This window comes from Chlorocebus sabaeus, chromosome 13 (genome assembly GCF_047675955.1).
Source record: "Chlorocebus sabaeus isolate Y175 chromosome 13, mChlSab1.0.hap1, whole genome shotgun sequence".
In the NCBI taxonomy this organism is placed as follows: Eukaryota; Metazoa; Chordata; class Mammalia; order Primates; family Cercopithecidae; genus Chlorocebus; species Chlorocebus sabaeus.
Genome location: NC_132916.1, coordinates 27,812,509 through 27,956,687, shown reverse-complemented (window position 1 = coordinate 27,956,687; position 144,179 = coordinate 27,812,509). Strand labels below are relative to the sequence as shown.

The window sequence follows — 144,179 nt, the reverse complement described above, 5'->3', positions numbered from 1 at the left end:
TTGTCCCATGGGGTGTTCCCTTGATGTAGTACTCTTCCCTCTTTTCCTAGGGATGTCTTTCTAAGAACCAAGCTGTAGTGACTTTATCTCTCTTCTGGATCTAGTCACCCAGCAGGTCTACCAGACTCGGGGCTGATACAGGGGATTGCCTACACAGAGTTTTGTGATGTGAACTGTCTGCAGATCTCTTAGCTGTGTATTAGCACCTACTCTTTTGAAGGTGGCAGGGGAGTAAAATGGACTCTGAGAGGGTCCTTAGTTTTGGTTGTTTAATGCACTAGTTTTTTTGCAGGTTGGCCTTCTGTCAGGAGGTGGTGCTTTCAAGAGAGTATCTGCTGTGGTAATATAGGGAGGATCAGGTGGTGGGTGGGGGCCTAGAACTCCCAGGAATATATGCTCTTTGTCTTTAGCTACCAGGTTGGGTAGGGAAGGACCATCAGATGAGGGCAGGGCTAGGTATGTTTGAGCTCAGACTCTCCTTGGGCAGGTCTTGTTGTGGCTGCTGTGGGTGTGGTTCCCAGGTTAATGGAGTTATGATCCCAGAAGGATTATGGCTGCCTTTGCTGTATCATGCTGGTCGTCAGGGAAGTGGGGGAAAGCCAGCAGTCACAGGCCTTACCCAGCTCCCAGGAAACCTAAAAAGCTGGCCTCATTCCCACTGTACCCCCCTCCAACAGCACTGAGTCTGTTTCCAGGCAGTGGGAGAGCAGGGCTGAGAACTTGCCCCAGGCTACCAGCCTCCTAGCTGCAAAAGCAAGCAAGGCTTTTGTGCCTCCTCACTGGTGGAGACGGCACACCAGATTCACACTTTTGCCCAAGTTCTGGCCAGGAGACTTCATGTTTGGTTGGAATTGTTACAATGTTCAGCTGGAGGTTTCCTTTTCCCTGTGGTCTTTTCTAAGTTCCTCTGGCAGCCCTCTTCAAGGACCCCTGTGAGATAAGCAGAAATGGCTACCCAGGGGACCCAGAGAGTCCACAGGCCTTTTCCTGCTGCTTCCTCTATTCCTGTATTTTGCTCAGCTCCCTAAATTGACTCATCTCCAGGTAAGGCCAGAATTTTCTCCCGTGATCAAGACCTTCAGGTACCTCAGTGAGGGTGTGTGTTCAGGGCCAGACAATCCTCCTTTCCCACTTACACAGCTTGGGCACTCACAGTGTTTGTGGTATCTCCCCAGTCCTGCGGGAGCAATCTGCTTCCTTTGGAAGGTGTATGGGTTCTCTCAGCTTTCCTAATGTATTATCACGGTTGTTCTGGAGCAAAAGTTCACCATGTGAGTCTCCACACACTGCTCTGTTTCTCCATGTGGGAGCTGCAATCTAGTCCTGCCTCCCATCTGTCATGATTCCAGGCCTCCCTATACATTATCTTTTGATACAATAATTTTTATCATATCATCTGTTTTAAATTTATTTTGGAATAATTTTAAAGCTGTGAATTTTGTTTATTCAGTATATGGAAAATGACCTAAATGTCCAGTCCTTGACAAATCTATCAGCCAATCATTCTGTTAGAAAAAAAAAAGTCTGACTGTGTTTCTCAAATCAAATAAAGATGTTAATGTACTTTCCAGTCACAACCTCTCTGACTTCTGAACCCAAATTCTAACATAAAGAGATGAGGTACGGAGACACCTCTACCTTTACTGCTTCTTAGGATGTTCTCTTGGTTTTGTTTCAAGTTACTCACTTTTAGATGTCATTTATTCTTTGACAAGAGGAGCATAAAAAAAGTTGAATTTTCAAGATATTTCTCTGATAAACACTCAGATGTTTTTATACTCTAAGGTAATTTATTCTGTGTTCTTTTATGTAATGGTTAGTCAAGTGAAGCCATAAAAGAAGACACAGAAGAGGTTCAGGAGAACAGTTCATTATACTCACAGGTTCTTGAAACAGGTGTCCTGCCACTTCATACAGAGCCACCTGAGAAAGGGAAGAGCTCAAGCAAAGGGCATAATATGAATTTCTACAGGAAAGGTAACGCAGGGCAAAGTAGCGAGTTTAGGAATGGCTGGTTTGAGTAATTCCAGCAGGCTTTGGATTACAGGGGTGCCCTCTAGTTGCCTAGAACCTGCACCTGGGAAGATAAAGGCAGAGGAATATTGCCTCCTGGAGTGTAGGGACAAATAGAGGAGATATAGTTCTGGATTAGTTACCGTGCATATCAAAGGAATATTCCTGGATGAGCTCTCTGCTATCTGTAAGAATTGGTTAGCCTTGGAGGGGCAGTCTTTCCCCAGCCAGAAAGGTTTTATAATATACAGAAAATTAAAAAGATATATACAAACAATACACAATGTCTCAATCTAAGATTCAGGAGTGGTAGAGTAACATCATTATTTAGTGAGAGTGGGAGAAGAGGGCTTGTGAAAAGTGAGATGGAAAAAAGAACTAGCCTTATACTTCCATAAATTGTTGCCACATTCTCAGGCAGATCAGTTTGAAAAAGGGACACATTGATAAATTGAGAATCTGTAAGGTGATTTGTTTTAAACTCTTCTTACACACCTACTCCTTTGAAAATCCAGATGTAAATCTAGGTTTATAAATCTCTTATTTTACAGGACACTGATTTAGAAAACCACAAATATTCCAGGTTTTAGATTGATTTAATATGGTAACTAATGGCATGTAGATAGTTGCGTTATTACTCTGAAGTCCACTGAGTCTATTGTTATGTATCACTCATTAGTTACATCAGTGAAAGAATGAATCTTGAATATGTAAAAGTGCCCATTATATATATATAGACTGTAGATTAGTTGTCATCATTTGGCTTGTAAAGATACAAATTGTTGATAACATCTTTTATGCTTTAATTACATTGTTGAATTTGTTGCAACATGAAGATTATGTAATTCTATTAAAAATAGCTCTATTTTTGAGAGTGTATAATGTCAATTACTTCACTGTGCTTTTACAGTTTTTAAGGTCATGTAATCAGTCTCAACTTCACTATGCAGTGAGAGATCAGTCAGGTACTCATCACATTTCCACTCTTATTTTCTGTAATTGCACAGTTCGGGACTCTTCATTACCATTTTAGTTCAACATTCAGTCATGTGCTCTAAGACCTTGTCTGTCTTTTTCATTACGATATTTCCAGTAATTAAGATAGTACCTAATTTTTAGATGGTTTTCAAAATTATTTGCTGAATGAACCAATAAATTAACAAATGCTTGGCAGAAATTTGTCTTTGATGACTATTATTAAACTTGTCATTTATTTTTCAGATTTGAATTTGGTTATTATTTACAAGAATATTAGTTAGCAGCTCCAGAAAACATAATCATATTATCTTGATCCAGAAAGAAAAGTACATAATGGCATTATCGGCCTAGTTAAACAATTTGCATCAATATCAAAATCTGAGAACATTTGAAAAGAGTGGTGATAGCCATAATCTTAATCATAATTACAAAATAAACTCTTTAATTCACACAACAGCTTTGGTGCTTAGCTTTTTGAAGATCCAAATGTTTACGAATTTAACAAATTAATTGTTCTTTATGACAATTAAAATTATGATTTTTTTCACAGTTTATACATTACTTTGCTAGGTGTTTTATGTTTAAAGAGACAATATTCTTTGGTATCTTTTATTTTTAAATTATTTTCATAATTTTCTTACTAAGTAGATTCATGTCTACTTAGAAAAATAACACAAACATGTTAGGCAATGAAGTATGAATTGATAAAATTCAAATATAATCTTACTGAAGACTCAATTCTCATAGGATTTTACTACTACTGTCATTGACCATGTTTTATTTGTAAATTCTATTATTCTTTTTGAGAATATATTTTTAAACTATTTCTTAATTTCGGATGTATGGATTTTTTCTCTCACATGTTTGTAAAGAATTTCATACGCAATTCTTTTTATACAGCTTTTCTTTTTTGAACGATTTTATTTCCATTGAATAATTGAATAATATTTATGAACTTTTATCTGTTTTTATAACCTGCCCTTTTAGAATAATCGCCGAGCAACCTTTTACTTGGCTAATCATAATTTAATTAATTATTACTCTAAATTTGCTGAACTATATTTAACGCACTTGAAAAGATAATTCTTTACTCATTTGATATCTCCTCTATAATAAATTCTAAATAGCAATTATCATAATAAACATGTTGATTACTATGCAAATGTCCTTGGTGAAAAGAGCAGTAAACCAATCATTTTCTGTGGTGCTCTGCATATACTCTTCTTTGTCCAGTATCCTAAACGCCACTCCATCTCTTTTGACATGGGTTGATCCAGAGTGCCTTTGCTAATAATGGCCTGATAATTTATGACTAGCTGTCGCCAGGCTAGAGGACTATAATTCCATTAATATTTCACTAGCACGTCTATATAGTTCAAGGAGACAACAATGCCAGAAGGTAAAATGAAAAGAAAAACAGCTCTGATCATATAATCAAGAAATTGTCACTTTCACTGTTGTCTGAGCTTTTTATCCGGAAACCGATACAAAATTTTAAAAATAAAACATCCAATCTATTACTGGGTTACTGAACTGATAGGTTTTTGGTCAAACTTCCCTATCAGAAAACCTTAGAAACTGTGTTATGCACAGATATTCAAGTGTACTTTAGTTTATTCAATTATTCTTTATGATAAATTGAAGGCACGTGAAGAAGCTGCCTAGACACGAGCACTGTTTCTGAACTAGAAGGCATGTGAAATTTAGACAGCAGTCTGTATTTGGCAGTGGAATTCTTTTTGCACAAATCAGACCCAGAAGAGGAATATGAAAAGATGTCTCATTATGTCAATAAAAATGAAAAAATAATTGCTTAATTCTCAATATTAGATTTTATTGTTTGCTTTCTCTATTATTACACTTTTTAATTTTGGATAAATACTCTAAAGAGCAACTAAAAAAACTATATATTTAACATTTCCTGATTGCCTTTTTTGGTGTGTGTGTTTTCTTGATAACACTAGGAAAAATATTATAAGATTCTACAAATTTTGTCTTCAAGATTTACACAGTCATGTTTTGATGTTTTTGTCATAGGTCTAAGATTAAACTTATATTGAATGATTGGATCTATTGCCTCTCTTTTTCCTCCTAAATAGCCATTATTTTTGTCACTTTGCCCTTCGCTTTCTTGAGTACAATTCAGTCTTTACCATTCTGAGCAGAGGTAGAAACTGTTGATGATCTTTTCAACATTAATCTCATTTATATTGACAACATTGCACCCTTTACATTTGTTTTTGACTCTCCTGCTTTTCTCTCTGGAATCATACAGGGGACCTCAGAGTGTGAATCTGCAATCTGAACTTAAAGTGGCAGTGAGAATTTCTGGACTTCAGGTTTATTATTCTTTCAGGAAACGCTGTCTGCCTCTTTTTCTGAATGACATTTCAGCAGTCTTTCCATTACTTGGAGTTAATTACTACTGGAAAAAAATCTCATTTTTTTTTGCTTAAGGCTATTAATAGTACTCAGCCTTCATTTATTAGTAAACATGGTATGATCTATTTCAAGAGACACTGATATACTGCATTAAAGTGTATTTAGATTATTTATATAAATTATTTGTAAATCTTTAAGAGGCTATTTTGCTGGTAAACAGTTTATTAGAATTACTTTCCTATTCTGCTAATTATTATTCAATGCCAAATTATTATACAATACTTTTATGTTCTCTTAACAGTTAATGTTCCACAAAAGATTTGTGTGGGTAAGTTTCACATAGCATTGCAAATTTAACTGGTTTATTCAGTGAAATGGCTAGTCTAAGTCAATTATAAAAACATATATGTTAGGATTAGTTTTCTTCAAATTGATAGCCAGCTTTTAATCCTTTATGAATCACAGAAATATTGCTTGTTAAATATATTAAAGAGGTGTTAATTAGCAGCAGTTGATTTGTTTTCTGAAATGCAATATTATTTTTAAAAATATTATATTTATTTTTTGTCCTTAAAATGTCTATGTCTTTAGACTATTTATTGTTATCTTAATTAAAAGTGAATTAGTACTTTCCTTTATATTGTTCACTTATTTACAAATATGCATTTATCATCTACTATATGCCATTCATTAATGGTAAGTAATAAATAGTAGTTAATATTGCATTCTCTGAAAACACAACTGAAGTGTAAATCACTCCCAGCTTATTAATTAGTAAAGTAACTATCATACCTTACATAACTTACTTAAAAGGGATGCTTTAGTTTTCTCATCAGTATATGGGAATGATAATATTACCTTTCTCATTGCATTGTTATATGGACTAAATGGCCTAGAATAAATCCTGGTACATAAATTATATTATTTTTGTTATTGCATTTGCCAGAAATAAGTGCTAAAGAAGGTAGATGAGGTTTTTGATGTTCCCAAGTTCACAGTTTATTAAGAATACAGACAAAAAATTCACTATTAAAAACACTAAATTACTAAATGTGAGTATAGAATAAAATAATAGGGAATTGTGATATTATGATGAGGTACCGGGATAGGATACAGACTTTCCCTGAATGGAATCACTTTTGTAGAAGGAAAAATACAATATCACACACGTGACCTGAATCTAATAGTAAGCCATAAAAGAAAACTGGGGAAAGAGCTTTGTAGTAGAGAGAGAAAATTTCCAGCTATGAGAATCCGGAACAGTTTCCTGGAGATGTTAGCAACTGAACTGGATTTCATGGGATTGTCAGATTTTAGATTTGTTGTGTGAATTGAAGAAAAAAAAAAACAAAATCAAAAAACTCCAGGCAGAGACCAAGGTAGTCAAAGACATCTATCAATCTTGTATAATAGATCTGTTTAAATTTTTTTTATTTCCAAAAATAAGAACCAATGTCCATACAGAATGGTCTCTTTCTTAGTCTATTCAGGCTGCTATAACAAAATGCCATAGAATGGGGTGGTTTATAAATGAAATAAATGTATTTCTCACAATTCTAGAGGCTGGGAAAACCAAGATCAAGACACTGGCAGATCTAGGGTCTTTTGAGGGCCTGCTTCCTCACAAAGAGTGGTCTCCTCATTTTAACCTGATGCAGAGAAAGGAGGTGGGAGTATCTCTCTTAGCCTTTTATTAGAGCACTAAATCTGTTCCCATGATCTAATTACCTCCCAAAGATTCCACCTCCTAACCATCACCCTGGATGTGAGGATTTCTTTATTATTATTATTATTATTATTATTATTATTATTATTATACTTTAAGTTCTAGGGTACATGTGCACAACGTGCAGGTTTGTTACATAGGTACACATGTGCCATGTTGGTGTGCTGCACCCATTAACTTGTCGTTTACATTAGATATCTCTCCTAATGCCATCCCTCCCCCCTCCCCCCTCCGCACAATAGGCCCCAGTGTGATGTTCCCCTTCCTGTGTCCAAGTGTTCTCATTGTTCAATTCCCACCTATGAGTGAGAACATGCGGTGTTTGGTTTTCTGTTCTTGTGATAGTTTGCTGAGAATGATGGTTTCCAGCTGTATCCATGTCCCTACAAAGGACACAAACTCATCCTTTTTTTATGGCTGCATAGTATTCCATGGTATATATGTGCCAAGTTTTCTTAATCCAGTCTGTCACTGATGGACATTTGGGTTGATTCCAAGTCTTTGCTATTGTGAATAGTGCTACAATAAACATACATGGAGGATTTCACTATATAATTTTGGAGGGACATAACCATTCAGATTATAGCAATGTGTCTTATCATATAAAATGAGTCCCAAAGTACCCAAGAAAATGAGATAAAATTACCTAGCAAAACAAAATATGACATAGTAATGGATTTTTTTAAAAACTGCAGGAAATATAGAGCATTATAGTTCTTCAACTGTTATGCTTAGTTGAAGTTGTGCCTTCATAAATTTACTTCTAAGAATCTTTCATTAGAGGATAATTTATAGTGTGGTGTAAGGGCCAATGTTTAGCAGAAAAAGAACCTTACCACTCATCATTAGAACCCCGGAGCTGCAATTTTATTCTAATTTGTTTTAATTTATAGCCACTTCTCTGAATTAATTTTGTTATGCATTACTTAAATTTTCAATAACCTTAAAATGATAGTACTCTTGATAGTGTAGACTATTTCTGTTGGGTATAAATATTTGTCTATATAAAGCAAGCAGAGAAGCACATTCACAGGAGGCAATAATATGTTGATTTTAATGAGAATAATAATTTTATATGAAATAAATACATGGTAAAAAAAATTACTACTTCTGTCTGAAGTCAAAATTCTTTGGCTGCAAACAACATCTTGAACCTGAGTAAACATAAGCAAATAGGTAAATTTATTGGAGAAAAATCAGAGTATTTTGTCTTCCAGAGAAGTAGAAGTGAAAGAGAGTAGTTATCATGCAAAGTCCATCTAAATTTCCGCCAGTTTCAATCTCTGCTTAAAGTTTTTTTTTTTTAATTTGTTACCTAAATTATAAACTTCTCTACAAGAATGAAATTAGTTCCCCTCGAAGTCAGTTGCTTTGAAGTATTAAATGAAGGTCTAAGGGTTCATGATCACAATTCTGTAAATGGTCACCGTCATGCTTTGTGCTCTTGCTCTAGCTTCTTGGACACCTTGCAGAAAGAGGAGATGTGTCACTGCTTCCATCTCATGCAGTTCAGAGGGTTAGACCCACGCTTTGCTTGCAATCAGCATTTTACAAAGCCTTTTGGGAAGCATTCCTCAGCATCCATTTTTGCCCCAGAATTTCACACTTCTTAAGAAACCTTTACCTTCAGTGCTTGCCTTTCATCGTGAAATCAAATAACCTCAAAGTAAATTCAAGTAAATCAGACACTATCCCATGTTTTTCATCCTCTTCCACATTCTTAGGCCCTAAACTTTCCTCTTATCAAACTCTTGCACCATCTTCCATTTGCAAAACAAGATCCCATGATGAACTCTTGTTGCAAGCATGTACTAGATGGGGAACTACGGTAAAAAGTCACAAGATTGGATCTTTGCTTAATCAGTTAAAATGCCCTGTTACAAGTTAAAGACAATGTTGCTCATCTTCCTTCAATGTCACTTTCATGTGATAATTACATGGACTTCTTTGTTTTCCAGCTTATTTGATATGATGCTTTAGCTGTGTGTGTGTGTGCATGTGTAACACTTTGACTCTAGCAAATTTTCCCTTCTAGATAAGAAAACTTTTCAAAGCTCAGATCTCTTTTCCCAGATAGAGATGCCCTTGTACTTTCCCAGAGTTGCTGGCTCCTTACAATCAAACTGGCATTCTGATTGGCAGTACTAAGCCCTCACTTCATTTGATTCTCAGGATGAGACTTATGGTTGCCTCTGTCAGAGTAGAGTCCCTTGTCTGCATGTTTCTATCAGTGCTTTGATGTGCTCTGAAGATTAATGCTGATCAATGACATGAATAACAGCGTATACTTGATCATTGATTTTACTTTTTCTCTGGCTGAAAGGTTCTTAAATTGTTTGATTTTGATGATATAGATTTCGTCGTAACTCCTTCTGACCCCTAGAAATTTGGAACATAATCCACAGACACATGACCTTGGGCTTCTTATGCATGCTTTATCAAGGCCTATGACTCACTACCTTAAATCACTTTATGGCACACATTAGTTGGTAAAGGGAAATAAATTTTAAAAAATAACCATTGTATTGTCTGAGCTGTACTCGATAGGATTCAAACAAAGCATTATCATTATTTTTTTCACTCTCTCTTCAAAATTGCTCAGTGAATATTCTTTCTCTCCCCTTGAATTAAATGTTAGACAGGTACTATAGCTTTTCTTATCACTCTTGAATAACAAAACATCCTCTAGACATCATCTATTCCAATAATACCCTTAGTGTCTATGGTAATTGTTAAAATGAAAAATATGTTACCAGTCATATCTTCTTTAGCCTCTTTCTAATTTAGTCTAGAAGGCCCACAGTGAGGTCAGTGACGATGAGGAACTTCTCTTCTATTTCCCCACAATGCTTTTGTGTTTTTTTTATTTCTCTGTCTTACCATGACCTCAGACTTATCTAGGGTTTGACTAGAAATAGAGAAGAATAAGGGAAAGAACACATGGCCACTTATCTGTCCACTACTGTCTTGTGTATTAGTGCTTGGTGGATGTTTAAAATTCTGTTGCAGAACATTTACGTTTTCTTAGAGACTTCCCCAGGGAATTTTCTAGAGCAATGCAAGTGGTATGGGCTGCTTATGACTCCAGCTCTCAGTTTCTGAGAGCTGCAACTTGCCAAATAGAAAACCACAATCTCATGTTTGTTTGTACTTTACTAGGTGAGGTCCATCTCACATAGACCCTCTCCGTTGGAGCCCCATTGTTCTCGAGGTGGCCATCTTGGGCTGTGTCCTTTATGGAATGACTTTCAGTAGACTTACTTGCTTTTGTCACTGGAGAAAGAGTGATGTGCCCTCCAAGTGGTCCTTTTGAAGCATTTCATGTGTACCTTTTGAAGCCCCATTTACCAGACCTGAGGGAGAAAAAAGTTATCATATCTACCCTATGGGGAGTACGGGAGATGTATTAGTAATTCTACACATTCTTTACATTCTTTAACTATCAGCCAAAAATGTTTAGAATCCTTAGATGAATCCAGGGTGCTGAAATCAGTTTTAGGCATCTATCTTTGCAAGTTCTGTATCAGGAGTATAGCAGGTCTAGCACCTCAATAAGGGAATGTGAGGTCAACTAAACATCCCTTGTATTCTGCTCAACCTTTGAGTTATCAGCCAAAATGATCAACAATCTTGTTTTAATAATCAGTCATACATTATTATTACACATCATGAGTAAATTATTGAATGGAATTTAGTATCAGTTGGAGGAAATAAAAAATGAGATTTTTGATACCACAATAAAAGAAAGCCAAAAAAAGGAAAGATAGCATAAAGGAATGGTCTAAATAGCAGAAAACATGTAGAATAATGGCAAACATATGATTGCTAGGTCAAACCCGTATTTATTAAATTATAAGTTAATAAAGAAGCTAGGAATAAATTTATGCAATTTTAATACTTTAATGTTTATAGTTCCAGTATTTTGAAATCCTAAAATAGAGGGAAAGCTGAAATATAATTAAAATGTTCTTAGAAAATTTAAGATGTTACGCAAAAAATTTTCAAAACTCAAAGAAAATTTAACATGTTTTAAAGAGAAATTGACAGTGTTTTTGGATACCTTATAATGTGTAAACGTGGTTATTTATTACTTCAATCTGGATATCATGTGAAATATGAACAAGTATGACATTGTGGTTTCCCATTTTGCAAGTTACAGTATGCTTGAAAAATAGTTTTGGTAAAAGACCAATTATTTACACTGACTCTGAAAAGTAAATATTATGAACATTATTATCTGTACATTTATTAGAACCTTTACCCGACTGACTAGGGTTTGAAGACAATTTTACAAAAAAGAATGAAAAATTTTCTAGAGCAACAGTCTGTAGTTCTCCTTGAGGAGGTCCTTCACTTCCCTTGTTAACTATCTTCCCAGGTATTTGATTCTCTTTGTAGCAATTGTGAATGGGAATTCATTCATGATTTGGCTCTCTGCTTGTCCATGGTTGGTGTATAGAAGTGCTTGTGACTTTTGCACATTGATTTTGAATCCAGAGACTGATGAAGTGGCTTATCAGCTGAAAAGGCTTTTGGGCTAAGACAATGGGGTTTTCTAGATATAGGATCATGTCATCTGTAAACAAAGACAATTTGACTTCCTCTCTTCCTATTTGAATATGTTTACTTCTTTCTCTTGCTCCATTGCCCTGGCCAGAACTTCCAATACTATGTTGAATAGGAGTGGTGACAGAGGGCATCCTTGTCGCATGCCGTTTTTCAAGGGGAATGCTTCCAGCTTTTGCCATTCAGTAGGATATTGGCTGTGGGTTTGTCAAAAATGGCTCTTATTATTTTCAGGTATGTTCCATCAATATATAGTTTATTGAGAGTTTTTAACATGAAGGGATGCTTAATTTTATTGAAGGCCTTTTCTGCATCTTTGGGGTTCTTCATGTGGTTTTTGTCTTTAGTTCTGTTTTTGTGATGAATTATGTTTATTGATTTCCATGTGTTGAACCAGCCTTGCGTCCTGGGGGTGAAGCCAACTTGATTGTGTTGGATAAGCTTTTTGATGAGCTGCTGGATTCAGTTTGCCAGTATTTTATTGATAATTTTTGCCTAATACCTCCTAATACCATTACATTGGGGGTTAGGATTTCAACACATCAATTGTAGGGGATATAAACATTCAGTCTATTTAAATTTAGAATTGAATTGCTTTTATTTTTGTATGACTGAAGTAGATGGATGCTGCAACACTGTAAGCATATTATGAATTCTGAGAAATCCAAAGGATGCACTATACACAAAAGGATTAAAAGCACCTAGAAATGTAATCTTGGGGCAAGACTTGATGGTGGAAACAAATATGGACACTCAAGAACAAGTCCAGTCAGTTTAAACTCATTTGCTTTTCTGATAAGGTTACCGCTCTTAGAGATAAAAAGAATAATGCAGGCAATTTGCATCTACATTTTTTAAGCCATTTATTAAAGGCCTACACAATATTTTTGGGAAAAAAGATAAAAAATATTAATTCAGAGTTTCTTATGCTCTATCTAGAGAGAGGTGACTAAATAATGGTGTTATTTGGGAATTGTGATACATCTATCTGTCATTTTAATCTTAAAACCACAATTTATGCAAACATATGGGTTTGTGAATAAACAAAACTTCAAAGAATTGAGTTTGATAAAAGTGTGAGAAATCAACGTTTTTGACATTTTAGAACAAAGGGACAAAATGAACTAGAAGAAATTCAATGAATGCTCTTGTATTAAAAAATAGAAAAATGAAGAATGAAGCTACACATTGGGATTGTAACACAATAGTTAATTTTCCTTTAATTTTGACCAAGGATTCTAAAGATAATAAATTAGATATTGCACTACATAAAATAAAAAATAAGAGCTACACATATATTCTATTTTTTTTTTTTTTTTTTTTTTTTTTTTTTTTTTTTTTTGAGACAAAGTCTTGCTCTGTCACCCAGGCTGGAGTAGTGAGTGCAGTGCCATGATCATGGTTCATTGCAGCCTTGACTTCCTGGACTCAAGCGATCCTCCAACCTCAGCCTCCAAGTATCTGAACCTGCAGACATGTGCCACCAGGCCTGGCTAATTTTTGTATTTTTTGGAAAACATGTTTTTATCATGTTGTCATTGCTGGTCTTGAACTTCTAGGCTCAAGTGATCCACCCACCTCAGTCTCCCAAAGTGCTGGGATTACACTTGTGGGCCACTGTGCCCTGCCTAGATTGTTTTAGAGTCCAATAAAAAATATTTTTATAAAATGTTTTGAGTATACATATTTTTAATGTTTTGCATTTTATTTAATAATAATACATATATTTTAAAGAAATGTAAAGATTATTTAAAAATAAGTTCTTAAATTCAGTTTAAATTATCTTAAAAATATGTAAATAATAAATATCTTTAATGTTTGTAGACTTTTCTTATAACATCCTGAATATTGCAAAGAGAATTATAATAAATAAAAGTAAGACTATGTGAATCTTGCAGATATTTTTAAAAAATCTCTGAAAAGGAAAACATAATTATTGTTGTGAGTTGAAAAGATGATCAGAAGTGCTAAGATGCTGATATTGCAATATTCATTTAACCAATATATGTTCTCTATTTCTTTTATCACAATGAAGCTATCTAACTACCTGCAGGGAATGTTACAAAGATTAATTACTTCATTTTTGTAAGAGTTCATAAAGTTTAATAATATTAAATAAAAAGACAAATGAAAGATTGAAGTAAGTGCTATTCAACATTGTCATAAACCCATCTATTATTATTACTTACATGGACGAAGGTCAGCATTTCCCTTGCAACTTCCATTAATGCACAGTCAGAAAACATGGCAGATTTTTATTAAAAATTGTAAGAAAATACTGTGTATATTCTGTGCATAAAAATTTTATGAAGGTTTTAATTAAACCTTGATGAACCCCATTCTTGAACACTTCCCTTCCTTCGTATCTGTGACACTGTACTTTTTACCTTTTCCTAGCTCTCTGATCCTTTTCATATTCGTCTCCCTAAAAAAGGTATTTCTCAGTGTGATAACACTTTAAATTTATCTAAGACTGTATTCTTTTGGGTATATAGCTGGTCATCCTCCTCTGGCAAACTTCAAGATCTATGTTGTTAGCTTATCCACACAAACTGACATGTAACGTAAATAAGTGCTTTGCACTGATATTAGAACTTTTGTCACAGCCTCTCTCTGCAGAAATTGTTAACTTGGAGTAAACCAATACATAACAAATTGTAGACTTCAGAAAAACAAAAGTGCTTCATGCTTACAGCTGAAATATTAGTTGAGCTTACTTAAACTCATGTAAAAGAATATAAGCGACTTTTTATCTGAGTTTTATAGAAAAAATGATACTTTGGGCAGCATTTTGTTTCTAAAAATAAGCATTCAAAATTATGACATCCCTGCTGGGCATAGTGGCTTATTCCTCTAATCCCAGCACTTTGGGAGGCTGAGGTGGGTGGATCACCTGAGATCAGGAGTTTGAGACCAGCCTGACCAACATGGTGATACCCCATCTCTACTAAAACTACAAAAATTAGCTGGGCATGGTAGCAGGCACCTGTGATACCAGCTACTTGGGAGACTGAGACAGGAGAATCACTTGAACCTGGCAGAGGTTGCAGTAAGCCGAGATGGCACTGCTGCACTCCAGCCTGGGCGACAAGAGTGAAACTCCAACAAAAATAATAACAACAATAACTATGACATCTCTATGTTTTGTGTGTGTGTGTGTGTGTGTGTGTGTGTGTGCGCGTGCACAAACAGGAACATAGGAAGGCCTACCATTTTGAATCAGCTTACTGTATGATAACTGATGTGCTCAATATGAGGACATATTTTTGATATGCATATACTTTCTTTATATCCAAAGAGAACCTTGGTATAATCTTTGTGAAATCCAATTTTGTATATACAAGTATATATATATATTTTCTTCAGTGTGCTCAACTTTAAAGGAAGACAGTGATACTTTCCTAACAGGACTGGTTTAGTTGTTAAATTGAATCATGCAGGAATATAAATGGCAAACCTACATTAAAACTTTGATCCTCTATGGTAAACAGTTATGGAGATTCCTTAAGAACTAAAAGTAGATCTACCATTCAATCCAGCAATCCCACTACTGGGTTTCTACCCAAAGGAAAATAAGACACTATATGAAAAAGACCCAAGCATATGAATGTCAATAAAGAAAATGTGACACACACACACACACACAAACACACACACACACCATGGAATACTACTCAGCCATAAAAAGTAATGAAATAATGTCTTTTGCAACATCTTGGATGGAGCTGGAGGCCATTATTTTAAGTGAAGTAACTTAGGACTAGAAAACCAAATACCACATGTCCCCACTTATAATGAGAATGCAAAGACATCCTCATTATAAAGGTGGTGATATAATGGACTTTGGGGACTCAGGGTGAGGGAGCAGGGTGGAAGGGGAATGAAGAATAAAAGACTATGTATTGGATATAGTGTACACAGCTCGGGTGATGGATGCATGAAAATCTCAGAATTAACCATGATAATATTATCCATGTAACCAAAACCACTTGTATCCCCAAAGCTACTGAAGTAAAAAACAAGACAAAACACCAAAAAACCTTGATCCTGAAGAGACAATAAAGTTTATCTTCCTTTCTTTCTTCCACACAATAGACTCATATATTTAATTCAAGTTTGTGCTTCAGTGATATCGCAAATTATTCAAATTTTTAGCAAATATGAAAGTATATTTTGTGCCAGGTTGAGATATTTCTGAAAAAATAACAGTAAAGAGACAAGATAAAGTTCCTATTCCTGTGGGTGCAGATATCAGCTGAGGGAAATAGGCCTTGAACACATAAACACAAATACGTATATAATTATACTGTGATAAATGTTATAAAGATATCTACAGGGTGTTTTGAGATTTTATAACAAAGGGCTTTGATATCTAATGAGAAGTAATTGATATTTAGGCAAATTGATATTTAGGCGAAGACCTGAAAAATTATTTGGAGTTCACTATGTGAAATGGGTATATATTACAAGCAGGAAAATCAACATATTTATGAACTTTTTGGAGTGCCTTATAAAACAAAGTAGCTATAGAATTAAGTGTAGTTGATTTCTATTTTTTTAATGTATACAGTGTGATCAATTACCTATTATTTATTGAATTAGCAAACATACAAAATTAATAACATCCCAGTAAATAATTGTCCTGGGATTTATTTTCAATGTCATTAGATTTAATAGGGTTCAGATGGAAGAACCTATGAATCTTATTTGAATAGCTGGAATATGGTAGAATATTTCCAGTAAGGACTTGCTAATTGAATAGAATACTTAGCTCACCATTATTTAAAATCTAGTGAATAACAAGATATCTATATTAACAATAATTAGCCTATGCAAGATATTATGAACTGGTGATCAAAATCTCAAAATCTCAGATAGATTTCCTCCTGAAAAGTTTCATATACCCATGGAAGCAATGATATCAGTTGTGAAGCTGAAGATTGCAATCAGATTGGCATAGTTCTGAGATTATTTTTCTACTCCAACGCATGTCAAAATGTAACTCTAATTAAAACAAGAAGTACATATTGCAGGGTGGGATGTGGGGAAGATATACAGAGAATAACTTATGTTTTACTTTTTATTTTTTTGAGACAGGTTCTTGCTCTGTCGCCCAGGCTGGAGTTCAGTGGTACAATTAAGGCTCACTGGAGTTTTGAACTCCCAGGCTCAAAAAATCCTCCCAACTCAGCCTCCTGAGTAGCTGGGACTATAGGTGCATGCCACCACACCCAACTAAATTTTTAATTTTCTTGTAGATATGTGGTGTCATTATGTTGCCCAGACTGGTCTTGAACTCTTGGGCTCAAGTGATACTCCTGTCTTGACCTCGCAAAGTGTTGGGATTACAGGCATGAGCCACCTTGTCCAGTCAGAAATTTCTTCTGAATTAGACATTTCTGGTTGAAATCACATGTTCATTTCTATGTATAAGTAAGGCCCATGACAAGATATTTGATCTCTGTGTTCTTCGTTTCCCTCTTATTTAAAATGGAAGTGATACCTCAATGGCATCCATAATTAATACTCTAGTAGTCTTTGACTAGTTCGTGTTTTTGTCTATTGGCACCCATTCTTTCAGTGATGATAGGGTCTGGTGTCCTGCAGTAATAAAGAGAACATTATGAAGAAAGAATTTTATATTGTATTAGTTACAATATGTTCTTAACGGCCTAGGAATCCACTCAGGTCCAGTAATACCACAGTAGGAAATAGAGTTTTGATAAATTACTTATAAGCTGAGTTTCCCATTTTTTCCTTCTTCATTTTTCCACCTCCAACACAAAACCATAGTCACCATTATTATATGATTGGGTGAGAAGGAACAGAAATAGGCACTATGTTTACTGAAATATTTTCCCTTTGTCTTCGGAGGTGTCTCTTACAGTGTACTTCTAAATATAACCTTAATGCTTTATAACAGCTGTCATTTACTTCTTAAAAATGGAAGAATCAGGAGTTACTTAGATAGATTGATATTATATTTTATTCCCCATGTCCATCATTAATAACTAAGTCAAGATACCACATTATTTAAATGTTGTGTATCAACCAATAAAAAATGAAAACCGTGTTGTTACTGTTACTGGATATGTTCAATAAAGAAATGCAAGGAGAAGTATAAAATTACTTATTATACAAGGAGGCGTAACTGAACCATTGTCTAAGTCCTGGAAAACAAATGGCTGTCAATCCACGAATTTAAATGGGAAGTGCAGATTGCTTTTTAAGTTCAGGTAGCAATCCTAATAAGAGTAATCATAGCACTTGAGTAGTTTCCTCATCTACATTGTGTGAAACATTATGTACATCTGTCTATATATCATCTGATGCATGTGTGTGTGTCTGTGTGTGTGTAGAACTGGTAACATGGATATAAACTTATTTTCTGAAAATCATACTTTTCTCTTTGTAGGTTCCAGCTTTTCTTTATTTTCAGAAGTTTCCTGAAATACGGATATATTTTTTTGAAATTTGTTCAATTATAATCTTGCAGTTCAACTATTTCTATATTTTAGGTCTTTTTAAGTTAAGCTAATATATATATATATATATATATATATATATATATATATAATATCACATCTGATTCACATAGATCAAAGATCTGCATTATGTGAAACACTATGTGTATATAATGGGGGTGTGTGTGTGTGTGTCTGTGTATCTAGAACTCATAATACGGATATAAACATATTTTCTGGAAAATCATGATACTTTCCTCTTTGTAGATTCCAGCTTTTCTTTATTTTCAGAAGTTTCCTGAAATATAAATATATTTTTGGGAATTGGTTCAATTATCATCTTGCAGTTCAACTCTTTCTATATTTTAGGTCATTTGAAGTTGAGCTAACACATATATAATATTATCACATCCAACACATAGATCAAAGATGTCACCCAATGTCAGCCTTCAATAATTAATGTCAAGATACGGGAAATCTAAAGATTCAGACAAATATGAGAGTTTGAATATGCACCTCTGTTACAGAATAATAGACATACTCCACAGGCAAAGTTCACACTATCACCTCCCTTAGTTGGAGCAATTCTATTATGAATCATCTCTACTTTTAACCCCAGAGTTGTACAGCTCCTCAGGGAAGTATCCGTCAAGATTCAGGGTTCCATTTACTACAGGGGAATTCTAGACTGGGAAATCTTGTTAAGGGCAATTCAGAGATAAATTCTCTCCCTCCTAGAAAATAACACTGGTCTCTTTTTCTAGAGATCTGGTGAATGCAAAGATTAGACCAGGTTATCTGCTTATGCTTTTCCTTTGGGGGCGTCACTCTCATGGAGTGACTGGTTCCCAGAGTAGATGCAACTTCTTCCTCCCAGGAGCTAAATGTCACTTTTCATTCTCATTCTTTTCATTTCTTATTTCCTCTGAATTTTCTGTGAGTTTGCCATGAGTGCTATGCAGCTCAATGTCTCTATTTTTTACAATTCTACATCTACTTCTAATATGAATTAAATACTGATATTTTAGTTTTCTCTTCAATTGTTTCAGGTATCTTTTCCTCCATTTCTATAAATAAATCATTTTAAAAAATTATCTTAGAGACAATCTTTTATATTCAACATTGAACTTCCTAGAATTTATTAGACAGGTATCACCTTCTCCCCTCTTCGCCATCTCTTTCTTCAGTATGTCTTTTCCCCAGCAGGTTCTAAGTTCTCATTTTCCATATTACATCAGGGTCCTTACTTAATTTTTAGAATTTTCATACAGACTTTGTAATATTTTATTTCGTTGTATGTATATTTTAAATTGATTTTATTACTTTCCACAGTAATTTATATAAAAGTTTTCAAAGTTTAATAGTGCTAAATATAACATAACTCACTAGCATCACTTTCTGTCCTTATTCCCTTCCAAAAAGGTAAAAACTTGTCATTGATTTTAGTGGTTATCTTCCAATTTTTGAAAGAGGCAGAGGAGCCTCTTTCTTGGGCATCAACTCTAGGAGAATATTCACTGAGTTGACATCTGCTTATTTCAACTTCTGATTGTCAAGTGAAGCTCTAATGTGCAGGTTACTTGCACCTGCTAGTCTTGCTAGTTTCTCATTCTGGGAATAAGACATGAATCACTGACTTCCTACAACATGTGGATGCTAATTCTATAAGGAAGCCCTTCCACTACACCCATGTTTCTTTTGACTATAGTTAAACCTTCTAGGACATCAAAAGGACAAATTGCTTTACCTGCATTATTTTACTTATTCCACATAACATACCCCAAAGGAAAATTCTTTTCTAGTGATTTCAATTTATATTCAGGAAAATAAAGATTAAACAGTTCATTTCAGGATCTGGAAGAATTTGAAAACATGAATAAATAAAAAGTTCAACCAAAGTGCTTAAGTCACTCTATAAGCAATAGAGTTTGAACTTGAATTTCAAATTGCCTCATTGCAGTGCTCTGAAACACTAGGTATTCTAGTAGTTTAATTGTTAGGGCCAACTTCATGGGCGAGGAGTACTTTCTGTGACTTAGCTGTTGGTTCATTAGACATCCATCTCACAGGATGCCTTGCCCTGAAGGGTTTCTGTTTATTGTAGTCACCTTCTCAGTGAGAAGTCTTCACAGTACTTGCTGGTTGCTGCTTCTTATCCTGTATGCCCCAGAGCTTCACTCACATTTCAAAATAAGGGTTCAGAATATAATCTTATTAAGGTGTCCTTCCCTGATTTCTCAGCTGTTCTTTTACTGGAGTGAAAAATGAACGTTTGTCGTATGCCTCTTCTGATTTGGCACTCTATGCATTCTAACAAGCCAAATATTTAATGTTTCTGCCATGTAAATGAGAACATTGCTAGTTTTTGATGTTAATGAAAATATACACCTATTTGTATGTATAATGGAACATTTCATATGTATTTTCCAGTGGTGGGGCTGGATACCAGTTTTCATATCACTACTTTTATCCCATGACTACCTGATACTTGTTTTATTAGGAATGATAGAGGTGAGATAAGATGGCAGATAGATTCCTCTGATTTTGCGACTAACTTATTTACTGCTATTTTTTCGTAATTTTCAAACATACATGCTCTAGTCAAACATATCAGCTTTTCTATAATAAATATTTTTTTCTATTTTTTCATAACTTTCAAACACACGTATTCTAGTCAAATATGTCAGCTTTTCTCTCTTAATGGCAAGTATGATTCACTGCCTCTGTGTCTGCTAGTCCTTTAATTTTTAATATCTCTTTCACCTTTCTCTGAACTTACCCAAATCTGTTCACAGCAACGAGTTTAAGTTATACATACTCCATAAAGCCTTCACTGGTTAGTCTAGTTTACAAAGATCTTTACTTTGTAATAGCGTTATTTTAATTTTTTTAGTCTCTAGGTTTTTATATGAAGTTCAAAACAGTTTACATTTAATTGTGCTCTAATTGTTTTGTGTCTCTTAGTTGAGTCTCTATATTATATGGTCACTAAAAAGAGACCATACCTTTCTCATTTTTTCGATCCCTGACATGATCTAGCACAGTGTTGTTGTAGTAGTTTTTTCTATGTCTGTACATTCGAATCATCTAGGGTAGGGGAAAGTGTTAAAATTACATATACATGGGTGCCACTCCAGACTAGTTGAATTAAAATCTCTTGGGGAGGAGTACAGGCACAGATATTGTGTTCAATTCCCCACTAATTCTACTATGTAGTCATATTTGAGAACCCCTTCTGTAGCATCATGCTGAGAATCAGACAGTATTTAGTATGCATATGGTTCAGAATGCATCAGCGAATGTCAAAAGGACATCCAGGGATAAGACAAATTTTGAAATAAGGTTTTAAACTTAAATATGGTTAAACAACCATAAACTGTTAATTGTAAATAGTAGCTAATTGGAACAGAATAAATGATTTAGAGATAATTATTAGAAAAGGTGTCATAATGAAGATCTTCAAGTTTTTCAAGTAGAAGAACTAAAATTAAATTTGATTTTATAAGTATGTGAAAGCAGGTTCAAAGCCATAGATGTGAATTGACTTTGTCAATTTAGACTCATCTGAAAAAGGAAAAAACACACCAAGTTAAAACAGTAAAAGATTTAACTGTCATTGTATGGAAACAGATCTTCGATCATAAATATTTGAAAATAATAAAATAGAGTTGTGAAATGAAGAATCTATTTAATATAGCTGAAGGCACCTTCCTACCCTTGGAAGACTGATGGTTTAGGACGTTGGAGGGTGTTAAATAGAACTTAAATAATTGTAGCTAAAGGAAGGATTCTATCCAGATCTTACTCTCTTTAAGGAGTTGACAGATCTAGCTACTGGTAGTCAATAAGATAAAGAATTTAAAAAGCAAACATGCCCTAGAGGATGTGGTAGCCAAAAAGTAGACTTCCTTTGGCTTTAGGCACTTAGTATACCAGGAGAACAGTGAAAGAGTAATTTGAGACCCTCCTAGAAAGAAGCAACAAGATTTTTTCTCTCCTTGCTTTGCTCAGTTATTTTCAGGTCCTGCTGGAGCTATGCCTTGCCTGACTGCTCAGAGATAGAAAACTAGAAGTATGTTTATTTAAAGTTAATGTGCTTCCTGGCATGAAAGCCAAAGCACATTGTATGTTAAGAGACTGTGATACAACTAACAGGAAGCTTGTAGAAGAGAAATCCTTGAGAAACGACATGGAAACTGAGCAATAAGTTATTATTGCCCTCATTGCAACTGCTTTTGTTTTATAATTTACATTTCTCATTTGTAGACTTGTAAATGATCAAGTATGTTTCCATCTGTTTGGTGATCCTCTGAGTCTACAGATACCAATGGTTAAACTATGAGAGCTTGATATATGTGTGATAATATATGTCATTGTAAAAGTAAATTTTAATAAATATTTACATATGTTAACTTGCTACCTATATGAGCCTTATGCAATTTTAAATAAAGTTTTAAAATCTGAGTACAGCCAGTCTTGGTGGCTCATATCTATCATTACAACACTTTGGGAGGCCAAGGTGAGAGAATCACTTGAGGCCAGGAGTTTGAGACCAGCCTGGACAATATAGTGACACCCTGTCTCTACAAAAATAATAAAAAAAAAATTAGCTGAGAGTGGTGATGCACACCTGTAGTCCCAGCTCCTCGGGAGACTTAGGCAGGAGGATCTTTTGAGCCCAGGAGTTGAAGTCTGTGGTGCCCATGGTTGTGCCATGGCAGTCCATTCTAGGCAACAGAGCAATACTACGTCTAGAAAAAAAAAAAGAAATTTTAAAAATATAATGTAATCTGATTACAGATTATAGCTAGGAAAAATACCATCCTCATTTTATATATGAAAACCAATAGGTACACTGACTTACAAGGAAACAGGTGATCTAAGGTTACTTAGAGAAATCTTACAAAAATCTCTGGTTTGGGGAATATTCCTTGGTTTGGTATACCATAATATAAGGCTATAAATTTGTAAATTTCCATAGTTTTCCTACAACATGCCCTTGATTTAAACATCTTAATAAAAATTAAAATATGAGTCAACCACTCTTCTGGTAACTTACCCATTATATTTTATGTTAGAAATTGACAAGTAGCAGCCAGAGAGAAAGGGCAGATCACCTACAGAAGGAAGCCCATCAGACTAACAGCAGAACTCTCAGCAGAAACTCTATAAAAGATTGGGGCCAACACGAATATGGCACAAGTATACATATGTAACAAACCTGCACGTTATGCACATGTACCCTAGAACTTAAAGTATAATAATAATAATAAATAAATAAATAAATAAAATAATAATTTCCAACTGAGAATTTCTTTTTTTTTTTTTATTTTTATTTTTTGAGACGGAGTCTTGCTCTGTAGCCCGGGCTGGAGTGCAGTGGCCGGATCTCAGCTCACTGCAAGCTCCGCCTCCCGGGTTCACGCCATTCTCCTGCCTCAGCCTCCAGAGTAGCTGGGACTACAGGCGCCCGCCACCTCGCCCGGCTAGTTTTTTGTATTTTTAGTAGAGACGGGGTTTCACCGTGTTAGCCAGGATGGTCTTGATCTCCTGACCTCGTGATCCACCCGTCTCGGCCTCCCTAAGTGCTGGGATTACAGGCTTGAGCCACCAACTGAGAATTTCATATCCGGCGACAGTAAGCTTCATAAGTGAAGGAGAAATAAAATCCTTTTCAGACAAGCAAATGCTGAGGAATTTGTCACACCAGGCCTGTCTTGCAAGAGCTCCTGAAAGAAACACTAGTTATGGAAAGGAAAAACCAGTTCCAGCCACTGCAAAAACACACTGAAGTACAAAGACCAATGACATTATAAAGCAAATATAGCAATAAGTCTGCAAAATAACCAGCTAGCATCATGATGACAGAACCAAATTCACACATAAAAATATTAACCTTAAATGTGAGTGAGTTAAATACCCCAATTAAAAGACAAAATGACAAGCTGGATAAAGAGTCAAGACTTATTGGTGTGCTACGTTCAAGAGACCAATCTCATGTGCAAAAACACACATAGGCTCAAATAAAGGGTTGAAGGAAATTTTACTAAGCAAATGGAAAGCAGACAAAAGCAAGGGTTGCATTCTTAGTTTCTGACAAAACAGAATTTAAACCAACAAAGTTCAAATAAGACAAACATAATGGTAAAGGTATCAAGTCAACAAGAACAGCTAACTATTCTAATTATATATGCACCCAATACAGGAGCTACCAGATTCATAAAACAAGTTCTCAGTTACCTACAAAGAGACTTAGAATCCCACACAATAATAGTGGGAGACTTTAACACCCCACTGTTAATATTAGACAGATCATCAGGACAGAGAATTAAAAAGAATATTCAATACTTGAATTCAGCACTGACCCAGTGGACCTGATAGATATCCATACAATTCTCCACCCCAAAACAGAATATACATTCTTCTCAGTGCCACATGGCACTTACTCAACACACTGATAACATAATTAGAAATAAAACACTCCTCAGCAAATGCAAAAGGACTCAAATCATAACAAACAGTCTCTCAGACCACAGCACAATCAAATTAGAATTCAAGATTAAGAAAATCACTCAAAACCACACAACTGCATGAAAATTGAACAACCTGCTCCTGAGTGACTCCTAGGTAAATAATGAAATTAAGGCAGACATCAAGAAGTTCTTTAAAAACAGTGAGAACAAAAACACAACCTACCAGAATCTCTGGGATGCAGCTGAAGCAGTGTTAAGAGGGAAATTTACAGCACTAAATGCCCACATCTAAAAGCTAGAAAAATAGGCACCCTAACACCACAACTATTAGATCTAAAGAACCAAGGGGAAACAAAACTTAAAACGAGCAGAAGACAACAAACAACCAAGTTCAAAGCATTAACTGACCGAGATGCAGACACAAAAAAACCCTCAAAAAATCAATGAGTCCAGGAGCTTATTTTTTGAAAAAATTAATAAAATAGATAGACTGCTAACTAGACAAAAGAAAAAGAAAGAAAAAGGGACAACTCAAATTGATGCAATAAAAATTATAAAGGAGATATCACCACTGACCCCACAGAAATACAAACAACCATCAAAGAATGTTATCAACACTTTTATGCAAACAAACTAGAAAATCTAGAAGAAATAGAGGAATTTTTGGACACATACACCCTCCCAAGACTGAACCAAGAAGAAGTTGAATCCCTGAATAGGTCAATAATAAGTTCTGAAACTGGGGCAGTAATAAATAACCTACCAACCAAAAAAGCCCAAGAGCAGATGGATTTACAGCTGAATTCTATCAGAGGTACAAAGAGGAGCTGATATCCTTTTTACTGAAGCTATTCCAAACAACTGAAAAGGAGGGCCTCCTCCCTAACTCATTTTATGAGGCCAGCATCATCCTGATACCAAAACCTGGCAGAGATACAAAAACAAATCTTCAAGCCAATTTCCCTGAAAAACCTCAGTGCAAATATTCTCAATAAAACACTGGCAAACTGAATCCAACAGCACATCAAAAAGCTTATTCATGCCGATCAAATTGGCTTCATCACTGGGATGCCAGGCTGGTTCAACATTCAGAAATCAATAAATGTAATTTATCACACAAACAGAACTAAAGACAAAAACCTCATGATTATCTCAATAGATGTGGAAAAGGCCTTCAATAAAATTCAACATTCCCTCATGTTAAAAACTCATAATAAACTAGATATTGAAGAACCATACCTCAAAATAATAAGAGCCATTTATGGCAAACCGACAGCTAACATCATACTAAATGGGCAAAAGCTGGAAGCCTTCCCCTTGAAAACAGGCACAAGACAAGGATGTCCTCTCTCACCACTCCCATTCAACACAGTATTGGAAGTTCTGGCCAGTGCAATCAGCCAAGAGAAGGAAATAAAGGGTATTCAAATAGGAAGAGAGGAAGTCAAACTGTCTCTGTTTTGCAGATGACATGATCTTTATCTAGAAAACTGTATCATCTCAGCCCAAGAGTTTTTTAAGCTAATGAGCAACTTCAGCAAAATCTCTGGATACAAGATCAATGTGCAAAACTCACAAACATTCCTATATACCAACAATAGATAAGCAGAGAGACAAATCATAAATAAACTACTATTCACAATTGCTACAAATAGAATAAAATACCAACGGAAGTGAAAGACCTCTTTAAAGAGAACTACAAACCACTGTTCAGGGAAATAGCAGTGGATGCAAACAAATGGAAAAACATTCCGTGCTCATGTATAGGAAGAACCAATATCATGAAAATGGCCATACTGTGCAAAGTAACTTACAGATTCAATGCTACATCCATCACACTACCATTGACATTCTTCACAGAATTAGAAAAAAAATTACTTTAAAATTCATATGGAACTATAAAACAGCTAGTATAGCCAAGATAATACCAAGCAAAAAGAACACAACTGGAGGCATCATACTACCTAAATTCAAAGTATACAGCAAGGCTACAGTAAACAAAACAGCATGGCCCTGGTACTAAAACAGACATATCGACCACTGGAGCAGAACAGAGACTTCAGAAATAACACCACACATCTACAACCATCTGATATCTGATATTCAACAAGCCTGGCCAAAAAAAAAAAAAAAAAAAAAAAAAAAAAAAAGAAGGAGGAAAGGATTCTTCACTTAGTAAATGGTACTGGGAATACTGACTAGCCATATGCAGAAAACTGAAACTGGACCCCTTCCTTACACCTTATACAAAAAGTAACTCAAGACGGATTAAAGACTTAAATGTAAAACCAAAACTACAAAAACCCTAGGAGAAAATCTGGGCAATACCATTCAGGACATAGGCACGGGCAAATGTTTCATGGCAAAATCCCAAAAGCAATGGCAACAAAAGTAAAAATTGAGACATGGATCTAATTAAACTAAAGAGCTTGTGCACAGCAAAAGAAACTATCACCAGAGGGAACAGGCAACCTATAGAGTTGGAAAAAAATTTGCAATGTATCCATCTCACGAAGGTCTTATATGTAGAATCTACAAGGAACTTAAACAAATTTATAAAAAAACATTAAAAAGTCTACCAAGGACATGAACAGACACTTCTTTTTTTTTTTTTTTTTTTTTTTTTTTTTTTTTTTTTTTTGTTTTTTTTTTTTTGTTTTGTTTTTTTTTTAAATTTATTTATTATTATTAAACTTCAAGTTGTAGGGTACATGTGCACAACGTGCAGGTTTGCTACATATGTATACTTGTGCCATGTTGGTGTGCTGCACCCATCAACTCGTCATTTACATCAGGTATAACTCCCAATGCAATCCCTCCCCCCTCCCCCCCTCCCCATGATAGGCCCCGGTGTGTGATGTTCCCCTTCCCGAGTCCAAGTGATCTCATTGTTCAGTTCCCACCTACGAGTGAGAACATGCGGTGTTTGGTTTTCTGTTCTTGTGATAGTTTGCTAAGAATGATGGTTTCCAGCTGCATCCATGTCCCTACAAAGGACACAAACTCATCCTTTTTTATGGCTGCATAGTATTCCATGGTGTATATGTGCCACATTTTCTTAATCCAATCTGTCACTGATGGACATTTGGGTTGATTCCAAGTCTTTGCTATTGTGAATAGTGCTGCAATAAACATACGTGTGCATGTGTCCTTATAGCAGCATAATTTATAATCCTTTGGGTATATACCCAGTAATGGGATGGCTGGGTCATATGGTACATCTAGTTCTAGATCCTTGAGGAATCGCCATACTGTTTTCCATAATGGTTGAACTAGTTTACAATCCCACCAACAGTGTAAAAGTGTTCCTATTTCTCCACATCCTCTCCAGCACCTGTTGTTTCCTGACTTTTGAATGATCGCCATTCTAACTGGTGTGAGATGGTATCTCATTGTGGTTTTGATTTGCATTTCTCTGATGGCCAGTGATGATGAGCATTTTTTCATGTGTCTGTTGGCTGTATGAATGTCTTCTTTTGAGAAATGTCGGTTCATATCCTTTGCCCACTTTTGGATGGGGTTGTTTGTTTTTTTCTTGTAAATTTGTTTGAGTTCTTTGTAGGTTCTGGATATTAGCCCTTTGTCAGATGAGTAGATTGCAAAAATTTTCTCCCATTCTGTAGGTTGCCTGTTCACTCTGATGGTAGTTTCTTTTGCTGTGCAGAAGCTCTTTAGTTTGATGAGATCCCATTTGTCAATTTTGGCTTTTGTTGCCGTTGCTTTTGGTGTTTTAGACATGAAGTCTTTGCCCATGCCTATGTCCTGAATGGTACTACCTAGGTTTTCCTCTAGGATTTTTATGGTATTAGGTCTAACATTTAAGTCTCTAATCCAAACAGAACCAAAGACAAGAACCACATCATTATCTCAATAGATGCAGAAAAGGCTTTTGACAAAATTCAACAGCCCTTCATGCTAAAAACGCTCAATAAATTCGGTATTGATGGAACGTACCTCAAAATCATAAGAGCTATTTATGACAAACCCACAGCCAATATCATACTGAATGGGCAAAAACTGGAAAAATTCCCTTTGAAAACTGGCACAAGACAGGGATGCCCTCTCTCACCACTCCTATTCAACATAGTGTTGGAAGTTCTGGCTAGGGCAATCAGGCAAGAGAAAGAAATCAAGGGGATTCAGTTAGGAAAAGAAGAAGTCAAATTGTCCCTGTTTGCAGACGACATGATTGTATATTTAGAAAACCCCATTGTCTCAGCCCAAAATCTCCTTAAGCTGATCAGCAACTTCAGCAAAGTCTCAGGATACAAAATTAATGTGCAAAAATCACAAGCATTCTTATACACCAGTGACAGTCAAACAGAGAGCCAAATCAGGAATGAACTTCCATTCACAATTGCTTCAAAGAGAATAAAATACCTAGGAATCCAACTTACAAGGGATGTAAAGGACCTCTTCAAGGAGAACTACAAACCACTGCTCAGTGAAATCAAAGAGGACACAAACAAATGGAAGAACATACCATGCTCATGGATAGGAAGAATCAATATCGTGAAAATGGCCATACTGCCCAAGGTAATTTATAGATTCAATGCCATCCCCATCAAGCTACCAATGAGCTTCTTCACAGAATTGGAAAAAACTGCTTTAAAGTTCATATGGAACCAAAAAAGAGCCCGCATCTCCAAGACAATCCTAAGTCAAAAGAACAAAGCTGGAGGCATCACGCTACCTGACTTCAAACTATACTACAAGGCTACAGTAACCAAAACAGCATGGTACTGGTACCAAAACAGAGATATAGACCAATGGAACAGAACAGAGTCCTCAGAAATAATACCACACATCTACAGCCATCTGATCTTTGACAAACCTGAGAGAAACAAGAAATGGGGAAAGGATTCCCTATTTAATAAATGGTGCTGGGAAAACTGGCTAGCCATAAGTAGAAAGCTGAAACTGGATCCTTTCCTTACTCCTTATACGAACAGACACTTCTTAAAAGAAGGTATTTATATGGCCAAGAAACATATGAAAGAAAACTCAACATCACTGATCATTAGAGAAATGCAAATCAAAACCACAATGAGATACCATCTCACACCAGTCAGAATGGCAATTATTAAAAAGTTAAGAATCAACAAATGCTGGTGAGGTTGAGAAGAAAGAGGAACACTTTTACACCATTGATGGGAATGTAAATTAGTTCAACTATTGTGAAAGACAGTCTAGCGATTCCTTAAAGACCTAGGACCAGAAACACCAGTTGGCCCAGCAATCCCATTACTGGATACATGCCCAGAGGAATATAAATTATTCTATTATAAAGATACATGCATGTGTATGTTCATTACGGCACTATTCATAATAGTAAAGACATGGAATCAACCCAAATGCCCATCAGTGACAGACTGGATAAAGAAAATGTGGTACACATACATTATGGAATACTATGCAGTCATGAAAAGGAACAAGATCATGTCTTTGCAGGGACATGAATGGAGCTGAAAGCCATTATTCCCTGCAAACTAACACAGGAGCAGAAAACTAAACACCATGCACCTTCACTTATAAGTGGGAGCTGAACAATGAGAATGCATGGGCAAAGGGAGGGAAACAACACACATTAGGGCCTGTTGTGAGGACAGGGAGATGGAATGCAATAGGATAAATAGCTGATACACACTGGGCTTAATACCTAGGTGACCGGTTGATAGGTGCAGCGAATCACCATGGCACACGTTTATCTATGTAACAAACCTGCACATGTATCCTAGAACTTAAAATAAAATAAAAAGGTTTCCAAGTGTTGAAACCCTGACAGAGATTTTTTTTTTTTTTCCAAATGAGGGAGTTTTCTCCCACCAATGTAATCTGCTCTTGATATTCATTTTATTACATTCTGCAACATACTGATTGTCTCCGCAGTATTGCCTTAACTAAATAACAAACCTTGGGGGAGGAAAAAAACATTAAAAATATCTGCTTTCAGCCTCTCCGTTATTACCAAGAATGTTCTAAATCACCTTGTGTCTGATGGCATTAAATGAGAGAGAGCAGGCAAAGGAGGCCACATCAGCACGCTGATAATGCATCCACTATATTGTTGGGTCGGTTTATATTCTGTCACTTTGCATTTAAAGGGCACTAAATAGAGCAATTTTGATCTAGAACAAGTTTGTAAAAATAATTCCCCTTTTGTTTTCTTGTCTGCAACAACAATTAATTTATAATAACAAATGCAATATCATAAGTGTCTGACATTTTTGTTGAACACATTTCATTGTGTTTGCTCCTTTCTAATTTTATTTTGAACCTTTTAAAACATACATGATAAAAATAAGAATGATTTTAAAAAATCTCCCAAGCTAAGCCTTATCAAATTTAGATCCTAATTTGTTTTAAATATACTGAGTCTGTTTATTTTCTAAACTTAGCAGAATTTATTAATGCTTTCTAAAATTTAGTGTAAATTTTTGGATTTCAAAGGTAATGCAGGATTGTGGAGAATTTAGACAATACAAAAAATATACAGAAGGAAATAAAGAGTACTTCAAATATAAGCATCCAGAAATAATAATCACTATTCATTGTTCCAAACATCACTTTCCAATTATCTATGTGTGTGTTTGTATGTGTGTGCTAAAGTGTGTATCAGTCATGATCCAGTCAGGAAAGAGAGATCACACAGTAATCTGAACAGGAAAAACACACTATGAAGATTAATTATTTACAGGCAATTAGCTACTAAGAGGGAATAAAAGACAACTGTGAAAAAAGGCATAGAACTGAGGGAAAGTGAACGAATAAGGAATCAACTTGATGGTATCCCTCCACCCGCCAAGGATAGGATCTAGATGCCAATGAATGAGGCATGGCTCCAGCATAAGAGGTGGCAATAAAGTTTATTGTGTTACTCTGCAACAGAGCTGGTCCACAGCTGGTGGACCAAGACTACTGTGCAAATACCCCTTGGCTGCAACTACTGGAAGGTGAGCACAATTTTGTGTCTGAGGACAACTGCCTAGTCAGTCCCTCAGAGGCAAACTGAGTAAAGTGCACTAGAATCAGCAAAAGAAACATTTCCCTTCCTCAGCATTCCTCCAGCACCTCAACTGGCAATGAAGTGATGTTTACAACATCCAGCTCCATTGTGACAAGCAGGGCAATGACACATTGGCTGGAAAGTGGAGAGGCAATAAATTGTGATAACTAGAACAGTGTATCCCCTTCTCTTTAAAAAAATATTGTATTGCATATTATTTCCTGAAATGTGATTTTTCTTACTTACTGATTTATATTAAAATATTTTGTCTTTATTTTACAAAATAATTTTAACCTCTACATAGTATTTCATTACAAGCATATTCCATGGAAATTTTGTGCCTCTCTACTTGTGTAGTTTATACAGGACACACCTTAATAGTCCAGTAAAATGATCTCTGTGAGAAAACACTGACTGGTTCCTTTTTTCTTTGTTTCTTTGGCAATTTCAGTTAGTCTTTTTATCTGATGGGCTTTCTGCCATTGTTAATCAAGATTGTCCACATATTTGCCTTTGCATTTCTAGGAAAGAGGTCCATTCTCTTAAAAGTTTGTATTCTGAGAAAGTAAATCTTAATGCTGCCCCTTTGGGGTATGTTAGATCACAAAGCCACAACCATCATGATAGCACTCTATGTACATATTTAACAGTAATTACAAACTTTCTAATGATAATAGGCTTCTATGCCATGCACATATTTCCAGATGGGAGCCATGGAATACTTGGGTTGGAAATAACACTAATATTTTCTTTTTTTACATTGAACTCCCTTTATTATTTTCAAAATTATTCTTTCTCTTAAGGTCTTTGCTTATTTAATTTGTTATTATCAAAATGAAGAAAACAGTCCTCATATATACATCTCAAAAAGGAAATAAATGTACTGAATGGGTTTTGTTGCCTTTTAAAAATGTAGTAACAACACATGAGATATATCTTCAAGATATCAACAAATTAAATGTGTATTTCCTTTACATGATGTGCAGAGCAGAATTTATACTTAATCAATTTAAGCATTGTGAAAGGGGTTAAACAATAGTCATGCTATTTTTTTAATTTCAATGACAGTGATATATGTATGTCAATTTAAAAGGAATTACAAACAAATATATCTGGTTTAATTAGCAGTTTGCATGGTTATTATATCTAATATTATGAAATAATATGAATTAATATAAAAATCACATTTACATATAAAACACGTTTATGAATCTCAGTGTATTATCTATGTTATGATAAAATAAAAAGAAAAATTCAATACTACAGAGTGATTCCTAAAGAGTATGAGGAAAAGAGGAAAGATGTGGCCTGTTACAATGATTGTCACTCAAAGATGAAAGCCAAATCCATTGGGGAGTTTGTAAAAAATAGAATCTATTCTTAAACAATAATATTTTTGATATATTAGCTATTATTTAGTATGTATGTTGTGTTTGTGTGAATAGATGGATAGACATAAAACATACACAAAGACATATAATACTCTCTAGATTTTTATTCCTTACTCTAGGAGGGACCTACATTTTTAAGATTTAAGACAATTTTACTCAATTCCTCCAAATCAATGGTTGGTTGAAAGTACACAGATTTCCTTCCCTCCATTGCTATCAGTTTACAGGGCATAAGATTCTTTCTACTTACATTGTCTCCTGACCTCTCCACTCAGATAGACGATTTTCTGTGTGTGAAGTACTAAATCAGATATCCATGTATGCATATATGTATATAGATACATGTGCCATCTTTGTCCACTTTTTTTCCAAAAGTACCACACTGATCCAAATTACTATAGTTTCTCCTTAGAGTTCATCAGGAGCCTCCTTATTGATTTTCTTGCAATTACTCTACCTCCCCTCCCGAGACATCACCGACACATCAGTTACGGTGCTTTACATTTTACTTCAGATTAAATATTTTCATGTTTCCCTTTCCATCTGAAACTATTCAGTTGCTTTCTAATACTCTTTGATGAATAGAAACTCCCCAAATGGACCTACAATTCCACATCACTTTGCTAGAGAAGATAAGAGATCTTTTTTATGTATTTCCTCTGATCCAACTCCTGCAATCACCAACCTGTCAGAGAGAAGGGTCAGTGCCAAGCCTGCTGCTCCACGTGACACAGCACCTTGTCCACAGACTGGCACCTTACCATGCCACAAAGAGACAAGACCCTCAAGATCCTGGTCTTTCTGGGCACCTAAGAGTGTAGTGTCCTGGACAGTTCAGCCAGCTAGAATTGAACCTGTTATTTCTCTCATATATTTCCCGTTTTCTAGTATTATTTCAAAGTTGCTCTCCTTCCTCCTCCTCTAAATGTTCAGTCTCCTTTGAAATCCATGTGATTAGACTTTATCACTTCTCCCATTCTGAAGTCTCAAAGATAATAATTTCTTATTCTAGTACTTGATTTTCTCTAGTAAATTCCAGTCTGCAAGTTATACCACTTAATGAAGACATCTAATTGATTTATTTTTCTGTATTTTACTAATCATTGTGCCTCTCATATTATTTTTATACACATTAGACATATTGTTACATCATCATACCAATTTCTTAAAAATGTAATCTTGATTTGCTTATTCCCCTCTGCCTTGATCCCAATGGGTTAGCCATATCCTTACATGGTTAAATCACATTTTGTGACAAAACCATGGCTACTTCTCTGTGCAATTGTGGAGAGAAATGTACATGCTGAATTTTAATACTTGAAATCTATAAGCGTAAATTCCAGATGGAAATTCAATATTACTAGGCATTTTTTAAAAAATAAGTTGTAATTCCAGTTGATACAGAATTTGGCGGTAGAACAAAGACAAAAGAACATTCTGGCAGCACTCTGGGCTGGGTTGACTTTGACTTCACAGTATAGTAGGAATGGCTGAGTGAGATTAAATGAAGAGACAATGAGGCACTGGATGATTTTTTTAAAAACAAAAGTTTATTCTTAAATATACCACAGGCTCCAAGACAACACTTAATTTCAGCTATAGGTGGCAATAGATGCTATGGCAGAGAATTCAGATGTTTAAACAGGAATGAAATCAGAAAGTGCCTTTGCCTCAGGTACAAGGAACAGATTGCTTTTTGCCAGATTTCTTAATCCCACCTGTGGCCAGGTGAATCTTTCCTGCAGCCTTTGTTTTTAGCTTTTTGAGTCTCTTCTGCTCCTCTTTTTGTTTCTGTCCATGTCCTTGGCCAGCTTCTTAGGCTGTTATATGGGCTTTTTCTTGCCACTTTTGTTACCAGACTCATCTGCTGCCCCTTTCTACTTGGTAATCTTACTGCATTTCTCCCATATGTTCACTTCCTCATTCTTCAAAACAAGTAGTTATCATTGTTAATTTCCTCTCTCCTCAGTCTCCTCTATACCTCTGTACCACTATCGTCTTCATTATCACTATAAATTGGTATCATTTCCATAAAATAATTAGTAAATATTGACAGGAAATCCACCAATATCCCAGCAACAAGTCTTTCACCCTACCTATATCTGTCTATACCCAATCTTTTACAGTTTCTCTTTCCTCATCTTATACTAGATGAAGTGTGCTTACACTTAAAGCAAAACTTTTTCGTTTTTGCTTTGCATTTTTACCTTCTTATATACGTGCTCCTATAATGTATTCAGTTCCTACATAACCAATTTCTATTCCACTAGATATTCCTATCAGCTTAGAAGCATGAATAGTATATGCTATGTTTAATCAATATCCTACCTCGAGCCATTGTGATTCCCAATTACTGTGCTGTTTCTCCTAGAAACAAATTTTTTGAATGAAGCATTTTAGTTGTGGCTCAGACTCTTCACTTTCTGCTTTTCTTCCGTAAACAAGACTTTTTTTTTTTTTTGAGACGGAGTCTCGCTCTGCCGCCCAGGTTGGAGTGCAGTGGCACACAGTCTCTGCTTACTGCAAGCTCCGCCTCCTGGGTTCACACCATTCTCCTGCCTCAGCTTCAAGTAGCTGGGACTACAGGCGCCCGCCACCACGCCCAGCTAAATTTTTGTGTTTTTTTAGTAGAGACAGGTTTTCACCATGTTAGCCAGGATGGTCTCGATCTCCTGACCTCATGATCCACCCACCTCAGCTTTTATTCCTAGTTCTCTACTGAGAAACTTTATGTTATTATCACTGCTGACATATGTGCTTTAAAATCAAATGGACACATCTTTGGTTTTGTGTTATCGACCTTGTCTAAGAGTAAAGCAATTGTTGATTTTTTCTCTGCTCATCCACAACACCACAGATGTTTCTTGTTTTTCTTCTATGTCACTGGCTGCTATTCTCCATTAGTATACTTTATTTATCCCTCTCTTTCTTAGATGGAATTTCAATTTATTCATTTGGTAAGTGTTTATTTGAAACTTATGGGAAATTATGTACTTAAGATATTTCAGTGAAAAAAAAAAAAAAAAGGAATCAGGCTTATCTTGGGATTTCCATTATACTACATAAGACATATGAGAGAAAAACAAATGTATATATTTAGTGATACATTAAAAGTCATAAATGTTATATGAAAATAAAACTAATGATGAAGCATATGAAAAGCTATAAAATGTCATTTGTCATTAGGGAATTGCAAATTAAAACAAGGGATCACCATATGACATTTTGAATGCATAAAATAAAATAAAATAAGAAAATCTAATAATACCATACCAATTGCTTGTGAGGTCATGTAACAAAAGGAACACCATTCATTGTCACTAGTAATTGAAACTGGTATGATCACTTTGAAAGACAGTTCAACAGCTTTTTACAAAGTTAAATATTATCTAACCACATGATGCAGCAATCATACTTCTAGATATTGAATGAATTGACTTGAAAACTTGTGTCCACACGAACATACGTACCCAAATATTTATAGCACTGTTATTTATTATTGCCAAAAACTGACAGCAAGCAGGGTGGATAGATAAACAAATTCTGATATAGTCACACAATGGAATATTATCCTGTTACAGAAAAACATGACTATTAAGCCCACAGAGACATAAATGAATCTTAAGTGCATGTTGCTAAATAGAAGCAACCAGTCTGAAAAGACTGCAGATTATATAATCCTAATTATGTGAATCTAGGGAAGGCAAAATTATAGAGATAGTGAAAAGATCAGTGCTTTTCAAAGTCTTTGGAGGAAAGGGGCCATTAAACAGATGAAACATATGAATATTCTACAATGGTGCTGTATGATGCTGTAATTGTGGGTAAATGCCACTATTCACTTATGAAAAGCTATACAACTTCACAGAAGTAAGACTGAACTATGATGTATACAAATTCAAAAAATCCATTAGGAGATCAAGGGATCTCAGAATAGAATGCAAAATGTGATTAAAAAAAATCTAACTGTATCACAATCATATAAAACCATATCACTGAGTACGTAGAGAAAATGATACTGTCCCAGTAACTGGAAATGAGTGGGATATATAAGAATATGTGCAAAAGAAACTGAACCTAGTACTGTACTCCAATTGATAAAGCTGTTTCCCTTGGGTGTATGGGTTAATATCTGTAATGCTGCTATGAATGTGTACTGAAATTGAAAAATTAAGTAAAAGTTTGGCAAATGGTGCAAGCTTTGTTTCTCACTGTTGGAGCAGAAGTTTACAAACAAGCAAGAGAAGAAACCCAGAATTATCTATGTGGTAATGAATTGGAACTGGAGACATCAGTATGAACTCAGGATTAACTTAGTATAAATTCATATGGCTACATATAGAAATATATATAGTAATATGTAGATACATGGGTTAGCATACGTAAGTATATTTTCTCATTTTTTAAGCTCAGAGAGCTTAGAAACAGCAATATCCCAGTAACAATGAGTGCATCTATCACCTAGATCTTGGTTTCTAAAACCATTATGCATTAATAGAAACCAAGGCTCCTTGGAGAGATGAATGAGTCTAAGACTAGGCGGGGAAATACACAGGATGAATCACATGTGTTTTTAGTGCTAAAAAGTAAGAAAATGATAAAAACAAACAAACTGACAAACTACACACACACATACACACACACACACATACACATACTATGATGAGGGTATATCAAAGGGATATGAAAGCCAACTAGGAGTTCCCAATGCCCAAAGTTGTATCAACTTGACAACAAAATAAATTCAGTAGAATTAGAATATAAACCAAAGCATAACATAAGTGTTCATATACCACACTATATACTGATGAAAATATTTTGTATATAAAGACAAAAATTGAGGAGGGCAAATAGATCTCCTTTGGTGAAGAATTACAAATATTTTATGTAGATACTCCACCCTAAAGAAGGTAGAACATAAATCCTCACACCTTAACTGTGAGTTGCAGATAGTGATTTCCTCTGGAAGAGTACAAAGTGAAAAGGAGGCAATTTTGAAGTAGAGAAATCTGACAAGCATTGTCTCATTCAGGTGAGCAAGGTTAACATCAACAACAATGTCACGTTGATGGTATGTACCCTTGATACAATGTAATTACAATGTCACTTTATTTCTGTGGTCTTTCCCTAAAAACCCATAAGCCTAATAACCTAATCATGAACAAAAATCAGATATATCCCAACTGAGAGACATTCTACCAAATATATGGCCACAGTTATTCTGGTCATGTAAAGCTGTCAAAGTCATCAAAAACAAAGTCTGAGCAACTGTCACAGCCAAGAGGAATTTAAAGGGACATGACAATTAAATGCAATGTGGAATATAGAATTGGTCCTGAACAAAAAAAAAAGACATTAGTTAAAACTAAGGAAGTCTGAGTTATAGACTTTAGACTTACTTCACAATAATGTATGAATATTTGTTCATTAATTTTACCAAATATACCATACTAATGTAACATGGTAATAATAGGGGAAAGTGGGTATGCAGTGTATAGGAAATCTCTGTACTATGCTCCCAATTTTTTTGAAAATCAATAACTATTCTAGCATAAAATTTTTATTTAGGAAAAAAGCAAGAAGACCATAAGGGGTAGGTATGCATGAAGAGTTTGCGATTTTACATAGGATGGTCATGGTAGGGTTAATTGGTAAGGTGACATTAGAGCATTTGGGGAAGACAGGGGAGTTATCTAAATATAAATTGGAAAGAGGAGAATTCTAGGCAAACGGATCAGTCAGGGGAAAGGCACTTGTGATGAAGAAGCATGTGTGTTAGAGAAACTCATGTGGCTGGTGTGAAGTTAGTAAGGAAAAAATAGTACAAAAGACTTCATGGCCAGATTGTTTGGATTTTTATAAAAGCACAGAACATTCAGGGCCTTGTAGGCCATTGTAAAAGTACTATCTTTTACATAGTACTTTTACAATGTAAAAGTACTGACTGGTACTGACATGAACTGACTGGTATAAGGTATCTCTTTTTCTGTTTTGTTGAAATTAAAGTGTATGTGTTTGCAAGGTTAGGTGGAGTGTTGGGGATAAGAATGTGTGTATAGAAACCAGTTAGGTGATAATTGCTATAATCTAGCTAAAATACAATTACAGATAGGACCAGACTTATAACAGTGGATATGAATAAGAAATGGTCAGATTCTGGACATTTGAAGATAGAGGCAAACATTTACTAATGGATTATAGGTAGAATATGGAAAAAACACAGTCAAAGATTTATATTAGGTTTTGGTCTAAATAATTTAAAGTCCATATTAAAGTTGCCAATATCTATTCGATTTCTCAGTGGCTATGTGAAGTAGATGGTTGGAGATCCATCTGAAATTCAAAGGGGAGAAACAAGATAGAAATATAAACTAGCAAGTCAGAAACATATTGATAGAGTTTAAAACCATGAAAGTGGTTAGCATATTCAAAGGAGTAAAGATAATGAAAATAAGAGGAACAAGGACTAAACTTTGGGAATCTATACAATGAAAAAGCCAGAGAGGAGAGGAAGAAACATTAAAAAGAATGAGATAGAATGGAAATGAAGATAGAAGAAAACCAAGAATTTGGTATGTGAAGCAAGTGGAGGGAGTGAATCAACAAGAAGCAAGTGATCAACTATGTTAAATCTGCTGAGAGAAAGTGGCTGATATGCCAAGTGAGCTTGAAACTAAAAATTTATCCTCATCTTTAGTTATGTACAGAACCACTGGTGACATTGGTAAAAGCAGTACTGGTGAAATATTGTGAATGGCAGCCTCACTGATGTGGCTCTGTTTAAAATGGGAAAAAAGAACTCATCCATTTTTATGGCTGCATAGTATTCCGTGGTGTATATGTGCCACGTTTTCTTAATCCAGTCTATTATTGATGGACATTTGGGTTGCTTCCAAGTCTTTGCTATTGTGACTAGTGCTGCAATAAACATACATGTACATGTGTCTTTATAGCAGCATAATTTAGAATCCTTTGGGTATACACCCAGTAATGGGATGGCTGGGTCAAATGGTATTTCTGGTTTTAGATCCTTGAGGAATCGCCACACTATCTTCCACAATGGTTGAACTAGTTTACAGTCCCACCAACAGTGTAAAAGTGTTTTGCTTCTCCACATCCTCTCTAGCACCTGTTGTTTCCTGACTTTTTAATGATTGCCATTCTAACTGGTGTGATATGGTATCTCATTGTGGTTTTGAGTTGGGACATGGATGAAGCTGGAAACCATCATTCTGAGCAAACTGTCACAGGAACAGAAAACTAAACACCACATGTCCTCACTCATAGGTGGGAATTGAACAATGAGATCACTTGGACACAGGGTGGGGAACATCACATACTGGAGCCTGTCATGGGGTGGGTAGATTGGGAAGGGATAGCATTAGGAGATATACTTAATGTAAATGACAAGTTAATGGGTACAGCACACCAACATGACACATGTATACGTATGTAACAAACCTGCACATTTTGCACAGGTATCCTAGAACTTAAAGTTTAATAAAAAAATAAATAAAATAAAATAAGAGGAAAGAAATTGTGGAGAGAGAAGTTGTATTACAAAGGAGAACAATAAGGTGACATGTTATTTGGTGGTAAAAGTAAGGTCAGCAGCTCTTTAAAAAATGAATAGCATATTTATATTTAATGACAATGATTTGATAGAAAGGTAAAAAAGATGATGTAAGAAAAAGAATAACTGCTGAAGTGGTACCAGAACAGTTAAAAGTATAAGTATTGTTACTAAACAAGTCAAAGAATTGGCTCTAGATATGAGCATGGCAGGCAGGTTATCTGTGTAATGATAGATGAATAGGTACAAGGTTGGAAATCTGTGGAAGTTCTCTTTGAATTATAGGCATTTCTCAATTTATTGTACTTGGCCAATATTGCATTTTTTATAAATTCAAGTTTTGTGGCAACCCTGTATACAGGATGTCTATCAGCACCATTTTTTTCAATAGCATGTACTCACTTTGTGTCTCTGTTTCATATTTGAATAATCATCAAAATATGTCAAACTTTTATGTTTATATGTTGGTTATGGTGATCTGTGATAAGCGATTTTGATTTTACTATTGTAATTGTTTATGGGCACCACAAACTGCTACCATATAAGATGGCAAACTTAATTGATCAATGTTGTATGTGTTCCAACTGCTCCAATGACCAGCTGTCACATCATCTCTCTCCTTCTCCTTGGACCTCCCTCTTCCCGGAGATACAACAATATTAAAACTAGGCCGGTTAATACGTCTACCCACAATGGCCTCTAAGTGTGAAAAAGAAGAGTCACACATCTCTCACTTTAAATCAAAAGCTAAAAATGATTAAGCTTGGTGTGGAAGGCATGTGAAAAGCTGAGATAGCCTGAAAAGCTAGGCCTCAAAGCTCGGTCTCCTGCACCAAACAGCTAAACTGTGAATACAAAGGAAGGAAGAATAATAATAATTCTTAATAATAATTCTTCTTCTTCTTCTTCTTCTTCTTCTTCTTCTTCTTCTTCTTCTTCTTCTTCTTCTTCTTCTTCTTCTTCTTCCTCTTCTTCTTCCTCTTCTTCTTCCTCTTCTTCTTCCTCTTCTTCTTCTTCCTCCTATTATTATTATTATTATTTTGAGATGGAGTCTTGCTCTGTCACCAGGATAGAGTACAGTGGTACAATCTTGATTCACTGCAACCTCCGCCTCCTGGGTTCAAGCAATTTCCCTGTCTCAGCCTCCCAAGTAGCTGGGACTACATGCACACGCCAACACACCCAGCTAATTTTTTGTATTTTAGGGGTTTCACTATGTTAGTCAGTATGATCTCAATCTCCTGACCTCATGATACACCTGCCTCAGCCTCCCAAAGTGCTGCGATTACAAGCATGAGCCACCACACCCAGCCAAAGGAAGAGTTCTGGAAGGAAATTAAAAGTACTACTTCAGTGAACACAAGAATGACAGGAAAGTGAAACATCTTATTGCTGATATGAAGAAAATTTGAGTGATCTGGATAGATCAAACCAGCCACAACATTCTCTTAAGTGAAAGCTTAATTCAGAGCAAGGCACTAACTCTTTTCAATTCTATAAAGGCTAAGAGGGGTGAAGAAGCTTCAGAAGAAACATTTGAAGCTAAGAAAGGTTGGTTCATGGGGTTTAAGGAAAAAAACCACCTCTATAACATAAAAGTATAAAATGAAGCAGCAAGTGCTGATCTTAAAGGTGGACAAAGTTACCCAGAAGACCTAGCCAAGTAAATTAACGAAGGTGGCTACACTAAATAGCAGATATTTAATGTAGACAAAACAGCCTGTTATTGGAAGAAGATTTCATTTAGGACTTTGATATGTTTTGGCTGTGTCCCTACCCAAATCTAATCTTCAGTTTAGTTCCCACTATTCCCATGTGTCGGGGAAGGGGCTTGGTGGGAGGTAACTGAATCATGAGGGTGGTTCCCCCATGCTCTTCTTGTGATAGTCAGTGAGTTCTCAAGAGATCTGATAGTTTTATAAAGGGCTGTTTCCCCTTTGCTCAGCACTTCTCCGTCCTGATGCCATTTGAAGAAAGATGTGTTTGTTTCCCCTACTGCCGATATTATAAGTTTCCTGTGGTCTCCCCAGCTCTGCAGAACTGTGAATCAGTTAAACATCTTTTCTTTATAAATTACCCAGTCTCGGGCAATTATTTATAGCAATGTGAGAATGGAATAATACAGAATTTTGTTTGTTTGTTTGTTTTTTAAGAGACAAGGCCTTGCTGTGTTGCCTAGACTGGCCACCAACTCCTGGGTTCAAGCAGTAATCTTACTACCTCAACCTCCCAGGTAGCTGGGAATACAGGCATGTACCACATTGACCAGGTATCTAGTGCTTTTATAGCTAGAGAGAAGTCAACATCGTGTGTCAAAACTTCAAAGATCAGGCTGACTCACTTGTTAGGACTTAATGCAGCTGGTAAATTTAAGTTGAACTCAATGCTCACTTATCAGTTTTAAAATCTTAGTGCACTTAAGCATTATGCGAAATCTACTCTGCCTGTGCTCTAGGAATGGAACAACAAAATCTGCATCACAGCATATGTATTTACATTATGGTTTACTGAGTATTTTAACTCCACTGTTCAGACCTACTTCCTAGACAAAAACATTCCATTCAAAATATTACTATTCATTGACAGCACCTCTGGTTACCCAAGAGCTCTGATGGAGATGTACAAGGAGATGAATGTTGTTATTATACCTGCTAACACATCTATTCTGCAGATCATGAATATACGAGTAATTTTGATTTTCCAGTCTTGTTTAAAAAATAAAAAACAAATTTTGTAAGGATATAGCTGCCATAGATAGTGATTCTTCTGATGGGTTTAGGCAAAGTCTATTGAAAACTTCCTAGAAAGAATTCACCATTCTAAATGCCATTATGAACTTTCATGATTCATGGGAGGCTTTCAAAATTGCAACATTAACGAGAGATTAAAAGAAGTTGATTCCACCCTATTGGAAATTTTAAGGGGTTAAAACACTGGTAGAGAAAGTAACTGCAAAATATAGAAAGTTGGCTGAATAGAAGCCTCCACTGATCATCCTTCCAGGAAGAACACCAATTTTAACAACTATCCTCACAAAAAGCCAGCTTATTAAGAACCAAAAATTAGGTGCATGATCACAACACCTAGTTTTAACTGAAAGAGGTAGAAATGTCTTGAATTGCTAATACCACCCCTTCCCAATCCCTAGCAGCAGTTGCATGGCCCACAAAATCTGTGTTCTTGGGGGAGGGAAAGCGCAGCAATTGTGGGACCTTGCACTGGAACTCGGTGCCACCCTGTCACAGCAGAAAGAAACACTGGGCAGAACTCAGCTGGCATCCAGCGAGGGAATATTTAGATAAGCCCCAGTCAGAGAGTAATTGCGTACAGAAAATACACTGTACCTACAAAGACATACATAAACTGAAAATAAAGGAGAAGAAAAAGATATTTCAGGCAAGTGGAAACAATAGCAACAACAAAAAACAAGAGTAACTTTACTTATATCAGACAAAATAGACTTCAAGACAAAAGCTATAAGAAGAGACAAAGAAAGTCACTATATAATGATAAAGGGGTCAATTCAGCAGGGTGATATAGCAATTACAAATACATATGTACCAAACACTAGAGTACGCAGATATATAAAGCAAATATTGTTAGAGCTAAAGAGGGATAGACTCTAATGCAATAATAGCTCGAGGACTTCAGCACCCCACTTTTGGTGCTGGGCAAATCTTCTCTGCAGAAAATTAACAAAGAAACCTCAAATTTAATCTGTACTATTGACAAAATGTATCTAAAATTATATTTACAGAACATTTCATCCAATGGCTGCAAAACACAAATTTTTGTCCTCAGCACATGGATCATTCTCAAGGATAGACCACATCTTAGGCCGTAAAACGAGTAAAAATTCAAAAAAACTGAAATCTTATTCAGTATCTTCTCCGACCACAGTGGAATAAAATTACAAATCAGTAACAAGTGGAATTTTGGCAACTATACAAACACACAGAAAGTAAACGATATGCTCCTGAATGACCACTGTGTCAAAGAAGAAATTAAAAAAGAAACAGAAGAATAATTAAATTAAAAAAGGAATGATAATAAAAACACAGCATATCAAAACCTATGGGATACAGCAAAAGCAGCACCGAGAGGAAAGTTTATAGATATAAGTGCCTATACCAAAAAGGAGAAAAACTTTAAATAAACAACCTAGCAATTAGTAGAATAAAATTAGTAAGAAAAGAGAAATAATAAAGCTCTTAGAAAAAAATAAATGTAACTGAAATAAAGAAAACAACATAAAAATAAACAAAATGAAAAGCTGATTTTCAATAAGATAAACAAAATTGACAAACTTTTAGCCAGACTAAGACAAAAAAAGAGAAGACCCAAATAAAAAAATAAAACAGACGAAAAAGGAAGAAGTACAACTCACACTGCAAAAATTCAAAGGATTACTAGAGGCTGCTATGAGCAACAATATGCCAATAAATTTGAAAATCTAGAAGAAATGGATGAATTCCTGGAAACATACAACCTACCAAGAAGAAATCCAAAACCTGAACAGTCCAATAATAAGTATTTAACAAGGTCAAAGCTGTAGTAAAAAATCCTTCAGCAAATAAAAGCCTGGGACTCACTGACTTCACTGTTGAATTTTACCAACATTTAAAGAAGAGCTAACACCAATTCCACTAAAATTATTCTGAAAAATAGAGGAGGAGAGAATACTCTCAAACTCGTTCTATGAGGTCAGTATTACCCTGATACCAAAATCAGTCAAGGACACATCAGAAAAAGAAACTACAGGCCAATATCCCTGATGAACATTGATACAAAAATCCTTAACAAAATACTAGCAAACCACATTCAACAACACATTAAAAAGATTATTCTTCTTAACCAACTGGGAGTTATCCAAGGGATGAAAGGAAGATTAAATGTATACAAATCAACGTGACACATCATATCAACAGAATGGACAAAAATCATATGATTATTTCAATTGATGCTGAGAAATCATTTAATAAAATTCAACATCCCTTCATGATAAAAACCCTCCAGTTACCAGGTCTAGAAGGAATATACTTCAACACAAGAAAAACTGATATGATAGACACATGGCTAGTGTTATACTGAATGAGGAGAAACCACAAGCCTTTCCTCTAAGATCCGGAACAAGACAAGGATGCCCACTTTCACCACAACAACATAGTACTGGAAGTCCTAGCTAGAGCAACAAGATAAACATATAAAGGGCATCCCAATTGGAAAGGAAGATATCAAAGTATCCTTGTTTTCAGATGATATAATTTTATATTTGGAAAAACCTAAAGACTGAACCCAAAAACATCTATTAGATCTGATAAACAAATTCAGTAAAGTTATAGGATAAAAAATCAACTTACAAAAATTAGTAGCATTTCTATAAGCTAACAGTGAACAATCTGAAAACTAAATTAAGAATGTAACCCCATTTATAATAGCTATAAATAAAATAAAATACATATGAATAAACTAAACCAAATAAGTAAAATATCTCTACAATGAAAACCATAAAACATTGATAAAAGTAATTAAAGAGGACACACATAAAAATGGAAATACATTCCATGTTTGTGGATTGGAAGAACCAATATTATTAAAATGCCCATACTACCCAAAGCAGTCTACAGATTCAATGCAATCTCTATAAAACTACCACGGACATTCTTCACAGAAAGATAGAGAATAATCCTAAAACTTATATGGAACCACAAAACACCCCAAATAGCCAAAGCCATCCTGAGGAAAACAAGAACAGCAACAAAGAGGGAAGGATCACATTACTTGACTTCAAATCATACTACAGAGCTATACCTGTATAGTAATCAAAACTACTGTCATAGATAGACACATAAACCAATGGAACAGAATAGAGAACCCAGAAATCAATCTAGAAATTGACAGTGAACTCATTTTATATAAAGGTGCCAAGAACATACATCGGGGAAAGAACAGTCTCTTCAATAAATGGTGCTTGGAAAACTAGGTATCTGTATGCAGAAGAATAAAACTAGACCATTATTTCTAACCATATACAAAAATAAAATCAGAGTGGATTAAAGACTTAAGTCTAAGACCTCAAACTATGAAACTTCTAAGAGAAAACATTAGGAAAAAATTCCAGGACATTGTTCTGGGCAAAGATTTCTTGAGTGATACCCCAAAAGCACAGGCAACCAAAGAAAACACATGAACAAATGGAATTACATCAAGTTAAAAAGCTTCTGCACAGGAAAGAATACAACAAAATGAAAAGATGACCCACAGACTTGGAGAAAATATTTTCAAACTATATATCTGACAAAGGATTAGTAACCAGAATATATAAGAACCTCAATCAACTCTATTGGAAAATAATCTAATAATCTGATTAAAAAATGGGCAAAGGTCTGAATAGACATTTCTCAAAAGAAGACATATAAATGGCAACCAGGTATATGAAAAGGTGCTCAACAGCATTGTTCATCAGAAATTGCAAATCAAAGCTATAATGAGATATCATATCACCCAAGTTAAAATGGCTTTCATCCGGAAGACAGATAATAACAAATGCTAGCAAGGATATCGAGAAAAGGGAACACTTGTACACTGTTGGTGGGAATGTACATTAATACAGCTACTATGGAGAACAATATGGAGGTTTCTCAAAAATATAAAAATGAAAGTACCATATGATCTAGCAATTTCACTGCTTGGTATGTACCCAAAGAAAATAAATCAGTATAGAGGATACATCTGCACTCCCATGTTTATTTGAACACTATTCACAATAGCCAAGATTTGTAATCAACCTAAGTTATCTTCAACAGATAAATGGAAAAAGAAAATGTAGTACATATGCACAATTGTTTCTAATGGAGGAACAAAGAAAATGGTTTATTGAGATGGAACCTACCCCTGGTAAAGATGGTATAAACACTATTGAAATGACAACAAAGGATTTAGAATTAGGTTACCAGAGACTGGGAAGGGTAGTTGGGTGTGGGAAGTAGGGATGGCTAATGGGTACGAAAATATAGTTAGATAGAATGAATTAGATCTAGTATTTGATAGCACAACAGGGTGACTATAGTCAAGAATATACTATTATACATTTTAAAACAACTAAAAGGATATAATTGGATTGCTTGTAACAGAAAGGAAGGACATATGCTCGAAGTGATGGATACCTCATTTATCCTGATGTGATTATTACATATTGAATGCCTGTATGAAAATATTTCAGGTACCCTGTAAATATGTACACCTCCCATGTACCCATAAAAACTAACAATTAAAATAAAGAAAGTAATGGTAGATGTGTTGGAAATAGCAAGAGAACTAGAATTAGAAGCGGAACCTGGGACTGAATTGCTGCAACTTCATGATAAAAGTGAATGAGTAAGAAATTGTTTCTTATGGATGAACAAAGAAAACAGTTTCTCAAAATGGGATCTACCACTGGTGAAGACGGTGTGATCATTGTTGAAACAACAGCAAAGTACTTAGAATATTATATAATCTTAGTTGATAAAGCCGTGGCAGGGTTGAGAGGTTAGACTCCAATTTTGAAAGAAGTTCTACTGTGAATAAAGCGCTATCAAATAATATAACACACTACAGAGAAATATTTTGTGAAAGGAAGAGTCAACAAATAGATGCAGCAAACCTCATTGTTGTTTTATTTTAAGAAAATTTCCCAGCCACACCAACCTTCAACAACCACCACATTGATCAGTCAGCAGCCGTCAACATTCAGGCAAGACCTTCCACCAGCAAAAAGATAACAACTTACTCAAGGATCAGATGATCGTTAGCATTTTTAGCTATAAATTATTTTACATTAAAGAATGTCAGTTGTTTTAATACATAATGCTCTACACACTTAATAGACTGCAATATACTGTAAACATGACTTTCATATGCACTGGGAAACCAGAAAGGTCATGTGATTTGCGTTATTAGAATATGGCCTAGAACCGAACCTGCAATGTCTCTGAGGTATACTTGTACTTTAATAATTTTTCATGAAGCAGAATTTATCTGGGAATGAAAATGAAAAGAGTAATGTTGAAGGTTTGAGGAGAGCTAAGAAGCTGTGAAACTGTCGTCTTAGATACCTTAAGAGTAAATGCATGTAGGGAATTGTGACAAAACTGGCAGGAAACACTAAGGCCTAATTTAGGTCTATAATTATTAATTTATAATGAAGTGATCAATTAGTTGGGCATTTTTCTCCTTTCATTTTATGTTGTACAAATTTCAAGTGCAGAGAAGTTATAAAGTTGGATTAAACAGGATTTGATTTTATTAGGTCACTACAACAAAGCTAGAGACAAGCCAGGGAGTACATGTGCTTAAAAAAAAAAAAAAAAAAAAAGGTTATAATAATTGAGCATAATATTTAGACTTGTTTAGGAGCAGGAAGAAGATATCAAATATCTCAGTGACAGGGAAAAAAATTAGTAGAATTCATAGTTTGGAGGAGTGGAGTAATAGAGAAAGTGAGTTGAAAGGATAGACAGTAACGATGATCAAAAAGTGAAATGCATGCAATATAATTGTGCAGTGTTACATTTATTGTTAATAGCAAGTCCTGGGGCAAGATCCTGTGAGTGTGTAGGTAAGGCAGAATGCAGGGGAAGATCATTGGAAGGTAAATTAAAGAGATGAGGGCCTGAGAGTTATGCATGATTATGTACACGTATACTGAAATCACCAGAATCAAGACTAAAGTAGTGTGGAGAGAGGGATATGGAGCCGGGAACAGATGCCTTGGAAAACATGTGGTTGAATACCTGGGATCTGAAGATGACAATAGCAAATGAAGAGTAGTAGGTGATAAAATCCATGGAACTGAGATTCAAAGTTATATTTTAAGGAGACAAATTGTAGAATTGTATTAAAATAGTAAAGAGGAACAAAAGCATTTCTACTATACCTCCCAGCCTAACAATCACCACAATATGTTATACTACCCTAGAGGGCTGCAGGGAAAACACTGCCCTCAGGGAGAAGCCAGGCTTCTAATTTTTATTATAATTATGTTTTTAATTTGTTATAGCCATTTTCAGAGACCTTAACAACTTTACTTAAGGCTCATAAATGGCTGTGCTATTACCAGCTTTTTAAAATAAAAATTTCTGCAGAAACATGTTTAAGTAAGCAGATTCATTGGCTAGCTTGTTTTGTTCTATAGTACAATGAATTAAGGAAAGCTTTGAGAGAAGAGGTTGAAAAAAATAGGATATTTTGCTGCTCATGGTCGTTAAATTACACATGACATTGTAGAAGATTTTCTGGAATTGAGAAGAGATGTGAGAAGTATATAGACTGGAATATATTCAGAGCTTGATTAGATTAGTGGGTATGTGGAAGAATTGAGTTATCTGAATGTCTGGTGTTTCTAGGGGTGAATGTATAACAGTATTTTTAAGATTTTTTTCCTTGTAGATTCAGGACTTGAGAAGCAGGGAGGAGTTAGATCACAGGGAGATTTATAGAGTAGGGCCAGGAACTTAGTTATATTTTCAGAGTGATGTTAAGCCACTGAAGAGTGTGTGCCGATGTTAGGAGTGAAGGTGGAAACAGAGAATAGAGTAGTAGATCATCAAATGTTACTTTTAAAACATCAGCCTATCTTTTGAGTATAAAATAATCTTATAGGGCAAGCCGCCCCCCAACAAAAAAAGATTAATTATAAGGATGTTAAATCAGTTCAGGTAGAAAATGATTAGTATTTAGATTATAGTTGAGATGAACACAAGAAGAACTGATCTCAGGTTGATAGATATTTAATAAGCCATGCTAATACATCAGGAGGAACCAAGGATGATCCCAAATATGTGTCTTCGACTGTGTCATGTGCACTTCACTAAGGTGCAAACGATGGGAGATAAATGTTTGAAGAGACTAATGATCAAATTTCTGTTTTGGACAATTAAACTTTGAAATGCCAAACAATAGCAAAAAGGGGGACTCCTCCCTAACTCATTTTATGAGGCCAGCATCATCCTGATACCAAAACCTGGCAGACACACACACAAAAAAGTTCAGGTTGACATCCGTGATGAACACTGATGCAAAAATCCTCAATAAAATACTGGCAAACTGAATCCAGCAGCACATCAAAAACCTTATCCACCATAGTCAAGTCAGCTCCACCCCCAGGATGTAAGACTGGTTCAATATATTCAAACCAATAAATGGAATCCATCACATAAACAGAACAAATGACAAAAACTACATGATTATCTCAATAGATGCAGAAAAGGCCTTTGAAAAAATTCAACACTGAATTCTTGCTAAAAATTCTCAATAAATTAGGTATTGATGGAACATATCTCAAAATAATAAGAGCTTTTTATGATAAACCCACAGTCAAAATCATTCTGAATTGGCCAAAGCTGGAATCTTTCCTTTTGAAAACTGACACAGAACAAGGTTGCCCTCTCTCACCACTCCTATTGAACATACTATTGGAAGCCCTGGCCAGAGCAATCAGGCAAGAGAAAGAAATAAAGGGTATTCAGATAGGAAGAGAGGAAGTCAAATTGTCTCTGTTTGAAGATTACATGATCATATATTTTAAAACCCCATCATCTCAGCCCCATATCTCCTTAAACTGATAAGCAACTTCAGCAAAGTCTCAGGATACAAAATCAATGTGTAAAACTCACAAGCATTCCTGTACACCAATAAGAGACAAACACAGAGTCACATCACAAGTGAACTCCCATTCACAATTGCTACAAAGAGAATAAAATATCTAGGAATACAACTTACAAGGGATGTGAAGAACCTCTTCAAGGATAACTACAGTCCACTCCTCAAGGAAATAAGAGAGGACACAAACAAATTGGAAAACATTCCACGCCCATAAATAGGAAGAATCAATATCATGAAAATTGCCATACTTCCCAAAGTAATTTATAGATTAATTGCTATCCCCATCAAGCTACCATTGACGTTCTTCACAGAATTAGAAAAAAACCTACTTTAAATTTCATATGGCACCAAAAAAGAGCCCATATAGCCAACACAATCCTAAGCAAAAAGAACAAAGCTGGAGGGATCATGCTACCTGACTTCAAACTACACCACAAGGCTACAGTAACCAAAACAGCATGGCACTAGTAGAAAAACAGATATATAGAAAAATGGAATGGAACAGAACAGATCACAGGCCTCAGAAATAACACCACACATCTACAACCATATGATCTTTGACAAACCTGACAAAAACAAGCAATGGGGAAAGGATTCCCTTATTAATAAATGGTGTTGGGAAAACTAGCTAGCCATATGCAGAAAACTGAAAGTGTACCACTGACTTACACAAAAAGTAACTCAGGATGGATTAAACACTTAAATGTAAGATGTAAAACCATAAAAACCCTAGAAGAAAACCTAAGCGATACTGATCAGGACATAGGCATGGGCAAATACTCTGTGACTAAAACACCAAAAGCAATGGCAACTAAAGCCAAAATAGACAAATGGGATCTGATTTAACTAAAGAGTTTCTGCACAGCAAAAGAAACTATCATCAGAGTGAACAGGCAACCTACAGAATGGGAGAAAATTTTTGCCATCTATCCATCTGGCAAAGGGCTAATACCCAGAATATACAAAGAACATAAACAAATTTACAAGACTAAAACAAACAACCACATCAAAAAGTGGGTGAAGGATATGATCAGACAATTCTCAAAAGAAGACATTTATGCAGCCAACAAACATACGAAAAGAAGTTCATCATCATTGGTCATTGTAGAAATGCAAATCAAAGCCACAGTGAGATACCATTTCACGCCAGTTAGAATGGCGATCATTAAAAAGTCAGGAAACAACAGATGCTGAGAAGATGTGGAGAAATAGGGATGCTTTTACACTGTTTTTGGGAGTGTAAATTAGTTCAACCATTGTGGAAGACAGTGTGTGATTCCTCAAGGATCTAGAACCAGAAATACCATTTTATCCAGCAATCCCCTTACAGGGTATACACCCAAAGGATTATAAATCATTCTACTATAAAGACACACACACACGTATGTTTATCACAGAACTATTCACAGTAGCAAAGACTTAGAACCAATCCAAATGCCCATCAATGATAGACTGGGTAAACAAAATGTGGCACATGTACACCATGGAATACTATGCAGCCATAAAAAAGGATGCATTCATGTCCTTTGCAAGGACATGGATGAAACTGGAAACCATCATTCTCAGCAAACTAGCACAGGAACAGAAAACCAAACACCACATGTTCTCACTCATAAGTGGGAGTTGAACAATGAGAACACATGGACACAGGGAGGGGAACGTCACACACCAGGGCCTGTTGGTGGGTGGGGGGCTCAGAGAGAAATATAATCAAGAAAAATACCTAATATAGATGACAGGTTGATGGGTGCAGCAAACCACCATGACATGTGTATACCTAAGTAACAAACCTGCACGTTCTGCACATGTATCCTCAGGACTTAAAGTATCTGGAAAAAAAAAAAAAAAAAAAGAATTGAACAGAAAAGAAAATAAAATGTGTTTCTAGAGTAACTTTTACTTTTTAAAAGTTGGCTATAATAAAGCCATATCCTGGTGTTCTAAAGCAAGGGTGGTGGTGGTGGTGGTGGTAGTAGTAGTAGTAGTAGTGGTGGTGGTGGTGGTAGTAGTAGTAGTAGTAGTAGTAGTAGTAGTAGTAGTAGTAGTAGTAAAGCAAATTTGCAAGCCTTAAGGACATTGAAGTCTTTAAGGTCTCTGAAACTGGCTATAACAGTTAACAAATAATTGGAATGAAAAATGAAAGGCACACTTTTCTTGCTCATTAAGATTCAGCCACGTTGGTCTTTTTTTCTGTTCTTTGCAATGCAAGCTTGTTACTTTCCTAAGTTTATGCACAAACTGTTTCTCTACATGTAATGCTCTTCCCCTTTTGCTCACCATGAATATCTCTTTTTCCCCATTTATATATCATTTCAGAAAAACTTTTTTTTCCTTAGAAGGCAATTTCAGCCAGAAAAACTGCTGTATCCATCATTTCAGTCTATTTGAACTCTCTGCATAGTACTTAACACTACCTGACATTGCTTTGCTCAGAAAAAAAAGCCTTAAGTTATATTCACTGGTCCAATCCCAATATTACAAAGTAACTAACACCAATTAGTGCTCAATATATATTCATTGATCTTGAAGAATGCAGAGAGTGGATGTTAAGCATTCTTACCACAAAAAGGATAACTATGTCTAGTAATGCAGTTGTTAATTAGCTAGATTTAACCATTCCACAATTTGCATGTACTTCAAATCATCATGTTGTACAGAACAAATGAACATAACTTTATCTGTCAATTTAAAAAAGAGATAATTTTTAAAGGAAAATTTATAAATGTACACACACACACACACACACACACACACATTCACTGAATGAATGAGAAAATGGATGAATGACTGATGAGCAAAAGTTTGACCCAAATCCTCTCTCTTCACATGATAACCATAACCCACTCCCAACTCCAGGCACAGTGGGATGCCTTTTAGTACATTTTAAAGTGTTAGGCCCCATTCTGTATCAAAGGCCTTTTACAAAATGTTCTCTCTCTGCATGTAGCACATTTCCCTATCTTTTCCACCTAACCCAATAAACTTGTGTTTATCCTTCAAATTCCAGCTCAAGAATCTCCTCCTCAAGGGAATCTTCTCTGTATTCCATGACAAGGGAAATCTTTCATTGTAAAGTTTCATGACATGATATGCTGCTATTTTGAGGGGCTTATCAGGGCTTTAGTTTTCTTTTTCACTTACTTTATTTTCATGTTTCTTGACAACAGAACTGTAAGCTCCGCAAGGTTAAGACCATGCCTGTTTTTACACTCAATTGTATTTCCATCAACTAGACAGGTATTTGGTCTTGGCTCAGAATTATATATTATTGATTCAACCTCTGGAACTCATTTAATTGTCAAGATGAAAACAAAAATTTAAATTACCTAAAAGCAATCAATAAACCCTCAGCCCCAGTCTATGTATTTCCTTTCGTAGTATGTGCCTGAGCTAAGTAAATAGAGCATTTCGAGCTCTAATGGACCATGGACAGCAACTACTTAGACTAGTCATCAGCTCTCAGAAAAGCACATAGAAGGCAGACCTTAATTGAAGAGCAGAGCTGTACCAACAGTCCAGTAATCCTTCTCCATACTTGGGTGCTTCCAATAGTAGTTGATAGGAAAAAACTGGAGGTAGCAAGACTAAACTGCCTCGCAGGTTGAGGGCCCATGTTTACTCTGGTGGCAGGCAGATAATTTCCAAGACATCTGACCCTCAAACCTTACGATGTGTCTTTTATTATCAATAAGATAAGTCAAATATTTATCTCTGCCCCTTATTCTATCCTTTGCTTCTGTTAAAGTTGTATCTTTTAAAAAATCCAGATTAGACTGGAAATGGGGGCTCTTCCTATTCTCCAGAAAACACTGGTCCTGGTTCTACTCCATTATAATGGATTTTGTTATTTTTTAATGAAGTGATCATCAATAATGAATCAGATTTTTAAAAATATCAATAGAACTTAATAAAGAATATTTGTCATAGTAATTTTTCTCATTTTGATTTTCTTTAAATTATTGTAGACCAGCAGAGTAAAAGTAAAAAAAAAAAAAAAAAAAAAAAAAAAAAAAGGCAACAACAACAACAAAACATTCTGCTGAAGAGTCATGGAGACCTATTTAGAAATTCTGAGTTACTTGAGCCCTATTTGGCAGCAGAAAATGGGTTTGGAAGGGGCCAATAATGTTTCGCTTTGAAAATAAATAAATTTTGCTTTCTCTTACCTAAAAAGAAAATAATATCCATAAAATAAGAATTCAACCAGATGTCAACATTTTGGGGCACCCAGCAAGTATATACCAACCCGTATTCTAAGCATTTACCATATGTTGTTTCATTTAATCTTAAGAGTAACCATATATATTTGTATTTTTCTTATACTTGTGACTCACAGAAAATAAATTTCTTGCTAAAGCAAGTGCCAAAACTTAAATTTGAACTCCATATTGATTTTTACTGCATGAACAGTAACAGAAAGAATCAAAAACACTAAGATTAAACAATAACCTTTGCTAACATAGTTAACATCTGCTGAACAACAGGAACAAACAAACACTATAATAAGCAAATGGGAGAATTATGAAGTTTATTTTTGACACTCTCTGATGGTGCTTCTAAACATGATGATTCCCATTTAGCAGTTATAATAGCCAATTGTTTTCACTTTGCAATTCAAGAATATTCAGGAAATAGAATATCAGATGTTTTAATTGTGAAGTTTATAAACATCCTGCTGTTGTCAATCAAGAACACCTTCACAGTTGATTGTTACAGCTCAGGTTCATCCATCTGTACCTGAATAATGTTTGACACAGGATTTTCAGTTAGGTATTGAGCTGTAAATTGCTTTTATTTAGCTTTTATAATTTCTGCCAAAGATTAAATCTCAGAGTAAATGATGAGATTATCATTCAGCATGCATTTTGTTTAGTGTTTAATATGCCTCAGATGAAATCCACTGAGACAATTCTCTGTTTTTGTGTTCCACCTTCTCTTTATGCTGTTTTTACATGAAACCTAAATGTGATCTTGAGCCTAGATGGACTCTAGAAATAATACTGACCTGAGGTAAAATAATTTTATGTAATACTATGTTATGTTTGAAATTTCTAAGATTGTGATATGGGGTTTTACAGCTTTATAATGCATTCAACATGCAAGTGAACTATTTTGGAATCATTGTGCTGAAATGTAACTGATGGATTTGGTGGAATAATTTAGCCTTAAGTGAAGCATGCAAAAAAAGAAGGCTTTAATTTGCTGATGTTTGGGCTTCAGAAGCTCTTAAGAGTGTAGTATAATTTTGTGAATGACTTTTGGCTATCATTTGCTTCAACTTTGAACAAAATACTTTCAATGCAAATGTTAAAATATGCTGTACAATTTTAAGAATTAGGGTAGATACTTATCGGCATAGAAATTCCAAATAGATGAAACAGAATTAAAATGTCTGAAACAGATTAAGAACAAATAACAATCCAGAGGGTTATAAGGGTTTTATATATATGAAGAACTCTAACAAATCAATAAGAAAAAAAAAAAACACATAGAAAAAATGCCAAAGGACATGAATAGGAATTCATGAAAAAATAAATATGTAACACAAATAAAATATGGAAAATACTCAATCTCAGTAATAATTGAATGTATGCAAGTAAAATCTATCACATAATATTTTAACTTGAATAAGTCAGTACAGATTTTAAAACGGATAACATTTATTGATAAAGCTATTCAGAAATGGACATTTCATGCCAGAGGAGTGAGGGTATAGTTTGGTACAAACTTTAATTTGGAATAACTGTCAAAATCCTTAAAACATGTTTGACTTCCATCATAACATTTCAGTCAATTTCATACCAACTCTGTTACCTGGATGGGTCCAAAATTCTAGATGAGTAAGACAGAGAGAGCTATCAAAGTAGCAGGTTATTAAGTTACTCAACATTTTTCATGATCCATGGTTTCTTCCAAGCAGCAAGGTCTTTGGAAGCCATTGGCAAGGAAAACAGATATTGAATTCTATAATATATTACTTAGACTTGTTGGATCACAGCAGCTTAAGCAACATCAGATATTCTAGGGCTTTCTTGAGCATGCAGACTATGTTGAAACTTTTATGTGTGTTTATATCCTCTTGTCTTCATTTTGTATCTGCATATTTTGCAGAGAAGCTAACTAGACTAAATGTGTGCCTACATTTATTGTATTATATTTTACACTGTCCTATGATTCTAAATGCTATCACTAGAAGGCTGGAGTCATATTGTCTGGGTAATGCAGAGTGGAGTTTGATTTGCCTTAATTAAACAGAGAAGTTTGTTTCTACCAGGTGAGATTTTTACAGTTTTCTTGACATCTCCTCATTTTAAATAATAAATTTGTTTTAGAAAAGCTTTAGATTTGCAGGAAAAAATGGAAGATAATACAGTAATTTTCCATGTACTTTACACTCAGTATCCTTGATTATTAAAAACTTTATATGGTATAATACATTTATTAAAAATAACAAACCAATGTTGATACTCAAGTCCAAACTTAATTCAGATTTATTTAGTTTTTACTTTATGTCCTTGTTCTGTTTCAAGATTCCATCCAGGACATAACATTTTCTTTAGTTGCCATGTCTCCTGAGGCCCTGCTTATCCAGGAGGGGTTCTCAGACTTTTATTGTTTTGATGACCTTGACAGTTTTGGGGAGTACTGGTTAGGTGTTTTGTGCAATGTCCATCAATAGACATTTGTCTGATGTTTTCCTCATTATTATACTCCCATTCCCCAGTTGGAAGTCTGGCTCCCACCCTTCACAATCCATTTACTTGATTGCCCAATTACAAAATACTAGTTTCAGAATTGTTAATCCTTATTCCCATCGGAGACCACTTTATTAACTAAAGTACATATGTACAACTTGTTTTGTCTTAATTCTTCTAAACTCAATTGATTTCCAAAATTGCCTAAGACCTACCTAAGAACTTCAGCTCTTTTCACCATTACTTCCTTCAATGAAATTCTCTCACATACTTATAATATAGTTAGATTCTTTTGTCATAGTCTGAGTTCCACGCTATGATCTCCCAACTTCATATTATTTTAAGTACAAATATTAAGAATAACTATTTGTGTAATCAAGTTATATGGGTTTCATAAATACATTTCATAAATGCACAGTGTCATTTATGTGCCATTTTAGAATCATACTTTATAGGTTTCTTTCTATAAAAATTTCCTGGTCTTTACCTATTCAATCCCCATCCCCCAAATTTTGACAGCTCGTGGTCTGTTTTCCATTTTTGCAATTTTGCCTTTTCCAGAATATCATATAAATGGTCATATATTGTAGCCTTCTCAGAGCAATTTCCTTCACCTCATAATATATGTTTATCAATCATTCATGTCTTTGCATGGTGTGATTGCTAATTCTTTTCTTTTGCTGAGTAAGCATTCCATTGGATGGATGGACCTCATTTTGTTTATTGAACAATATCATATATGTTTCTGGTAATTATAAATAACTATGATTTCTCCCTTCAGAAAAGATATTCTTAGATGAAGAAAAACTAAAATAATTTGCCACTAGCAAAAAAATCTTTAAATATTTACTAAAAGGAGTTCTTCAGACATAAAGAAAACCACAGCAGAAAAAATATTTGGGAAGTAAGAAAGAAGAAAGAGCAATGCAAAGTGAAAATACAGGATCATACAACTGATTATTCACCTCACGGGTTTTAGAAATTATATTTGGTAATTGATTCACAAATTACTATGCCATTTGATATCAAGACAATGATATTTTATATTAATAGTAGGGAGGGTAAGAGGATATTAATAGAACTGCTTCCACAATGCACTCAAAGAGGCAAAATGTTGATATCTGGAGGGCATAATAGGATTATACACATATATTCTTATATCCCAGAGCAAACACTGTGAAAAACATACAAAATAATACACTTGAAAGTACTATCTATAAGGTAAAACTCTAAAAAAGTTCAAGTAACCCACAGGAAGATTAAAAAAAAAAAAAGAGAGAGAGAAACAGATAAATGAGTACCAGAGAAAATAAGCAGAAAACAAACAATAAAATGGCATAATATGCTCTAGCATATCAATACTCTTCTTAAATGTAAGTGATTTAAATACATGAATCTAGAGAGACTGGCAAAGCAGATTTTTTTAAAAAATTAATGACCTAACTATTCAACCACATGCTTTTAACAAGAAGCTCTATTTTCACTTTAAAATTAACAAGATAAGTAGGTTGACAGTAAAAGGATGGGAAAATATATTATTCAACATTAATGAAAAAATAGGAGTAGCTATATTAACATCTGATAAAGTAGACTTCAGAGAAAAGAAAATTGTGAGACAAAAAAAGACTATATAATGATTAAAAGATCAAAGATCAGTCTACCAGGAAGATATAATGACCTTAAATGTGTACACCTCACATATTAGGGCCTCAAAATGTATGCAGCAAAATTTTTATCGCTGAAATAAATGATAACAAATCATTCATGATAGCTGGAAACGTTAAATATCCTCTTTTCAGCAACCAGTACAACCACTGGGCAAAAAAATCAGCAAAGACATACAATAACTGAATCAGCCAATAGAATCTATGTGACATTTATAGAACATTCCAAATAGTGACAACCAAATGCATATTCTTATGACACACCTGTGGAATATTCTCTAAGACAGACAATATCTTCAGCCATGAAACTTTAATACATTTAAAATTTGAAACATTACAGATTGTATTCTTTGACAACATAGAATCAAATTAAAAATCAAATAATACGACAAAACCTAAATATGTAAGACATTAAACTACATGGTTCTAAATAATCGATGGGTCTTAAAAAGAAAATTAACTGTGTGTAGAACTACGAGAAAAGCAAGTTGCTCTATATCAAAATATATGAGATGAAGCTAAAGTAGTGCTGGGGGCATATTTTTAACACTAAATGTTTACAGTATAAAACATTGAAAAAACCATAAATCAGTACTCTAAATCTGTCCTACAGAAACTAAAATAAAAAGAGAGAAGAAAAACTCAAAGCTAGCTAAAGAAAGAAATAAGAATAGTACAAAAATTCATGAGATTTGAAACAGCAAAATATAAGTGAAAAAAGATGATTCTTCAAGAAAATAAATACAATTGATAAGAATCTAGCAAGACTGACATAAGTAAAAAGAAGATACAAATCACCAATATCAATAATAAAATAAGATATATCACTTAAGACACTATAGCTATTAAAAATAATAAATACTATGAACAACTTTATATTGTGAATTCAAAAAATTATAAGAAACAGATCAATTCTGTGAGAAGTTAAAACTATCAAAACTCAACAAAGATGAAATAAACAATCTGAAGTATCCTGTAATCATGGAAGAAATTGAATTTATAAATTAAAAACTCCCTGTATAGAAATATTCAGCCCCAACTGGTTTCAGTAGAGATGTCTATCAAACACCAAGAAAGATGTAACACCAATTTTATACTATCTCTTCAGAAAATAGAGTTCAATATTACCTTGATACCAAAACCAAAGATAATGCAAAATAAGAAAACTATAGATCAGTATCTCATATGAACGAATGAAGTAAAATCCTCAACAGAATATTGGTAAATAGAACCCTACAACATACAAAGATAATTATGTACCAGGATGCACTGGAATTATTCCATTTGTACAAGCCCAGTGCAACATTAGAAAATCAATCAATGTAATTTCATCACATCAATAAAGAATAATTGTATGATCATATACGGTAATGTAGAGAAAAGCATTTGACACTATCTGACACTCATGCATAATAAAAACATTTAGGAAACTTAGAAAAGAGGGAAACATCCTCAATTTTTATAAAGAGCATCTGCGAAAAAACATACAGCTAACACCATACTTAACAGTGAGTTATTAGACACTTTTCCCCTAATATAGGGAACAAGATAAACGACAGATACATTCACTACTCTTAATTAACATAGTGCAGGAAGTTCTAGTCATTACAATAGGGAGGACAAAAAAAAATTAAACGGTACTTTGGAAAGGAAGCAATAAAACGGCCCCCATTTCAGGTGATATGATTGCCTAATTAAGAAATTCCAAGGAATCTGCAAAAGTACTTCTAGAACTAACAAGTGCATTCAGAAATGTTGTAGAATAAAAATTTAAAAATAAACATTATTTACATTTCTATATACTGATGAAAAACATGAAGAAACCAAACTTAAAAACACAATACTGCTTAAATTTTAATTTCTCCAAGAAAATACTTTTTTTTTTTTTTTTTTTTGAGACAGAATTTCACTCTTGTTGCCCAAGCTAGAGTGCAATGCCGCGATCTTGGCTCACAGCAATCTCCACCTCCTGGATTCAAGCTATTTTCCTGCTTCAGCCTCCCGAGTAACTGGGATTACAGGCATGTGCCGCCATGCCCAGCTAATTTTGTATTTTTAGTAGGGATGGGATTTCTCCATATTGGTCAGGCTGGTCTCGAACTCCCGACCGCAGGTCGTTCACCTGCCAAAGTGGTGGGATTACTGGCGTGAGCCACTATGCCCGGCCAGAAAATACATTTTTTAAGGTATTCATTGATAAAAACATATCTACAGAATTTCTATGTTGAGAATTAACAATTGCTTATGAAAAATCAAAGGCCTAAATAAGTGGAAAGATATATGTTCATGAATTGGGAGAATCAACATAGTGAAAATGTAAATTCCCTCAAAATTGATTCATAGACTGTATGCACTTTCTATCAAAATCTGAGCAAGAAACTGCATTTTTGAAAACAGACACACACATTCTAAAATTTATGTTGAATAGCATGGGACCTAGAATACCTGACAAATTCTGTACAAAAGAGAATAAAATAGGAGGAATTACTCTATGCAATATTATAGATTACTATGTAAGTACAGTAATCAAGACACTGTAATGGGATATTGGTGGAGAGACTTTTTGATGAATTGAACAAAATAGAGTGTCCAGAAATGGACCCACACAAATATCCTCATTTGCTTTTTTTCTACAAAGATGCAAAAGTAATTCAATAGAGAATATATAATCTTTTCAACAAATGGTACTGGAATAAATAATCCCCCCCCTCAAAAAAAATGAAAATTGTCATAAACCTCATACTTAAATAAAATTTAACTCAAATTGGATTATTGATATTAAAAATATAAAGTTTTTAGAATAATAATATGGAAAAATATTTGGGGTCTAGGGCTAGGCAAAGAGTCTGACTTGAAACCAAACACATTGTCTATAAAAATAAACACTGACCAATCAAAACCCATCAAAAGTGAAAAATTAGCTTTGTGAAGGCCAATGCGAAAAATATGAAAAGACAATCCTTAGACTTGGACAAAATATTTATAAACCACATATTTGACCAAAAACTAGTGCCAAGGATATACAAAGAAATTTCAAAACTCAACAGTAGCAAAGCAACCTATACAAATGAACAAAAGACATGAACAGACATTTAAACGAAAGTCATAAATGGACATTTAAACCAAGAGGATATACAGATGGCACATATGCATGTGAAGAGATGTTCAACATCATTAGCCATCAGGGACATGCAAACAAAACCAAAGTGAGACATCACTACACACTTTTTAGAATGGTTAAAACAAAAAATAGTAATGACACCAAATTGTGGCAAGGATGCAGAGAACGTGAATCACCCTCGGATTGCTAATGGGAATGTAAAATGGTACAGCATTTTACATTCTATCTGGAAAACCGTTTGGCACTTTCTTATAAAACTAGACATGCAATTACCATTCAATCTAGCATTTGCAATCCTGGGTATTCATCTCAGAGAAATGAAACTGATGTGCACTTAAAAACCTGTATAGGCATGTTCACAGCAGTTGGAAGGAGTCCAGATGTTCTTTTAAAAAGCCAAACGAACAAATAGATGAATGGTTTAAAACCTGATACATATATATCATATATATCGTATATGTATCATATATATCATATATATGTCATATATATGATATATATGATTATGATATATGATACAGTAATATATATCACATATATGATAAAACTGAGATACATATATCATATATATGACATATATATGTGTTACTCAGCAACATAAAGGAATGCAGTAATGATATAGGCAACAATTTGAATAAAGTCCCAAGGAAGTATGCTTAATTGAAAACCAATCCCACAATTTTACATAGTGTATGAGTCCATTTATATAACAGTTTTTGTTTCATTTGTTTTGTTTTGAGACAGAGTCTCATTCTGTCACCAGGCTGGAGTGCAGTGGTGCGATCTTGGCTCACTACAACCTCTGCCTCCCGGGTTCAAGCAATTCTCCTGCCTCAGCCTCCCAAGTAGCTGGGACAACAGGTGTGCACCACCAAGCCTGGCTAATATTTGTATTTTCAGTACAGATGGGTTTCATCATGTTGGCCAGGATGATCTTGATCTCTTGACCTCTTGATCCGCCTGCCTTCTCCCCGCAAAGTGCTGGGATTATAGGCATGAGCCACTGCGTCCAGCCTAACAGTTTTGAAATGAAGAAAAAAAGAAAGAAAGAAATGGAGAACAGATTATTTAGTGGTGACTAGAGGCTAGGGACCAAGTAGGAAGGAAGAAGTGGCAGTAATTAAAAAAGAACTCCAAAGTCCTTGTGGTGTTGGGATTTTCAGTATCTTTATTGTGGCATTGGGTACACTAGTATATACAGGTGACATAATTGTGTAGATGTAAATATATGAACAAACAGGTACAAATAAAACTGGGAAAATATGTATAAAATTGGTGGGTTATATCAATGTAAATATCTTGATTGTGATAGTATACCATAGCTTTGCAAGTTGTTACCATTACGTAAAACTGAATAAAGGACACATGTAATGTTTTGTATTATTTCTTAAAAGTTCATGTGAGTCTAGAATTATTTCAATTAAAATGTCAATTAAAAGATCATGGCGCCATGTCAAATAGACACAGGAACTATCTTGAAGGGACTTCTACTTGTCAAATCCAGGACAATAATAGCATCAAAAATAATTATAATAATAATTAAAATCCATTGAAAACTGTAACTACCCATGAGCCATATAGATTCAAATAAATAAGTAGGGAGATGGAAAAACTGATTTAGAGTAAAGATATCAACTAATAATAACAGAAAGTATAGATGTAAAACACATGGATGAGATTTTTTATGAAGAATATGATATTTATATAATCTATTTCTAAATTACTTATTAATTACAGAAGAAAAGTAATAACTTCATAGTGAAAAACCTGAGGAATAACACAAAATCATTAAATATAAAAATCACCAGTTTTGGAACAAAATAACATATGCCTCCTTATAAGATGTATGTAGAAATTCATACCACTTCTATTTTATTCCTGACCACAACGTACAATCTAAATTCATTGACAAGGAAACAGGCAAATTCAGATAAAGGGGAATTCTGCAAACTATCTTTTCCTAACTCTCAAAAATGTCAATGACAAGAAACAAGGAAATGTTGAGAACGTATTCCAGAATAAAGAATACTAAAGGGCCATGACAACGAAATCATGAGTTGGTCCAGGTTTTCATCCTGGTTCAAGAAAAGATCATAATAACAGAAATTATTGGAATAATCAACGAAATTAAATACTGATTATGATTCAGACAATAATTTTGCACCACTGATAATTTTTTAATTTTTAAAACTTCACTTTGTTTATAAAAGTGAATATCTTTATTCTTAGGAAATAGACACTGAAGTATTTAGGAATAAAGAGATATTGTTTCTCTAACTTATTCTCAGATAGTTCAGCAAAGTAAAATAATTTTTGTGTGTGTGCACCTGTGCACGCACATGCAGGAACTTGTATATAAGACAAGAAAGTGAGAAAAAGGAAAGAGAGAGAAAGAAAAAGAGGAAGAGATTAAAATTTGAACAATAGGCCGGGTGTGGTGGCTCACGCCTGTAATCCCAGCACTTTGGGAGGCCGAGGCGGATGGATCACGAGGTCAGGAGATCGAGACCATCCTGGCTAACACGGTGAAACCCCGTCTCTACTAAAAATACAAAAACTTAGCTGGGTGTGGTGGCGGGCGCCTGTAGTCCCAGCTCCTCGGGAGGCTGAGGCAGGTGAATAGCGTGAACCCCGGAGGCAGAGCTTGCAGTGAGCTGAGCAGAGATCGCCCCACTGCACTTCAGTCTGGGAGACACAGCGAGACTCCGTTCCAAAAAAAAAAAAAAAAAAAATTTTGAACAATAGTGAAGACAAGTAAAGGGCATGTGGGAATTCCTGTACTAGTCTTGCAACTTTTCTGTACATGAAAAATATAACCAAACAAGTACTTATGAAAAAATATGTAGTGTATTAGACAATTAAATATCAGAAAGTTCTGTGGCACAAATATTTCTGTAAGCATGGACATGTTCTCAAGTATATTTTAAAAATGGAAGTTATGTGATATGGCATAATTCACACACAAAATGTGAATGCACACACGGTTTTAACAATGATTGTAGGTAACAATTCAAATTTTATTCGTAATTCCTTTTTCTTTTGCTTGTTTCTGTAATTTCTCTGAAACACATTTTGTTTTTGTCATAAAAATATATTTAAAATTATGTAAAACAAAATACTCTTTCACTATACACATTCCAGGAATAAGTTGTTTTTATTTAATGTGTTCTTTTAAGGTTTAAATTTTAGTATTGGGCTATCAAACTTCAGAGTGGCGACTATATTCCGTTACTTATCAATGGTAACCAAGAGTGAATTTATTCTACCCCTGTTATCTAATTTTCTCCCCTAAGAGTATTTAATCTTGATTCACTAGAGATACTGGTGTGACACTAATATAAGAATTAAAAAAGGAAAAATTTTGTTAACTCTAACATAAATGTTCATAGTAACTAAACAGTACAGAACAAGTGTTACAAAACACACACACAAACACAACACATGCAAAAACAAATATTAAATTTAAGCTATTTATTCTTGATATATAAAATGGAGTAACTAAAGGGATTCTTCAAACTCTAAACTCTCCAACTAATACATAAAACAATCAGGTATATAAAATAAATTTTGGCTTGTTCAATAAAGCACTAGTATACTTACTTTTCTGGGTTTTGTCAGGTATACAAGTTATCCAATATTACATGAAATCTGAGCACCAAATGGGAATTGAATAACCTTTTTTTAATGGGTAAATGGAATAATAATTCACACATTATTTTTTATGAATATGTTAACAAAATTTTAACAACCACCAAATCCCTTTTATAATGACATATTTTAAGTCAGCTGGGTATAAGAACATATTACAAAGAGATGTCATCCTCTTACCAAAAGGTCACAGTTCATCCCCAGTGTACCACTTGCCTTTTAAGAATGCATTAAAGGTAGTAAGTTACAGAGCTTTCAAGGCACTCAGCAAAGAATTTACATATGAAAATTTAAGAGGTGGCAGTCACTCAACAGTGGCAGAATTCTATAAAGATATTGAATGACTGAAAGTGTAAGGTTCTCTCTGTAGAACCTTTCTCAAGCATGGTTTTATACAATCAGCATAATGCAACTTCATAACTGGTTTATATGAAATATTTATATTCTGCAGCTTTTCACATTAAATCATTCTTGTTTCCACTAGGTAGTTCTTAAACTGAAAATTCCTACTGTAACAATTGTATATAGAATTATGTGCTTTCTTTCTTTTTGCTGTTGCTGAGAAGAGCAAAACAGAGTTGTAATCTCTGAATATGCAACCTCTGTGAAAGTACCATAACTGTTTTCTTTTCTTTGACTTTCTGAACCAATTAGGCTATAACCTTGCATTTGATTATCTTTTAATATGTCAATATCTTGTAATATCTTATAATATCTCTTGTGATATTACAAGAGATATTAAATATGTAATATTACAAGAGATATTACATATTAAATATGATATCTTGTAATATCTCTATAAACAAGAGAGCTATATCTATTTGAGAGTATGCAACACACACACACACACACACACACACCCCTACACACACACACACCTATCCCCTCTAAGCAGAGTAATTGTAGTATTAATCCTAACCCTGTATTCTTCATACACAAGTATGTAAAACTTAACGACTAGTGAAATTAAAAAGAGTTTAAAAGAATCATTTATTTTTAAGCCAGACAATAGAAGAGACAGAAAAATTGAAAAGTGAATCAAAGTTAATAAAATAGTGTAAGAAAGAAACCTATTTTACAAATTGACCATGTAGTAAAATACAGAATATGGGAAGAACAGTTGGAATTTAATGTGGTCTCTAAGCAGCTTGAGCTATTGAACTCATTTTTATCTTCTCACAGAAAACAAAAAAGAATAAATCTAGGTTGTAACAGAAGCAGTAAAAATTATCATTATCATCAACTATTTATTGGGCACCGTGAATGTGCATAGATTCACAATTACAGTCATTGATCAAAAGCAGGTAAGTTAATGCTGACCTTGGAAAATCTCAACATGGTGCAAAAAGTAAATAAACAACTACAAGTAATTCTTCGTGTTCTAAACCACAGTTCAAACAAGGACTCTTTTTGGGGGAAGGGAGAAGTAAGTGGGGCGTCGGGGAATTACTTTATTTAAATGGCTAATACATGATTAACATGTTTTTGAAGTATGAGTTCATGCTTGGAGTACAGCTTCATGTTGCATGCCAATTTCAGATTCTTTTTCATTGTCTTATACATTTATCAACATTTGCTTAGAAATGATGACTATTTTTCTCTATTCCACCTTCTACTGTAGCTTACCCTCTATTTCTGTGCTTCATTATTCAAAATATTATTCCACACATGCATTTCCTTTCCTCAACCTGCTTTCTAATGTGTGAAGCTGTTGTATCAGATAAGAAAACTTCACTATTTCAGTTATAATAACAATCTCTTAGCATTGGAAGGTGACTTCCAAATCCTTCCATATATAGAAATTTCTTCTATAACCTGATAATACTGTTTAGAATGTTACTACTCCTAATAATTATGAAGCCTTTAGTGGTGATGTCTTAGTACTGTAATTCTCAGTGGGTGATGAAAAAATGATGTCCAAACTCAATATTTCTTAATCATAATCATTCATTTTAGGATAGGAGAATAATGAAGACTCTTATGGAGTCAGGCTGCATGATCCCGGAAGTTATACTTTATTCTTGTAATCCAAAATTATAAATGTGATTTTGTAGTTTTCCTATTCCCTTTGAGATTTCCAGCTTTTCTATGTTTTTGAATGCCAACATAGTACGATGGATATAAGGATCGCTGGCATACTAGCTCACATGTATATTTCTTGAAACTTGAAAAAGTTATCTCACATGTATAAAGATGAGAAATTTCTATTTATGTATACAAGTAATACCAGAAATTCTCATGGGAGGTGAAGAAGTTTGGTTTTGTTCAAGCCAAGTCATTGCATTAGATCATACAGAAGAGGCATTGTTTACGTGTTTTCACAGCTCATTATTCTTTCGCTAACACCGCTTGCAGTACATAAGCAGTTCTTAAATTTGATGCTTTTACTGTACCAATGTTTTTTCAGTTGCTAAAGTATCATAACTCAGAGACACTCTTAGGAACTCCTATCCTACTGTGAATACTTTAGCTCTGAAAGATGATTCTCCATACTGATGCTCTTGCATGATGGAGAAAGAAAGTACTCCAGAGGCAAACCTTCATTTTACAGAGGAACACATTTAGGTGCAGAAAAAATAAAATATACCGCCTAATCTCACACAGATAATAAATTAGTGTTCTTTCCAGGTCTAGAACTCAAATATATTGGGTCACATTCCACTCTTAATTTCATTATTCAAGTATACTCAAGATATTCATTATTCAAGTATACTCAAGAAATACAAAATTCAAGTATACTCAAGATATTACTACTAGTCAAAGTTAGAAATAAATTTCTAAACTCAGTCTTCCTTGGTTTTCCATTTCCTAGGTTTTCAGAGATGCTCAGCATGAGTTGTTTAGAAATGATCTGGGGAAAGCATAGATTTGTGTGTCTGGCTCTCTCTAGATTGATTCAGCCTGCACAGTCTTTTATTTTTGGAACTTAGATTTTATTACAAATTAAATGGGAATGCCCTACTGGAGGTAATGCTGATTAATACATTCAACATTTACTGTTGAGAATATCACTCTGTTTGCTGAGATGAGGAAGAAGAGGTCTCATCCACATTGGACTTCAGAGATTTATATCTGGAGATTTACATAGATTTATATCTGCACTAGATAGTATGTAATTATCTAGGTCCCAGAATGTTCTAAGAAGTTTAAATGAAGTCATTGAAAAATATTCATCTGGAGAGTTAAGGTTGTACGAGAATTAGTTGAAAAGGAGGACTGGAAGCAGTGGCTGTTGGCAAATTATATCTACTTCTAGGGAAAACCTTGCAAACCTTCAAGTGAGGTAATTATCTGCTTTGACTATCTGACAATATCTTCCTGACTCTTCAAAAACAAGATGTATCTACACAGATTATTTTTCCCACTTACAATACATGAAAATATCAGAAACTCACTGTTTTTATCACCATGGTAGACTTCACAAAAAAAGTAGTAGAGACCCACTTTATGTATAGTTAAAAAAGGAAACTGCCAACTTTTGAGCAACAGGTTTGGCATAAAAATTATTTCTTTCTTTTGACAGGATTACAGTTGGTTGTCCAGGCTGGAGTACAGTAGCAGGGTCATAGCTCACTAGAGGTCCAGCTCCTTGGTTCAAGCACTCTTCCTACCTCTGCATAGCTAGGACTACAGGCACATGCCACTACACCTGCCTACTTTTTAAAATTATATTTTTATACATAGAGTTGGGATCTTGCCTTATTGCCCAGGGTGGTCTAAAACTTCTGGCCTCAAGTGATTGAACTCAGCCTCCCAAAGTACTGAGATTATAGGTGTAAGCCAATGTGCCCAACCTACATTTCGATTCTGAATTAAGGAATTAATAGAGTGAAACTTGATTCATGGAAAAGCTATTTTTCACTTAGAAAAAAAAATCGTGGTATTGTTATTAGTTTTCCTTTATTTCTTAGCTCTGTTGTTCCATCGGCAAAGTAGAACAATAGCTAGCCTTTTTCATAAATCTGAAGTTACCTGTAATGAAATGAGAAAGATCATGTTTAATTCTCCATCTCCCCACTATTATGTAGGTTGCATGAGAACTGTGTATTTGTTACTATATTCCAGAAATCAGCACAGTGCATACTACAATGTGCTTCATTAGTACTTACGATTAAGTAAATGAATGAATGCATCATTGACTAAATTAATACATTGACAGAAAATTATTTTTATATTTCTTAGGTTAAAATAAAACTAAATTCCTAAATTATAAAAGGAAGACAGTGTTATGGTAACGAAAGGACACCTTGATTCAGCTTAAAAAAATTAAATTTGCATATGTGTTCCATCATTATAGACCAGATTTTTTTTTTTCCCAAAGCAAGTCGTTTAATAGAGGAAAAAAAGGGTTTGGTTAATGAAATATCGCTAACAAGGATGGTGGATTATGTTTTTTAAACGTACATTATAGGACATGAGAGGTAGCTCACTCCTGTAATCCCAGCATTTTGGGAGGCCAAGGCAGGCAGACCATCTGAGGTCAGGAGTTCAAGATGAGTCTGGCCAACATAATGAAACCCCATCTCTACTAAAAATACAAAATTAGCTAGGCTTGGTAGTGCATGCCTGCAATCCCAGCTACTCGGGAGACTGAGACCGGAGAATTGCTTGAAGCCAGTAAGCAGAGGTTTCAGTGAGTTGAGATCACGCCATTGCACTCCAGTCTGATGACAGAGCAAAATTCTGTCTAAAATTAAAAAAAATAAAATAAGTACGTATATAGCCAGGTGCTAAAAATAAAATAAAATAAAAATAAAGACAGAAATCACAAATTACTAATACCAGACATAAAAGAGGGTAGTTAGGGGACTTCATTGCAGATTGTATGGACATTACGATGATAATAAAAAAAAATACTATTAACAATTTTATGCTCCCAAATTTGATAAACTCTAAGAAATCCACCAATTAATTGAAAGATACAATCTGCCAAAACTCACACAGGCACATGGGAAGAAATAGGCAATTTATTTTTTTAATTTAGCTTTTAACTTGTATATGCAGAACATGGACAATCTAAATAGTCCCATATCTATTAAAGAAATTCAATAAATACTTAATAATACTAAAAAAAAAAAAAAAAAAAAAAAAACAGAAAAAACAGACAGGTGGGCTTACTTACGAATTTTAACAGATCTTTAAAGCGGAAATTACACCAATTTTTATAAGGTCTTTCAGAAGACAGAAGCAGAGACTACTTCTTAATGCATTTCATGAGGACAGTATTCCCATTATACCCAAATCAGAAAAAGACATCACAGGAAAATATCGCATGAATGTAGAGAATAGAATGGTGGTTTCCAGAGGCTGGGAAGGGAAGTAGAGATAATAAAGAGGAATTTGCTAAGGTGTACAAAAATACAGTTAGATAGAAAATAAGTTCTAGTATTCTACAGTATGGTACGGAAATATAGTTAATAATTATTTATTATATATTTCAAAATAGCTAGAAAAGAAGAATTATAATGTTCCCAACACCAGGAAAAGATAAATATTGAGGTGATGACTATTTCAATTACCTTGATTTGAGCAATACACATTCATATATACGTATTAAAATTTCACATGTACCCCCAAATATGTCCAACTATTATATATCAACAAAAACTTAAAAAAAGTAAAAAAGCTACAAACCAAAATCTCTCATGAACATAGAACCAAAGTAGTATTGTCGCAGGTTTATAAGGCTGGTTCAAAATTCAAATATTAATTAATGAAATTCATCACATCAGCACCCTAAAACAATCACATGATCATATCAATAGATGCAAAAAAAGAGCACTTGAAATAATTCAACACCTGTTTATAAAAACTCCCAGTAACCTACAAATAGTGGGGAACTTCCCCAACTTGATAAAGAATATCTACAAAAATCCTACAGCTGACACAGTATCGGTGATGAGTCAAAAGGAATAAAGTCCTGCTTGTGAACAATACATCGTCTCATGTGATAATTGTTGAGACTGTATTCTAAGCAGTTACAACTGAAATAACTAGACAGAGTTTCTGAATTAAGGAATGTTAAAGTCAAACTTGATCAATATAGAAAAAATACTTCATTTAGGAAAAATCATGGTGTTGTTATCATTTTTCTGTTATTTCTTAGCTCCACTGCCTCCATCAGCAAAGCAGAAAAATATCTAGTCATTTCTTAATACTGAAGTTAGCTGTACTGAAATGAGACAGAATATGTTTAATTCTCTATCTCCTCACTATTATGTGGGCTACCTGCGAATGATTATTATAGATTATTATCATATTCCAGAGAAGCAAAATACCCAGAATAACCAACACAGTATTGAAGCGGAAGAACAAAGGACTGACACTACCTGACTTCAAGATTCACTATATAGCTATGGTAACCAAAATAGTGTGGTATTAGTGATGAAACAGACAAATAGAACAATAGAACAGAAGAAAGAATCAAGAAATAGACTCACAGTCAGCTGATTTTTGACAGAGGAACTAAAGCAATTCAACTGGATGTCTACATGCAAAAAAAATAAATAAATTAGACACATCTCACATCCTTTACAATACATAATGCAAATGAATTATAGATCTACATGTAAAACACAAAACTGTCAAACTTCTACAAGTTTGAAACCTAGATGACCCTGAGTATGGTGATTATTATTAGGTATAACACTAGAGGCACATCCATGAAGAAAATAATTGATAAGTGGGGATTTAGTAAAATTAAAAATTTCTGCTCTGTGAAAGACAATGTCAAGAGAATGAAACAACAGGTTACAAATTGGAAGAAAATATTTGTAAAAGACACATCTGATAAAATACTGTTATTCAAACTATGCAAATAACTGTTAAAATTCAACAATAAGAAGTCAGTCATTGTAGCTCACCTGTAATCCCAGTACTTCAGGAGGCTAAAGCAGGAACACTGCTTGAGGCCAGGAGTTTGAGGCCAGCCTGAGCAACATAGTGACATCTCATCTCTACAAAAACATTAAAAAAAAATTGAATAAGAATACAAACAACCCGATTAAAAACTAGGCCAAAGACCTGAAGAGACACAACATGAAGAAGGCGTGGCAAAAATACAAAAAGATGCTCCAAGTTACATGCCATTAGGAAAATGCAGATTAAAACAACAATGAGATACCACTGCACACCTATTAGAACAGCCCAAATCCAGAACATTAACAATATCAACTTCTAGTGAGGCTGTGGAGCAGGAATTCTCATTCATTGCTGGTGGGAATGCAATGTTACAATCTGTTGAATACACTGTGGCAGTTTCTTACAAAACTAAACATCCCCTTATAATACAATCTAGCAAGCATGCACTTTGGTATTTACCCCAAAAAGATGAAAATATGTTCCACACAAAACCTGCACAAGGATATTTATAGCAGCTTTATTCATAACGGCCAAAACTTCAAAGCAACTAAATGTCCTTCAATAGGTGTATGAGTAAATAAATGGTGTTACATGTAGACAATGAAATGTTAGTGGGCACTAAAAGTAAATTACCAAGCTCTAAAAAGACATGGATAAACCATAAACACATATTACTAAATAAAAGAAACAAAACTGAAAAGTGTTCATACAGTATGATTCCAGCTATATGACATTCTGGAAAAGGCAAGACTATGGCATCAGTAAAAAAGATGGGTGGTTGTCAGGGCTAAGCTTGGAGAGAGGGACCTACAGGCAGAGCACAGAGAGTGTTAAGATAATAAAATATTTTGTACGTTACTTTAATACTTTTGTGAAAACCCACAGAGTGTACCAAAAGTGAACCCAAATGTAAACTTTGGGTGATGATGTATCAATGTTGGCTCACTAATTGTAACAAATATGCTCCTCTGGTATGAGATGTTGATAATGTGAAATTTGGAGTGGGGGAAGGGGTATATGCTAACTGGCTACGTTTTTCACTCAGTTTTTCTGTGAACCTAAAACTTCTCTAAAATTAGTTTATTAGAAATTCATCATAACATTTTAATTCAAATGATGATAATTTTATACCTGGAGCATAAGCAAACTCAGAATTAAAATATATAGAGCACTTTTGATGTGCAAAGAAATTGGCTAAATACTTTAATGATGTTTTTTATTTTATTTTGAGTGTTTACAGTATGACAGGCATGGGTCTTTTTGCAGCTGATACTTGTTATCCAGCAGAGCAGAGCTTAAGGCAAAATCCATACATTCCATTGTTTAAGTTAAGGAATTGGCTTTGTCGTGGAAACTTAGATGCTAAGATCAGCAGTGAGTGAAAATGTGTTATTATCCCCCTGTTGTCACTATGTGCTAGGTTCAGTGTATTTTGCTGAACATGCCACACCTATATACCTCAAAGAAAGAACTCTGTCCCATATTTCTTTATTTTAGGGCAAATAGGAAAGCGATGTCAGAGGGAGAATAAGTAATCTGTTTAGTACTAGTTAGCCTAAATCAGCATGTGCAAATTTTCATAAGGATTTTAGGAAAGTCTGATGCCCAGCACTTAGGGATCTTGGATACGTTGGACACACAATACAGGTAGAGTCCCTCCAGTAATGAGAAGGGAGAATATCCACCCTGGAGAGCTTTTTGCCTAGGCATTAAAAAGTAATGTATTTTCCGGGTCATTTTAGCACAGTACTGCTTGATGCACTAGAGTCCAATCCTTGACTCTTAGGGTTCATTATCTATATCTAAAATAGAAAGATTAGGAAGGCATTTGTATACCTCCTTTGTCCTTTGTTCTTTGGGATGGAAAAGGTCTATGTCTGATAAGCAGAGTTTGCCAGTAGAGTAAGCCCCTTAAGGGATGAGTTAGAACCCTTCCTGGAGCAGAAAGATGTGCAGAAACTCAGGGGTTATCATTTTGTCTTCATACACTTCTTCTGGGTGAAGAAAAGGTTGATTGCAAAGGCACTGCTGTTTTTAGTAACCCACTGAGGTTAAAATAAGAAAAAATATATGTACTGCTTCATCCTCGGTTCTGTGCCTGAATTTCTTATTTTAAAAGTATTGTATGGTTTGCTTGTTCTCCAAGTTTTTACTTAGATTTAAACGGAAAAGTTTCCACAAGGCTATATAAACTCGTGATTATTTGAAATCGGTAAAAAGCTAGATACTAAGTGGATACTTAAAGGCATTTTATATCCATAAATTAAATTGAGAATCACCTACTTAAAAATTTAAGGCAAAGATTCTGAGACATTAGTGTGAATGATGACAGTACAGTTTGTTTACCTTTCCAAATGTTCACATAAAAACATACTAAACAGCTAGATAGCAAAAACCAAGCAATCAAAACGCTAAAGCCAACAAGAAAAACCTGATGGACCGCATTTACATGTAAAGATTAGTGATCAGCTGGCACTATGAACTTCAAAATATCAGCAGCTATAGCTGTAAGTATGGCATGTTATTGGAACAGGCAAAAGACTAAACAGAGGGATAATTGACAGACCTGAAGAAAGGAGATTCCAAAAATAGTCCAGAGATATTCATAGGAATACTTGGTGAGAGAATTTGAGAACACTGGCTCCACTTTGATGGCGAGTTGCTTGTTCCAGTAGCAAAGGAAAGCAACGGGCCTTTGTTAGGTATTAAAAGTCTGAAGCAGCTTAATTTCTATGAACTTTCAAAACAGATTCACTCAGGATGTCTTCCAAAGAAGGCCTCCTACACTAAAGAAAAATTAGTGGGAGAAAGTTGGGGTAAAGGAACAGAGTAAACAAGAAAAATCAGAAAGCGAAGTGCCATAATTTTTATGGCTATACAAAAATAATACAAAGAAGATTCTGTGAAGTAGTAAAAGCTATATGAACAAAGCCTACCTCTGAAATGAGCAACAAAGTATTAGCATCATATCCCATGCAATGTTTCCATAGGAAAAAAGAGATTATAAATGACATCACACAGGTAACAAGATATATGTTCATAAGTAAATCAAAACCATAGTATGTCAAAAAATATTCAAAATAAACTGAATGCTTTTAAGAAAACAATACAAGACATGAGTGAACAAATTATATCACAATTGGGAAAACACTTATGAATGAGGTGATGTGGTTCAAGAGATCATTTGAAAAGAAAGAAAAAAAAATCATTTTAGACAAGAAGATTAAATGAGAGGAATCAAAATAGCAAATCAACAAATAATACCGTAAGAGACAAAAATATGGAAGAAATAAACAAAAATCGATGATAATGAAAGAAATTGACACCACATATTGAACAAACACACCTTAAATTTCAGAATGTCTATCCAGAACAACCAACACCAAGATATATTTCAGTAACTTTACTAGGATTGAAAAAATGATTTGAGCATTGCTGAAAAGGGCATGTGATTTACGAAAGAAAAAAAAACAACAACAGACCATCACACCCTTTGGCACTTTGTGAAATTACATATTCATAAACTCAAATGTGAAATTACATATTCATAAACTCAAGCAAATGAAATCTGAAGCAATGATTGTATAGCTTAAAAAACCCTGATATTTGAGTAAAAAGGCATTTGCAAACTCCTAGTGATACACAAAGTCTCAGAAGATATTTTTTCCATTAGCCTTTCCTGTAGAGTCTACTATAGAGCAAAATTTGGATAACAAAAATGATTAGAGCAATATCTGCATCATCAGTGCTGGTGAGCATTTAATATGTAATTACTTGTAAAACTAGGATTAAATTGAAGTTTTAAGGAAAACATTATAGCAAATAATGGCTATACATTCTGATAATGGGGGGACATTGAGAATGATTTATACAAAACTGACTTTAAAACTAGTTATATTTTAGCTTATGTATGATCTTTTGTCTTGAAAAGGTTTTTTATTATGGTAGTGTGACATGTCACTGCTTTTCAGGATTCACTGTAGTAAATGATAAATCATTTTCTTCCTTCTAATAAGATTCATAATTTTAAGTAACTATTTAAAAGTTATTCTGATAAATAATTCTTAATAATGGAGGTAAAGACTAAATAAGCAACACTCCTTCCAAAGGCACCAAACTCACACTTTGGCCTTTAGATAATATGGATTGCAGCTCCCTTGTAGAAGGGATGATTTGGCAATTCATTAAAAAGTATATATTTAGCATTTCTTAAGTGACAGGCACTATTCTAGATACTGAGAATTAAGCAGAGATGAAAAGCAGACCAAAATCTCAACATATATTCTCTCATATAAATTAGTAAAATATATTCTCATATAAATTTGTACACGTGTTTTCTCCTATGTAAAATACACACACATACACACATTCCTGGAAAGAAAATAAATACAAAGGAGCCAAGCCCCAGAAGGAGGGTGGAATTCAGAGATAAAGCAAGAGTAGTATCTTTAAGAAAGGCTTCAGTGATGGCAAGATACATGAGCAAAGATATGAAGAAGGTAAAGTTACAAATCTTGAGGCTATCTGAAGATCTAAAGGAAAGGTGATACAAGCCAAGAAGATCAAGCACGAAGAGCATGAGATGAGATCAGTCCTGGTACATGTGATGGAAAGAAAGGAGTAGGATGAGAAAGTGAGAGAGAGAATGAGATGAGGTCACACATGTAACAAAGTTTGCGTGTGAGTAGTCTGAAAGAAAGTGGTCAAAGTGACTGTAAAGTATGCCTCCATAACACCAAGAAAAAAAATGAAGAGGAAGACATTGTTTGGTGAAGAAGTTAGTATTTGCTTTCAACCATGTAAAGTTTAAAGTACCTATTAGATATTTAGGTTGAAGACGTCAAAAAAGCAGTCTGCAGCTCTGAGAATAGGTCCAAGGTGTGTTTATGTATGTGTGTGTGTGTGTGTGTGTATTTGGGGTGTTAGATGGGGTGTGGTGGCTCATACCTGTAATCACAGAACTTTTGAAGGCTGACGCAGTAGGATCATTTGAGGCAACAAGTTTGAGACCATCCTAAGTAACAGAGTGAGACTGTCTCTACAAAAAAGGCAGGGAGGCTATGAACTCATAGATGTTTTTCATAGCCACAAAACTGAAGGAGATTGCATAGTGAGTAAGTGAGGATAGCAAAGAATTCTATCAGAATTTAGGCATTCCAACATTTAGAATTAGAGTGGTGGAGCCGTACCAACAGAGGAGACTAAGAAGAAAGATCCAGTTTAATAGACAATAAACAAAATAAAGTGTTGAGAGGTAATTGTAAGAACATTAAACTATGTTAAATAGGTCAAAAAGATACATATTCACTGTGTTAAATTTAGCAATCTATAAGCCATAGACAATGAACAGAAAATAATAATTTCTTGGACTTTCATGATAAGGTTAAAAAATATGAGTTCATAGTCTAAGGAGCACCATCAGGCACTCACTTCCCAAAATTGTCATAATGGGAATATTTGTCTGCCTATGACAGACCTTTCTATATGTACCACAATGCACGCACTATAATTTGTTTTGTATTGCCCCAAATTGTTCTATTTCATTTACGTGGTATAGCAGAAATATTCATGACCTGTCTATTTTCATCAGGTGTGAACATTTTAGTGTAAACTAGAAAACTTACAGGTACCAGTGCCTCCATCTTTGGACTTGAGGGTTTTCCTGAAATACGTAGATTTTTCTGCTGACACTTAAGACAGGCTAGAAATGCCTTGGAATTAACATCCCTAAAGAACAGAGGGAAAATAATCCTCAGTAGTAAGTTTAACTCCATTTCCCAATCTCTCTGTTAATCTCTAGCTGCCCATTATTATAACTAATTATGCAACATTTTATTTTCTATATTCCCTTCACTCTATGATTACTCCAATTTCCTACCAGAGTCTTCTCCAAACATCAGATAAATTACTACATTCAATCTTTGTATTTTATACTTCACAATAAATTATCTGTGCTCATAATTACAGAGTTTCTTTCTTGGATACCAAAACAACAAGAACAACAACAAAACAGAGTTGTCCATCTATTCTTATCGAAGGAGGAAGACTCATTACAAAGATCTCAACTTTTTCTCACCATCTTCTTTAAAGCAAACATGAGGAAAATTTGGGCGTCTTCCCCTCTAACCAATTACTTGAGAGTTTATGAAGGAGGTGTATTCATTATTTTGCATTGCTGTTGCAACAAATTCCAACAAACGTCGTGGCTTAGAACAAAACAAATGTTATCGTATCACAGAATTTAGGTCAGAGTCACGTAACTGGGTACTCTTCTTCAGATTCCACAAGACTCAAATCAAAGCATCTGCAGACCTGTGTTTTTTTCTGGAGACCTAAGGAATGAATCTGCTTCTGGCCCATTTGAATTGCCTGAATTCATCTGTTAGCACTGTAGGAATGAGGTTCTTGCTTCTTTACTGGGAGTCAGCAGTGTGTTGTTGTCAGCAACTACAGAGAATATTCATGGTTTAGTAAGAGGCTCTGTTCATCTTCCAACTCAGGAATGGAGACATAAGTTACTCTCACACTTTTAATCTCTCTTTCTCTTACCTCATATCCTCATCTCAGTCAGAGAAAGTTCCTTGCTTTATGAACTTAAGAGACTAGATTGGGCCCATCTGGATTGCCCAGGTTAATTTCCATATTTTAAGGTTTGAACCCTTATTTCATCTGCTAGTTCCTTTTACAGAAGTACCTACGTTGTGTTTAATTGAATAGAGAGAGGAGAAGAATCTTGGTGGGACATCATTAGAATTCTGCCTATCACAGAAGCCATATAGTACCTTAGTACCTATAATTCTTGAACATTTTGAACTACAAGGAAGTAGAGCTATGAAACCAAACTTCTAGATATGAACACCAAATTACAGGTCCCTTACGTACGCTCAGAGGATGGTAGCCAGTTGTGGGCCTCTATCCTTATAAAACCTTCCATAGTGGGCATCTCATTATCTTTCTTACTTCTACATTGTGATTTTTCCAATCACCACACTGTTCTATTGTCCCTGCATTTTTTAGTCAAATTCTGATTATGTGAGGTAGATTAAACAAAAGAAAATGAGTAAAAAAGACAACAGAGTATGATCCTGAGAAATATAGTGAAAACCACTAAAACTGCCAGGTGCTAATATTCTCTACAAGTTCCAATTATAGCACGAGATTCATAAGAAATAGAACTATATGAAATTGACACAATCATCTCTGGAAGCCAAGAACCCTCTTTAGTTACTTGTCATTGGTGGATTCAAGGCTGATGCTCTCGGGCATCTAGGAGGTGACCAACTTCTGCTTTACTCTTAGGTTTATTCTAAAGAGAACTAGTTTATAATCCAATCTCTCTAAGATTTGTGTTTTCAATTTAATTAAAATATTTTAGCGGTATTTAATGTCACTGCATTACTACAGAACAGCTAAAATAACTTTAAAAATTTTTATTAATGGTGGTAAAATAAACATAATAAAAGTTACCATTTTAACAATTCCTTAGTGTATCGTTCAGTGGCACTAAGTAAATGTAGATTGTTGTGCAACCACCACTACCACCATTTATCTCCAGACCTCTTATCATCTTCCTTACTGAAAAACTATACTCATTAAACAATAATTCTCCGTTCTCTCCTCCCCACAGCCCTGTGTGGTGCAGCCACCATTCTACTTCCTGTCTCTATGACTACTAGAGGTACTACATATAATTGGTATGATATAGTATTTGTCTTTTGGTTACTGGCTATTTCACTAACCATAATGTCTTCAAGATCCATCTATATTATAGCCTGTGTCAGAATTTCCTGCCTTTCGAATGATGAATAATATTCTATTGTATGTGTACATCACGTTTCGCTTATCCGTTTATCTACTGATGGACACTTGGGTTGCTTCCACTTTTTGGTTTTTGTGAAGAAGGCTATTATGAACACGGGCATACAAATATCTGTTTGGGTCTCTACTTTCAATTTTTTTGAATATATAGCCAAAAATTGAATTGTTGGATCGTATGGCAAATCTGTCTAACTTTTGAGTAACAGCCATTCCATTTTCCACAGTGGCGTCCATTTTACATACACCAGCAATAAACAAGGGTTCTGATTTCTCCACACTCTCATCAACACTTTCTATTTTTAAAAATCTTATTTCTCTTTTGCGTGTGTGTATTATTAACCATCCTAATGGGTATAAAATGGTATCTCATTGTTTCCCTTTGCATATTTTTAATGGCCAATGGTGTCAAGCGACTTTTCATGTGTTTATTGGTCATTTGGATATCTTCCTTGATGAAATTTCTATTTAAGTTTGGTTGTTTTTTTTTTTTTTTCATTTTTAACTGGGTCATTTGTTTTTTTCATTGTCGAATTGTAGGAGTTATTTATACACCCAGATATCAGTCTTTTATCAAATATATAATTTGCATGAATTTTCTTCAATTTCTTATGTTATCTTTTCCCTTTGTTGATAGTTTTTTGATGCACAAAATTTTTAAATTTTAGTATAGTCCAGTTTGCCTATTTTTGTTGTTGTTGTTGCCTGTACTTTGTGTCAGATACAAGAAATCATTGCCAAATCCAATGTCAAGAAGTTCCCTTCTCTTTTTTCTTTTAATAGGTTAATAGTTTTACTTCTTTTGTATGGGTGTTTCATTCATGTTGAATTAATTTATATGTATATTATAAAGTATATTTATGTGTATATTATAAAGTAAGAGTCTAATTTCATTTATTTATTTTGCATGTGAATCTTCAGTTTCCCCAAGATTGTAAAAGGCTAGCCTTCCAGTAATTGTCCTGGCACCCTTGTAGAAAATCATTTGGCCATATATGTAAGGGATTATTCCTGAGCTTTCTTTTCTATTTCATTCTTCTCTTGTGTCAGTTTTTAATGCTAATGCCACTTTGTTTTGATTACTATGGATTTATAGTAAGTTTTGAAATCAAGAAGAGTGAGCCCTCCAACCTTGTTCTTCTTTTCTAAGGTGTTTTAATTATTTGGGGTCCCTTGAGATTCCATATGATTTTAGGGTAAATATTTCTATTTCTAAAAAGTAATTGAGATTTTGATAGGAATTTAATTAATTTTGTAGATCTCTTTGGTTAGTATTGACATGTCAACAATATTGTTTTCTAATCTGTAAACACTGTGTCTTCCTTTATTTCAGATTTTTCATTTTTTTCAGCAACAGTTGATAGTTTTTAGTTCACAAGTCTTTCTCCTCTTGGGTCAAGTTTATTCCTAAATATTCTATTCTTTTTGATGCTATTGTAAATTGAATTTTTTTCCTTAATTTTCTTTTCAGATTGCTCATTGCAAGTATATAAAAACACAACTGATTAATGCATGTTGATTTTATTTCCTGCAATTGTGTTGAATTCATTAGTTCTAATCCATCTTAGGTGGAAATAGTTTTTTAATTTAAGGCATTTCAACCATAATGGTATACAGTTATTCTCAATTAATTTTTCTCACCCATTCTCCCTAAGATATGATTTAAGTTCATGCAACTTATGTAATCCTTGTTGTTTGGGGAGGAACACTAGATTCTGGTTCTTGATGTTTTCTTACTTGAAACAAAGTGGGCATCCATTGGAGCCCTGTTGGAATCTTCCCCACACAGAGCTGAAAAAGTTACGTTTTTGTTTGCCTTGTTTTCTTTTTGTCAGTTATTTGTTTTTGCCTGTTTATTTTTGCCACTCCTTAGGCTTATTTCAGGGAGCAGGATGCATCTATCTTTTTCTTGAGGGCCTGTCAACTTCTTTACACCCTTTATACCCAAGTCATTTCTGTTTCCTGTGAGCTTCAGTCATTAGGTGTTTCTTGATTCTCAACTTAATTATCACTTTTTCACCTGAGGCAATAAAAATGGACAATTATGCTTGGAAAACGCAGAGTAGGGGAGGGTGTTGGAGCAAAAGGGGAAATGGAAAAATAGGTAGTATCTAATATTTCAAAAATGTCTCACTCACACTCATGTACTATGTGCCCAGATGGTAAAACGAAAGCTCAATTATGACAAAGAGTGTTGAACAAATGAATATTCAAGTAAAATCTCTTTATTCTCTTATTTCCCCCCCTTTCTCCATGAAAATCAGCACCAGAGATGTTTGGCACCTACAGCATGTGGTAGGGGAGCAGTCATAGACTCTGTCTTTGAACTGAGCTCAACCATGTCCAAATGTTTGTGCTCAGGAAAATCAGAGCCCTTACTCAAGTCATAGATTAACTCAAGACTGTCATCCAATAAAAATGTAATGCCAGCTACATATGTAAATAGGAGTTCACTAGCAGCCACATTAACATATGTAAAAATAAACAAGTTTTAGATAGATAGACAGATAGATATGTACCCATACTGTTTGGTTCTGTGTCCCCAACCAAATTTCATGTGTGTGTATGTATATAGATATAGATTATAAATACAGACATAGATATAGATTATATATCTAGATATAAATATAGGTATAGGAATATAGATTAGATATGGATATAGATATGGTTTGACTCTGTGTCCCCACCCAAATCTAGTGTTGAATTGTAATTCCCACATGTTGAAGGAGGAGCCTGGTGGGAGGTGGTTAAAACGTAGGGGCAGACTTTGCCCTTGGTGTCTTATGATGGAGTTCTCATGAGATCTGGTTGTTTACAAGTGTGTACTACTTCACCATTTGCTCTCTCTCCTGCCACCATGCGAAGAAGGCATTTGATTTTCCTTTGTCTTCCACCATGATTGTAAGTTTCCTGAGGTCTCTCAGTCATGCTTCCTGTTACGTCTGCAGAACGATGAATCAGTTAAACCTTGTTTCCTCATAGTTTACCCAGCCTCAGGTAGTTCTTCATAGCAGTGTGAGAACAAACTAATATAGAAAATTGGTACCAGGAGTGGGGCAGTACTATAAAGATACCTGAAAATGTGGAAGTGACTTTGGAACTGGGTAAGAGATAGAGGTTAAAACAGTCGGAGGGCTCAGAAGACAGCAAGATGAAGGAAAGTTTGCAGTTTCCTAGAGACTTGTTAAATTATTTTGACCAAAAAGCTGATAGTGACATGGACAATGAGGTCTTAGCTGAGGTAGCCTCAGATTGAGATGACGAACTGGAGTAAAGGTCACTCTTGCTATGCTTTAGCAAAGAGACTGGTGGCTTTTTGTCCCTGCCTTAGAGTTCTGTAGAACTCTGCATTTGAGATGATTTAGGGTATCTGGTGAAAGATACTGCTAATCAGCAAAGCACTCAAGACGTGACCTGGCTGTTTCTAAAAGTCTACGCTTATATGCATAAACAAATAGATTATCTGAAACTAGAACTTATATTTAAAAGAGAAGCACAGAAGAAAATTTGGAAAATTTGCAGCCTGACCATGTGGTAGAAAAGAAAAACCCTTTTTCTGGGGAAACATTCAAGCTGGCTGAAGAAACTTGCATAAGTAAAGGGGAGCTGAATATTAATAGCCAAGACAATGGGGAAAATGTCTCCAGGACATGTCAGAGACCTTCATGGCAGCTTCTCCCATCACAGGTCTGGAGGCCTAGAAGAGAAAAACGTTTTCGTGGGCTGGGCCCAGGACTGTGCTGCTCTGTGCAGCCACAGAACACGATGCCCTATATCCTAGCCACTCCGGTTCCAGCCATGGCTAAAAGGGGCCAAGGTACAGCTCAGGCTGTTGCTTCAGAGTGTGCAAGCCCCAAGCCTCGGTGGCTTGATGGTATTGGGCCTGCAGGTGTGCAGAAGGCAAGAGTTGAGGTTTCAGAAACTCTGCCTAGATTTTAGAGGATGTGTAGAAATGCCTAGACATCCAGGCAGAAGTTGGCTGCATGGGAGGAGGACTCATGAAGAACCTCTACTAAGGCAGTGCAGAGGGGAAAAGTGGAGTTGGATCCCCCACACACAATCCCCTGTGGGGCACTGCTTGTGGAGCTGTGAGAAGAGGGTCACCATCCTCCAGATCCCAGAATAGTAGATTAACCAACAGCTTGCACTGTGCACTTGGAACAGCTGCAAGTACTCAACACCAGCCTGTGACAGCAGCTGCAATGGCTGTTCCCTACAAAGCCACAGGGGCAGAGCTGCTGCTCAAGGCCTTAGGAGCCCACCCCTTGCATCAGTGTAGCCTGAATGTGAGACACGGAGTTAAAGGAAATTATTTTGGAGCTTTAAGATTTAATGACTGTGCTGTAGCCCCATTTGTTGTGGCCAATTTCTCCCATTTGGAATGGGAGCATTTACCTAATTCCTGTGCACCCATTGTATCTTGTAAGTAACTGTCATTTGCTTTGTCTAAGATAAGACTTTGTACTTGGACATTTTAGTTAATGCAGGAATGAGATCAGATTTTGGGGCTATTGGGAAGGCATAACTGTGTTTTGTAATGTGAGAAGGACATGAGATTTGGGTGGGGACGAGGGTGGAATAATATGGTTTTCTCTGTGTTCCTACCAAAATTCTATGTCAAACTGTTATCCTCACATGATGAAGGAGGGGCTTAGTGGGAGGTAACTAAGTCATGGATGTGGACTTCCTCCTTACTGTTTTCATGATAGAGTTCTCATGAGATCTGATTGTTTGAAGGTGCGTAGCATGTCCTCCTTCACTCTCTCTCCTGTCACCATGTGAAGAAGGTGCTTGCTTCTCCTTCACCCTTCTGCCATAACTGTAAGATTCCTGAGGCCTTCCCAACTATGCTTCCTGTTAAACCTGCAGTACTGTGAATTATTAAATTTATTTCATTCATAAATTACTAGTTTCAGGTAGTTATTTATAGTAGTGTGAGAAAGGACTAATACACACACACACACACACACACACACACACACACACACATATATATATTAAGATGAGGTCTCACTCTGTTGCTCAGGCTGGAGTGCACTGCAGCCTCAACCTTCCAAGCTCAAGTGATCCTCCTGTCTCAGCCTCCTGAGTATCTAGGACTACAGGTGTGTGCTACCACACCAAGCTAATTTTTTTTAAATATTTTTTTTTGGTAGACATGGGGTATTGCTATGCTTTCCAGGCTTACCTCACACTCTGTAAAGCATATTTTAATACAATGTTTTATTTTATTCAGCATAAACAGATTCAATACTTTTTTGTCTTTTTCTTTTTCGGTTTTTCTCATGCAAAATTCCAGTTGCCACCTTTAACACATCCTTCAATACAATTCATTTACTATAATTCCTCTTTTGGAAATCAACCTTTAGCTGTTAGTTACCATATCACAATGAAAATATTCAATTATCATCTTAACTTTTCCCAGTATAGAACTCTTTTACTTTGTGAAACACAGTCTTTTTTTTTAAAAAATATATTTTCTGGGAATCATGGCTCCTTCATACTTATTACTTAAGTCTATTTTACTTTGTTTTGGTCCACTTTCTATTAAATTTTTTTGTGCAAGTCGGTCTTAATCAATTTATCACACGTGAAATCTTTTCTTTTTTTTTTTTTTTTTTTTTTTGAGATGGAGTATTGTTCTATTGCCCAGGTTAGACGGCATGATCTCGGCTCACTGCAACCTCCGTCTCTTGGGTTCAAGTGACTCTCATGCCTCAGCCTCCAAAGTAGCTGGGATTACAGGCATGTGCCACCATGCCCAGCTAATTTTTGTATTTTTAGTGGAGACATGGTTTCATCATGTTGCCTAGGCTGGTCTGGAACCTCTGATCTCATGTGATTCGCCCACATCAGCCTCTCAAAATGCTGGCATTACAGGCATGAGCCACCATGCCTGGCCTGAAATCTTTTAAAAATATAACTTCTTCAATATGACTTCTGGAGACTTTGATTTAATAATACTAATGTTCAAATTAGTTATCTTTATATTTTAAAATATTCAAGACTGATGTTGCCCAGGGAGGACTGAGAAACTCTAATCAAATAAAACCAATTGCACATGTACTTCTACCCTCAACATGCTCTTTTATGCCTAAAGCTTTGTTCATCATGTTTCTTTTACCTGTAATTTCTCAAATATGACACCTTGTTGTATATTTACCTAGACTTTGGTGTAGTGCCAGGATGTTTATGTAGGTCTAGAAAGTGTCAACTCCATGATTTGATATCAGCCATTTGGTTTGTAAATCCTCACAGTTTTTTAACCAGAAGCCAAAGGGCGAATGTCTTATGCTAGAACATGTATGATTTCTAATTATTCAGATTAGGAGCCTATATTTATCATGTTTTTTTAAAAAAAAGTTAGTGGGGATAAATGTTATATTTTTGTTAAATAAAAATTGCTAATGCTTTTATTTTGGCATGCACTTGGTGGATGTTGATTTTGGATGTCATTATATACCTATGCCATTTGTATCTAATTTGTACTTGCTTGGAATTACATAAATATATTTGCATTGGTATTTCCAGCTAAAATGAATTATTTCCTTTTGATATCACTGTTTAATTTTGTAATCAAAGCATGGGGCATGTACTACAACTCTAATATAAATCTTTAGTACATGTAGCTATTATCACATTGTAACTCAAGATGTGTGCCTTGAGAATATTTTTATGATTCATTTATAATTAATGCTTAAAACATTTCTCATATAAAGACGATTTAACTTTTTAAGATATTGAAATCAGTCAATATAATTTTACCTCATAATACTCAACTAGTTCTATGAAAATGCAAATTAAAGAGCAAAGTATTAGGCAAATCGAATTTGCATGCATATGGTGTATATGCATAAAATGATTCAGAATATTGGATATCATTACCCAATCATTACACTCATAGACCATAATAAGGAACAAGAGGAATTTGCCACATAAAAGACATTAACAGAATGGAAATTTTTACAGGCATACGATTTATATCCTAAGCCCTAACATGACCCTGAATGCTAAAATTGATATAGCTAAGAAAACAAAGCTGAAGGAAACATTTCTTTCAGCATCTGAAGAATATCTCTATACGGAATACATTTAATGAGGTTGGATATTATCTAGATTTCTTCAAACAGACTACATTTTTTCCCTGCTTAAACATTGGGATATTTTACTAAGTAATTCAGAAGTTAAGAACACATTTTAGAAATTAGAGAGCTGAGGTTTGAATTGTGGATTTACTATTTCTGAATTATATTACCTTGCATACATTTCTTAAGCTTAGTCTCTGCTTTTCTTACCCAATAGAAACCATAAATCACCTATCTCATGGGAAATTTTTCATTATTAAATATTATAATCATGAATATATTAATATAATGTCTGCATATATATTATGTGTGTGTATATATATATTTAATGAGCGTTCAGTTTGCATTACCCCTTAGTTTTTCAACAGAAACAAACAGAAACTCAGTCCTATCCCTTTCAGATGCTTTCTAAAACAACGAATTACCACCATAAAGATAAATGGCAAAATGGTTTACTGTGCATGTGATAATTCATTGAGTTCTTGGAATTAAATGTAAGTGAGATTTTCTGTCTGCCACTATAATCTTTCAATTTAATATGTACATGCATATGTATTTGTATATGTGGTTGAATCACGTATATGGTTTTTAACTTTTAATGTGTCCATGGGAATGGAAGCTGAGGTAGGAGACTGAGAAATCATAGTAGCAAGAGGAATTTGATGATAGATACGAATATGAAAGTGATACTTTATAGAGAGAGATGGTTTGAGCAAACATGGGAATTTAGGTTTCAGTCATATTGTTACTGTTTCTATAGTAACAAAATTTTGATGAAATTGTGTGATACTATGATACTAGCTACATGTAAACTATATTTCTCCGAAAGCACTTTATCTTTAATTATCTAAGTAGGGATATTCAGGAGATAGGAAAATATAAGGCTGAAGTAGAAATGAGAGGCCATGGCTAGATATTCAAATAATTTGAAGTCTTACCCTTCAAATATATGGGATAATATTTAAAAAGCACAAACCCTGGGAGTGAGGACTGGTAGAATATGTCAAGCCCCGAGCACCAAGACTTCCCACATTATGAATATGGTCACACTAAGATGAACTAACAAAAGAGACTGAGAATAAACAACATTAGGAGAAAAAGCAGAAGAATGTGATATCTGTAAAGTCAAGTAAAGAAAGAAGAACAGGAAGAAGTGGTCAAATATGCTATGTGCTGCTGAGAGCATTAGGACAAATACCTAATGCATTCAGGGCTTAAAACCTAGATGACGGGTTGATAGGTGCAGCAAACCACCATGGCACATGTATACCTATGTAATAAACTCACATGTTCAGCATATGCATCCCAGAATTTAAAGTAAAATAATAATAATAAAAGAAATAGAAAAAGCCTAGTTAATGTGGATTAAAGAGAAAACAGGAGAAGAGTTAAATTCAGTAATATAGAAACCCTTGTCGAGGTATGTAAGATAAAAGAAATAAATTTGAGTGCAGCTGGAGCATGCGTGCTGGATGTGGCAGCTAAAATCGCTGTCTGATTTTGTTGCTGTTGCTTTGTATTTTGTCGGGATTTTTTGCAGTTGATAGAAATGATGCAGCAGAAAAAGAAAAATGGATGAATCGGGGGTAACGAAAGAAGATTGCTTGAGCTACATCTTTCAACAGATAATAAGATGTAAGATCTATTGCACAACTGAAAGTGTTGGCCTTAAAGATGGGCATGGGCAGTTAATCTATATACTATAGCAGTATTACAAGAAATAATAGAGAATATGTTTCTAGAATCTGTCAAATGCCTAGATACAGTGGAGGTAGATAATTAACATTCTTTTCTTTTTAATTAGTTTCTGTAATTTTTATTTAATTTTATTTTTTGTAGAGATGGGCTCTCACTACGTTGCCTAGGTTGGTCTTGAACTCCTGGCATCAAGAGATCCTCCCGCCCCAGCATCCCAAAAACTTGGATCACAGGCATGAGTCACCATGCCCAACCTAATATTCTTTTTAACATGATCTCAATTTTCTAATTAGATTAAGAATCAAAGTCATCATCTGAGAATCAGAATGAACTAGAAGGTTTTGTCTGAGGACAGAAGAAAATATTTTATATAATAGTCTGAAACAGGAGTCAGCCAACTATAGGCCCTAGCCATATCCAGGCTGTTGCCTATTTTTGTAAATGAAGTTTTATCGGCACACAGCCATTTCCCTTCTTTCTATATTGTCTATGACTGAGTATAGTAGTCATGACACAGAATATATGGCATAAGAAAATAATTCTTTATCTGGTCTTTTATAGAAAAAGTTTGCTGACCCCTGATCTAAAAACTTAAATAGAGAATGAAACAAAGTAAACAACAACAAGGTATTTCTTGAATTCAAAGTAAGAACGGCACACACGTTTGCAAATTTTTCTCTAAAATCATCTCTCTTTACAAGCAAATGTACCGAATAAAGGCAAAATTGAATTCAGCCAGAATTACAGTTATGCCAAATAAGTACAATAAAGAAAGAGAAAGGCAAGGAGGAACCAAATCATTCACCATGTTAATACTCCATATGTGTTACATGAGAGTATACATTTGGTAATAATTCATTAATATGTACATATACTGTTCATATGTTCCAGTTGTAGTTCAGAAAGGAGTTAAAAATGACTAAACATGGAGTTTAAACTGGCAAAAGAGGGCAAGGAAGAAATCACAGCTATAAGAGACTGTATGATCAATAGGTCTAGGGCACAGTAGGGTTGAAATTGATTGTGTAATAAAATAAATGTGTTGAGAAGACAGGAGGTGGAAGGTAGTGTGTGTTTAGTTTTCTAAGGCTGCCAAAATAAAATACTGCAGACTGGATGGCTAAAATACTAGAAATTTATTTCCTTACAGTTCTCCAGGGTAGCAGTCCAAGATCAAGCTGTCATCAGCATTGGTTTCATTGAGACCTCTCTCCTTCACCTGTGGATGGCTGAACTTCTCCCTCTGTTGTCACAGATCTTTCCATTGTGCACACGTCTGTGTTTAAATCTCGTCTTTTTAAAAGTACACCAGTTATACTGAATTAAGACCCCCCCAGAAGACTTCATTTTACCTTAGTTACCTTTGTAGAGGTCCTGTCTCCAAATATAGTCACATACATATGAGTTGGGAGGTTGGAGAGGATACAATGTGGCATGCTTACAATTAATATTGGAGGAAAATTACTAAATAATAGCCAGGTGTAAGGTATAACTATGAAAGAAAATAGCTGAAGTAGTGTGCAGAGCAAAATCGTTGAAAAAGAAGGATTCAAGGAATGATTATCTTTGTGCATAATGAAATCACTGATAATTAATGCAAGGGCTATATTGGAAGAAGTGACAGTAAAAAGGAAGCCAGCACACAATTGAGAATGATCCGCAGGTGTAGAAGAAAGTACCAAATGTAGTATTGTGAACCAATGAGGTGTACTGATGTGGACCATACAATTTAAAGTGGTTTGTGATAGAAAGGAAATAACGAATAGCCTGAAAGGCACAATGGAAAGCAAAGAAGACACTTAAACCCCAACTCCAGGACCATTAATATATGAACTGTGGTTTGAAAATGAGCCACCAATTGAGAAGACTATGGTGGGAAGATTCAGGGAAGAGTCATTAGCCAAACATTATGCAGAGAGTCAGAGAAGTGGTTGAAGATTTAATGCTGTTAAGAGATTGTGGAAGTACTATAGTAATATTGTAATATTATATGCATGTACATACACACATATCATCAATTTGTATGTATCAGTCAGAATGGATACCTTCCCCAAATAGCTTGTATATGTCTCTCTGGTAATTAAATAATATATAGTTATAGAGCTTCAGGAGGAATATCAACCATTGTGTAGTTTTACAACTCCAGAAAATATTGAGGTAAATTGACATATATTGACATTTTTCTATGAAAGTCTATCATAGCTTTTTATGTCTTCGCACTCTTCCCTTTATGCTCCTATTACTTCCCACCCATGCCAACCCCCTCCTAATATGCTATCAACTGCAGATTACTTCTTAACTTTTGAAATTTCAGGGGGAAAAAAAGACAGTTAAAAATGAAGAACAAAAATGACTGTATCTTAAAATGTAAACAAATTCCAAAGAAATTCAGAACTGACCTGGGCCTTCTCATAAGAAGTAAAGTTCAAAATTGTGGCAGCATATCTCATTTTGTCAAGTACTTTAACTTTTTCTTCTCTTTATTGCATCGTTTTTATAACTTGGTTGGTTGAGTTTGCTATTTGACCCGTGGGTCCTACTGAACCAAAATCAATAAATTCATAAATTAATAAAATTGTTCTGAAAATAGCATGAGTAAAGTAAAATAGCTCATTTAAAATCAAAGCCAACTGTTCCTTATAAAATTTGTATTAAGCACAGTAAAAAAGAGAAAAACAAATGAATCAAAGGAGAAAATTCAAAATTATTAAAAATTGTAATTCATATTTCAGTTAAAAATTTCCTCAGGCAACAATATGGATAATATATCCATATAGCATCTCTTCACAGAGGCTTTTAAGGCTGTAAATTATACCTTACATAAAATTATATTATTTGAGAAGACCAAGAATATTTTCCTTTTCTTTCTAATATCCTCTATTATAGAAAATGTTTATAAGAAAATATATGTTTTAAAATTAAAATGGATAATGCATTTTAAGAGTATAATCCTTAACTTTTTAGAATTTATTTTAAAACACAAATATTTGACATGTAATAAGGAGAAATTGGGTAAAAGCTACTAGATAAAAATTCTCAACAAAATTTTAACTTCATGAAAAAGTAACTTCATTAACAAATAGCATTATACCTTTCAACTTAGTAACTAGCACTCTAAAATTATTTTGCCCTTCGTTTATGCTCTTCCCATGAATCACATGAAACTCAAATTTGCTCAATCACATGGAACTCAATTTTTGTTCAATTTTCTTCTGTTTTCATATCTCAACAGAGAAGTAGGCAGCCTTGTGAAAGTGTAGATGTTCTCGGAATAATCATGTTCCAGAGATGTAGAGAATGGAGAATCTCAGTGGATTTGAAACATATTCTAAAATTGGATCAGAAATTTTTTTCACACATTTTAGTCCCCTGAAGTAGAAGCTTAAAGGATTGAGAATAAATCCACTTGTCTGCTATCCTATTAAAATGGCAGCATTCCTGTTGTGCTAAAATAGATAGTATGCTTTGCTAAGCTGAAAAACTAATTCTGTTTGTTTTGTTTTAAGGAAAGCGCTTGGAGTTAGGACATAGTGCTCTACTTTTGATGCACACGAAAATAGCATATTGCAATTAGAAGATAAAAATACAAACAATAATTAATGGGTTTTGGTGTAAACTATATCATATATTTCATTTACATTTTTCTGTTTCTTGCACAAGATGTATCTGATTCATGTCTACTCTTATGTTTAGTTTCCCAATTTTATTTCTTTCTCCTCTTGAATTTTGTTCTAGTTTTGGATGAATTTTAGCACAAATTATAACACCTTTACTTTTAGTTTTGCCAAAATATGTTAAAATTTAAAACTATGTATATCTGCATGCATAACTATCAAACGTTTTTCTGTCCTTAAGTCATCAGAAAATTATTAACCATATATATAACTAATATATATGTTATAAGATCTGCTTGCCGCTTTTATTTCCTTAAGAGCTTTGATATGTGAATATTCTTAAATAATATCTAAATAGAGGATGTTTACCAAAATCAATTTATCAATAAACTTCCAGCTATTTAGAGAGATTTTTCTCTGCCAATCAAAATAGATGGGTAGAATATAGGCTGTGTTAACAGAAGCACAGCATGCTTAATTCCTTTGCATTGACTCTTTCTGGCCATGATTTCTCCTCAGTTTACATAATAATTTGTATAATTTATGCTGCTATAACCATTTGTCAGTCTTTTACAAGTGCAGATATTTTGTCTTTTCCATTAATGCATGTCATTGAAGACACTCTATGCTTCTTACTTTTTGTACCACAGAGGCATTCAATAAATAAAGCTGACTCTACATTTACTAACTTGCCTCTTAAAATAACTTCTAAATTATTTTCCTTGTTAAAATTTGTAATAATACCTCTTAGGTAATTACAAATTCTGAAGTTATCTGATAAGTAAAACTATGACCATGGAGGAGAGTATGCTAAGGAAAAGTATTTCCTCTGGATTACTCTCGACTATTCCTAATACTGCTAATGAAGATATTTTATACCAATTAAAAATAATTTTAAGTAAAACTGTGGTACTTAGAAGAAAAAAGATCATGCTTTTCTGAGACAAATCTGACTGTAGGAGTGCCTCTGGATACTGTATGTTAGAGTAGGTAGCTAGCTAGGCATGAGCAGGGCAGGGGAGAGTTCCTCTCACCCCGCCAGCAGTGTCAGGCGACCGTCAGGTGACAGTCCGGCAGTAGTTAACTGTCTCTCTAAAATAATAATGCATCACAGCCAGCTAGGCAAAGGTAGTCTCACAATAAATAGAAGAAAATGAGACTGGTAATCAGCAATTTCTCAATAAGATCTCAGGAGTGAGTGAATGGGCTCACACATGCCACTAAAAGGCAAAATGGCTGAATTTTGAATCTGGTGTATGACCTCCTAGGGATATCAGCTGGTAAGGAAGAATGCCTCAAGTGAGCATTCATACAACTCCAGTAAACACACTGCACGTGCTCTCCTCCCAAGTGCTAACAGGCCACTGAACATGCACAGCCCACCCCAAGAGAAGAATCAGGGAAAAGGAGCATGAGACCCTGGAAGTATGCCAACAGACAAAACTCCATGTCAAAAGGTCAAATCGTGCAGTTGTCTTTCAAGTCACCCGCTTCATCCTCTTCCAAGTGTACTTTATTTTCTTTTCATTCCTCTCTAAAACTTTGTAACAAATTTTCACTCCTGCTCCTAAACTTACCTTGGTCTCTTCTTCTTCCATATACTCCTCAGTCATATCCCTCAGTCAAATTCTTTCTTCTAAAGACGGAAGAATTGAGGTTGCTGCAAACCCTTGTGGATTTGCTGTCAGTAACATGTAAACACTAGTAATACCAAGTATTAGACATACGATTGAACTACATGAGTTTATAACTTTTAGGTTTTCCTAATAATAACATTTTTATGGTTCCAAATGTGTTTGAAATCATTTTAAGTGGATATTTCTTGTGTTTTAAGTGAAAACTTCCCCTTTATACTCTGAAGGTTTTCTGAGAACTCAACTGACAAAAACCTGATTAATAGGAGAAAAGACACAAATTTATTGATGTGCAGACAGAAAAATCACAGAGTGATTATTCAGTTACCCAGTGAGGTACAGAAGATTATGTGCTTTTTTCCATAGGGGAGAGGGAAGATGAGAAATGCAGACATTTCTTTTGAGAGACAGTAAATCATTGGGAAGAATACATGGATCTAGAAGGCAGGAGGCAGACATTATGGGAAGGTGATGGGTGGAGCTGCTCATCAATAAAATATTGTTTTATTATGAAGATAAAATCCCCCAGGTAATCATGTGGAGCTGCCCTTGGAAGAACAGGTAAAAAGTCTGTCTGGACATGGTGAGAGACCCCTAGTCTCTTCTCTTTTCTGGGAGTTGATCTTTCCTCGTTATTTGGTGAGATTCCTATGGAAGGAGACTTAAGACAACTGCATTTAAGCTTTCTTAGTCAGATAAGGAAACTCCAGAGAGAATCCCTACAGATGCTTTTGAAAAGAGGATCAGAAAAACAGGGAGAAGAGGGAAAAGTGAGAGAGAAACCATGGTTCTGAGACTTATTTCTGAGGCCTATTTTCAAAGCACTTAGCATGCCAAAGCGCCATATTCTGGGGAAAGTTTTCTGTAGCCCTGTAATTCCTATCTATAGAATGTGATACCTATGTGTTTTATCATAACTGCTTGTTCTCCAGTGTTTCTGAAACCTAAATAATACTCACAAGCCAAATGTCAATCTTACAATATGTTTATGATACATAGTATATAAATAATACACACAATATATTGTCTATAAAATCATTTAAATTGATAAACTATAGTACAACTATTGAAAAGTCTTCTCTGAACTAGTGACCTCTCTTGGGTCATGTAAAAAATATTTTATTAGCAATTTTTTTTATATTTAGATATTTTTGTGAACCCTGCAACCTGAGTGAATTACATAAATAGCAGTAATTTCTTGGGTATGGAAATTTCTGAACATAGGTAAACATAGGTAAACGTAGTCATGCCAGAAATTAACTATATGTTGTGTTCCCTTATTCTGTGTCATTTGAATACCTCATTCAATAGTCTGAAAGGATACAATTACTCTATATAGTTAAACTTAAGTGACAGAAAGTTATAGCACTTGAGAGATAATGTCCCCTCACTTCCGATCCCACCAACTGAAAATGTGTCTCCAAGAGGAAACAGACATAAATTATAGTTGGTACATGGCAGAGGCAGCTGACAACTGTAACTGAAGCATACCCCGAGAATGACCCTATGGTCTAAGAAGAATGTATGTATGGAGTCCTGAACTAAGGAATCCAGGAACTAAGGAATCCAACCCAGTTTCACTCCTTACCTATGAAGGACATCTGAATCCTCAGCCCATCCCTTGGAATGCAGGCCATACAGGGGATCCAGGCCCTTTGTTTTGTGTTAAATGGAGATTGCTATGTGAATGTTGCTAGGTGGAGGGTGCTAAGTGAAATTGCTACATAAACTGCATGCTTTTTACAAATGGTGGTGACTCTCTGGTCCAGTCTGCTCCTCCTGGATTGTTCCTGTATGTAAGTTCCCTCAATAAATCCTATGTCTCTTTTGCTATCTCCAGGTTCCTTTTTCAGCCTCCAGGGCACAGTGTCATCCTAAGTCGAGTCAATAGAGGTCTGGCACAACAATTAGTTAGAGTGGGATTAAATGTAGAGCAGAAGTTTTGTTTCAGTGTGAGACACGGCTCAAAAACATTGAGCTTTAGAGAGGGGAAGGGGAGGTCTGATTTGGAATGGAGTGTGGGGAAACTGACTAGGTTGTTTTAATGGTGCCAGAGGGGAGCAGGCAGTGAAGATCTACAATAGATATTCTTCAGATGGTGTGAAGAAAATCAAAACATTTTACCCCAAAACATATTTCTGTGATGTATTTTTGAAATGGTTGCCACAGGGTCAGCAGACTGAATTGATCTTGCAAACATGTCTTTTGTAGGGGAAATTGGCATCTGTAAATATGCCCCACTAACCAGGCCTTCCCTTTCAAGGCTTGTCCTGGATCTAGGAGAGATTAAATGAGAGTCTGATACCTTGAAAAGTCTGAAAAGAAACATTTACCATCTATTCTCTCTGAGGTCTACTACCTGTGAGGCTTCATTTACATAACAAGGCCTTCTTTACTAGCCATGACTGTTCCTCTCTCCTTCTCATAAACTGTTTTATCAGGATCCAAGCCCCCATTCTTTCTGTAACCTCAAGATGGTATATAAGCTTTTGAATCTCATTGAGAGGTTTGGTCTTTATTCTGAAGGCCCCAGTGTATAGACATTAAATAAAGGTGTATGCATTTACTCCTGTTAATCAACCTGCCTCATGCCAATGATTTTTCAGTGAACCTTTCAGGAGCCAAAGGCCTTGGCCCCCACGCTGACACAGAAGAGGTACAGAAAGCCTGCTATGGCCCAGATGTTTCATAAATTACCTGAAAATATTTTAAAAAGTGAAGCATAGTGTTGTTGCCTGAAAAGGAATAAGTTGAGAACAAATTAATATAAGTAGAGAGTTTATTCGGGCCAAGCTTGAGGATAGCAACTCAGGAGCACAGATTTAAGTTGCCCTAAATACCCACTTTGATTAACAGCAGTTACAAGTGGATTTTGAAAGGAGAAGACGAGGCAGTTGCTGAGTTATTTAAATATAATTTACATTAAAATAGCATAAGCTGTTGATTGGCTGTACATTGTTTTTTGTATCACACATTCCAGGAACATGAAGATAATAGGTTAGGCATCTGGTTAGAAACAAAATGCCTTTAAAAAATTACCCCCAGGCATGAGTTGCTGGGGGGAGAAAACGACTGAAGTCCCATACCTCAGTTCTCACTGGGCCTGATAAATTTTGCTTACCTCGTAGAATTCAGACTGTTTCCAGCTATTTTTCTTTTCTCAGTATATAGGCTATTTCTGGGGAAACAGCTTGTTCAGAATTGTGGAAAGTTTAAGGAATGCAACTCAGACTGCTTGGGGAAGTGCCTTTTAAATGCTAGCATGAGATTAGAGACCCAAGAAGGTAACTGCAGTTCAGGGCAGAGCAATCAAACTGAAGAACAGGAATACTAATTAAAACAAAATAAAATAGAGAAGCAAAGTCAGGTAGCATCAGTTATTTCTCCAATTCCTGAAAGTATTGTTTAAAGACATGTCTTTGGCTACCATTCCTATATAATGAGGGTTTCTAAGGTAGAATAAATACAAAGCAAAATCCAGGACTTCCTTTTGCTCCCAATTAAGTAAACTCAGTGCAGTAATACATGTCCGGAGCAAACACAGAAATAACACCCATCATCAAAGACTTGAGGGATGAAGCAGTGGTGATCTTATCACATTCCCATTTTACTAATTTTTTTTAAGTCATATCAACCTAAAAAAAATTAAAAGAATCAGAATCCAGTTTTGAAGAATTTATTCAAACAAAAAGCTGAGAATAGCTATCCAGGAAATCTGGACTCCTGAGAAATGGTGTTAGTGCTCCAAAGTTAAAAGTTAAAGTCCTGCTTATATAGGTAGAAAATGAAGAAATTTAGTAGAATTATAGCATTTTCTAGACAAGACTGTTTTATGAGTAACAATTTAATTAGTTAATTTGTATTCTTTTTCACACAGCTTGTTTTCATTTCCATTCCAACTAAAAAGTATATTTAACATCCCATCCCAGGCAATTAAAGTCATGAAGTCTTTGTGTGAGATAGGAAGGAGGGAAGTTAATCGATAAAGAATGTCAACAGTTAAAAGGAAAGAGACTTCCTCTGTCTCATTTTAGTCATGTATAACATTCTACAAAACAATGTAGGTAAGGAAAAAGGCTACTGTATAATCAGAGAAACAAAGGTTACAGCTGCCTATGTTATAGCTTCCTGTTTATGAGACTCAGCTCCCACAATAACACTTCCTTAATGCTCCAAATATTTTAAAGTTCCATTAGATTTTGAATTACTTATTTTCATTTTCAAAAGACAAATAGGTCCTAGAAAATGACAAGGCATTTTTCATTAATTCAACACTACATTAAGCATCAATATGCAAATAACAGTTTTCTGGGATATAACAGTAAAAAAGCAAAGACATATTAAAAGCTGATATTATAAAAATAAATAATTTGTAGAGAAGGTAATAAGTGCTATGAAATAAATGAGAATTAGATGGGCTAGGGATTGGAGGCTGGGGATTGGAGGGGCAGAGGAAAGGATTGGTTTACAATTTTTTAAATAGTTGATAGATCACAAAATGGTGTTGTAAAGGTTTCTTTTATAATATAAAATTGATATAAAATCCTATTAGAATATTTAGAATACACAGAAAAAAGGACTAAAAATAATATTACCTTTTGTTCAGATATCCAAAGGCAAAAATCTCATGTTCTTCTCTTATTTTCTCTCCCTCGTTTTTTTGGTTTTATTTTGGAAGAGACAATGTATATTATAATTTCCACACATTATCTAAAAATATATTTTACCCTACTTTCAACATTACAGATTGATTTTTATTTTTTCTCTTATCAAACAAAAATAAAACAAAGCAAATTATAATAACCAAAACATTTTATTTAAAATATACTCTATTTTCTCCAACAGTATACACTTACAATTTTAGTCCTCAGAGGTAATCATTATCAGCTTCTTATATTTCTGTCTCAATGTGTTTTCTGCTGCTATAACACAATACTGAAATTGGGTAGTTTATAACGGGGATACATTTATATTCCCACAGTTCTGGAGGTTGTGAAGTCCAAGAGTAAGGTGTGGGCATCTGCTGAGCCTTCTTGGCATATCATCATATGAAGAAACACAAAAATAAAAAAGGCAAAAAAGGACAAAACTTGCTAGTTTGTAATGGTTCTAATCCTACGCATAGGGTCAGGGTTTTCATGGCTTTATCACTTCCCAAAGTCCCACCTCCTAACACTGCCACAGCATCAATCAAATTTTAACATGAGTTTTGGAGGGGGTAATTATTCAAACTATAGTAAAATCCTTCCAGAATATTTTGTTCATGCTCAACCATATATTAATATATTGTATATATTTTTAAATTTTATATTTATAAAATCTATAAAATAATGTATATTCATAGAAAAATAAGTAATTTGTATATTTCTATTTCTTCCTTCACTCAGTACCTAGTAACCAGTATTCCACTCTCTGATTTTATGAATTTGACTATTTTTAGGTTCTTTACAAAAGTGAGATTATGCAATATTTGCCCTATGTTCTATAGATGCATTCAATATTTCCCTCTTTTTTTTAAGGCTGAACATTATTTTATTTTGTGTATATATAACACATTTTCTTTATCCACTTATCCACTAATAAACATTTAAGTTGTTTCTATATCTTGGCTATTGTAAATAATGCTACACTGAATATAGGATTGAAGATATCTTTTTGAGATATCTTTAACTGCTTTGGATAGGTACTCACAATTGGGATTGCTGGTAATTCTATTTTTAATTTTTTGAGGAACCTGCATACTGCTTTTCACAGTGACTATTAATATACCAATTTACATTTCCAGCAACAGTGTACAAGGTTTCTCTCTCTTCTTCACATCCTCAACAACAACTTTTATCTTATTTTTTGATAATAGCTGTTCTAACAGGTGTGAGGTGATATTTTATTGTGGTTTTGATTTGCGTCTCCCTGACAATTAGGGATTTCTATCATTATCTCACAGAACGTGCAGGTTTGTTACATCGGTATACAACGTGCCATGGTGGTTTGTTGCACCCATTGTTCTGTCATCTACATTAGGCATTTCTCCTAATGCTATCCCTCCCCTAGCCCCCCACCTCCCAACAGGCCCTGGTGTGTGATGTTCCCCTCCCTGTATCCATGTGTTCTCATTGTTCAGCTCCCACTTATGAGTGAGAATATGAAATATTTGGTTTTCTGTTCCTATATTAGCTTACTGAGAATGATGATTTCCAGCTCCATCCCTGTCCCTGCGAAGGACGTGAACTCATTTTTTATGGCTGCATAGTATTCCATGGTGTATATCTGCCACATTTTCTTTATCCAATCTATCATTGAAATGCATTTGGATTGGCTCTAAGTCTTTGCTATTGAGAACAGTGCCACAATAAACATATATGTGCATGTGTCTTTACAGTAGAATGATTTATAATCCTCTGGGTATATACCCAGTAATGAGATTGCTGGGTCAAATGGTATTTCTAGTTCTAGATCCTTGAGGAATCACCACACTGCCTTCCACAATGGTTGAACTAATTTACACTCCCCAAAACAGTGTAAAAGCATCCCTATTTCTCCACATCCTCTCCAGCATCTGTTGTTTCCTGACTTTTCAATGATCGCCATTCTAACTGGCATGAAATGGTATCTCACTGTAGCTTTGATTTGCATTTCTCCAATGATCAGTGATGATGAACTTCTTTTCATGTTTGTTGGCTGCATAAATGTCTTCTTTTGAGAATTGTCTGATCATATCCTTCGCCCACTTTTTGATGTGGTTGTTTGTTTTAATCTTGTAAATTTGTTTATGTTCTTTGTATATTCTGGATATTAGCCCTTTGCCAGATGGATAGATGGCAAAAATTTTTTCCATTCTGTAGGTTGCCTGATCCTTCTGATGATAGTTTCTTTTGCTGTGCTGAAGCTCTTTAGTTTAATTAGATCCCGTTTGTCAATTTTGACTTTTGTTGCCATTGCTTTTGGTCTTTTAGCCAAGAAGTCTTTGCCTAGGCCTAAGTCCTGAATAGTATTGCCTAGGTTTTCTTCTAGGGTGTTTATGGTATTAGGTCTTACATTTAAGTCTTTAATCCATCTTGAGTTAATTTTTGTGTAAGGTGTAAGGAAGGGATCCAGTTTCAGCTTTCTGCATATGGTTAACCAGGTTTCCCAATTATTAAATAGGGAATCCTTTCCCTATTGCTTGTTTTTGTCAGGTTTGTCAAAGATCAGATGGTTGTAGATGTGTTGCATTGTTTCTGAGGCCTCTGTTCTGTTCCATTGGTCTATATGTCTGCTTTGGTACCAGTACTGTGCTGTTTTGGTTACTTTATCCTTTTAGTATAGTTTGAAGTCAGGTAGCGTGCTGCCTCCAGTTTTGTTCTTTTTGCTTTGGATTGTCTTGGAGATGCAGGGCTTTTTTTTTTTTTTTGGTTCCATATGAAAATTAAAGTAATTTTTTCCAATCATTTGAAGAAAATCAGTGATAGCTTGATGGGGATAGCATGGAATCTATAAATAATTTTGAGCCATATGGCCATTTTCATGATATTGATTGTTCTTATCCATGAGCATGAAATGTTTTTCTATTTGTTTGTGTCCTCTCTTATTTCCTTGAACAGTGGTTTGTAGTTCTCCTTGAAGAGGTCTTTCACACCCCTTATAAATTGTATTCCTAGGTATTTTATTCTCTTTGTAGCAGTTGTGAATGGGAGTTCACTCATGATCTGGCTCTCTGTCTGTTATTGGTGTATAGGAATGCTTTTGATTTTTACGCATTGATTTTGTATCCTGAGACTTTGCTGAAGTTGTTTATCAGCTTGAGATTTTGGGCTGAGACAATGGGGTTTTCTAAATGTATAATCATGTCATCTGCAAACAGAGACGATATGACCTCCTCTTTTCCTAATTGAATACCCTTTACTTTCTTCTCTTGCCTGATTGCTATAGCCAGAACTTCCAATACTATGTTCAATAAGAGTGGTGAGAGAGGACATCCTTATCATGTGCCAGTTTTCAAAGGGAAGGCTTCCAGTTTTTGCCCATTCAGTATGATATTGGCTGTGGGTTTGTCATAAATATCTCTTATTATTTTGAGATACATTCCATCAATACCTAGTTTATTGAGAGTTTTTAGCATGAAGGGGTGTTGAATTTTGTTGAAGGCCTTTTCTGCATCTATTGAGATAATCATGTGGTTTTTGTCATTGGTTCTGTTTATATGATGGATTCCATTTATTGATTTGCGTATGTTGAACCAATCTTGCCTCCCCAGGATGAAGCTGACTTGATCGTGGTGGATAAGCTTTTTGATGTGCTGCTGGATTCAGTTTTCCAGTATTTCACTGAGGATTTTTGCATCAATGTTTATCAGGGATAGTGGCCTGAAATTTTCTTTTTTTGTTGTTTCTGCCAGGTTTTGGCATTATGATGGTGCTGGCCTCATAAAATGAGTTAGGGAGGAATCTCTCTTTTTCTATTGTTTGGAATAGTTTCAGAAGGAATGGTACCAGCTCCTCTTTGTACCTCTGGTAGAATTCGGCTGTGATTCCCTCTCTCCTGGACTTTCTTTGGTTGGTAGGCTATTAGTTGCCTCAATCTCAGAACTTGTTATTGGTCTATTCAGGGATTCAACTTCTTCCTAGTTTAGTCTTGGGAGGGTGTGTGTGTCCAGGAACTTATCCATTTCTTCTAGATTTTCTAGTTTGTTTGTGTAGAGGTGTTTATAGTATTCTCTGATGGTAGTTTGTATTTCTGTGGGATTGGTGATGATATCCTCTTCATCATTTTTTATTGCATCTATTTGATTCTTTTCTCTTTTCTTCATTATTAGTCTTGCTAGTGGTCAATTTTGTTGATCTTTTCAAAAAACCAGCTCCTGGATTCATTGTTTTTTTGTTTTGTTTTGTTTTGTTTTGTTTTTTGTTTTTTGTTTTTTTGAAGGGTGTGTTGTGTCTCTATCCCATTCAGTTCTGCTCTGATCTTAGTTATTTCTTGCCTTCTGCTAGCTTTTGAATTTGTTTGCCCTTGCTTCTCTAGATCTTTTAAATGTGATGTTAGGGTGTTGATTTGAGATCTTTCCTGCTTTCTCTTGTGGGCATTTAGTGCTATAAATTTCCCTCCACACACTGCTTTAATAGTGTCCTGGAGATTATGGTACATAGTGTCTTTGTTCTCATTGGTTTCAAAGAACATCTTTATTTCTGTCTTCATTTCATTATTTACCCAGTAGTCATTCAGGAGCAGGTGTTTTCATTTCCATGTAGTTGTGCGATATTGAGTGTGTTTCTTAATCCTGAGTTCTAATTTGATTGCACTGTGATCTGAGAGACTGTTATGATTTCTGTTCTTTTGCGTTTGCTGAAGAGTGCTTCACTTCCAATTATGTGCTCAATTTTAGAATAAATGCAATGTGGTGGTGAGAAGAATGTATATTCTGTTGATTTGGAGTGGAGAGTTCTGTAGATGTCTGTAGAGTTCTGTAAAGGTCTGCTTGGTCCAGAGTTGAGTTCAAGTCCTGGATATCCTTGTTAATTTTCTGTCTCATTGATATGTCTAATATTGACAATTAAAGTCTCCCACTATTATTGTGTGGGAGTCTATGTCTCTTTGTTGGTCTCCAAGAACTTGCTTTATGAATCTGGGTGTTCCTGTATTCGGGGAATATATGTTTAGGACAGTTAGCTCTTCTAGTTTCACTGATCCCTTTACCATTATGTAATGCCCTTCTCTCTCTCTTTTGATCTTTGTTAAAGTCTGTTTTCTCAGAGACAAGGAATGTAACTCCTGCTTTTTTTTTTTCCCCCATTTGCTTGGTAAATATTTCTCCATCCCTTTATTTATTTGGAGGCTATGTGTGTCTTTGCACATGAAATGCATCTGAAGACAGCACACCAATTGGTCTTTACTCTTTATCCAATTTGCCACTCTGTGTCTTTTAATTGGGGCATTTAGCCCATTTATATTTAAGGTTAATATTGTTATGTGTGAATTTGATCCTGCCATTATGATGCTAGCTGGTGATTTTGCCCATTAGTTGATGCAGTTTCTTCATAGCATCGATGGTCTTTACAATTTGGTATGTTTTTGCAGTGGTTGGTAGTGGTTGATCCTTTCTATGTTTAGTGTTTCCTTCAGGAGCTCTTGTAAGGCAGGCCTGGTGGTGACAAAATCTCTCAGCATTTGCTTGTCTGTAGAGCATTTGCTTGTCTCCATCGCTTATGAAGTTTAGTTAGGCTGGATGTGAAACTGTAGGTTGAAAATTCTTTTCTTTAAGAATGTTAAGAATGTTGAATATTGGCCCCCACTCTCCTCTGGCTTGTAGGCTTTCTACTGAGAGAACTTGCTGTTAGTCTGATGGGCATCCCTTTGTGGGTAACCAGACCTTTCTCTCTGGCTGGCCTTAATACTTTTTCCTTCATTTCAACATTGGTGAATCTGACAATTATGTGTCTTGGGGTTGCTCTTCTTGAGGAGTATCTTTGTGGTGTTCTCTGTATTTCCTGAATTTGAATGTTGGCCTGTCTTGCTAGGTTGGGGAAGTTCTCCTGGATGATATCCTGCAGAGTGTTTTCCAACTTGGTTCCATTCTCCCTGTCGTTTTCAGGTACACCAATCAAACATAGATTTGGTCTTTACACGTAGTCGCATAGTTCTTGGAGGCTTTGTTCATTTCTTTTCACTCTTTTTTCTATAATCTTGTCTTCTCGCTTTATTTCACTGAGTTGCTCTTCAACCTCTGATATCCTTTCTTCAACTTAATCAATTAGGCTATTGATACTTGTGTATATTTTACAAAGTTCTCGTGCTGTTTTTCATCTCCATCAGGTCATTTGTGTTCCTCTCTTAACCGGTTATTCTAGTTAGCAATTCGTCTAACCTTTTTTCAAAGTTCCTACATTCTTTGCATTGGGTTAGAACATGCTCCTTTAGCTCAGAGGAGTTTTTTATTACCCACCTTCTGAAGCCTACTTCTGTCAATTTGTCAACCTCATTTTCTGTCCAGTTTTGTTCCCTCGTTGGCAAGGGGTTGTGATCATTTGGAGGAGAAGAGGTATTCTGGTTTTTGGAATTTTCAGTCTTTCCGGGCTGTTTTCTTCTCATCTTCGTGGCTCTATCTACCCTTGGTGTTTGATGTTGGTGACCTTCGGATGGGATTTCTGTGTGGGTGTCCTTTTCATTGATGTTGATGCCATTCCTTTCTGTTTGTTAGTTTTCCTTCTAGCAGTCAGGTCCCTCAGCTGCAGGTCTGCTGGAGTTTGCTGGAGGTCCACTCCAAACCCTGTTTGCCTGGGTATCACTGGTGGAGGGTACAGAACAGCAAAGATTGCTGCCTGTTCCTTCATCTGGAATCTTCATCCCAGAGGGGCACCTGCCAGATACCAACTAGAGCTCTCCTGAATGAGGTTTCTCCTGTAGGAGTATGGCCCCTACTTTGAGGTGTCTCTCAGTCAGGATACATGGGAGTTAGTGACCCACTTGAAGAGGCAGTCTATCCCTTATCAGAGTTTGAACACTGTGCTGGGAGATCCACCGCTCTCTTCCACCTGCCGTAGCCTCCCAAAGTGCTGGGATTACAGGCATAAGCAAACATGCCCGGCCTTTTTATTTACAAATTTTAAAAACAATTAGCTATTTTTCTTGAATCCTCCAACACTGACCAATTGGTTGATGTTGATTTTAGAATTGTTATGACTAAAACTGTTAAACATTTTTAATGTATTTGATCCATGACACTTACTCTTTTTTGATGCTCCAATAGTACAACGATCAGTGGGAGCCTCTTCAAGTTGATTTCTTGAACTTTTGATGTTACTCTAGAAGTTCTTTTTGGCTTCCCTGCTATCTGATATAACAACATTTTTTCATGTTTATCTGGTACATATCATGATGCAAATCTAAAATCAACCATTTCTCTAAGGAACCTTGATTTCATATAATGTTGTTTCTGGAGGCCACAACCTGAGAACTAGGGTGATTATTGTTCCTTTTTAATGTTTTCCAAAGCCTTCTCAATGCACAAAGCTAACACTTCTAACATTTAAAATAAATATTGTTGAAATGTATATGCAAAATGTACAAATCATAAGAGTTATAGCTTAGTGAATTTAAACAAATTGATTATGACTATGTGACTAGCACATATATCAAGAAGCCAAACGCCATTAGCAACACAGAAGTCCTAGTTGGGTAATTGCCAGTCAGAAATTTCTCCACAAAGAGAAGCAATACCTGAGTCATAACATCATAGATTTGCATTTTGTGTATAAAATTAGAATTTTGTTCATCACTGAATTTTAGTAGCAAATGGATTTAAGTAGCTAGTGGTTTACACAGCTACTGTTCTGATTTCCAAATATAAAATTTATTCTTTATTCACACTGAAAAACACCTCCGCCCAATGGAAGACAATGCAAATTCCTATCGTGTCCCTGTATCCAGGTGAAGTCCAGGATCTCTGCGGAATACTGAAAGAGAAGGCAATCTTCAGATATAGATGTTTCTCTTCATATGTAGCAACTTGGAAACTATGATTGCAGGGATATTTAGGAGGGAGTGGGATATGTGAGTCTGAAGATAAAATGACAGTGCAGAGCCAGGATATGGCACTATAAATCCAAGCCTAAAGAGCAATTATAATGTCTATGTCATTTTTTATTTTGTTTATTATTATTATTATTATTATTATTATTATTTGAGATGGAGTCTTTGTCTCTTGCCCAGGCTGGAGTGCAGTGGCACAATCTTGGCTCACTGCAACCTCAGCCTCCTGGGTTCAAGTGATTCTCCTGCCTCAGCCTCCCAAGTAGCTGGGATTACAGGCACCTGCCACCACACCTGGCTAATGTTTGTATTTTTAGTAGAGGCCAGGTTTCATCATTATGGCCAGGCTGGTCTCAAACTCCTGGCCTCAGGTGATCCACCCACCTGAGACTCCCAAACTGCTGGGATTACAAGTGTGAGCCACTACACCTGGCTGATGATTTCCTCAAGTTATGTTATAAGATCTATTAATTTTTTATTGAAAAACATTTATTTTAAAATTTTTGTAATATAGTTGTTTCATAGATTCATAAAAATGATAAATAATTTTAGTTTATGAACATTAAGTAGCTATCTGTCTATATATAATATATAATATATAAATAATACTATATATAATGTTTATAAATATATGATAATATTTATAATACATATTATTTACATATTTATATATTACATATAAATATTATATGTGTGCAATTATATAGATTTTTATGTAAAAATATAATATATAATCATATAGATATTATATATATGTAATTTAATTATTTATGATGCACCCTCTAGTAACCAAAGTTCTGTTTGGATGGTAAATAATACATCCGAGGTCTTTACCGTTAACAACTGGGAAGATGAATGTATCTTCTACTTGTAATGTGGAGATGGTGGTGGGCAAACTGCAGAGGAAAGACCAGGTTATCGATGATGGACTTGCTAATTTTGAAATGCATATTAAAATTCATGGAGTGATATTCAACTGGCAGTTGCATTTATGAATGTGGAATTTAAGAAAGAGGGAAATCTGATGAGAAATATAAATCTAGGAGTCATCAGCAAATAGATAGTAATCAATATCATGAGATTAGATGCAGTCACTGAAGAATGAAATATACATAAAGAAAAAATGGTGATCAAGGACTGAGTCATGGTGCATTACAACATTAAGATGGGTAGAGAAAAAATTACAAAGGAGGGTCGGAAGGAACAATTAATGAGGTAGAACTGCACTTACCACATTTATTGAAAGCCAGGTGAAGAAAATTTTTCAACAGACAGGAAGTAGTAGATTCTGTAAAATGATTTTGATATACTAAATGAAAAGTGTTTGGAACCAACCATTTGATGTAGCACACAGAGTTCTAAATAGTATTTATACTTAAATAGTAGGGTAAATGATTGATTGTTATAAATTTGGAGAAAATGAGGGGAAAGGCCAAAGGGAGATGTAAAGGGGAACAAAAAAATGGGGACATCTACCAGGGTATGTAAGAAAAGATAAATCAATTTTTAACATGAAAAAACAATTTTACTTTTTTATGAGAGAGATAGTTGTATATAGAGCAAATAAAAAATAAAATAAAGAAATTATGAGTTACAGGGATAATGTTTTATGAGTAGACAAAAGCAAGTAAGAGTTAATTTAAAACTACAAAGATTAAGATGTTAACAGACATCTCACCAAAGAAGAGATATACATGGCAATTAAGCATATAAAAAGATGTTCAACATATATCATTCCAGAATTGAAAATTAAAGCAAGATACCATGACACAACTATTAGAAATGCTAAAATCCAAAACTTTAACAACATCAAATGCAGGTTAGGATATAAAGCATCAGGAACATTAATTCTTTGCTGGCGGGAACAGCCACTTTGAATGACAGCCTAGTAGTTTCTACAAAGCTTAGCATAGGTTTAATATAAGATCTAGGAATCTTGCTCCTAGATATTTACCCAAGTGAAGTGAAAACTTATGTGAACACAAAAACTTACACATGAATGTTTATAGCAGTTTGACTCATAATTGCCGACAGTTGGAAGCAACTAAGACATTATGTATGATACCGTAATGCACATACAGAATATTATGCATTTGTTTACATCAGAACTGTACAACTCAAAAAGTGAACTCTAATTTAAACTATAGGCTTTAAAAACAATGTGTCAATATTGTTTCATCAAGTGTAATAAATAAATGTCCCACACTAATTCGAGATGTTAGCAAGAATTGTGAGGAGGTGAATAGTGGGTATATGAGAACTCTGTAATGTCTGACCATTTTTTTTCTGTAAATCAAAATCTGTTCTAAAAAATTAGAGCCTATTAAAAACAAAGCTACAATGAACATATAATTTTATTTTTAAAGTGGAAGAATTATATTCTGACATGAGCAGAAATCATTTATAACAGATGGGAGATCAGCACATTTGAGTATAGATTCTGATAGATGAGGAGATAAAGGGATGGATAATGGTGGAAATTGTTTTGATTGCTTCAAAATTTTCAGTAAAGAAAGAAAAAACATCTTAATCTCAGAATAAGGATATTTAAGTGTCAGAACTTTGAGATAAGAAAAGAATATGTAAAATAATCTCTTAACCAAGTGGAAAAGTCAATGCATTGGGGAATTATGGTATAATTGCAATGCAATTAAGGACTCGGTTGTTTTCTGTGGTTTTTGTTTCAAACCAAGACCAGTCAATATGGTTTTGTGTATATTTTTTCCTCCAGATATACCCAGATGTGTGGTACATGTGTAGTATAGACAGGCATTGAATTTTACAGAGTTGTGGTTCTGCAAAGCCAATATGATACAATATGAGGAGGAAAGAGAGAAGAAAGTGCATGAAATAAAGAAATTTTAAGAAATTGACATCCATCAATTATTTTTTATAAGACTGCCATAACAAAATGACAGAGACTGAGTGGTTTAAATCACAGAATATTTTCTTTTCTCATGTTTCTGGAGGCTGTAAATCCAAGACCAAGGTGTCACGTGTTTGGCATCTCCTGAGGCCTCTCTTCATGACTTGCAGATAGCCACCCTCTGTTGTGTTCTAACATAGCTTTTCCTTGTGCACATGCATCCCTGGTGTCTCTTGTGTGTCCAAATTTCCTTTTACGTGGACACAAGTCAAACAGAATTAATTGAATCAGATGGCCTTTTTAAAGGCCTTATCTCCAAATGCAGTCACATTCTGAAGTTCTGGGGATGAGGGCTTCAGCATATGAATTGGAAGGGAGGCACAATTTAGCCCATAACAGTCACCATTTTGAGCCCCCAAAAATCTCACACACAAAATGCATTCACTCCTATCCCAGTAGTTCAAAAATCTTAAGCAATTCCAGCACTCATTCTAAGTCCCAAAAATCTAATTTAAATCAAGGGTGGATAAGACTCAAATTATGCTTCATCCTGAGGCAAAATTCTTCTCCAAGTATGGACCTGTGAAACTGAACAAATTTTCTGCTTTCAAACTACAATGGTGGGACAGATGTAGAAGTGACATTCTCATTTCAAAAGCGAAAGATTGGAAAGAAGAAATAAGTCTTATGTCCCAAGCAAGTTCAAATCCTAGCAGGGCAAATTCCATTCGATTTTAAGCTTTGAGAATAATCCTCTTTAGCCCAACACTCTGTCCTTTAGGCCTGCCAGGGTGGCAGCCCCATGATGCAGCCCAAGACAAGAGTAGCCTGAGTCACTGAAACTAAGAAGGGGTCAACCTCACTCCCTTGAGTCACTGCTCTCCAAGTCAAAGGTAGAATTACCTCTGGGGTTAATCCTTCTCATTTCTTAAAGGATAAGGCAAGTTCACAGCCAGATAGCTCTATTGTCCCATCCTGTAGGATCCCAGAAGTCTGATACTCTTGCTACATTTTGTCCCTTTTGGTCTCTTTTTGTCCAAGCTGGAAAGTATTTATGCTTGTATAACCCCAACTCTTTAACTCTTTTCCTGGATTCTGCTGAAGTGGCTGAACAGATCCATGAGTCACATCTGCAACCTACTGAGTGATTGATTGCACACTTATACCCTTGGTGTTCTCTCCAGAACAAACTTTATCATTTTTTGAAATATGGGTAGGCTGTGAATTTTTCAAATGTTCAAGTTCCTATTGCTTAACAATTTCTTGATTACTTCTTTGAAACTCCTTTCTCCAAATACAATCAAATTCTGAAGTATTGGGGATTTGGACTTCAACATATAAATTTAGGAGTTGATAAAGTTCAGCTGATAGGACCATACAATTTTAGTTTGTTAAAAATGAGGGAAAGGGCATCAAATAGAAAAAGATCCATGGATTGGAGTCATCTAATATCAAAGGAGTTTTTTGAGTTATAGAGGAAGTGCACTCTTCTTTGGTGCTCAGAATTTGGGAGACTTGGAAATTAGACTATGACGTGTTTTCAGTTTTCAGTTCTTGATAATAACATGGTATAAGGTATTTCTATGAGCAACTGAGACAGAGAGAAAAATGAGTTCAGTAGGGGAAAGAAGTGCAAAGGCATGAGAAGTCGGCACCTTTGGAAAGACTATATATTTTGAAATAAAAAAATTTAAGCGGAATCATATAGAATATAGTATGTGAGCAGGTGATAAAATCATTGAGAAATAAGAACTAACATACTAAGGATATATAAAAATAAAATTGCCATCGTGTGTGTGTGTGTGTGTGTGTGTGTGTGTATGACCAATAATAAAATTTGTTTAATGATCTAACTTGATGTCATGAGATTCAAAACTGGGAGCTTTAGGGATAAAAGGAGAGTTGTATGACAATATCAGCAAGAATTAAGGAGGCCACATACCATACCTATAGACGGGAGAGGTCTGAGATTTGTGGGTCCCTGCAGAGAAATCAGAGTCCTGAGGGAAAAATTAAATTTTCTTTAGAACAAGAAGGTGTAGAAAATATTTAGGGAAGAGTTTGATGATGATGATGTGTGAATAATTTGCAGAATTTTAGGAGTTCGGGAAGGAAAATAATGGTATTAAATAGGATTCTACCTGACATGTTTCAGAAGCTGAAGAGTGGTTGAAGGATTTTAGGAATTGAGGAAGGGTTATTAAATAAGAATGTAAATAGCCATAAAAACATTAGTTTGCAGAAGATGACGGATGACTTGGGATTCTGGGCCTTCCAGTGAGAACTAACATAAGTGGGTTCATGGGCCTAATTAGCCTCATTAGATTCAAGGTTGATTGTTGTGCTGGGAGTTGTTGTAGTAGGTAGAAAGAATGATTTCTAACACTCCCCCTAACTATTTATTGATAGAAGCAGAAGTGACTTGAAACAAAAGTTTTAACCCTCCTGCTCAGATCTGATAATGGAGGTAAAAGTTCTAGGCGAAGCTTGTCTTAGTCCTGGTATAGGCTTCATATTGTTTAATTGGTAATTTCAATTTCAACTGCTGTTCTAGATCAGTTTAACTAAATTATCTGATTTTATGGTTCAATTTTAGTCTGCATATAAGCTAATTATTTTACCCTGATAAAAGACATCATGAGTAATAGATACATTGAGAGGTATAACACGAGATTCAAATCTGGAGAAATTTAAAGATATACTGACAGGCTCTGCATAGCACATCTTAGGTACTTTAAACGCCTTGATAAAAATCATATGGAGGACACATCAATATACTTTATATCCACTACCTCTCTGAGATAGGTGTGCCTTTTTTGTAGATTTTCCTTGGATGTTTGAATGCAAAATATGAGATGTTTGGGACTTTTCTGGTACTTTTTTTGGGATATTTCTGGGACTTTTCAAACTAACCTTAAACTCTGCCAGTTTCAAGCTGGGCCCTTGGCAAGCCAAAGGTCAACAGTTGTTCAGACTGCATTACAAGCATCCATGTCTTTTGATTCTTTTAGTTAAATATGTTCAATTTTTGCTGTAAGTATGCATTTCAGGTCAGGATGCATTAAAATCTTGCGACACACTTTGATGGGAGAAACACAAAAGGAACTCCTAGGTTTTGGTACACATGATCAAGTTCTCTTTCACTAAATAATGATTTTCTTTTTGGTAAAAATGCCTAGTTTGCTTTGGGTTGCTGTACAAATTGAATGTCTAATAATAAAACAGCAAATGATCATGAAATCTAAGGTAGCTATCATATAATGGGTGTAATATAGGATATTTACTACTTGCTTACTCATATTTGAAAAATGCTCTATTCTCAAATGAAAGTTATATTAACATGTCTATCTAGCAGTAGTTCTCTCTATCAGACTAGGAATTATCAGATGCCAAAATGTACCTTTGAAATTATTATGTGTTGATTTATTTTCTATCTTTCACACTAGAAAGGAAACTTTATAAAGATCAACAACTTTGTCTTGTTCTTTGCCATATCACCAACAACGCAAAAAAGTATCTAGACTATGGTAATACATTTTAAAATATATATATTGTGAAGAACTCAACGAGAGAGACTTGCCTAAAGCCAGTGTTCTGGATCTAGACAGCCTGTATTATAAAAATCTCTTCAGATTTCTTTGCAAATCTCTCCTATGATTCCCTTATTGCTGTTTAATTACACATGTGTTTGGCAATAGTTTTAACAGTCATTCTGTCTTATAATCCACTAATGATATTAATGAGAGGGTAATCTGGAAAAGAATAATAAAAGAAAGGGTAAATATCTCTTTTGTAGAGGGAATATTTCTAACATTCTCTAATAATCAAATAAGGAGAACTAGATTCACTATAATAATCTGTGTAAATATCTTTACATTCCTGTCATCATTATACAACACTAATGGTTTCATCTAAAATTTTGAATATAGCATTTTATAGTACCATTAATATCCAGTTTTAAAAATTTTACCCTTTATGAAATTACTTCAGGTTGCCATTACATGGCTTGTGTTGAATAATTAATTAATCAATTGCTTTTAAATCCACATCATATTATTTGACTTTATAACCTCTCACAATGATGTCTAATTTTGCATTTACTGAAGTTTACCCTAACCATTCATTATTGTACTGTAGTGTACTGTAAGAACAAACAGAAGATCATTTTTGTTTTTCTCCTTTTTCTTTTGAGACAGAGTTTCACTCTTGTCGCCCAGGCTGGAGTGCAGTGGCACAATCTTGGCTCACTGCAACCTCCGCCTCCTGGGTTTGAGTGATTCTCCTGCCTCAGCCTCACATACAGCTGGGATTACAGGTACCCACCACCATGCCCAGCTAATTTTTGTATTTTTACTAGAGGCCAGATTTTATCATGTTGGCCAGGCTGGTCTCAAACTCCTGACCTCATGTGATCCACCTGCCTTGGCCTCCCAGAGTGCTGGGATTACAGTCATAAACCATTGTGCCCAGCGCAATTTTCATATCTTCTTCTAACAATAAGACCTTTCCATTTTTTTAAAATCACATAATCAAAAAGACCTATACACCATTTTTAATACAGAAAAAATATACTGTGATACTCCGTGATATAATATTTAAACAGCTCCCAAAGTTCCCTTTCACCATATTCTGAAGTACAGATCTTATTGCTCTTTCTGAGGTCTGGTGAATTTTTCAACCATTGAGTGTCTTCGTTGGGCATCCATGTCCATCTAACAATACACAAAGTCAAGTAGAGTTTGTAAGGGGGCTTGTGACATGACTTATATTTTGCTGGGGTTTCTCTAGCCACACTCAGAATAAATTAGGATAATAACATTAATAATGATATCAAATAGCTTTAATTGTGAGCCTCCCATGTACCAGATATGGTGCTTTACCATTTATATTTATAATTTTATTATGATACCTATTATAGAATAGGTACTAATATTGCCTCATAGCTTAGGTGAGTGCAGGAGCCTATAATCACATAGTTGACAAGTCAAATAAGTAGTATTACAACTCAGGGGTGACCTTGTGCCCAGTATTACACCAATCTTTTATAACCAGGAGAAAAGCTAGATGTCCAAGGATGTATTACTCATATAATTAGATCTCATCTTTATTTGTGACCCTTGAAAATATCAATAAAATAATAAATGTTACTTATTTAATAAAAGGAAATCTGTGTCTGGATAATACAAGTGTTAAGCACATGATAGTAATGAAGCTATTGTTGATTTTTGTTTAATAAATGGCTCACTATGTCATTTATGCATATCACAGACTGCAAATTTGCATCCATGATTGAGTCTTGGTAAATTACTCTAAATCTATCCTCACAAATGTAAAGTACAGATTTGATCGTTACTGTCATGTTTAATCACAGACTACAGTGCATTTTTAAGAGTGCATGAAAAATGTAGTGCACAACTTAGGGTCTTTTGTACCAGTGTTGGGTATGTTTCAAATCTCCACTTACTGCTCTAGGGTAATGGTTAGTATTTTCCAGGACCTGGTTTCCTGACTTGATTTTCAGCATTCCTACAGGTATGAGAATTCTTTGAACAGTGAGACAATACTCAGAGCCTTCATTGATTACACTGAAAAAAGAACATTGTACAATTTTTTAAAAGCAAAAAACACTGGACTGATTAATTTTATATTTTTTATTTCTGTCATACTAGGTCATCTTCAAAAAATGTAGTTCTTTTTCCCACTTACCTGCTTCCTCATTTCTGCTGAACAGGAAAACATTCCTAGAGAAGAATCGCATAAATACACAGATGATCAGATCTGTATTTGGGGGAGATTCTTTCTTTCTCTAGTCAACTTTTATCTCACATTTTTAAGTGCATCCCCACTTTCTCTGGGTACTATGAAAATACCATATTCAATCATTAAATAATGTTCTCTTATTTTTTTGTTTTTTAGAAGAATAGTTTCACTACTCCCTTGCCTTAACCAAATTTGGGCTCTTCTGTGTGGGCACTGCTTCCCTTGGGCTGTGTAGTGTATTGGCACCATATAATAAAAGCTTGGATGCAAATAGATGGTTTTCAGACTACTCCTACTGTTGATTTCAAGCTATTCTGCTTCCATCCGTTGCTATCTTATTTACCAATCACCATACTTCTTGATTATCATCCACCTACTGACCATTTCCTTGGGCTCTGAAGACTTTAATAAGTGGTTCCTCTTTTTACATGTGAATGCCAACTATTAGTCCAAGAAACATAATGCTAAAATGAACTTGCTTCCACCTATAACTCATAATTTCTTGATACTTCCAATGTTATCTTTATATCTTATTAGACTTAAATAAGCATGCCCCCCACACAGCCCTTATGATGAGGACAAATGCAGATGATGTTTACCTGATACATTTGTTATAAAGAGAGCCATTAGAAAAACAAAAAGCAAAACAAAACAAAACAAAAAAAATTAAGGAAAAACCCCTCAGATATCTGGCTTGAGCTGAGAGAATAAGAAAGAGGAGATAGATTTTTTTAAATCCTCTTATTAGCAGTTACCATAAATTATTTTTTAATTTTAGGTTTCAAAACAATTGTTATGTATCTGAATTATTAATGCTTTCTATTTTACCAACACAATTCCTTGGGTATGTATGTATCTTATCAACTGAAATTCTCTACCCCTGAAATCTTAGACTTTAATATTCCACCTGACACTTAACATCATATCTTTTGATTATTTTATTCATTGACTTTCAGTTCACCATATTTTCAAAGACATTTTGACATTCATTTTCTTTAGCTTCTTTTAATCACTTGCTCTCTGAGTGCTCATGGGCTGTTTACTTAATCTGTGTGCTTCAGTTAACTCTGTAAAATGTTAGATAATGGTATCAACTTTATCTTTTTGCTATAAAGATTCAACAAGAACAATAAAAACATTTCCTAGCACACAGTAATTATCAAATGATTCTTACCTATTCACATTAATCATACTATTCATATCATCATTATTTTATTATTATGTTGTCTGTTCTCCAAATTAGTCCTTTCCTCAGTTTTCCTTTCTTTCTTCACCAAATTCTCCAATGATTTCATATTCTCTTTCTGCATGTTCATTTGCCTTTTCCTGGACCCACATAGGGAATTGCTACTAATAAATCAACCCCATTAATATAAGTGCTTGTTCTGTTCCCATACCTACACTTCTAAGAGATGCCGAAGAATAAACCACACAACAAAAATGCTAGAGTCATTAGAAATTCATGATTTCCAATATCTGCTGTTAGTTCAACACCACTTGGCAATTCGATTACAGGTCACGAATCAGTCTTCATTAGTCCCTTTGTTGGTGACTACAGACTTTCACTATGCTCTCAAGTCTTTTGTATATCATTTTATCCACATTATCCACAGTATATAAAATGAAAACAGACACCAACTTGCTGAATTTCATATACCTCTCATTTACAAATTCATCTACCCTTGAACTCATGGATATTTTCTATTTTCCTTGAGATGGACAAAAGTTGCCTCTCTGAAGTCTAAGTCATTTCCCTGGTTTTATTTTATCCCAGTCTCTTTTAATCTCTTCTTGGAAACTACTTTGTAACTCATGTTTGTTTCTTTGCATTGAAATAAACAGGCTCCAATGTATTTCCATTAAGACAAAAAGAGAGAAAAAACAAAACAAAACAAAACAAAACAAAAACACTTTAAATATTTTTCCTTCAATCTCCTACTCTTTCCTGTTACAGTCAAACTATTAGCAAAAATAGTCTGTAGTCACTGTCCTGATTTTCTCAGGATATGTCTACACCTCTGTTCTCAGCAGTTTGTTTTCTATTTATTCTATTTACCTTTCCACTAAATCTATTTTGGTAAAATTAGTTTATTGGAACATTATTTATAATGGTGACTAACCTGTGATAAATGTCATGTAATGTCTCTCTACCTCTCTCTCTCTTTATTCATCTGTCATGTGTTTTGACCTCCAAATTCAAATTTATTTTGAGAGACAAAATAAACATTTTTAGAGCAAAAATACATGGTGCTATGTTCTCCATTCTGTCTCTTTTCACTGCATAGAAGAAACTTAGGGATAACCAGGGATGGTATCATGTTTTCATCTAAATTGAACATGACTGATGAAGCTTTCTAATGCTGCCTTCGGAAGGTGTTTTTGGTTTTGTTTTAGATTATGGCAGTAATTTCAAAAATTATGGATATTGGGAGAACTTTATTCAGTGTAATATTCTTTGGCGTATTAATTGCATGGCATTATATAACCTTCTAATATAATATAGTGGCTGTCAGTCTGTTCTAATCCCAAGGCTCTAAGGGTTCTGCAGAGCCTTGTTAATGGCTGCTGTGGCTGGGAGGGACCTCATAGACCTCACAGACCTCAAAAGCAGCATCTTCAACCAGGGATGTTTCATCATAACATATATCCCAACTATATATTTTTAATTAATTTTGAATCTATTTAAATCTCATAGAAGGGCTTCAATTTTCAAATTTAAAGGTTGTAAGACATAAACCTGACATATACATTAGAGCAATAATCAATTTTACTTACAAAGTTATAAGACAGGTAATATTATTACCTTCATTCTATAGAGAGAGAGAAAAAAAGCATAGCTTTCAGGTATAAATGCTAAAGATGACTCAGTTGGTCATAGCTAGAACTGAACTCAGATCAATCTAATTTCAAATAGTTTGTTTCTATGATACCGAAATAAAATATGATGTTTTGTCTAACACAGTGCGTGCCTGGCAATAGTAACAAGTCAGTAGGGGCCTGCACAATTTCCGTTATCTAGTAAATCCTCAATTATAATATGATTCTTTCTTATATTTACAAAATGGTTTAAATATTACAAAGTTCCTATAAAGTCCTGGTTTTAGTTGAAGCCCAATGCACTTCTGTAATGTACACAGACTAGATAATAACATTCTCGTTTTTCAGATAAGAATACAGATACTTGTATAAATAAATGGACTTGAACATAATTAGCAAGTGGCACAATTATTTGACTTTTTGCATTTTCCCCATAAAATCAGAGTGATTTATGGGAAACATTTATTTTGTTTTGTTATTTTTGAGACAGGATCTCACTTCATCACCCAGGCTAGAGTGCAGTGATGTGATCAGAGCTCACTGCAGCCTCGACCCTCATCCCCGGCTCAAGCGATCCTCTCACCTCAGCCTCTCTAGTGGCTGGGACTACAAGCACATTACACTACACCTGGCTAGCTTTTGCAATTTTTGTAGAGTTGGGTTTTCGTCATATTGCCCAAGCTGGTCTCAAACTCCTGGGCTCAAGTGATTCTTCTGCCTCAGCCTTCCAGAGTGCTAGGATTACAGATGTGAGCACTGTACCTGGCCAAACAACAATTTTATATTTCACTCATAGATGAGAATAAGAAGGGCAATGTTATAAAATAGTTCAAAACATTCTTACGTAATACTACTTGATAGTATCAATTATAACCCATCTTTTCATTTTTCCTTTAGCTTTAAACAAAATTTTCTTTAAAACAGTTTTTTTAATCTCGAAGTTCTGACACTTAAATATCCTTATTCTGAGATTAAGATGTTTTTTCTTTCTTTACTGAAAATTTTGAAGCAATCAAAATGATTTTCACTATTATCCACCCCTTTATTGTCTCATCTATTAGAATCTATACTCAAATGTGCTGTTTTCACAACTGTTATAAATGATTTCTGCTCATGTCAGAATATAATTCTTCTGCTTAAAAAATAAATTTATATGTTCATTATAGCTTGGTTTTTAATAGGCTTTAATTTTTTAGAACAGATTTTGATTTACAGAAAAAAATGTGCGGAAATTACAGAGTTCTCACATATCCACTATTCACCTCCTCACAATTCTTGCTAACATCTCGAATTAGTGTGGTACATTTATTACACTTGATGAAACAATATTGATACATTGTTTTTAAATCCCATAGTTTAAATTAGAGTTCACTTTTTGAGTTGTACAGTTCTGAGTGTAAACACATGCATAATATTCTGTATGTGCATTACGGTATCATACATAATGTCTTAGTTGCTTCCAACTATTGGCAATTATGAGTCAAACTGCTATAAACATTCATGTGTAAGTTTTTGTGTTCACATAAGTTTTCACTTCACTTGGGTAAATATCTAGGAGCAAGATTCCTAGATCTTGTATTAAGCCAAAAATGAACTCAGATAAATTAAATAGAATTCTCACTGAAATATCCATTGTTTGGATAAGTAATGCGCACGTCAGACCAAAATCGAGAAAATTAAATATTTTTAAAAAACTGTTTTATTGCTGTCTCTAAATGGAAGATTTATATATATTGCTATCTCTAAAATGGAAGATTAATTCTTTTAAAAAAATGAAGATTAGTTCTTTAAAAAAAAAGTTGAAACAAACACTGATTTTCTGTGGGAATCTAATTGCTGAAGCTACCCTTTTAATATTTATGGCTATAAATGCTTTGGATAGCTGTTTCTTACATGACCCTCGTATTGTAATCCAGTGTGAACGCACATTCCGGTCCAGAGGGTTTGTACAAAAAAGTAAAGGCTGAGAAACACACCACCCACCAGTAGACAAATGTCAAAACAAAATAGCTAGAGCTGTTTGCATCCTCCTTGTCTGTCACTCCAGACAGTGAGAGTGGTGTCTTTATAATGCCAATAAATAAATAAATAAATAAATAAATAAATAAATAAATGCAAGAAAAGAAAAGAAAAAGAAAAAAAGAAGAAAACAGTTTGCCATAGATTCCTTTTTGAAAATCATGAAGCACAAAGGTGGAGATGGAGAATATGCATCGCAAATAGCAGTGATTAATACACTACAACAATATTGTCTTTTTAAATCAAACATCAACATATTGTGACTTCTAATATTGATGGCTTTCCTATGTACTTTAATATTATTATTTAAATTATCTTTAAATTGAAGTGTGTGAGTGTTCTCTGTACATTTGTGAGGTTAGATTACTAGGACTTTTAACTTTGAGACATAAGAATAATCAAATAATTAATTAATAAATGTTCCCTTCCAACTACAAGAAAGACAGTATGCTAATAGAAGAATGAATAATCGGTTAAATGAGTTAACAGCATCCAAGTTCAGATGTTTCAATTTTCACTCTTGAATTAAGTTAACACAAGTTTCTAAAACCAAAGAATTTAAACACACACACACACACACACACACCCCAAGTAAATATAACGTAGTATTTTGAGATGAAAATATTGAAAGCCTAAAAATTCAAATCCCTTTATTCTGAGAAAGGAATTTAAGATTATTGTAACTTAGTTTTCTCACCTATAACATGGAAAAACAAATATAGTTGTTTTATAAATTAATTATTGCCACACCCTTAAATAGTGTGAATTATTTACCAATAGTATTACTATAAGATATTCTAATTTTGTTGTTGAATTCTGCTGCTATTACTTTTAAATCTTTCATTTCTGTTTATATGTGTTTCATACCATCACATATTGTGCTACATACCTACACAAGAGAAAAAAAGTTTGCATTCAACACAATTGTATTTATTTACGTTTTCTGCTTTACACTTGATATATTGCATTAAAATATTCTTTGTTTTCTTTCTCTAAGATTCACTGTGAACAGAGAAATATGTATTATTATTTTTTATTTTCAACTTATTTTTAAGGCTGCTGTAAGTATTGCCTGCATATTATTTAAAATACATGTAAAGTTCCTGAAATAATAAGTTTTGATCATGCTTCACTTTTGCTGTGAAAAAGACCCCACTAATATACCACTTTACCTGTGAATTTATGTGTGTAAATACATTACATGTATAAATATATACATGTTACTACTGAAGTAAAGCATAGAAAATATGCAAATAAAGCTATTTATAGATGAATTATTTGTATAAATATATGATTTTAGAAATGTCATCACAAAATGTAAAGTAAAATTAAAACGATGAAAATTTAATGAACTTTTCAAAATTATTATTTTGTATTTTCTACTTGGCTCCCTCAGTACCCTAAGAAACAACTCATTTTAGTGTCCCAGTATGTACTGTTTAATGGTATTTCTATGCTTTTCCTGATTTATAACAAGAAATAATATTAACCTATATTTAAGGCAGGCATTGTCCAAATGTTCACAGCTGATATTTCAAAATGTGGCAATAGAAGTCAAAAGGAAAAGTGATGCTTTTATGTAACAGCAAATAGAGTATAAGTACTTTTATTAAAACAAAAAAGTGTCTATGATTAAGTTTACATAAACAATCAATTCCCTAATTTATGATCCTGTAATAGGAAATACCTTTATATTGAGTTTTGCTGTAATACACTTTACTTATTTTATTCAATGACAAAATATCAAACTAATTCAAAACATTAGTCAGAGTTTGAAATGTACTACATTAAATTTTTTATTTCTTTATTGGGTAAAAATTTAGACTACTGAGAATAATATCCATCATACTGACATATACTACAAACAAATGCTTTGGTGGTTATCAAATACCTCTGCTTTGTTTTGACATTCCATCACCTTCAAAAGCTATTTATTGACTTATATATCCTACTACTACAAACACTATGCCTTCTTTGGAAACTGTGTGTGACAGAACAAATGAACACTAGTCATAGCTTGCAAGAGCTTTATCATATAATTCAGTTTATAAATACATTGACATAAGTCTATATTAAGCAAATGAGGATTTGCTTATTTATTTTTATTTTTGTTTGATTTTAATGTTAATTTTATTATATTTTAAATTGTATACAAATACTTAAGGTAAGTGTCCTTAAGCTATCAAGCAATAAATAAATTACCAGACATCTAACAAAATTTCATTCTTATACATATCTATGTGACATGACTTCATCCTCATATGGTGAATCACAAGATAAAATACTTTAGAAAATGATTTAATGTCATGAAGAATTTTCGTGTTTTTTTTTTTTTTAAGTCAACAGTATTGCTATTTTAGTTTCTTCTTCTTTTCTTTTTTGGTATTATATTATTAAAAGCTTTAACCATTCTCATATATACAGGGGTGCAAAATAAAAATAAGATTTTTAAATTCAGACTTTTATAGAGTTTGTATTTGGTGAGTGCCCTCGGAACATGTTGGTTCATTCCCTTGAGTACTCCAGGGGAGCCAGGTGGCTAAGCGGAAGTTGGGCTTGGCATCCTGTGGTCAGCAGGGAGTCAGACTGAAGGAGGACACTGAAAGAGCTCCTGCTGAAGGAGGCCCTTTCATGCTAAGAGGGTCTATAGGAATAAGATTTTGTAATTTCTTCTGAACAATGGATTTATTCCTTCTGGCCCACGAGTAGTACTAAGAGGATTGTATTCCCTCTGCCTGAAGTAGGACACTTTTGTTATTTAATTATCACATCAGCTTTTCAGTCATCAGGGAAGAAAGTAATTAATAAAAGCTGTTGGAAACAGTCCACTTCCCATGTTTCGTTCACCAAGATTGGTTTTCTTTAGTTCTGGGAAAGTAGCGAACACGGAGTATCCAATTTATTCTGCTGCAATTTCATCGGAAAGATACAAAATAGCCTGCCTGTCTGCCTTATACAGTATATACCTAGGTTAGTGTTTCTCACATTAAAGCCCACAAAACACTGGTGTTTTCTGAAAGTCTATCAGCTGTAAGTTTTGAGGTGAAAACAGAAATAATCAATGATATCTATGTAACAAGTATAAAACATATAATTATTATTATCAAATATATAATTTTCCCATGATATCTTCCATACTTTTATTTATTCCCACTTGTCAAAACCATGTTATTTTTGATATTTTTAAAAATTTGAGCTATTTAGTTTTAGACTTCCAGGAAAGTTGCAAAAATAGTAAAGAGCTCTCATATACTTTTCACCCTGTTCCCCTAAAATATGTTACGTTAAAAATAATATTAATTTACTCAGAAAATGTTCAGTTAATAGAACGTATTGCTTGGTTAGTGTATTCTCATGTAGTTTCCATTTACTTTTTTCATAAGTTAATATTGCTTTGTGTAATATGTCTCTAAATTGCAGAGAGATATTGGTGTCTCCAAATTAAATAATTAAAATAGAAAGTTAATAAAAAATAATAAGATGCTAGAGCGGTGGTGCATGCCTGTAGTTTTGGCTACTTGGGAGGCTGAGGTCGGAGGATTGCTTGAGCCCAGAAATTTAAGACCAGACATAATGAGACCTTGTCTCTAAAAAAATAATTTTAAAAGCCCCTTGTCAGATGCATAGTTTAGAAATATTTTCTCCCATTCTACAGCCTGTTTGTTCACTCTGTTAGTTTTTTTTTTTTTTTTTAATTTTGCTGTCCAGAACCTTTTTAGTTTAATAAAGTTCCATTTGTCTATTTTTGGTTTTGCTGCATTTGCTTTTGAGGTTTTAGTCATAAATTATTTGCCTAGGCCAAATCTAGAAAAATTTTCCCTAGGTTTTCTTCTAGTATGTTTATAGTTTCAGGTCTTGCCTTTAAGTCTTTGATCCATCTTGAGTTTATTTTTGCATATGGTGAGAGAGAGAGGTCCAGTTTCATTTTTCTGCATATGGCAAACCAATTCTCCCTGTACCATTTATTGAAAAGAATGTCCTTTCTCCAGTGCATATAAATGCCAGCTTTGTCAAAGATCTGTTGGATGTAGGTGTATGTCTTTATTTCTGGGTTCTCCCCTTACTGTTCCATTGGTCTATGTGTTCATTTTTATACCAGTGCTATGTTGTTTTGGTTAATATAGACTTGTAGTAGAATTTGAAATTAGGTAAGGGATGCCTACAGATTTGTTCTTTTTGCTGAGAATTGCTTGGCTGTTTGTGCTTTTTCTAGGTTCCATATGAATTTTATAATTGTTTTTTCTAATTTTGTGAAAAATGACTTTGGGATTTTGATAGAAATTTTATTGAATCTGTAAATTGCTTTGGCAGTGTGATCATTTTAATGATATTGATTCTTCCAACCCGTGAGTAGGGGATAGTTTTTCATTTATTGGTGTTGTCTGCAATTTCTTTCATCTGTGTTTTGTAGTTTTCCTGTAGACATCTTTTACCTCCTTGGTTAAATATATTTCTAGGTATTTTTTCTTGCAGCTGTTGTAAATGAAATTGACTTCTTGATTTAATTCTCAGCTTGATCATTATTGCTGTATAGAACGCTACTGATTTTTCTATGTTGATTTTGTATCCTGAGAATTTACTGAAATTATTCGCAAACCTAGGAGTCTTGCAGAGTCTTTAGTGTTTTCTAGGCAGAAGATCATATTGTCAGCAGAGATATTTTGACTTCTTCATTTCCAATGTGGGTGCATTTCATTTATTTCTTTTGCCTGATTGCTCTCACGAGCACTTCCAAGTAGGATGTTGAATAGGAGTGGTGAAAGTAGGCATCTATGTCTTGTTACATTTGTTAGGTGGAATGTTTTCAACTTTTTCCCTTTCAGTATGATGTTGGCTGTGAATTTGTCATATATGACATTTATTATTTTAAGATGTGTTCCTTTGATGCCAAGTTTGTTTAGTGTTTTTATTAAACCATGATTAATTTTTCATCAAATTATTTTTCTGCATTTAATGAGATGATCATATGGTTTTTGTTTTTAATTCTGTATATTTGATGGATCACATTGACTAATTTGGGAGGAACTAACATGCAGAATCTACAACAAACTCAAACAACTTAATGAAGAAATAACAAGTAGCTCTATTAAACAATGGGCAAATATATGAAGACATTTTTCAAAAGAAGATATACAAATGGCCAAAAAGCATATGAAAAAATGCTCAACATCAATAATCATCAGAAAAATGCAAATAAAAACTACAATGAGATATCATCTTACAGCAGTCAGAATGACTATTATTAAAAAGTAAATTAAAAAACGGTATTGATCCTCACCAATATCTTTTGGTGGATGCAGAGAAAACGAAATGCTTATCCACTGTTGGTGTAAATTTAACTTAGTACAACCTCTATGAAAAACAGTGTAGAGAGTCATCAGAGAACTAAATATAAAACTACCGTTCAATCCAGCTATTCCACTATTGGGTATCCATCCAAAGGAAAACAAATCAGTATATCACAAAGATACCTGTACATATATGTTTATTGCAGCACTATTTACAATAGCAAAGATATGGAATCATTCTAAGTGCCCATTAATACATGATTGGATAAAGAAAATATAATATATATGTATAGATATATTAAAATATATCTATATTTACATTACATATTACATTTACATTAGAAATACACATAATATATATTTTACATTGTTTTATATCATATTAGATAAATATATAGACCTAATGTATATATTTACATTATATAATATATACATTATATCATATATTTACATGTACATAATAAATATATAATAATACATTATATATTTTATATAATTATGTATATGTTATATATTTATATATAGCACATTTAATTATTATTTTATTCATATATAATTATATTATTTATATAATTATTATTCTATGTAATAATTATTATAAATTAAGTATTTATTATGTGCATATAAAATAATGTATATTATATTGTCATATATGAGTGATAGGTATTATTAATAATATATGTTATTTTATATATATTCATAATATAGCTCATATGTGTTTATCAGCCTGATTTCCAGTGGTCAGTATCAACATTAAGGTCATAGTGCCATCCTTGGGTTGCCAGAATATGCTTTGCCTACAAGCACAGCTGGTTGGGATTGGCTTGAATTTAATGTCCATTTGGAGGCAGCCCCTAACCAATGATTGACTGACAGGTATAAAACTATAAATACTCCAGTTACCTTGCCTCAGGATGATTTTGAAACGTATTTTATACTGTTTCCAAGATTTCCTTGACAAGTTTAAGCTTCAGATACTCCCTGTAATAAAGTCAATTACTCACTGGCTTAATAACGCTTCCCTATTGGGAGAGTTCACTTTCCTTCACTTCAGTTTATCATTTTCCCTCTGCTCTTCCAGTGTCTCCCCATCTCACAATCTCACACGTTAACAGCGTGTGTTTCATTCTTTTATCAGGTTCTGCTTGTTGGTGGGGATGAGGGGAGAAGATGGATATCAATTAAAATAAATCATAACATTTATGATTATTTAACAATTTATGATGGAGACCTGTACATTTTCTACTAAGTTAAAGCATTTAATTTTCTAGATTTTGGTCTGACACGTTCATTACTTATCCAAACAACGGATATTTCAGTGAGAATTCTATTTAATGTATCTGAGTTCATTTTTGGCAAATATCCAAAGTTCTCTGATAAAACTCTAAGGAGTGAAATTTAATGACTTATAGCTGCCTATACGTTCTAATTTAGTAGAAATACATAGTAAGAAATAGTTCTAATGAATATAAAATTTAGTTTATCTGTCACCTAACCAGAGATCCATTGGTGAGTTTACAAACAACGTAGTACCTGACAATAATATGAAATAATTATGGCTACTAGTGTTTAGTAATATCATATTTTAATTTTATGATATAAAATTATGATTAATGACTTTCTTAAAGTTCCTAAAATATTTTTGCTCCTGTGAGCAGATACTCATTAATTGGAGGTCAAATGCCAAAACTGAGTAAAATAGGATTAGGGTACCGTGCAATACTCTCAATCACAGCCTTCAAATAAAGGAAAACCAGAGCTTTAACCACGTAGGAATTCATAACACTTCCAGTAGAAGGGAGTGGTAGAAATGAGTTTTAATATAAAAAATTAAAATAGGATTTGCACCTGTCTATATTCAGCTCCTTACCCAATTCTAAAAAAAAAATTTTAGGGGTGAATTGTTTGGAGAGGCAAACATCTCTCTCAGACGGAAATTCTTCATCAATATCAACATCAATATTAAGAGATGAAGAATTTAATTTCCACTGACCGAATGTGAGATCCTTAAATGTGAATTGTCACTGTTTCTTATTCTCAGTGCACGGTACGAATGTCATGTTTGATATTTTAAAAGTGTGAATTGGTTATCTATCTCTGTGTCTACCTATCATCTATCTACATCACTTATCCTTCTGTGTATGAGAAATAGACTCCTATTATCCACACTAGCTCATATAAACTTTCCATTGAGTTCTCACAGCAGCCCAAGCTCTTCAAAATGACCTACAAATAGATTAAAGTCATGTTAAATAATTTAAAAGATTCCATATTTTCTGGATTTTGTGTAATCAAACTATCAGCAGGCAGTATGGACTCAACAGTAACCTGGTTAGAATATGTTCTTACACATTGTAAAAAATGGAAATAAGGATTTTATGGTTTTTTTTTTTTTTTACTCTTTGTTGAATTTTCAATCTTTGTAAACAGGATATATTCTTAGTTGTTGATAAATGAACTACTGAGAGTCTTAAAATTATACTGTCATACTCTTCTGAATGGGTATTGCTTAATTTATAGTAACCTGCCATTTCTTATCTAGCAGCTTTGCATTCAGTGTTTCATGTAATGGACTCCATTTCGTTGCATAAATTTATGTTCCACATTATCATGGGTTTTGTTTGCCTGGTAAAACTAGAATCAACATATCACAAAATAGAGAGAGAGAAGAAACCAATTCAAAGGAAAAATGTACTTACAGTCCTGTAAGAGATTACTGGTTTCATTTTTTATCCTGTAATAAATAAAATGGCTAATATTGTCTTAACTTGGAGGTGACCTTACTATACTTTAAATAATGAAAGAAAAATGATTTATGGTGATGCATTTTATGCTATTACATTTGGACATGTATAAATGATGTGCAGAATTTCTATAATGCATCAATTTACCCATGTTATCTAAAGGTACAGTACCTTTCTCTATTTGGCAGACCGTGCACTTCTGCTGTATAAAATATACCTTAAACTATACTCATAAAAAAAGTCCATAATTTACGCTGACGTATCAGTACAACCTAGAAAATATATGTTTAATTTTATTTAATGAAGTAAAACTTCTGATATATGGCATTGCTTCCTATAAACATTTAACAAACACCTAGAAAAAAGCAAGCATCTGTGTATATATATGATATTTTCTATACATTGATTGTTAGATGTGAATTTCATTTTTATATTATTTCATTGTATTCTTTCTTAGTTTAATTTTAAAAAGTGATTTTAAAGATAGCTCTTTAGTAAAGTTTAGGGAAAATGTATTAAATGTCCAGATTATTTTCTAAATTACTAAAATAAAAATATATATGTCAGAATATATTACATATGTAATATACATATATATGACATCAGAGTTTCATTATTTATACTAGACAGAGTTAACCTGATATATAGGCATCTAGTGATATTCATACCTATAATTAAGAGACAACTTTCCAGTGTCTGTATAGAAAGACTATTATCTAGAAATACTCTAGGGACAGTGAGGATAACTAAGTTAGAGGAAGCAATAGGGCTTAAGAATGCTGGAAGGGGTCAGGTCTCAATATCATCATTGGTTATAGTTAGTACAAATAGGCTGATTACATATCATCACTGCTTATATCAGGGAAGAAAGGTTACTTTCACATCAGTAAAGTTCATTGTCCTGGCCAGATTAGAAATACAATATTTTTGAAGGTGGGTATCTCTTGTGCATTTATTAGCTTAGATTTGTTGTTCATTTACCTCATGGGTAAGTTTCTTTAGGAGTTCTGAAAATGTGTTATTTCACTTTTAGAATGCTAAATTTATTTTTTTTCTCAGAAAACATTGTTTTATTTAATTCTGTGCTTTCCAGGTTCTATGTTGTATTGTGACATTTTTGGTTGAAAGAAAATACATGGACATAGAACATCAGCAAATCTGATATAATGTTAAACATTATCATCTAGCTTTAAGTTTGAACATAAGTAGTTTTAATTTCAATAATTCTTAAGGTATGTGGATTAAGATACCTGAAGAAATGATTACTTGGTTTTCTAATTAAATGAGTGTTAACATCCTTACTTATAGTATTCGTTAGCTGATTCTTGTTTTGATAGAAAGAACATAAATCTTTGTATCCATTATCTCACTATTTAAAAGAGAATGACAAATTATTAGTATCTGCTCTTGGGTTTCAGCTCCATTAAAGGTCTGACTTTTTAAATAACATTAAAACAACTCTTCAAAGTCTGAATTAACCTTCTACCCATGCATGTAATCTTAGAATATGTTATAACACTATTTTTGATGAGTTATAAGGTTTTTTTGTTTTTAATAAAATATTTTAATATACATTCTGTAAATATAAACCAAAACAAGATTGAGTCATACTACAAATTTAACAGAAGAATTAACTTTAAAAAATAGAATCATGAATACATGAATGTACAACTTTTATTTTCACTTTTCTTCACTGTATTTTACTTCACTTTTATTTTGTGTGCTGTTATCCTTATAAAATTAATTTTTACCATTGTATGATTTTTACAATGAATACTTGGGAAATACTAATAATTTCCTGTTTGAAAAATTTTGACTTAGCCATAGTATGGTTTAAAAAAGGTATTTGTGTTTGGAATTCCACTAAGTATAATGTATTCTCTATTAAATAATTTCATTAATCCAGCTTTAAAGATGCTTTATAACTAACTATGTTGAATGAGTTTTAACAATCCTCTGAAGCCTCTATCCTCTTGGGAATTTGTTTTTGCTAGACAAAATGTGGACATTATTTAGGAGATATAAAGTTTCTTAGAAATTACAAAAAGATGAGGATTAGCTCTATATGAGAATATTTCAGAATACAATAGTAAAAATATGGGAATCAGAAATTTCAGATGTTTGTGCTGGATTGCTGTATTTCTTTCATTTGCTTTCTTTGTCCTCTGCTTTATTCTCTTTTCTGCAAAAGGATTATTCAGATTTTAAATTAATTGCTCAAGGAATGCTGGATCCTCACCACTAATGTGACTTGCATGGGGATGTGTACACCACCTGCGATATTGGCAGTAATATTATCCTCTCCCCTTCTGCATATGAGGAACGATATCACGGGGGGACGGGGTGTGTACATCCCCTGCACTATTGAGAGTAATACCATTTTTTTTTCCTTTCTGGATATTAAGAACAATATCACAGGAGGGCTGTTCACCCCTTGTAATATTGCAAGTAATATTATCCTCCTCACCAGTGGATGTGAAAAACAATATCACAGGCAAGTTGTTCACCCCCTGTGATATTGTAAAGCAATATCATCCTCTCTGAACCTGGATATTGAGAACAACATCACGGGAGGGTGTACACTGACTGCCATATTGGGAGTAATATTATCCTTTCTCCCCATGGATATTGAGAACAATATCACAGAGATTGTGTTCTCCCCACCTGTGATATTGGTAATAATATTATCCTCTCCCCACCTGAATATTAGAAATAATATCACGAGGGTGTACACCCTGTACAATATTTGGAGTAATATCATTCTCTTTTCTTTTAGAAATTGAAAACAACATCATGGTGGGGTGTAAACACCCTGAATATTGGGAGTAATATCATACTCTTCTCTCCCGGATATTAGGAACAATATCACAGAGGGGTTTCCAGCCCCTGTGATACTGGGAGTAATATCATACTCTGAATATTGGGAACAATATCACGGGAGGGATGTATACCTCCTGCGATATTGGAAGTAATATCATCTTCTCCCCCGTGGATATTCGCAACAATATCACAGGGGGGTTTAAACCGCCTTCGATATTGGGATTAGTATCATCCTCTTTTCCTCTGGATATTAGAAACAATATCACAGAGCGGGTGTACACCCCCTACAATATTGACATTAATATTATCATCTTTCCTCCTCGATACTGTTAACAATATGAAAAGGGAGGTGTACACCCCTGCAATAGAGGGAGTAATATCATCTTCTACTCCTTGGATATTAGTAACAATATCACCGGGGATGTGTCCACTCCTCGCAACATTGGGAGTAATATCATCTTCTCCCAGTCAAGATACTAGGAAAAATATCTCAAAGGGGTGTAAAACCCCTGCGATATTGGGTGTAATATAATCCTCTCATTCGCTAGATATTAGGTGCAATGTAACAGGGAGTGTTCATCCCCTGAGATATTGAGAGTAATATTGTCGTCTCCCTTTCTGGATATGAGGAATAATATTACAAAGAGAGTATACACCCCCTGCGATATTGAGAGTAATATCCACTTTCTTTTGGATATTAGAAATATTATCACAGGAGGGGTGTACATCCCCTGCGATATTGGAAGTAATATTCTCTTTTCTCATGGACATTAGGAACAATATCACGGGTAGGGTGTACACACCCTGCGATATTGTGAGTAATATCATTGTCTCTTCCCTTCGATATGAGGAACCATATCACATGAGATGTGTACACACCCTGCGATATAGGGAATAATATTATTTCTCCCTGCCTGGGTATTAGGAACAATATCACAGGGAAAGTGCACAACCCCTGCATTATTGGGAGTAATATCATCTTCTCCCCCCTGGATATTAGGAACAATATTTTGAGGTGGGTGTAAACTTCCTGCGACATTGAAAGTAATATCATGCTCTTAGCTCTGGATATTAAAAACAATATTAAAGGGGGGATGTACACCCTTTGCGATATTCGGCATAATATCTGCCTTTCCCCACCTGAATATTAGGAAGAATATCATGGGGGAGGGTACACCCTCTGCAATATTAAACGTAATATCACCCTCTTTCCTTCTGGACAGTATAAGCGATATCAAAGTGGGGGTGTACACCCCCTGCGATATTGGGAGTAATGTAACCTTCTTTCCCCTGGATGTTTGAAACAGTATCATACAGAGGGTGCACATCCCCTGCGGTTTTGGAGGGAATATCATCCTCTCCCCTCATAATTATTAGGGACAATATCAAGGGGGTGTTCACCTCCTGCCGTATTGGGAGTAACATCATCCTCTCCCCTCCTGGATATTAAAATTAGTATCGGGGGACACACCCTGCGATATTGAGTCATATCATCCCCTCTTGCCCTCAGTATTAGGAAAAATATCACTAGAGTGGTGTACATCCTTTGCAATATTGGGAGTAATAACATCCTCTCCTCCCCTGGATATTAGTAAAAACGTCACAGGGAAGGTGTACACCCCCTGCGATATTGAGAGTAATATCACCCTCTCCCCCTTTAGATATTAAGAACAATATCACAAGGGAAAAGTATACCCCCTGTGAAATTGGGTGTAACATTATCTTCTCCATCCCTGGATATTAAAAACTGTCAGCGGAAGCATGTACATTCTCTGTGATATTGGGAGTAATATAATTTTCTCTCCGTTAAATATTAGGAACAATATCAAAAAACTGTACACGCCCTGCGATATTGGGAATAACGTCATCCTCTTCCTTCTGGATAAGAGGAACAATACCACAGGGGGTGTGTACAACCCCTGCAATACTGGAAGGAATATCAAGCTCTCCTTCCCTGGATATTAGGAACAAATTCACAAGGGGGTTTTATACACTCTGCGATATTGGGAGTAATATCCTCTCCTCACCTGGATATGAAAAATAATATCGCAGAAGGGGTGGACACCCCCTTTGATATTGTGTGTAATATCATCCTCTCCCCCACTGGATATTTAAAACAATATCACAGGAGGTTGTACACCTCCTGCGTTCTTAGGAGTAATATCATTCATTCCCCCACTGAATATAAGGAACAAAATTACAGGAGTGGTGTACACCTCCTGCGATACTGGGAATAATATCTTCATCTCCCCACCTAGATATTCGGAACAATATAACAGGGGAGGTGTACAACCCCTACGATATTGAGAGTAATATCATCCTCTCCCCCTCTGATTATTAAGAACAATATAGCCAGTTATAATATTGGAAGTAATATCACTCTTTCCCCCATGGATATTAGAAACAGTATCACAGGGTGTATGTACACACCCTGCGATATTGACAGTAATATCATCCTCTTTCTTCTTGGATATTAGGAACAATATCACATGGATTTGTACACCCTCTGTGACATTGACAGTCATATCATTTTCTCCCTGCTATATAGTAGGAACAATATCACAAAGGGGTGTACACCTGCTGCGATATTGGGAGTAATGTCATCTTTTTTCTTCTGGATATTAGGAAGAATACCACAAAGGATGTGTACACCCCTGCAATATTGAAAGTAATAGCAACGTCTCCACCCCTGTATATTAGGAAAAATATCACAGGGGTGGTGTACACCGCTTGTGATACTGTAAGTAATGTTATGCTCTCCTCACCTGGATGTTAAAATCAATATCACAGGGGGACCGTGCACTACATTTGATATTGAGAGTCATATTATCTTTTCCCTCTCTGGATATCAGAAACAATATCGCGGGGTGAATGTACATTTTCTGCGATGTTGGGAGTAATATCATTCTCTTTACCCCTGGATATCAGAAACAATATCGCAGGGGTTTGTTCGCCCCCTGGGATATTTATGCTAATAGTATCCTCTTCTTTCCTGGATATTAAAAACAGTATCACAAGGTGGGTTTACACCCCCTTTGATATTGGGATAAATATTATACTGTTTTCCCTTGGTTATTAGAAACAATATCACAAAAGGGGTGTACACTCCCTGCGACATTGGAAGTAATATCATCCTCTCTTGCCTGGATATTAGGAACAATATCACAGAAAATGTGTACACCCCTTGCGACACTGGGAGGAATACCATTCTCTCCCACCCTGAATATTAGAAACAATATCACAAGGGGTGCTTCACCCCCTGTAATATTGGGCACAATATCATCGTCTCTCTCTCTCTGAATATTGGGAACAATATCACAAGGGAAGTGTACACCCCCAGTGGTGTTGGGTGTATTATTATCCTCTCTCTCTTTGGATATAGGAAACAATGTGGCAGAAGGTGTGTACATCCCCTGCGATATTGGGAGTAATATCATCCTGTCTCCACCTGGATATTAGAAACATTGTCGCCTGGATGGTATACACCCTCTGCGATATTGGGCATAATATTATTATTTTGAACCCTGGATATTACGAACATCATAACAGAAGAGGTGAACACCCCTGCGATATTGAGAGTAATATTATCCTCTCCCTTTTTGGATATTAACAACAGTGTTATAGAGGAGTGTACACCCTCTGCGATATTTGGAGTAATATCATCCTTTTCCCATTTGGATATTCGGGAAATATAACGTGGGGGTGTACACCCTGTGCAATATTGGGTGTAACGTCCTTTTCTCCCCCTTGTGATATTAGGAACAATATCACAGGGGAAGTGTGTACCCTCTTGTTTCCTTCTGGATATTAGGAACAATATCACAGGGTGGGTGTACACCTCCTGTGACATTGGGAGTAATATTCTTCTCTTCTTCCCTGTATATTAGTAAATATATCACAGTGGTGGTGTACACCTCCTGCGATATTGGGAGTAATATCCTCTCTTCCCATGAATATTTGGAACAATATCACAGGGGGGTTGTACACTTTCTGCGATATTGGGAGTAACATCATTCTCTTTTTCCCAGGATCTTAGGAACATTATCACAAAGAGGGTGTACACTCCGTGCAATATTGGGAGTGATATCATCTACTCCCCCTGCGAGTATTAGGGACAATATCACAGAGGGGATGTACACATCCTGTGATATTGGGAACAATATTATCCTGTTTCCTTTAGGGTATTAGGAACAATATCACAGAAGGGTTGTATACCCCCTGTGACACTGAAACTAATGTCATCCTCTCTGCCTCTGGATGTTAGAAACCGTAGCATGGGGGAGTGTACACATCCTGTGATATTGGGAGAAATATTATGCCCTCCATAACTGAATATTAGGAACAATAGCACAAGGAAGGTGTACACCTGCTGCGACATTGAGAGTAATATCATCCTTCCCCACCCTGGATATTAGGAACAATATCACAAGGGGAATGTACACCCGCTGCTATATTGGGAGTAATAGCATCCTCTCCCTTTCTGAATATAAGGTACAATATCACAGGGAGGGTGTATTCCCCCTGCGATTTTGGGAGTATTATTATCCTCTTTTCCCATGGATATTCTGGGTGTACACCACCCTGTGATATTGTTTGTAATATTTAGGGGGGAGTTGATATTACTCCCAACATCGTAAACACCCTGTGTGTGCATCCTCTGTGATATCATTAGTAATATCCAGGGTGGCAGAGAATGATATTACTCCCAATATCACAAGGTGTGTGTGCCATCCTATGATATTGTTTGTAATATCTAGGGGCGGAGAGGGTGATATTACTCCCAATATTGCAAAGAGTGTACACCTTCCTGTGATATTATTTATAATATTCAGAAGGGAAGAGGATGGTATTACTTCCAATATCACAAGAAGTGTGCACTCCACTATGGTATTGTTTGTAATTTTCGGAGGGGGGAGCATAAAATTATTCCCAGTGTCCCAGAGGTTTTACATCCCCCTGTGATATTGTTTGTAATATCCACTGGGGGAGAGAATGATATTACTCCCAATGTCGTCAAGACTGTACACGCCCCGTGATATTGTTCATAATATCCAGGGGGGAAAAGGATGATATTAGTCTTAATATTGAGTGCACACCCCTATGTAATATTGGTCATGGTATCCAGGTGTGAGAGTATGTTATTACTCATAATATCACAGGGGGTGTGCACCTCCTTGTGATATTGTTCATAATATCAAAGCGGGGAGAGGATGATATTACTCCCAATTTTTCAGGGGGTGCACACCAACCTGTGATATTTTTGCTATTATCTGGGGATGGGAGAGCATGATATTACCCTCTATATCTCAGGGGATGAACACTTTTCTGTTCTATTGTTTATAGTATTCAGGTGGAAAGAGAATGATATTAACCTCAATATTGCAGCGGGTTTACATCCTCCTGTAATATAGTCTGTAATATTCAGGGAGGAAGAGGATGATATTACTTTCTATATCACAACAGGTGTAGAACCCAATGTGATATTATCTGTAGCATCCAGGAGGGGAGAGGACGATATTACTTCCCATATCACAAGGTGTTAACACCCTTCTGTGATATTGTTCGTAATATCCAGGTGGAGAGCGGATGATATTACTGCCAATATCACAGAGTGTGTACAACCTCCTGTAATATTGTTCGTACTGTTTAGGGGGTGGGGGAGGGGTAAGTATGATATTACTCCATATATAGCAGGGATGCACACCTTCTTTTGATATTGTTTGTAATATCCAGAGAGGAAGAGGATGATATTACTCTCAATATTGCAGAAGGTGTACACCCTTCTGTCATATTTGTAATACCCAAGTGGGGAGAAGATGATATTACTCTTCATATCCCAGGAAGTGTAGAATCCCCTGTGATATTATTCGTAATGTCCAAAAGAAGAGCAGATGGTATTACTTCCAATATTGCAAGGGTTATACCCTTTTGTCTACACCCTTTTGTGATATTGCATGTAATATCCAGGGAATGAGAAGATAATATTACTCCCTATATCGCAAGGATGTACATCCCCGTGTGATATCGTTCATAATATCCTGTAGGAAAGAGGATTAAATTACTCCCCATATTGTTGGAGGTGTACACTTCCCTGTAATATTGTTCCTAATATTTGGGAGGGAGGATAATATTGCACCCCATATCACAAAGGGTGTGCACTGCCCTGTGATATTTTTCATAATATCCAGGGGGTGAAGGATGATAATACTCTCCATATCACAAGGGTGGACACCTTCCCTGTGATAATCCTCATAATATCCAGGGGAGAGAGGATAATATTACTCCCCATATCCCAGGTATGTACACTCCCCTGTGATATTGTTTGTAATATCCAGCAGTTAAGAGGATAACATTACTCCTCATATCGCAGGGAGTGCATGCCCCCAGTGATATTGTCCATAGTATCCAGGGAGGGACAGGATGATATTACTTCTTATATCACACGGGCGTACTTTCCCCTGTGATATTGTTCATCATATCCAGAAGAGAGAGGATTATATTACTCCCCATATTGCAGGGGATGTACTTCCCCCTGTGATATTGTTCGTAATATTCAAAGGAAAAGTGGATGATATTACTTTCCTGTGATATTGCTTGTAATATCCAAAAAGGGAGAGGGTGATATTCCTCCCAGTATCACCCTTCTGTGATAATTTTTGTAATATCCGGGGGGTGGGTAGAGGATAATATTACTCCAAATATCACAAGGGGTGTACACTCTCCTGTAAAATTGTTCGTAATATCCAAAAAGGAAGATGATGATATTACTCCCAATATCGCAGGGGGTGTACACCCCCTTGAGAAATTGTTTCTAATGTTCAGGGGAAAGAGGATAATATTACTCTCAGTATCGCAGGGGGTGTAAAACACCCTGTGATATTGTTTGTAATACCCAGGACTGGGAGAGGATGCTACTACTCCTCATATCACAGTGGGTGTACACCCTTATGTGATATTGTTCATGATATTTCAGGGAGAGTGAAATGATATTACTCCTCATATCGCAGAGGGTGTAGACCTTCCTGTGATATTGTTTGTAATATCCAGGAGGGGAGAGGATGATATTACTCTCCATGTCGCAGAAGGTGTACACCCATCTGTGATATTATTGTAATATCCAAGGAGGGAGAAGATAATATTACTCTCCATATTGCAAAGGGTGTACATCCTCCTGAGATATCATTTGTAATACACGGGGTTGGGAGAGGATGATGTTACTTCCTATATCACATAAAGTGTGTAACCCCTGTGATATTGCTCATATCCAGAGCGGGGAAAGGATAATATTACTCTCTATATCGCAGGGGATGTACTCCCCCTTGTGATGTTGCTTGTAATATCCAGGGGTGGAGAATGGAGAACATGATATTACTCCCCATATTGCAGAAGGTGTATGCCCACCTGTAATATTGTTTATAATTTCAATTGGGGAGAGGATAATATTACTTCCCATATCGCAGGAGGTGTACACCCACCTATGATATTGTTCCTTATTTCCAGGGTACGAGAAGATAATATTTCTTCCCATATTGCAGGGTGTGTACAGCCCCTGTGATATTGTTTGTAATATTTGGGGAAGAAGAAGATGACTTTACTCCCCTATCCCAGGGGGTGCACACATTCATGTGATATTGTTTGTAATATCCAGGGAGGGAGAAGATGATACTACTCCCCATACTGCAAGAGGTGTACACACCCCTGTGATATTGTTTGTAATATCTAGGAGGGGAGAGGATGACATTACTTTCCATATCGCAGGGGGAGTACGCCATTTGGTGATGTTGTTTGTAATATCCGGGGAAGGAGACGATAATATTTCTCCCCATACCACAGGGTGTATACACCCCCTTGTGATATTGTTTGTAATATCTAGAAGAGGAGAGAAGGATATTACTCTCCATATCGCAGGGAGTGTACATTCCCTTGTGATATTGTTTTTAATATCCATGGGGGGAAAGGGTGATATTACCTCTCAGTGATGTTGTTCGTAATATCCAGAAGAGAAGATGATATTACTCCCCATATTGCAGGGGGTGTACATCTTCCTGTGATATTTTTCGTAATATCTAGGAGGGGAGAAAATAATATTACTCCGAATATTGCAGGAGGTGTACAATCTGCTGTGATATTGTTTGCAATACCCAGGGGGAGAGAGGATGATATCAATCACAATGTCATAAACACCCTGTGTGTACACCCACTTATAATATTGTTCTTAATATCCAGGAAGGAAGAGTAATATCAATTACTCCCAATATCTCAGGGGGTGTTCACAACCTTGTGATATTGTTCGTAATATTGAGTGTAGAAGCGTATCGTACTAATTCCAATATCGCAGGGGGTGAACACTTTTCTGTGATATTGTTCGCAATATCCTGGGGGAGAGAGGATAATATTACCCCCAATATCGCAGGGGGTGTACACTATCCTGTGATATTGTTCGTTATATCAAAGTGGGGAACGATGACGTTAGTCCCAATATCGTATGGGGTGTACACTCCCCCGTGATATTGTTACTAGTATACAGGGGCAAAAATGATGATATTACTACCAATATCACAGGAGTGTACACCCCCCCCCCGCTTGTGATATTGTTCCTGATATCGTGGAGGGGAGAGCATGATATTACTCCCAATACAGCAGGGAATGTGCAAACCCGTGATATTGTTTCTAATATCCGGGGTGGGGGAGAGGGACAGAAGATTGTATTAATCCCAATATTTCAGGTATGCCCACTCACCCTATGATATTGTTCTTAATATTTAGAAAAAAATGAGGATGATATTACTCCCAACATCGCAGGGGGTGTATTTTCCCCTGTATTATTATTTTTAATATCTGGGAAGAAAATGATATTACTACCAATATTGCAGGTTGTGTACACACCTCTCCCCTGTGATATTGTTTTTAATATCTAAAGTGAGAGAAGATGATGTTACTCCCAGTAGCGCAGGGGGTGTACACTCCCACCATGATATTGTTTCTAATATCTGGGGGTGGGGAAAAGAATGATACTACTTTCAATATCGCAGGGTGGGTAAACTCCCTCTATGATATTGTACCTTATATTCAAAAATGGAGAGAATAATATTAATCTCAATATCGCAGTGGATGTACACCCCCCCTTTGATATTATTCCTAATATCCAGGGTGGGAAAGATGACATTACTCCCAATATCACGCTAACGTACACACACGTAGAACTGTACACCTCTACGACATTGTTCCTAATATCCAGTTGGGGAGAGCATGATATTTCCCTCAATATCTCAGGGGTCTTACACCCTCCTGTGATATTGTTTCTAATATCTAGGAGAGTTGAGGATGATGTTACTGAAATATTGCAGGGGTTGTACACCCCCTTTTTGATACTGTTTTTAATACCAAGTGGCAAAGAGGATGATATTACTCCTAATGTGGTAGAGGGGTATAACTTTTCTGTCATATTGTTTCTAGTATCCAGGGGCAGAAAGGATGATATTATTTCTAATATCGCAGTGGATATACATACACCCCCCCCGTGATATTGTTCCTAATAATCAGAAAGGGAGAGGATGATGTTACTCCCAATACTACTGGAAATGGATACAATCCCTATGATATTGTCCCTAATATCCGGCAGGGAAGGAAGAATGGTATTATTTCCAATAACGCATAGGGTGTACATTTCCCCATAACATTGTTTCTAATATTTAGAGGGGGAGGTGGTGATATTGCTCCAAATATTGCAAGGGTGTACACCCTTCCTGTGATATTGTTCCTAATGTCCTGGAAGAATGAGGATGATATTACTCCAAATATCGTATGGGGTGTACACCCCTCTGTCATATTGTGCCTAATACCCAGGAAAGGGGAGGATGATACAACTTTCAATATCACATGGGCTGTACACTCACCTTTTTATATTGTATTTAAAACCCAGGAGGGAGAGGGTCATATTACTTTCAACATTGCAGAGGGAGTACACCCCCGTCCCGTGATATTCTTACTAATATTTAAGGGGAAAGAAGATGATATTATTTTCAATATCCATGTGTTGTACACATTCCTGTGATGTGGTTTCTAATATCCACAGTGGGAGAGGATTATATTACTCTTCATATCGCAGGGGATGTATACCCTTTCTTGGATATTGTTCCAAATATCCAGGGGAAGAAAAGATAATATTACTTTCAACAATGCAGATAATCTACAACCCCCTTGTGATACTGTTTTTAATATTTAGTGGGGGAAAGGATGATATTACTCTTAAAATTGGAGGGGATGTATACAACCCCCCGTGATACTGTAGCCTGTATCCAAAGTGAAGAAGATAATATTACTCCCAATTTCGCAGGTAGTGTACACACACATGTGATATTGATTTTAATATCCAGGGGGAAAGAACAGCATTACTCTCAATATCTCAGAGGGTGTACACCCCCCTTTGATATTCTTCCTTATATCCAGGCGGAGAGAGGATGATATAACTTTCAATGTCACAGAGGGGTGTACACCAAATGCAATCTTAGGAGAAATATTACCCTCCATGTTCTGGATATTAGAAACAATATTACAGGGGAGCGTGTAGACCACCTGAGATACTGGGAGTAATATTTTCCTCTCCCCTTCTGCATATGAGGAACAATATCACGGGGTGGGGAAGGTGTACATACCCTGCACGATTGAGAGTAATGTCATTTTCTTCATTTCTGGATAGTAAGAACAATATCACAGGAGGGCTGTATACCCCCTGCGAAATTGCGAGTAACATTATCCTCTTCACCCATGGATATTAAAAACAATATCACAGGCAAGGTGTACACCCTCTACGATATTGAAAGTAATATCATCCTCTTGAAACTTGGATATTGGGAAAAATATCACAGGGGAGATGTACATTCTCTGCAATATTGGGAGTAATATCATCCTTTCTCCCCATGGATATTGAGAACAATGTCACACAGAAACACACAGTGATGTTTCCCCCACCAGCGATATTGGGAGTAATATTATGCTCTCCCCACCTGAATATTGGAAATAATATCAAAGGGGGTGCGACTGTAAACTAGTTCAACCATTGTAGAAGACAGTGTGGTGATTCCTCAAGGATCTAGAACTAGAAATAGCATTTGACCCAGCAATCCCATTACTGGGTATATACCCAAAGGATTATAAATCATGCTGCTATAAAGACACATGCACACATATGTTTATTGTGGCACTATTCACAATAGCAAAGACTTGGAACCAACCCAAATGTCCATCAAAGATAAACTGGATTAAGACACTGTGGCACATATACACTATGGAGTACTATGCAGCCATAAAAAAATGATGAGTTCGTGTCCTTTGTAGGGACATGAATGAAGCTGGAAACCATCATTCTCAGCAAATTATTGCAAGGACAAAAAACAAACAAACAAACAAACACTGCATGTTCTCACTCATAGGTGGGAAATGAACAATGAGAACACTTGGACACAGGGCAGGGGACACCACACACTGGGGCCTCTCGTGTGGTGGTGGGAGGGGGACAGGATAGCATTAGGAGAGATACCTAATGTAAATGACAAGTTAATGGGTGCAGCACACCAACATGGCACATGTATACATATGTAACAAACCTGCACTTTGTGCACATGTACCCTATAACTTAAAGTATAATAAAAAATAAAAATAAAAAAAGAAATAATATCAAAGGGGGGATGTACACCCTTTAAATATTGGGAGTAATATCATTCTCTTTTCTTCTGGCTATTAAAAACAATATTACAGCAGGTGGACACCCCCTGTGGTATTTGGAGTAATATCATACTCTCCCCTCCTGGATACTGGGAACAACATCCCAGAGGGGGTGTACACCTCCTGCGCTATTGGAAGCAATATCATCCTCTTCCCTCAGGATATTCACCATAATGTCACAGGGTGGGGGTTCACCCCCTGTGATATTGGGATTAATATAATCCTTTTTTCCACTGGATATTAGAAACTATATCACCTGGGAGGTGTACACCCCCTACGATATTGACATTAGTATTATCGTCTTTCCTCCTGGATAGTATTAACAATATCAAAAGGGGGGTGTACGTTCCTGCAATAGTAGGAGTAATATCATCTTCTACCCCCTGGATATTAGCAACAATACCACAGGGGATATGTTCACTTCCCGCGATATTGGGAGTACTATCATCGTCTTCCCATCTGGATATTAGGAAAAATATCTCAAGGGTGTGTACACCCCCAGCGATATTGGGAGTAATATCATCCTCTCATTCCTTAGATATTGGGAGCTATATAACAGGGAGTGTACACCTCCTGCGATATGGGGAGA

The 144,179-nt window shown here is 35.0% G+C and overlaps 1 non-coding gene and 1 pseudogene across 1 annotated transcript; both read right to left on the bottom strand.

The window, feature by feature from the left end:
* Positions 1 to 34,670: 34,670 nt before the first annotated feature.
* LOC119625130 (translation machinery-associated protein 7-like) lies at positions 34,671 to 95,030 on the bottom strand (annotated as a pseudogene).
* Positions 49,605 to 49,733, bottom strand: LOC119625520 (small nucleolar RNA SNORA33). The gene has a single exon (XR_005241713.1). It is a non-coding gene; the product is annotated as a small nucleolar RNA SNORA33 (small nucleolar RNA).
* Positions 95,031 to 144,179: the final 49,149 nt, after the last annotated feature.